The sequence below is a fragment of the Accipiter gentilis genome, chromosome 28, assembly GCF_929443795.1.
Source record: "Accipiter gentilis chromosome 28, bAccGen1.1, whole genome shotgun sequence".
NCBI lineage: Eukaryota > Metazoa > Chordata > Aves > Accipitriformes > Accipitridae > Astur > Astur gentilis.
Genome location: NC_064907.1, coordinates 3,948,019 through 4,069,914, shown reverse-complemented (window position 1 = coordinate 4,069,914; position 121,896 = coordinate 3,948,019). Strand labels below are relative to the sequence as shown.

Sequence of the window (121,896 nt, the reverse complement as noted above, 5' to 3'; positions counted from 1 at the left end):
TGAATGAGGCTGCCCACCCAGCAGGCGCAAGGATTTGTGAGTTCATTATTTCAACTAGTGGGGGAGTAAGTGAATTCCAAAAGATCAATGACATATAATGAATAATATAAATCTGTATTTTGTTTTCAGTGGATTTATACCAAGTCAATTTTTGATTTCATGTTTTTTAAGCCTATACTAAACTTTTCACTGTTTTGTTGGAGGTGGATTTTAGGACAAAGTTCAACTAAGGGCTCAAACCGAGACGATGAGGTAATTCAGAGACAGATCCACATTTCAGGATTTTATCCAAACCAAACCTGAACTCCTAATCTTTTTCAGTTCTCCTACAGGGGAGGAAGAAAGGAAACCATGAACTGAAAAAAAAAAAAAAAAAAGAGAGAGAGAGAGAAAAGCATTTTGACATTTTGTCCATACAGATATTAGTTCCTCTTTTTGCAAGCATTTCTTGCAGATTTTGCAAATCCTGAATGGGGCATTTGCTATGCAAGATCAGTGTCAAAAGCAGTGAAAACTAATCATGGCAGCACATGCTTATGCAATTTCTCAAGACAAATGCACCAGTCAAGTCTCCCAGGACATTGCCTTCTTTGTAACCCAGTTAGATGATATGAAAATATTCCAAACATCAGACTGGTGAATAGAAATTAATATATTATGTTTCCATTTTCAGACACAAAATATCCAAATGCTCTCAGCATTAATTTCAAACTGGAGAAACTTGATGTATTTTAGAGTTATAAAGCAATTGTTCCAAATGCAGTTTGTCTATACAGACCTAGTGGTCCATATAGAATGAAAACCAGGGTTTTTATAAAAGCAAATACAATAAAAGTTACCCCTATTTCCTGGTATTTTGTAGCTGTAAGAGAGAGCAATTTTTACGCGCAGCTGGCTTCAGCAGGGAAAGCTCTGAGCTGTGAAAACAAGCTGAGGGAATGATGTGGGCTCAGAAACAAGATGAAGAACTGATGAAATCCACAGGAAATCACTAATTATGGTAGTCACAAAAATAACAAACCAGAATGTTCACCCTGTCAGTCGGTGCAGAGAGGGCTAATGCTGTCATCATGCTGCACTATATAGTCTCACAAAGTCAGTTGTGCGTATGCACAGAGGTATGTGCGACTCTGTACGTAGATGCTGAAATGCAGAGTTGCTTTCAGATGTGTTTTACTCAGACATCTTTACAAACAGAACAGTTTTTGGATGCTTCAGGAGTATTTGTTTAGTAGAAAGTACTGCTGCACAAATACTTATAGCAGCTTGTTTTGTTTTGGCTGATGCTGTTCTGCGTTCTGTAATAAATTGATTTTAACTAATCCATCATCTGTTCTAATTTTTGAAAAAGCAGCTATTATGGCTTAGGGCAGCAAATTAAATGGCAGCAACCCTATTGGATGATATAAAGCTGAGCTTCTTTACAAAGAAGTATAATCGTTGCCCAGTGACTGTGGCAATACCTAATATCCATCTGGTATTGTCCATAAACAGCTATTTTTAGGGCTGTTACTCAGAACGTGAGAAGCTCCCTACACTTGAAATACTCTAGAGTATGAGTCCTTGCTGTGCCGAACATCAAAAATCATGTTTATTGGAGGCAAGCTCTATGTTTACAGTGGTGGCGTGTGGGAGTCCCACTTTAGAGGAAAAAGGAAACGAAGATTGCTCAGTTATCTGGTGCAGGGCTTTGGCAAGAACATCCTCTATTCATGGAATAGCCTTCATTAAAAAGTCCCAGGGTGTTTTGTAGCATTCAGAACCAGTTAAAAGCAGAATCAACCATTAAGTGCTACAGTTTTAGTTTAAAGTAGTTCCAGATTTTGACAGAAGCTGCAGGCTAATTATTTATCAAATAAACTGGCCCCAGTCAGAACACAGACTTGGTTACACTCTATATCAGCTGCACTGTGTGAAGGTTTGATGCAAAATAGGGTGAAGTAAGCGGAAAGACTCCACTCAGCTTCAGTGGGTTTTAGGCCAGGCCTCAGGAGTATAAGATGAAGGAAACAAGAAACGTACGTTACAAACAGCACTGTAAATGACAAAGCACCAATCTGCTTCTCCATCTGTCTCGCTGAGCTGAGAATTAGAAGCCTTTGAATTTCTGTTGACAGTTTGCCTTCTCCAAGTGTTTTTGGTCTGGTATATAATTTAGACCTCAGTAACTTCTTATGGTAGGGGATATTATTTCAAGACTCATACAGAGAAAATTGAATCCAAATTCAAGAAGGAAGATTACGTGGTGTCTTTTAACAGGGAGCTTTTGGGCTGGAGGGAGGTTACAAATGCAGTTTTTGCCTTGTGACCAGTTTTATTTAGTACTTTTGCTAAATGCGTTTGCTAAATGTCTTGCACGCAGAGATTTGCTGATGCTGCAAGAGCGGCATCATTAATGTAGAGCAGGAAGACGGGATTTGGGTGAATCAGAGTATTAGAAGCAGGGAGGGGGGGGGGGGGGGGGCTGAAGCGTAGTAGCAGACAAGGACAGCCGTGTCCTAAAGGGCCCGGAGAACTTCTGTGGTAGGCTACAAGCTCATCGGTGGAGGCTACCAAAAGCCACACGGGGGACCGACAGGCACGCTGTTCGCAGAAAGCCCTTTCGAGCTACCGGGTCGGAGCGGCCACGAAAAAGACCGACGCGATCCCGTGACACACTAGGTCAAGTATTTCCTGTGCTGAGATGAAGGGCCTCGTCCGAGGCCCGGGGGGAAATCTCCGTGGGGCTGCGCTGCGGCACCCACGCCCCGGAAAGGTGAACCGAAAGTGGCGCAGATGGGAGAGAAGGGCCGCGGCGGCCCCAGCCGGGCCCGGGAGCAGGGAGGCCCGGGGCGCTGCCTGAGGTACAGCGGGGAGGGCGGAGGAGCTGTCGAAACTCGAGGCCGGCGCCGGCACGACAGCGAGCGGGTGCGAGCTGGCGCGGGCCCAAGTTTCGGCACGAGTGGAGGCGGCGGGGACCGGAGAGGCGAGGCAAGGGCGGCGGCGGGGCGCCAGCTGCAAGATGGAGCGCAAGCAGCCGCTGAAGACGCCGCCCCGCCGCGCCGCGCCCCGCCGTCCCGTTAGCGGTTCAGGGCAGCAACCGCCACAGGCAAGAAAACTAACGGAAACTCTTTCGGGCAGGCCTGCGCAGGCGCCGCCTCCGTCTCCGAGCCCCGCTCGCGCGAGGCACGCCGGGACTTGTAGTTCGCCTGAGCGCGCCCCCCCGGGCCGGAGCGGGGCTAGGGGACTACAGCTCCCGGCAGCCCCCGCGCCGCAGCCCGTCCCGGGCGGCTCTGGTGTGTGCGGGGAGCTGCGGGGCTGCGCGGCGGGTGAGATGCGCGCGAGGCAGCTGCGGCCGGGGGGCAGCCGGCGTCTGGCGGGGCCGCAGGTGAGGGCGGGGGGGGGGGGCGCGCGCACCGCCGTTGGGGCCGGGAGCCGGCGCGCGCGGCGGGGGGAGGGGGGGGGGGGGTGGTGGTGAGGGGGGCGCGGGGGCCGCGGGGGCCGGGCCCGCCGCGGCGGGGAAGGGCGGGGGCGGATTCGGAAAGTTCCTGCCGCGGCGGGAGCGGCGACGTCGCCGACGACGACCCTGGCAAGGGCCCTGCCCCGGGGGCTGTGGGGGCGGCCGCCGCGCCCCCCCCCCCCCCCCCCCCCCCCCTCCCGCCGCCGCCGCCGCCGCTGCCCCCCGCGGGGGGAAGCGCCGTCGCGGCGGCAGCTCCGCCCTGGCGCGGGGGTGCCCCGGGGTGGGGGTGACGGGCCGAGGCCACATCATCTCCGGAGCGCGGCGCCGCGGGGAGCTGTGCCGGCGGGGGCGGGTCGCCCAGCGGGGATTTAAACCGGGGACGGACGGGACGGGACGGGCGGCTGCCAGCGCCAGCCCGGACGGGGCTTGCGTGACCCGCGGCAGGCAGGACGCATCCCGCCGCCGGTCCCGCCCGCCGCGGCCCGGCCCGCGGTGGCGGGGAGGCCGCCCGCAAGTCCAGCCCCGGCACCTGCGGGCGGCCCCGAGCTCCGACGGCGGGAGCCGGGCTGCTGCGCGGCGGGGGCTTCGGTCTCTCCCGGCCGGAACCGGGAAAGCGACCAGCTCCCGCGGGGGTAAGAGCAGCGGGAGGAGCCGCTCGGAGCGGGGCTCGAAGTCTGTGTCTTGTCTAGCGGGGGGAAAGGGGAGCGAGTTAAGTGCCAGACGTTGGAGAAGCTGCCTGAAAGCCGCTTGGTTCGGGCGCAGCCCCGAGAGGAAGGGGAGGGTCAGCGCTTCTGCTGCGAGAGCAGGCTGGAAAGCGGGCTGCGAGCTGTGCAGCAGAGGAGGGGGCAGGTGGGCTCTCCCTTCGTAGCCCGAGTGCGCCTCTGCATTTTGAGGTGTAGGGCTTTTTTTTTACATACAAATGTAGAATCGTAGGGTTAATATGCGCTTACTTTATTTGATGTTCAGAGTCAGTTTATCCTGACTACAAAGTGAGCCGTTTCTATGGTTTTCCTTCCTTAGGAAGATCCATTTTTTCCTACCAACTAGCAAAAATAAACTTCATTAAAGGCTTATATGCAAATACGCTTGGTATGAAAAGGCTTTGTAAATGCAAATGCATCGTGCTTTTGGTAAATATAATTAACATTCTAATTAGGCAGCTGTAGGTGAGCTTTCACAGCGTGTTTTCACTGTCTAAATTAAACTTGCTTAGTAGACCCGTTAATTCTTTCACATCGTATGGCTTTTCTATTTTCTGTTATGTTGGTTAGGCATTATTGTTTTTTAATTCAGATCCACCCCTGAGGCTTGGTATTTGCTGTCTCTGGTATCTGTGAGAAGCGAGGGAGAGAAAAGCAGTGTGTAGAGCACAAAACTAAGTCCTCTTCAAGCAAAGTTGAAGGCACTGTGAAGCTGCTTTCTTGAGAAAGGTGCTTAAATCTTACTGTTGCTTGCCGTCACTCTTCCTATTTATGACCTTCACTTCTATTGCGTTTAGTGTGTTCTTTAAGGCAGAAGTTGAGTTTTCAGGTGTTGTTGGTAAATGTCCAGCACCTCTTGAGTATTTGAAGACAACAGTTTGTAGATACCTGTGCTGAAAATCCAGAAGGTATAAATTTGTTCTCTCCTCTGGAGCTTCTGTTAGGAGTTTTTATCACAGAACCAAGAGCTTATTTTCCTTCCAGCACTGCAATTCATGTATCTCTCTTTCCTTATCTACATTTTAGAATGCAGTGGCAGTGGGGTTTTGAGTTATTACACTGGTAAATACCAGGAGTGCGTAATCTATTAAATGGACTGTTTTACCAGTTGTCAGCCTTATTTCTAGTAAGGACAGTTTATGTTGTGTATAATAAACTGTGGCATTTCTTTTCTAAAATTTAATTTCATTTAATCTTAGTAATATACTTGCTGAGATTTTTTTGTATGTAAGGGAAGGAAAAAATACATGAGCTTATTGATTTTGGTGTCCTGTATGGATCTGTGCTCCTTTAAAAACTGTTAGTGATACATAGTATCTATGTACTTGAACCACTTTTGCATTCACAGCTAACTTTCTGTGGCAGAAGCTGCATGGGGAATCTAAAAATGATTCTTTTCGCACATTTCAGTTGCTCATGAAAAGCTTGAAATACTGAATCAGGTGGCACAGCATCATGTAACAAGATGCTTATAAAATGATCTATTTTAAAAGTTTGTTGCAGACTTGCTTTTTTAATCAGACATGAGTATTAAATTTTTTTTTTTTTCAAAAGAATGAATCAATTGCTCAATTGTATGCTATGCATATCTTCCTACAGTTAGAGTTTGTGCAAGATGTTCTTCAGTTGTCTTGAACAAAAGTATTAAGATGGTATCCTGAGTACATGCTACACAGAGGTTTTTTGAGTTTTGACATTATGGGGTTTTGGACATTTCAGTGCATTTAATAAATTTCCTTCCCTACCTACCAACTTCTCAGTGTACAACTACAGACCAGAGCTATGGTCTACTCCCCGCCCCCGGCTCCTTTAACTATTAAGTGCTTTGCTCTGCTAAATTACTGTTAATTAAAAGATGTGGTAACGTATTGGGCAGTGTTAGGTCTGATTTTTCTTGTGTATCATACAGTGGGAAAACAGTTAAGTTCAAGTTATAAGTACAAAATGTTACTAACATAACATATTTGAGTACAAGGAATTGGTGATCCTGCTGCTTCAAAGTAGAGTAGTTATGACGTTGCTATGCAGTTTTATGCATTTCATGTGGAATAACAACTTTATATTTTCCCCTACAGGCAGAGTACAACATTTCAAAATGCTGGAGATTATCGGGGTGAAGCTAGAGATTACATTTAATGTGATTGTGTCTTCAGACGTTCTGCTTCTGCATTTCATGAGCTGAAATATTTTATAAAAATGAAATCAGATATCTTCACTGATCTCCAAGTTAACCACGTCCTGTGAATTCAGAGAAGACTTTCTGAAGGAGGAATAGATTCATCACATACATGGACTTTTGTTGTTGCTCAAGGATACACTTTTTTTTCTTCATTCTAAAAGGCTATGTACATGAAGATAAATCTGCATTTAAGATATGATTTGTGGAATTAGGTGAACAAGGATATTTTTAATGAGTTACCGACAATTATTTCCATCTGTGTTTCCAGCTTTTTTTTTTAATACATAAAAATGAAGGGCAAGTATAAAACAGTAGAGCTGATGTATTTCTGTGAGGCCTTTATGTAAGCCTCTGTTGTCTGGACGCGGTGCTAAAGGACAGGCAATCTGCTTTTGATCAGCTGATTGTAACTGCGGAAAGAGAACCTTTAATTTAAAGTAACTTACGGCTGAAATTATTTTGCTCTTTGGCTTGCACAGAATGAAAGGGAAAATTAAGTTTTACTGGTCAGGGGTATTTTACTGAACTAAGAAAGGGACAGTTACATTATCCTCGTTTCCATTTCAAACCAAGAACTGACAACATATTTTTCTTAGAATTTGACTACTAGGGAGATCTCAACAGAGTAAAGCAAGTCAGATGTCAGCAAACGACTCTTCTCCCCCATCCTTACAGAAGTTTTCCCCACCTACGTGTCATGCTGCTGCACCACAAACCCCAACTTTGTCTTCAAGTCCCCAGTCAGGGCTCTCCAGTCGACTCTCCAATGGCAGTTTCAGTACCCAGAGCCTCACCAACTCCCGGGGCTCTATGCATGGGGTCTCCTTCCTTCTGCAGATTGGTCTCACTCGAGAGACTGTCACCATTGAAGCTCAGGACCTGTCCCTCTCTGCTGTTAAAGACCTCGTGTGCTCTATAGTTTACCAGAAGGTATGGTATAACACTACCACATCCTGCTGATGGCAACAGTTGTTTTGTAACAGACTGCTAGGAATAACAACACGTGACTGGAATATGCCAAGAAATTTGGTACAGTGACAAAGATCCGTGTTAAATGTTTGCAGTTATGTACAAAGAAATTTTGTTGACTCCCAAGATAGAAGCTTTTAAATTAAAAAGGAGTAAACCCTCCTGTTACTTTCTTGCTTGTGAAATCTAGTAAAAGAAGTTGTAGTAGTAAATATTTTGCGAGGATTAGTTTTCACAATGTGGAGAATATGCTTTTTCCTTTCAGTGATTGTCACTGATATCTTAGGTTTTTACTGGTTTATGCTTACTGCTGTTAAGGATTATTCTTGGAACAGTATAGCCAGCTGTAATGAAAGGACCAATTGTGGCTACAGAAATGCATTGCAGGCCTGCAGACTTGCATGATCCTAGCTTTTCTTTTTGTTTCTAGTTAATAATTAAAACCCCCACCAAACAGCTAATACTGTCGTAGTATTGTTATTCCATATAAGGAATACATGCATTACTCTTTTATGAGAGGATTATTATCAGCATAATTTCTATTAAGAGAGGGTCAACCAAGAAATAAAGAAATCTTAACCTACTTTTCAAATGTGTCTTGGTTAAGCTGTTGCAAGTTCTGACTCTCTAGGAAGGAAATATCATTGATCTCGGTGTTTTCATGTCCAAGTTTTATCTTTCTTTAGGTTAGATAGGTTAGATCCTACTAAGCAACCTGAAAAGTAGTTAACATTGTTTCACAAAATAATGAAGAAATAATTGCTCTTTTCCCTCAAGGTCAGGGGTGGATGAGCGGGAGGGTGTTGCAGGTAGATTATATCATAGGGAATTGTTTTCTCCATGTCTTTGATTGTTGTGATTGGTATTTATGGTTGATTAGTTTTATTAGATGGTTCTTTTTCACTTAATAGCTTGAAAGAAAGTAAATGCAAACATTATATGAACTCTCATTTGCATATGCTCGTGTATCTTTTTTCCCCATCTCACAACTTACTGCATCTTCCATGTTTTCATAAAATAGTTGGCTTGCAAGCTGATTTCATAATAACTTTATGGGCTACCAAAATGTAATTCAGCATGTTAGTTCCTTTCTGAAGAGACAAGTTATTTGGGTCAACTTTTTTTTTTTTTTTTTTTTGTACCATGCATGTTAGGTGCACTTTTTCGCAGCCATTTTAGGGACTGCTTTTTCTTTCTGTATCAACAGAAATCTTCCGTTTCTTCTTTGCATCTGCATATTTCCTGTCTCCTACCTTAAAGAAAGATGAAAACAAATACATTCACACTTTTCTTTTTCCTTTCGGTTCTTCTGACAGGCTCAGCTAAAAATTTAGCTCTGGTTCTTGTTTTAGCTCAAGAAACTTCTTATATGCTGTGCCTAATCTACTGCAAAACTGATGAGGATTTCATGATCAGTTTTCCTCTTTTGTCTGGCTTTGATTCAGTTTATGCTCTCCTTCAGCTGGTGCTACCAGTAAATGACTGCTCAGTGAGAATATGTTTGCAGGCAGCAAACTGATCAGGAAACAACCTTATGTGTGGTGGATTCACCTTTCATAAGTAGTTTTGCAGACAGTGCACAAGTGGCAGTATCTTCCCTCTGCCCTGTATCTGACAGCAGTATGCCCTGCCATGACTTTTTCTCTTAGATCTGGTGACTGTTGCAAGCATATTAAATATTCTAGTATTAATACATAATTTTGTTTTTATGTAAAAATTGTAAACTGTGTTCTTCTGTGTACTGTCATGCATATGGCTGCCTGTTTTTTCCAGTTGAAAGCTTTGTAGGTATTGGGTATGCCTTTGAGATTCAATAGTGTTAAAGCTTCCCTTTCCTTTGGTATTCCACAGCCTGCTTAAACTGTCTTTTCTTGACTGGTTCCTGGCTCTCAACTTCAGAGTACTATATAGTTTGTTCTTGTGATAGTTCTGTAGTTATCAGTATCTATTTACAGTTGCCCTTCTTTAATGAAAAAGGAGAAATATCTTATTTTTACTTGGAATCATTTATAGCTTTTCTTCTTATTTGAGTAGTGTCTTTACTAGAATTAAATGGAAGTTTCCTGGCTTGTTTTTAATAGTGCTTTTAAATCACATTTCAGCCTTGTATTTGTCTACATATCTGGAACAAAAAAAAGTTTCAGGTATCTTTTCTCGTTTTCTTGGGAGCTTGAACAGCCTGTCTAACTCTGTTTCACACTACAATTACAGTATCAAAAACATTGATTAGGACTTGCAGTAGATCTCTGAGGAGGCTGGATTTTAACCTTTGTAAAAGTAATTATAGCATCCTCAGAAGTCTGCAGAAAAATAACTTATGCCTTACCTTTATTTCAGGGGAAATTAATCAACTGAGGAGGGAACAATCCTGCAAAAGCCTGTGTTGGAGGGCAGTTTGGTTAGGAATTAAGTACTCTGTTTACCTAATGCATTTTCATAGCGCTTTCTGTATTGCCAGTCTTGCCATATTGTTGATGGCCAGCTGTGCTTCCTGCTTCAAAGGCTGCTGTTTGGTGTAGCTTGTTCAGGTTTTGTAGAAGGGTAATTAAAAGTAGCATCAGCAGAACTGAAACTAAAGAGATGTGGCTGCAAGGAGAGCAAGATGAGTAATGCAAATATTTGATTTGTCTCTTAGCTCTGTTAAAAATATTCTAAACATTGGGAGAGGAGCAAAAACTTTTTTTCATGTTTAAAGTTAAATTCAGGGAGCACTATGTTGGGGGTATTGTATATTGGAATGCTTAATAGAAGTCCTCAGAAAAAACAAACTTTAGACTTTATAGGGATGCTTCAAAAGATTCTTGGTTATAGTCTCAATCTATCTTCTCTGTTCATTCCTTATCTAGATGCTGTATGTTAAAGTACAAGACATACAGTTCTCAGGGGGAGTCTGAAGAGGAACCAAAGCATGACCAGATATGACTGCTGGAATAGAGGGAATGTGTTTAGAAGCAGAAAAATGTGTAGCATAAGTTGTAGATGGACAGTGTGTGTCCTTGCATGCTGATCAGATATTACAGAGGCAAGTTCTTAATCCTGTTTTGTGTTTAAATACTGTTTCTTCATTCCTCACATGAGAGGACATGAAGTAGAACATAGGGCTTACTAGCTTAAAACCAGAAACTCACATGTGGTGATACTCCACTGCCTGCAAACTAAGAATTATGTAGGACACCATGCTATAAAGGCTTTATTCTAACTTATTTATTTTGTTCTAGTTCAACTAACAGCTATAAATGAAAAATATTTGATTGTTCTGTGCCATTACTTATATAGTATCAGTACCTGCAAGATTTATCATAACTTTTTTCTTAAACTTATGAATCTTTACTTTCATGGTTCTGAAACTTCCCTTATCTACTTTTTTTATCTACAAACCTGTCCTTCATCCTTCTCATTTTCAGTCATACTCAGCATCCTCCTTCTTTACATACCTTTCCTCCAATGGCTTTGCTAAATTTTGCTCTGAAATAGGCCAATTGCCTTTCTACCTTAGGGTGTTTGCCTGAAATTCTTGTGATCCTTTCTAACCGTTGCCTTCTCTTTGGCTTGAATACTTATACACTGTTTACCCATACAATCTGTTTCTTAACCTTCCAAACTAGTTTTTCTACCTCACTGAACCCACCCAAATGGTCACCACTTAGCAAAGTCAAAGGGGTATTTCTTATGTCTTACTCATTAACAAATCTCTCTCGGATTTTTCTTCTGTGTTTTCATAACATGGTCCTCTCATATGTCTTAAATGTAAAAAAGAAAAAAAAAAAAAAAGCCAAACCAAACTTATTTTCTCACTGTCTTCCTCGTCTTTATCTGCCCTTATATATTTCTAGTGTTTCATTCACGTTTGCTGTACTTGTTTCCTCTCTATTTATCTTATCGAACTTGATCCAGCTTGGTATGTTTTGGTCTATCTTGTGTCTTATTTAGTTCACCTCCAAAAGTAATTTTTCCTTTCATGGCTTGCCTGTTTCAGGTTTGTTCTTAAACCTTCTCTACCAACAATGTTTACAATTCTGCTATTGCTGAACTTTTCCATATGTAGTATGTTGGTTTTTTTAATTTCTTTCTTCAAAGTAGTCGCAAAATTGTCTTGCTTATGTATAGGCTTGAAACCCTTATCTAGCACCTGTTGCTTTCATTTTGATTCCTGTAACTCTTCTGTATTTGGTGTCTTTGCTTTTGCTAGCAATAGTACTTTTGTTGTCTTAATTTTTCTTCATCCTAACATGATCATTCTCTTTCAACTGCACATGAAATTGTCTCTCAACAGCAAATTAATGATTGTCTATAATCTCATTTCTACTTGATTACTAGCTTGCTTTGTGCTGCTTTGTTCTTTCATTTTATTTTTTGGCTATTTTTTCCATGTTGGGATTTTTGGTCATTTCTCTCTCTATAGGCAGAGTCCTTAAGTTGTCGTTGTTTACTTTAAATATTGTCTCTTCTCCCAATGGTACATATGCTTTCTTTCTAGATTGTTTCCTGCCACATTATGCTGTTTTGACTTGCCTGAATTCAGGCCTTAATCTGTCAATAGCCACTTACACAGGTACTTAACATGTACACACTCACATTTATTTGTTCAATACTCTGAACTGTGTAAGCTGTTGAGAACACAATCACTGGAAGTATAGCTGTGTTTAAAAGGAGTTAAATTTTGTGTATTACACCTGATTGTAAGTCTTTCTACTGTTTCTGTAGTTTCATACTTCCGTTGTTTTTATAAATGTTGTAGTCCTGGTACATTGTATTCCCTGCTCAATAATTTGAATAATCTGAATTGAATGTGATCCTATCAGTGTGTATGCACATTTTTGATAGTCCTGCCTATTATTTTAATTAGACTAGGTGGGATTTCCTTTTTGATAATTGGAATATGACTGAAGTCCTTGGGTTGTTTGGAAAACTAGCCAGTTTCCTTTGAAGATGAAGTAGACTGGGTTGCAGCAGGGAAGGAGATGAGGAGATGTGTTCAAACATTTTGCTTTGATAATTAGGGGAAAAAAAGTCTGACATGAAGAACACACAAATAGATCTGTAGAATTTGCTAAGTGACAATTAACTGTATACCTGTACTATTCATATACCTAAGAACTCAAGCTTTAATGGGGCCGAATTAAAGTCATTTGGATAGCTAGCTTTTCAGTGAGTGCTGCTGAAGGGGAAAGAAATGTTTACTTTAAAATACTTCAAATTGTAATGTAAAAAGACCAAAACATGTGGAATGAATATGACCTGTCTTCCAAAGGTTTGGACACTGTCATGGTAATGGCTATCTAACCAAATTGTGGCAGAGGTGTTGACTTGAAGCTTAATATGATTTCTCAAGTGTTAACAGATGTTTTACTAATAAAATATTGAGAAGTAAAGGATCATATTACAAGGATCATATTACAATCCATCCGGGTTACAAATGGATCTCTACAACTCTTGCAGTAACAACTTAATTTGGTGTGATAAATAGGTAACAGTACTGCAGCCATCCTTCTTGGTGTTTCTCCAGGTTAAGCTTGTAATAGTTCATGGTGCTTATTTTTGAATGTCTCTAAAATTAATGCAAATCATGTTTTGTATTCATCATCTGTGCTCAAATCTTCTTTCCCCCCTGTTGGTCTGCCTTCTTGACTTGTCATCTGCTTTCTTTGTGTGAGGTAAATATGGCAGCAAAGTAATACAGAGATGGGGCATGAGAAGCAAACATGCCTGTGAGAAGATGACAGCTGGGGAGTACTGGGGGCACAGACTTGGTAAATGCAGAGCAGATAAACATTTCCAATGTGGTAATAGGTGTGTATGCTGGAAAACCTAGCCAAGCAGTAGTCCCAGTATGTCTGTACTGAGGCATCTGGTGAGGGAAAGATCTCATGCAACATGTTTGAAGCTAATTGTCTGTGTGATAATGTGATTTGGCACATGGTTCTAAAGAGTGGGAGTGAATAGCTGGGTAGGGACGCAGGATAACAGATTGGAGTGATTTCAGTGAACGAAGAGACTTTCCAAGGTAATGGGTGTTTTGCACCATTAGACTTTGGAATTAACTTTCAGTGGTTTGAAGCATTTGTTTTGAGTTATGATGGGTCATGAGATATTGGACCTTGAAACAATATTCGCCTACGCTTTTCCCTAGTGTGAATTTTTGGCGACTGGTCCAGAACTTTGTAAAGTAAGTCCTGGAACTCGAAGTAGAGGGATTTTTTAGTTACTGCCAAGATAGAAAGAAGCCTCAGTTGTGTTTTGCTCCAGCAATACTGGCTGCTGTATATTGAGTTTTTCTGGGTAAAAAGAATGGTGTAATGCACAATCAATTAAAACTAGACATACCGTAACTTGCAGTATAAGCATTCTAGATAACATCAATTGTTTTTTCCTCAGTGTAACTGCAGTAATGCGCTAGTAGGGTTACTTGTGCTCATACCACCCAAGTACAAAGGATTGCATACATTCTTTACATAAGTTGATGATATTGGTGTACCAGAGATTAATTTTGGCACAGTCTATTGCATACGTAGACTTCCCGCAAGTGATTTCCTGTAGTTAGATGCTCTTCTGGAACTGTTAACACTGGGAACAGTCTCCTTTTTGCTTTTAGGAAACCTAGTAATACTGGGATTAGCCGTTATATGTTCTGAGTCACTGTGCAGATACTTTGGGCTTTTATGCAGAAAAGTAATAGCTGTATAATCCCGTAAGATAAAAAAGGCTTTAAAAAATTCTGCTTTGAGTTTTGTTTTCAAGTTTACATTATAAGCTCCTAACACTTCAGAGGAACTGTATAGTGTTCTTCCTTAACAGCTTCATGTAACTGAGCGTAAGGAAGGCTATAAAAGCTGTACTTTTCTGCAGTACGAGAGAGAAAAAATTGGTAGTGTACAACTTGAACATAGTTTCAGCTTTGCGTAAAAATTCTGTTAAAAGATACCACTTGAAATAAAAGCCTTGTTAATCGATGAGGTTATTCTTGGCCAGCAGTCCGCACACAGCCTTCTGGCTAAGGTGCTAGCGAGGAATGCTGTATTCCCACGTGTACTGGGGAGCGGAAGAGAGAGCAGGGCGCTGCAGGTCTGTAAGGAGCCAAGCTGCTTGCACAGCCTCCCCATCGAAGCCTGGCCAAGTGCCTTAGATGCGGGCTCTGACGGGCCACCTGCAGCTCATCAGGGCCGGCCATCCAGAGGGCAGCCAGCCAGCGCTTCCATTGCTTGGGCGCGCAGGACTGTAGTGGGGGCAGAGGAGAGTAATCTGAGCTGAAGTGTGTGGAAAGGAGCGGTCAGAGGCATCTTTGCATTAGGGTCTGTTCTTTTATAGCAGGGGAATTGTGGCGGGAGCGTGTGCAAGGAAAGGGCAGGACTTGTTCATCAAACTTGAAAAGTTTTGTTAGGGATAATTGAATACAACAGCCTCCTGGCAGAGGCGAGGCTGCTGCAGGTCTGTGCCCGAGGTCCAACCGGTAGCAAGACTGACCATGTATTCCCAGTAGGCACGGGCACTTGGATATAGGTGTGCAATGCATACGTGTATACACACAGATTGACACAGGCAGACACGCAGAGCACTGACATGAACGCAAACAGCAGCAGTGGTCTCGTGCTGTACCCTTCTCTGGTGGTTTAGGATGAAGGTCTGTTAGTGGGAAAACATGCAGACACACACCTCCCCCCCCTGCCCCCCCGCCGGAAAAAAGTGGATGTCTCCAGCACCTGGGCTCATACACTCTGCCCAGTAGCAGCCCCTGGACCTTGGTCTTTCCAGTTGCTGGCACCTGCATATTCAAGCTACTGGGGCTGCAGGCCCACTGCAGTTGTTGGCTCTTGATTTCACTCAGTCTGGTCTCTCCAGTCGCTGGCACCGCAGCCACATGGGTCCTCTGACCTGTGGTCTGGCTCAAGTTGCTGGCACTCAGAACCCTCATACACACATATGTGCTCAGAATGAGAACCCATCATCCAGGAAAATAGTTAGAAATGGAATTTAATGAAAAGGTAGTATAGATGGTGCTGATCAGGCACAGGGCATGGCCAAACAATTGTTCTGACCAGCCCCTGTTTACAGCCTTTTTTATCTTCTTATCCTTCTATTATTATCCTTATTTTATCATGTATTATTTTATTATATTATCCTTATCCTTCTGCTTTTTTCTCTACATTTGTTCCTCCCTGAATCACCTCTTTCCTTGCCTTTGGTTCCTTCCATAAACATCCCATAATAAGTATTTTACAATCCTAATTCCCTGGCATCTTATAATGTGTCCCATACCATTGGGCAGCAACCCCTCTCAGTCCAAAAGGTGCTCTAGTGTTGACTTATTTTGATGGGTTTTATGGCTGGAAACTTGGGCTGAGGCTCTGCTGTGAGAGCCCCGGGAGGGGCCTGGACATGGTATTTTTTCCTTGGAGTCCTTAATTTGGGTTCCACACCTGCCCTTGTGCCTCTCTGCTCCACTGGCATGTGGAGATGGGCCTTTGGTGGGCTGAGAGCTCCTGTGATGGCCCTGGGAGGAGCTGGGCAGGGTGTTATGTGGGCTGCCCCACCTGCATTGTTCCTCTGTGCTCCATTGTGGGCAGACAGACAAGCACCTAACCTAACAGACAGGATAGTTAAGGGAGCTGTTGCAATGTTCCTTAGCTGCCTGTTCCTGTTGTGGATTCAGAAGAACCTTGTAGCAACTGCAACTCTGTAGTACCAGTCAACAGGTTATCTCTATTCTAACACTTCTAGTTTTTGGAACTGTTGTTTCTGAAATGAAGATTAGGCATGCACAATGCATAGAAAAATGTGTCCTGGGTGAAGTCTGTCACATATATCTATAGAAACTGTATAGAGAGTCTGTGTTTCATGATAGGTTTCTTGCAATAAATACTAGCATAGATTATTGTTAGTCCTGGGCTTGTGATTCTGTATCTTAGTCTAGAAGCTACTGATCAAGCTGAAGCTTGCAAATAGAGGGAATTATCTTTTATGAGGTTAAATATTACAGTTACAAAACCAGACAACCTTTCACAGTCATTTCATCCATTTGTATGTATACTTGTTTTGAGAGAAGAGGGCAGTAAAACATGTCACTACAGTATCATAAGCATTCACAATACACAGCTGAAAAGGTCAATTTAATTAACATAGAACCAAAGGTGGATGTTGATGCCAACAGTTCTAAGAATCTGTAATAGATGACTTTGCTTTTTTACAATACTTTTTTCCATAGAAATTAAATTAGCCTTTGTCTGGACTTTATTTGAAAACCAAATCTTAATTATAGGCATTATACTGTTATTTACAAACTTTGGAATTAATGTTGATGCTGCTTTCTAGGGAATGTAATATCTCATTTTTAATGATTACGCTTGCTGTCACAAAGAAGATTAGTCACCAAAATTAATGCGGTATGTTTAAAACATTTTAATAAATCCAAGATTTGTACATGAGAATGGGTAAATGGTGCACATGCAGAAGACATATAGTCTTAGCATTTAGAATAAGTCCTTCTTGGTATGTCATTATGTGACTTGGTTACTGGGGTTGGGGATTATGTGTAGGGATGTTCTGGCAGCTGCATGATACATTTATGGTCTCAAAGAATGAAAAAAAGAGAAACAAAGACGTATCTTTATCAAAAGAAGGAGGCTTAAACCTGTGAAATATCTTAGAGGTTCCTTAAAATCTGTGGTTTGTAGGTGGTGCTGTGAAATTAATACAAAGAGGCAGTAGTTCATGCTGATTCCTTCCTTGCAGCTGAATTAATATCAGCTTTAATAAAAAGTGTCATGTTCATCTGCAGGGAGATATTCACATTGACTTTCTCTCCCTTTTGTTGGAATTAAGTTTTTCAGCAGCACAATGCAATTGATATACTATAGATAAAAGTTATCCTGAGGATACAGTTGATTGCAGCATTGATGTGGTAGCTTCCTCTTGTTGCTACTAGCATTAAGATGTGATACCTGGCTAAACAGTGTCTATAGTATTGAAGAATAAAACCTCCCAGCACTTATTAAAAAAATGTAAACATGATTTGGTTTTGAGGCACAGCGGAATTTTGAGTTAGAGCTTAAAGCAGGTTTATGCGCTGTTTCAGGTATGAAGAACTGTCAGTTCCCTTGGAAGGTTTACTAGTGTGCTGTATCTATGCATCTTCTGAATATGACGTCAAGTCCTGTGCATACTTGCAGAGATGCTGAGACATGTATTTGGGCAGCACAGCTAGTCCTCAAGCTTTTTATTTGCATTCCTAATACAAATAATCTTTGGGCAATTGGGAAAATGTAATTTTCAGAGTATTCATGGATATTTGCTGTTTATCAAGACCAATCAATGGAGAGTACACTGAAAGTATGGTAAGAGAGGAGTTCTTACAGGTGATTCCAGATGACTGAAGAGATTTTAATCAATAGCATTTTATTGTATAGAAGTTTAAAAAGCATCTGGTTTCAGGGAGTATAATGCTGCTGTCATATCTGTACTGTCATGCCTACTGTACAGATACAAGAGAGTGTCAAATTTATGTAGGGAACCTAAGAGAGAGTTGGGAGACAGAGGAAGCAGCCTGCTGCTTTGACATCAACCCAGTAAATCAGTTTCTTGGTGCTGCGGTTAAATATCTGCTGGTGTCTGTATAATGTTGTGACGTCTGTCTTTTGCGTGGATTAAAAGGCACAAATTGTGCATCTCTTTGTGACTGTCCCAGTAGATAGTATGCATTCCAGAGCGTGGGGATTCTTTGGTATTGTGTATAATGTAAATGTATAATGGTGTGCACACCAAAACAGAGAAGGCCATCTTAATGTTTTGGATAAAATTGCTACCAGAAAGAGGAAATTATTTGCTCTCTGAATGAGAAGGGAGTGTGAAAACAATGGGCATGACAGATACCTTCATTATGTCTTTGATTTGGTAGAAACAAGTCCTTGACTACTTTACTTAAGGACAATTAATACACCACAAGCTTCATGCAGTTTAGATCCTGTTGCTTACTGACTGTGCAAGACTTAAATTACCAAACTGTAGTCTGTTATCTAATTAATTGGAAGTTTGTTGTGTGCTTTTCCATATTTTTTCCCACATTCTTCCTGTTTTCTTCTGTGGAGCACTTCTGTATGTGTGTTCCCACCTCGAGTTTGAATTCTGGTTTAAAAAAAAAAAGGCCAAAGGAGCTGGTTGATTGTTACTCATTTCTCTCCAGGGTCTATTCCTGCTTTTTTTCTCTGTGAAATGTCTGTTTACTTTTAACCTTCTAATTTTAAGAAGTTTAATTCACGCTTGACAGTATTTTGAAGAGTGGGGAGAATACAGAATAAGAAAGCTGTTTTCAGTGAAGTGTCATGGAGAAATGGCATGTTACTTAGTGTATCTATCCCCTCTATGGATTTTCAATATTATCTTCTGTCCTTGTGGGGAATCAAGTTTTCCTTTTCTTGCCTCTGCAGATCTAAACTGTAGTAGAACAACGACATGGAGCCTCTCTTGGTTTGCCCCTCGAGAAAAGTGTGGCAGGTGCTGCTGGGTTGTCTCAAGCTCAGTACCTGCCTGACAAGAATGTTTGTAAAATAAGGGTTACAGCTGGTGGTATCCAAGTTAGAAAGATCTGCTTTCACATGCCAGACTGATTATGCAGGTCTGAGAGATTAAAAACACAAAGAAACAAGAACCCTAACATTTTTTCTTTTCAGGTTTGAAAAAAAGTGTCACGGTTGGGGGTGGGGGGGCACAGGGAAGAAGTTGGTATTGATGAGTTTTATATGTTTTGGTTTTGTTTTTTTTTTTACCTTAACTTTTTATTCTACATTTCAGTTCAGAAAATGCTTCAGTTCCTCAAAAATAAGCAGATCAATTTTGTTTCCATGGAATACTTAAAACGCTCAAGTTCTGTAGCTGTTATTAAAAACATTTATGAATAGGATTATCAAAGAGCATGTGTTAATTTGGAGTTTGCTTTCTATTGCAGTTCCCAGAGTGTGGTTTCTTTGGCATGTATGACAAAATTCTCCTCTTCCGTCATGACCTGAACTCAGATAATATTTTGCAACGAATTACATCAGCAGAAGAGATACATGAGGGAGATCTTGTTGAGGTTGTACTCTCTGGTAGGTATTGTTGTAATAGTGGAACAGTGCTTTATTCAGTAAATTAAAAGAAAATAGTACTGTAAGGACCATTACTATTATGCTTGTCTTGAGCTCTTTGACTTAAGTCTCATACTAGGTCATTATTTTGGGGTAGAGGGTTCCAAGAAAATCCAAGTGGTACTGATGCTTCAGCACTCAGTTTTGTTATTGTTACATAGTCGTGTTTTAATCTTCTTCAGGTTTATTTTTATAGATAAATCTGAATTCTAAGAATATGAATTTATAATTATATGTTTATTATTATAATTGTTGAAGCTGAAATGAAGGTAGGATTCAGAATTTTCTTTTCCAACTGTTGTTGGCTTTCTTTTGCTTAGATCTGTCTTTTTGTTCTGTAGCTTTTGCCATTGATGGCTTTTACTGCTAAAAGGGTTTATATAAACGTAGTTGCTGAATCATACCTATAAGTACAGACTCTTAAGGGTTATTGTGCTTGAAAACAGTTTCTTTTAAATGATAAAGTCCTTAGAGTGGTGGTTATTAACCTGTAGTACTCTTCAATAATGAGGACTCCCCCCACCCCTGACCAAACCCTAACTGATTTGAATTGTATGTGTTTCATCAATACCCTGTCAAAATCAGCCAAAAGCCAGCTGTAGTTAAACTACAAATAAAGGCTGGACTAGTATTGAGCAGTTCTTTCAGACTATGAGGACTAAGTGCCAAACTGAGGTTACATTCTAGAAAGAGAGATCTCTTGGGTGTCATGGGATTTGTTTTGTAAATTGGATCAATGAAGTATGATTTCCAGAGTCATAAGGCTGAGTTTCTTGGCTGCATTTCAGTACCTACTGTGCCAGGCATGTCTAGGGTTTTCCATAGTTGATCATCTTGGTTTGAGCTTTTCATTGCTTCTGGTGAATGACATATTTGGAAAATTTGTTTTGTGTGCCTCTTCTTGACAATCTCTTGACAGCTTCTTTATAAACAGACAGACTACCAGAAACTGAGGCATTTTGAAGACATGTAAATCTCTTTCAGTAGGGTTTTAAAATTGAGACATGAGAATCTGAATATGCAGTGTTAGTACATATTTGATCAAAGAATAGTAGCCATCAGGGCAAGGTAATGTTGGTGTAAAATACTGCTTTTTTTTTTTTTTTTTTTAAAAATCTACATTCCAAAGAAACAGGACAAAAAAATCATTTAAATATATCTATGCTTGTTTAAGAAAAAGAAAATTACTAATGAAGTTTCCAGTGTTCCATGGAAACGCTACCCACAGTTCTGTTTTGATACACACAATGATAGAGTTCAATCTAATAAGCTTTTACTGAAAAAGTTGTTTAGAAGATAAAAATCTAACCTGTAGAACTGTCCTTTGTTTGAAAATTTTGTAGGTTACAAACCAGCTTGAAAATTAAGTTGCTCTTTCAAATATTTACTCTTGATTTTAGCAAAGCTTGTTGTATTTGCCTTCTCAACTTAGTGAGGTTTTCAGCATTGTGACTTGTATTGTTTATTAGTTGTGGCCATTAGCCTACAGAATCCAATGGATTTTTTCCTCAATAAAAAAGTCTTACTGAAAACTGTAAATTTCTAAATGCTTATTTAAATGGTATACAGTAAAATGCTGATCCCTAAACAGCTCATTAGTGTTCTTTGAATCTGCTGTTTTTAAAACAACATATTCTTTCCATAAATCCATGTTGGTCCTGTGGCAAGAACCATAACTTACTGCAATTTTTTAAAAGCTTTGGCTACAGTTGAAGATTTCCAGATTCGTCCTCATGCACTTTACGTGCATTCCTACAAGGCTCCCACTTTTTGTGACTACTGCGGAGAGATGCTTTGGGGTTTGGTACGACAAGGATTGAAATGTGAAGGTAAGTCTGATTTTTAGTGCATTTTTGTGTGTGTATATCAATATGAGATGAGGAAGAAGAAATTGTATCGTTTGATATGTTAGCACGTGATAAATGTAGTATTTCACAGAGTTGGAAGGGGTTGTGCATCAGGAAATCCAAGTTCTGATCCTGGCATTAATGCTAACTGTGTGTGACCGTGGGCAAATGACTTAAGTGTTCTTGTTTCCCACTTTGAAAAAAATAGCTAGCTTACAAGCCTGTGTTCTTTGCACAAGGAGCACATACTTTGGAGAGACTCCCGAAGGGGAATCCCTTTCCTTATGGCCTTCATCCAGCTGGCTGCAGAGTGCTCTGCAGCCTGCTGTCAGGTACTGATGCTGCCTGCTCACTGGCTTCTCCTTGGCTCTAGTGTTCCAAAGTGAGGGAGTGATGAAAATCTCCTGGTGGGGGGAGAAGTGAGGAGGGCTATCAGCTGCTTTGGAGTTTAGATCTTGTTTCTATAGCTGTTTCTGTGAATGGCATTGAGAACACTAAAATAAGAGAATTTAACAGAACAATCTACTTCTGCCTTTATCATTTTCCTGGGTCATCTTTTTAACTGCTTTATCAAAATATTAGTACTATTTTTGTTACTCTGAATGTGGGGAGTTTTTTGGTCTAAAAAAACCCTTCTCTTTCAGGTTGTGGGTTAAACTACCATAAGCGATGCGCCTTCAAGATTCCAAATAACTGCAGTGGAGTGAGAAAGAGGCGTCTGTCTAATGTGTCTTTACCAGGAGCAGGACTTTCAGTTCCAAGACCAGCACAAGCTGAATATACATCCTCTGCCTCTGAAGAAGTATGTAATGTGAAAGGGAAAACAATTTCTGGTTTTAAATCCTTTAACTTCTGGGGAGCTAGATAGGGTTGCAAGTGGCTCATAATGAGTATGAGGGAGTTGAGCTTAACCATTATGATTGGCTTTAGTTCATTTTTAAACCTGGTGACTGTGACACTGATAATTATTATTACTGTGAGAAATGAAATGGGAAGTAAATTATAACTTTCACGTATAATTTTGTTATTAGCCTGTCACTCATTGTTATATGAACTCCAAGAACTTTGGTTTCAGGAATATAAACCACCTTGTCTTCTTTGTAATACAGATTCATTCTGTAATTATGGTATCAGTATAGCATAGTTACTTGGCTAAAGCAGTACAAATTGTAAGCTTTTATGCTGCGAGAAGAGAGAGTGCTCCTGATATGCTGTTAAGGTTTTCACAGAGTTAATCTAAAAAAACTCAAGCCTTATCAAGGAGGGTGTAGAGGATGAAGGGCTTACAGGAAAATCCATCATCCAGAATAGTTCTTTGGTCTAATGGTTATGATGATTGCTGAGAGGTTATCGATTATACTGCAACTATATTGGGATTGTAAGACAGGACCAACAGTGATTAGATCACTTTGTTTCATTGCTGCTTCCACCGTGGGGTAAAAGCAGTGCTTTTGACGCTTGTTCTTTCCTACTTATCTAATTCTATTACTTTACGGTATAACAATTCTTACCATAGTTTAATATACAAGATTGTCTAGTTGAACTTAATTTTTTTAGCTAGAGGCTACGAAGCCTAGTATTGAGTCATGAAAAATATTTATTCTGATGTTTATAACTATTGGTAAGATTTATTCAGCAAACATAGAATACTAAATGTCTCTTCTATCACAGAATTTAACTTTATGATTTCTAAGTGCATGTTTAGTACCTCTTTGACACCTCTTCTTTGCTATGTGATTTCGAATACTTGGCTTAGATGATCAGTAACATATTACTATATTTGCAGTTTATCTTTCAGCAGTCTTAAAATGCTTTAGGTCAGATGCATAAAGCCATATTCCTTTACATTTTTCTGTAGATCTAAGTAAGTGTAAGTTTATCCTGCTAAATGTTTAGTATGATACTCAATGCCTTTTGTGTTTTAATTGTAAAAGTTTTTGTTTTAACTTAATTTCAAAGAGTTTTTTAGGGGGGGTTAATTTCCAAAATTATTTTTTAATTTTCTAAATATTTTTGCCTAACTTAGTAGGCTCTCCCGGCATGCCATACGTTGCTTTTTAAAACTGATAGGCCTACCTCCAGGGTTTTCCATTTTATACCCTACATGGGGGTCTGTATGTGCTGTCTGTGAACCTTGCCAAGTTGCTTAAAAAAAAAAAAAAAAAGTTGTAAGAGTGAATTTTTAGCATTTTAGCTTCTGTGGAAATAAGGATTCATACATACTTTCCTGCTCTCTGCAACACTTTTATGTCTGGTGTTTTCTTGGTTTTGTTCTATGATACCAGAATGTCCTCTTAAAGCTCCTTGGCCAGGTTGCTTTCTTATCTGGTCGCTTTCTGAGCACCAACGCGCACCCCCCCCCCCCCAGCCTCCAAGTAGAATCATATAATAGTTTGGGTTGGAAGGGACCTTTAAAGGTCATTTAGTCCAACTCCCCTGCAATGAACAGGGACATCTTCAACTAGATCAGGTTGCTCAGAGACCTGTCCAACGTGACCTTGAATGTATCCAGGGATGGGGCATCTTTGGGTACCTCTTCGGGCAACCTCTTTGGGCAGTGTGTTCCAGTGTTTTACCACCCTGATTATAAAAAAAATTTCTTTCTTGCATCTAGTCTGAATCTACCCTCTTTTAGTTTAAAACCATTACCCCTTGTCCTATCACTACAGGCCCTGCTAAAAAGTCTGTCCCCATCTTTCTTATAAGCCCCCTTTAAGTACTGAAAGGCTGCAGTAAGGTCTCACCGGAGCCTTCCCTTCTCCAGGCTGAACAACTGTGACTCTCTCAGTCTTTCCTCAGAGGAGAAGTGTTCCAGCCCCCTGATCATTTTTGGGGCCCTCCTCTGGACCTGCTCCAAGGTCTATGTCTTTCCTGTGCTGAGGCCCCCAGAGCTGGACGCAGTACTGCAGGTGGGGACTCACCAGAGCAGAGTAGAGGGACAGAATCACCCTCCTCGACCTGCTGGTTACGCTTCTTTTGATGCAGCCCAGGATAGTGTTGGCTTTCTGGGCTGCAAACACATGTTGCCAGGTCATGTGTAGCTTTTCATCCACCAGTACCCCCCAAGCCCTTCTCCTCAGGGCTGCTCTCAATCCCTTCATCCCCTAGCCTGCATTGATGCTGGGGGTTGTGCTGACCCAGGTGCAGGACCTTGCACTTGGCCTTGTTGAACGTCGTGAGGTTCACATGGGCCCATGTTTTGAGCTTGTCCGGGTCCCTCTGGATGGCATCCCGTCCCTCAGGCACGTCAACCACACCACTCAGCTTGGTGTCATCTGCAAACTTGCTGAGGGTGCATTTGATCCCATTGCCTGTGTCATTGATGAAGATATTAAACAGTTCTGGTCCCAATATGGACCCCTGAGGGACACCACTTGTCACCAGTCTCCATCTGGACATGGAGCCATTGACTGCTACCCTCTGGATGTGACCATCCAAACAATTCCTCATCCATCGAACAGTCTACCCATCAAATCCATATCTCTCCAGTTTAGAGAGAAGGATGTTGTGGGGCACTGTGCCAAAGGCCCTACAGAAGTGTAAATAGATGACATCCGTAGCTCTTCCCTTGTCTACTGATGTAGTTGCTCCATTGTAGAAGGCCACTAGGTTGATCAGGCACAAGGGCAAGTCCTGCCCTTGGTGAAGCCATGTTGGCTGTCTTGAGTCACATTCTTGTCCTCCATATGCCTTAGCATAGCTTCTAGGAGGATCTGTTCCATGATCTTCCCAGACACAGAGGTGAGGCTGACATGCCAATAGTTCCCAGGGTCTTCCTTTCTACCTTTTTAAAAATGGGTGCAACATTCCTCTTTTTCCAGTCACCAGGGACTTCACCTAACTGCCATGACTTTGGAAAAGTCATGGCAGTAGAACTGTTTTGGTGCAAATCACGTATACCTTCTTTATTCCAGCGCTGCTGCCCAGAACCTAGTAAGAGGATTCCCTCCTGGAGTGGCCGTCCCATCTGGATGGAAAAGATGGTGCTCTGCAGAGTGAAGGTTCCGCACACCTTTGCTGTTCACTCTTATACTCGTCCCACCATATGCCAGTATTGCAAGCGGCTGCTCAAGGGCCTTTTTCGCCAAGGAATGCAGTGTAAAGGTAAACATTTAATTTTCTGCTGCAGTGATAGATTTCAATAAAGGTTTTGTATTTAAAGTTGATTTCAACTTATGATTTGATTGCCAGAAGGTTATACACTGTGAAATGGGGCAGTATAATTTTTGAAAAATGGCACATTTTTGAGAGGATTACAGCAGCCCTCATTTTCATTTTAATAGGCTGTACATTGTACATTTTTCTGAAAAATAAGATTTAATCAGTACTTCCCTTTGTTCAATGTCTGTCTTCTAGACTCATCACTAAAGAATTTGTAAGTTTTCATTTTTGTATTCTAGTATAGAATACTGGTTATTATCTTTTGGAAAAAAACCCCAAACATTTACACAGGTAGGTGTCTTTCCTGCACTAGCTTAGGCTTCATCAGCTGCATGGTTTTTATTTAGCATATGTTAAGATGCATGATTTCAGTTCTCAGGCTCTTCCCTGCAGTTCCCAGGGCATAGCTATGACATTGTGATCTTCTGGCTCTTTATTGCTGGGTAGTGCAGATCTGTCAGCTTTGTTGCAGGAAAGAAAACTGTAGTGATTAATGATAAACATGGAAAGGACTTTCCATTTCTCTCATGTGAGTTTATCAAACATGATTACCAAAGGTCATAATTTTGAAAGAGGTCACTTAATATATTTTCAATTTCCTTTAGTAGAGGAGAGCAAAATTTGTAAGCTTATAGCTGTGTTAACTTTCTTTTGACTAAAAATACTGCTGTCTCATGTAAATAAGGAATTAGTTTTATCTTTCATTTCTCTTTTTATTAATTTGCAGTCTTCGTAGTCTGTTTTAAGTCTGCGTCCTGAACTGTGGGGTTTGGTTTTTTTTCCAGTCAGTAATACAGAAATAATGAAGCCTGAAAAAGATGCTTTGCAGAGTTAACATGTTGATGCTACTGACCGTATACAGTTATTGTGACTGTATATCCAGGTGAACAAATGGGGCTACCATGTCAGTTTCAGGGAATTGAATGACACTGGATAAAGATAGCATTTTTATATGGAAAACAAGCCTAGAGAAATGTTATGTATATGCATAGGACAGAAATAAGTATATTAATAGGCCTCCATTTATGCAGTACGATCCTATATGTATTTTTAATATATCAGGAATTGATATCAAACAATCAAAATATTTTCATACTGCTTTCTCCTACAGATTCTTAAGGTTTCCCACTGACTTCCTTGTGCACATTCCCAAAGCTTGGGGCTTTTCAGCAATCCCATGTTCCTGAGTACCTGTAAGAGCCCTGGATTTCTTGAATTCATCCAGGCTTCTACTTGGACTCTGAGGATGATCTTTGGGATACTAAGGCTATATTTGTAGTAATAAATTAAATGTGCCCAGGAACGTTCCTGGACACTGAGGTCAACTGGGACAAAATGACCCGTGCTCATGAACAAGTTTTCTTAGCATCCCAGCCTGGGTGGCTGTATGCAGACTGCCTGTTGGGAACAATTTAATAGGATGCTCTGATTTATGAACTAGACCTGGGAACTGTTTGGGATTGTGCTAATGCTGTGGGCCAAAAGCATGCTAGGGGATGTTTCTAACTGTTTATTAGAGAGTTGCATTGCAGTACTGGGGAATGTTTCTGGACCTAGATTTATTTATTAGGATTGACTCGCTCTTAGTCTTTCTAGTTCCCTGGTAGGATTTGAAATGTCTGTTTCTTCCAGCCCCCTTCAAACTAGTGAAGTAACCATATTCCATAATATGGACTGAAAACAGAGCTATAGAAAGGACAGTTCATTGGTCTCCTAGGATGCTTCCTCGTAGGCACTCAGAAGCTGAACAGGATTGTATTTTGCTCCAGGGTTTGGCTTCTCTGCTAGTAAAAATGGGGAGATAATGATTTTTCTCTTGTCTGGGCACAAGAAAAGCACAATGAGCTTTCTTTGGATAGTGAAAAGGGGCTACATTAGCAGTTTGAAAACAGTTGTGGGGTCAGTAGGGAGTTTTGAAATTCATGATGTTGATACAGAGTTGAAAATTGCAGCGATGCTGCTAATAAAGGAAATTCTTGTTAATACCACTAATGTATGCTGGACTTTGTTCAGTAGGCTACATCTGATACCTCGGATGCAGAAATGGCACACATCCAGGTTAGATTCCATTGCCACATCAGGCCAGATCTGGACATAATGTTATTCTGTCTGCCTTGTGTCAGCAGGCAGAAATGGAGCTTCAGTGTTCAGCCAAATCTGTAATCTGAATGATAGGGAAACTGGACTTTGGGATTTACTGCAGAGCATATTTGTGCTGTGATACAGGTGTGTGATACTAGAGGCTTTGATGGCTGCAGGTCTTAGGCAGCAGGTGGGGAAAAGTGGTAGAGATGAGACATTTGAATCATATAGCAATGGAAAAAGGGATGTGGAACAGATGAGAGGATGGGAAAAAATACATCATAATGGAAAAAGTAACTACAGAGAAAGCTAGAGAAGTAGAAAATTGTTTTGTACTGGAAGGGGAAGTGCTGACATAATAAATAGTGGTGGGGCAAATCAACATGTGACATCAGGACAAGTTTGTTAATTTCCTTCTGGAGGTGACCTCGTTGGTACTGTCTTCAGTTACATGTAAATATATGAATCTGAACTGAAGCTTGTGATGGAAGTAGTGAATGATAGAATGTTAGTGTTTGAGCAGGAGTAAGATTCTGGTATCATGGGCTTATTTATCTTCTATTTTAGATTGCAGATTCAACTGTCACAAACGCTGTGCGTCTAAAGTACCTAGAGACTGTCTTGGAGAGGTGATTTTCAACGGAGGTAAGATGAGGAACATGCTTTCAAATACTGACACATCTTTGGAGGCTTAACAAGATGCATTAGCTTTTGGTTCTCTCATCTTTGAATATCTTAAGTCTTTTTATTTTATCTTCCCAGTTTTTTCACCTGAGATTGCTGACAATTAAAAAGATTCACTGTAAAACTTACACTCTGGTGAATTTAATTTTACATGATCAGTGTTTGCAAGGACAGTGTGCTTTGCTTGAGATTGCTCAAAGGAAATAAAAAATGAAGAAGCCTTCTCAATGTACAAAAATTAAGTATCTGTTGTGATCAGTCTGCTCATTGTTCACCATGAAATATATATTTTAAAATGTTAATATCTGAAGACAATACCATTTTTTGTGACTTTCTCATATCCATGATTTTTAGTGGCCAGTTAGTCCAGCAGTTTATGAGGTAAAAGAGAAAGGAAAAACCAAGCCAAACCAAACCAGAAAAACGCACTTTTTTTTTTTTGAAACCTCAATTAAGTAGGACTGTTTTCTGAATAGACCCTACAGAGTTGAAAGGGGAACGTGGGGAATAGTATGTGGAAGAAAGTTTAGTCATATAAGTTTTAGACCAGTGTTAAGCTGATGAAATATGGGTGGGTGAGCAGACAGTGAGGTGGATTGAAAGCTGGTTGAATGGATGGGCCTAGAGGGTGATATAAGTGGCATGAAGTCTAGTTGGAGGCTGGTAACTTGACCCAGGGGCCAATACTGGGTCCAATCCTGTTCAACATCTTCATTAGTGATCTGCATGATGGGGCAGAGCGTGCCCTCAGCAAGCTGGCTGCTGACTGGGCAGACTGACTGATACACGAGAAGGTTGTGCTGCCACCCAGAGGGATTTCGACAGGCTGGAGAAATGGGCTCAAGGGGGTTGTTGGACCAGATGACGACCCCCAAAGATCCCCTCCAACTTCAACCATTCTGTGATTGTGTTGCCCAGAATTTTGATCCTTGGCGCACATATTTTGAGGGGAATAAAATTGATGACATGCAGCAGATCACACCAAACTGTACAACCTGATTCAGAGGCCTGGGCAGCAGCCCTGTTAGCCAGTGGGTCTGTTGCCATTGCACAGTGTATCGCATGCATTCATGCCTGCCTTCTTCAGCTTCAAGGCTCTTGCCTGGGTCTTGAGATTGGTGGCCATGAACAATAGTGTGCAACACGTTGTTGCTGCAGCCTGCTTTCACTACCCTCGTGATGCTAAGTGCTAGGGGACATAGTTTAGGAGCTACAATTTCATAGAATTCTTTGTGGACATAACGAGTCATTTGTTTTTCGTTCTTTCTCCCACACTTAAATTCAACCTTCTCAGACCAAAAAAAAAAAAAAGGCTGCAGATGAAGGTATTTGTATGTCTTAATTCTTAGTTTTCCACAATATAAGTTGTACAGCTTTTGGAAACTTTAAACTTCTGCCAGCAGAGAGTCAGATGTGAGTAAGATCTGTTCTGCTTTTCTCTTTTTCTGCAATACCACAGCCCTCCTTTTCTTTCTTACTTTTGCTATTATGGGCTACAAGGGCAGTGAGAATAGAGTTGGGTTTCTGTTGACAGAGAATTTCATTTGCACAGGAGTAGTTCTCTGGGTCATCTCTAGCCATCGAGAGGTTACTTTGTACTGATTACTTGTGGAACAGAATTACTTAATGAGATTCAGGTTTAGACCTTAAGCTTTTCGCTCCATTTCTTTCAATACGATTCTTCTTTTAGATGGGTCTCTCTTGCCTTGGCATTTAGCAAAACCAAACTGATAATGTTCGTTAGCATACTCTGAACCATTTAGCAGAAACTTGAGGATTTTGTATATACTGATTGTACTTTTATGTTTACTTGCACAAATGTGAAATGAAGAAGAAATTTTTTGGGGTTTTGTTTGTTTGTTTGTTTTCTTTGAGTTTTTTTTAGTTGTTTATTTGAAATAATATCTGGATCCTGTGTTGTTTCCAGAACCTGCTAGCCCAGGCCAGGACTTGGACATGCCAATGGAAGTTGATAGCAGTGAAATGAACAGTGATGGTAGTCGAGGTCTAGATGATGCTGAAGAGCCCTCTCCTCCAGAGGACAAAATCTTCTTTATGGATCCATCTGACCTTGATGGAGACAAAGATGAGGAAGCTGTCAAAACCATCAGGTAAGTCATAAGCTATATTTCTTTCCTCTGGATGTACTTTCCTCAGTATTGTGAGTAAACCATTTCTGATTAGCTGAGGTTTACTGCTTCAAGTGTTGTTTTTTCATTTGTGGTTTGTTTTGGGTTTTTTTGAACTCGAAAATGCTTTGTAAAGTTATCCTGTTTCAAGGAAATCTGAAACATAAATTCTTCTATTTGGAAAAAGTACTATGCTACGATTGTTATCAAAGAAATAAAACCAGATCATCAAAACATGGTGACTTTTATGGCTTAACATGGCTAAGGTCTTTGATTTTAGACTAATTTAGTTACTGTTATGCATGTGTTGATTTAAAAGGAGTTACCTGAGATATTTTAATTTTTGTATCATAGTCTATATGCATTTTAGGCAGAAGTTTGCTTTATCGATCTTGAATGTGATTTTTCTGAAGTCTGCAGGCTGATAACTGTTACATAGTTGCTTTAGTCAAGTTTGGTATTTTTACCTTCTGTATTATTCTGAATAGTGTCATCCTGATTTTCTTAAGTCATTCTTAGTAACATAAGAGTAGTTGTGTTAGGTCAAACTAAAGGTTGTTTTGGCTCAGAGCTTAATAACAAATATGTGAGGAAGAGCATACAGTGATACCTTCCCAACTTGCAGCAATTTATAGCTCAAGGACTTCCTGAGTTGTAAGTAGCATCTTTTTTGTGTTCCACCTTTAGGTAGGATTTTTCCATTTATTTCTAATGGGATTCAAAGCAATGAAAGTTTTTGGCATGTACAGCATCCTGTGGTAGCCAGTCCTGCAGAGTAACTGTGTGCTGTGTTAAAGTATCCTTACATTTTTGGTTTTGAATCTACCTTGTGATTTTGTGTATTTACAAATGTTTCTGTTAGTGTCACATGTAGGACCTCTGGTGTTAAGCAGGCAACTGAGTGCTTTGCTCCATTTTTAGTGCTATTGAAACCTGTATGTTTAACTAATAACTCTGTCAGAATATTAGAGATTGTAAAATCCTTGTCTGCAGGACAGTTAATATCCCCGAGCATTGATAAAATTTTCTAGTGCAGCTGTGATTTGAATTAACATACCCCTGTTTGTATTTTCATACACTGAAAGTATGCTTAGGTAGGGACCTTCATTAGTATAATAACAATATTAAGAAGTAGCATAGTCATCTTACACAGACAAGAGAAAATAATAGTGATGCTCATGTTAATTATATTTTTATGCTGGATTAAGACCAGCAGTCTCAGCTAATTGTTTTGAGAGAGGATGATTTCTGTAGGTGTCCTCATTTCAGTGTGTTTCTTCTGTGTTCCATAATCTAAGTACTGCAATACTTGCACCAGGAGAGCTAGTGGAAGCTCAGATACCTTATCAATTTCATCTATCAATGACATTTGTATGGGAAGAAAAGGTGCCTGTTCCTGAAAATTATGGGCTAAATGTATAGTATAATTGCAGTAGTGTTGTATTTTACCTTGTTAAATATTAACTGTTCTATCTTTTTTTAGTCCTTCAACAAGCAATAATATTCCTCTCATGAGAGTTGTACAGTCGATCAAGCACACAAAGAGGAAGAGCAGTACAATGGTGAAGGAAGGATGGATGGTCCACTATACTAGTAGAGACAATCTGGTCAGTGACTTTAGTTTCTTCCTACGTTAAGTTAAATTATTTCTTTAATCCAGTGTATCCATTTATCTTATTTAGTACTCTGATTTACAGTATAATTTGAAAGAACTTAGCCATGATGTTCATTATAAAGAAATCTGGTTTAAAGGAGAAACTGTAGTTTATTCAATATTCTTCATGTGGTGGTTCAACAGTACTTTTCCTTCTCCCTTTTAAGAAGGAGAAGCATCTCTAAATTGTCTCAGATGAATTGCGTGTTTAAAATTTCAGCTTTCCTGAGATGATTTGGAATAATTTGCTTATGTCTTCTTTCTGTTTAGCAGTTGAACTAAATATTTGTATCAGTGTTTTTATTCTACTACAGGAAGAGGTGAAAATCATTATAAAATTATGAGTACTGAAATGGCTGACGCTATTATTCTAATAATCTAGGTGTTTGTAAATGTCTGTGTGTCGGTATGGGAGCCCTTAATTCCTCTAGCACTTCACTCTATCTAAAAGTAAGCGGCATTGAACACCATCCCCCGCAAACTCACTATTCCTCTTGATGTCAGTGGAATAAAGAGTTGTGGCTTGACTGTATGTCCTTGGGTATGCAGACATCCTCCAAAAAGACTGTTGTTTGTTTCCAGTGCTACCAATAATGATCTCTTAATTGAATCTTCTTAGGCAAGCTCCTTGATTTTGTGTATTGAGGAGGAAGGTAAGGAAGAATAACTGGGTTCCGCAGAGTTGTCTGATGGGAGGGAGTGAATACTCTTGTCTTTTGGTAGATGAATGAAAAGGATGAAGTCAAGAAGTTCCCAGATATTGTGAAGCACAAGCACAGTGTGTCATGTTGAGACTGTTCATAAAAGGCAGCATAAATACTTTTGCATTGTCTCTACACAGGAGTCTGATTGAAGGGGACTTCAGGAATTTAGAGAAGCAAAGTTATTTAAGTTCCACTGAATTCAAGCTGAGAGGAGATACTAGTCACCTCAAGTTGACTGTAGTGTTTTTACTTTTTGTGATTGTCAACTAAACAGACCACTACAAGTGGTCTGTCAGAAACTGCCTTACAAACCATTTTTTTAAGGTACAGTTTTTTTAATACCTAGATGTATTTATCAGAAACCAAAATAAGTGTAGCATATTTCAGATGAGATTCCAGCCAAGGCTACTTAACAGACACAATTATCATCAAGTGGCTATGGAAAAACTAAGGCCAGGTAGCAGACAAAGATGAATAGTTCTAGCAGAACTGTTGAGGGCCAACCTAGTATTCAGCTCTGATTTAATCTTTCAGTACAACCAGTACATTTTTCCATGGACTTTACTGAACCTCCTCATAGAACGGTGATCAGATTGTACACCTTAGCTTAGTTTGATTTTCTTCATCTGTCAGTCTGGCTGCTACCTAGATGACATCTACCTAAAAAGGCAGTTCAAATGAAGTGGAGTATTCTGCCCAAAGCAAGATATCCTTAGCCATGCAAGATCTCACAGAGCTTCCTAATGGGAGGAGACTTCTGTATTGGGCATTGCAACATCATCTATTTCCCTTGACCACTCTGCTCTCAGCCATGTCAGACTATTTCCTATTCCTGAAACAACTTGGGCTTCCTTTCAGTTCTGACAAAGTTCATTTTAACAGCAATATCTGTATGCTTCTTGCTGACTCTGGATAACAAGATATTTCACCCTTTATAATGAGAAGTTTCTGTATCATCATCTGTATTCTTTTCCTCACTCTGAGCCCATCCTTTCTCAGAATAGGGTATGGGCAGATTTTGAATCTGAGTGAGTTACCAACCTGTTCCTTAATTCCCCCCCCTCCAAAGTCTTCCCTGATTCATGATTTAATAAAGAGCATATATGTCTAAAGGACAGATTCACCCTTATGCTTTCACCCAGTTTCCGTTCAGTGCTGCCTGGAAATTCCATATAGTTAAATCTATTCATGACCAAGCTTTCTTTGTCTGACTCCTACAGGTAGTCTTAGCTTCCCTGTGATTGACGTGATTGAAGCTTTACTGTATTATGTTTCAAACTTTGTCATCCTAGGCCAGAGTAAGGATCTTGGTTTTTTTGCCACAGAAAAATGAAAATGGGTTTCTAACTATATGAGCATGGTGCAAGCAAAGTAAGTTAGGTTCATACAACCATATTAGCTTTCTAAAAGCTTTGTTTTGAGGAATGTTTTTCTGCTTAGAATTACAAGGCACTTATGTGCAACAGCTTATTCATATTACTTTTTGTTGGAGAAGGTATTTTTCATTGGTGGAGACTTCCAGAAAATGGGTATTTAGTCTGTCGTGATTTTTATTTTATTTCCCCCCCCCAAGATATTTTGTCCACTTGAATCTCATAATCTGTCTGTCTTGCCACTGTGTGCTTTTGACCTCCTAGAATTCTGTGTTGACAAAAGAATTAAGGACTTGTTAGGCTTGCTCAGTCCTTGAATCCTTGTGATGTTGGTGTGAGGCCATGCAGGGAGAAAGCATAACTCCCACAATTGTTACTAAATTAAAATAATTCAGGTTTTGTGAGCACATGTCCCTGGAGTGAAACCTGTGTAGGTAAGTGTTTTTCCTGTATGAGATAACTGCTGTTGTCACTCCTATTACTGTAAGGTAAGTGATATTTTTTTTCTGGTTTGTGGAAATAATTTTTGAACCTCTTCTTGAATTTAAAAAAATATCTTTATTCTCAAAGTGTATTTTTTCATGTATCTAGCCTAAGATACAACTGTAGATTATCATTAATTGATTATTTTAGTAATTTTAGAGCATTTCTCATTTAAATAATCCTATAACAAAAGCCATAACAGTGATTTATTCCTTATGTTATTGTACTGTGCATTTTGTAGAGAAAAAGACATTACTGGAGACTGGACAGCAAATGCCTCACGCTATTTCAAAATGAATCTGGAACAAAGTATTACAAGGTAATTAATGATGATTAATAATTATGTGGCACTACTGTTTTATAGATCTGAAATCTACTTGTGAGCAAGTATAAGTGTTATCTCCTTTTCCCCATCTTTTTTTTAATCAAAACTGTGATTAGGTTAATTGTTGGCTGAAGCTTATAAGTGAGAAGGACCAAGACTCACTCCGAGAAGTTGCTTGCAGCTGCTGTTCTAATCCCCTTGAGTATGTCACTCCCTGCATTTTACATGTACTGTTCTCCCAAATTACCTAGCATATTAAGCTTTCTTCACAGTTACCAGATAATTTGTTTGGCCGCCAGTCTAATGAAGGCTAGGATTTTTGTATTCTATAAGTAGTGACTGAAAGTTTGCATGCTTATGTATTTTATTTCGAGGTTCCCAAAATTAAGTTATTCCCAACTGTACAACTGGAAGTTGCAAGCAAGATTTAGAGGAAAACCTACTGTGCAGCCTGGCATTATATAAATAAAGCTTAGCAATAAATTTAGTATATTGTTAATATAGTAATGTATTCAGTGGTGGAATATTCAGAAAATGTGTTTGAATGTATAAACAGGATTTTTCCCTTTCTTGTCTTACACCTTTAGGTGGGGGTCCAAATCTTGCAGCTTCTTCCTTTATAACATCTCTAAGATCAAGCCTTTTCTCTGTACACCCAGCTAAACTTGCCCAGATCCTTTTCATCCCTATCTTGACCAGTGCAGTCTCTTCTCAGACCTCTCTGATACTTGTATTGCCCTGTGCATTCAAAACACAGCTGGTAAAATATGTTCCTTGCTTGTTGCTCCGTTATGTCACTGCTTTTAGTCCTTTGACTTGCCCCTTTGCACCCCTTTTTTTAACTGCTTAAATCTCAGGTTATTTGTCTTTGCTGTTAGAGTCATTCACAGTTTTTGCCTTTACATGTATTTGCTCTTCATCGTAATCAGCTACTGTCTCTTATCCCCCTAATGCCAGCCTGGTGTTCACCTGCTTGTTCACTACTCTTGCAAGTGACATGCACCTGTACACCTTCCCATGTATGTGGAATGTCCTCCTCCAGCTAGTGTGAACTTGCAACTGTTTCTTCCTTCAGATCTGTTCTCTAGTACTGCTTGTACCATGATCTTAAACTGATAAGGTAGAGGAGTCAGTAGAAATTGTTAATATCTGTATAAAAGAGAATCTTTACCCAAAACAATTCAGATATGTGAAGCAGTGCTTATTGACTAGCTTATATAACCACATCCTCTTCTTCATGTTGTCTTGTTTCACTTTTTTTCCCCTGTCATGTTCTATTGTAGCTAAGCTGTATAAACTACAGGGGGAAAATGATCATTTTATAGTTGTGCAGCATTTGTATGCTGTGGGGGCATGTTTCGTGCTGAATATAAATGCAGTTTGAGTAGAAAGTAGTAGTTGTATAGAGAGAACTGCGGTGGGGCTGGAAGTCTCTCTAGGCTTGTATAGAGGAATTCAGAAAACTGGGTGGTCAACGGTCATGCAGTTTGACAGTAGTTACGAAGCTTGGTGTTCTAGTATTTTGATACATTTGCTTTGATTTCTTTGCAAACAATTTTGAGTATCAGTATATTAAAATATTATGTGCATTTTCATTTTTTAATCTTTAATATTTTTCTTCAGGAGATTCCACTTTCAGAAATTCTCCAGGTGACTCAGCCTCGAGATTTTTCAAACGTGGTGCAGGGCAGCAACCCATACTGTTTTGAGATCATCACTGACACGATGGTGTACTTTGTTGGCGAAAACAATGGCAGCAGTCATCACAGTCCTGTTCTTGCTGCCACCGGAGTTGGACTTGACGTAGCTCAGGGCTGGGAGAAAGCCATTCGTCAGGCTTTGATGCCAGTCACTCCTCAAGCTAGCGTTTGCACTGCTGCAGGACAAGGAAAAGATCACAGTAAGCAGGCAGACAAGGCACTATTATTCATATTCTGAAGCTGTTAATGGTAGAGATTCCTTTCAGAAAAGTGGTTATTTAGTGTGAAGTATTGTCTGTCTATTCTCTGCTGAATTAGGTCCATAATTTTCCACAATTCTCTAAAAAGTGACACTCAGGTGTGGAGGGTGGGCAAATCCTGTAATCTGTTGTAGCAGGAAGTAGTAGTTAAGAATCAGATTTACAATATGAATGCATATTGCAGAGCTTTATTGTAGGAACATTAAGAACTCACACGTAGTTGCTGGATATAAAAAGGGATCATAGTTTAGATATTTCTAATATACTTAAATAAATAAATTCAGATTATATACATATACTCTGAAAGAACTAAATTTGGATGAGTTTTGATGTTAGCCCCTTTATTTTAATTTGCGAGATGTCAGTAGCTAAGGAGAAGAAAAGGAGGTAGTGATGCAATGTAAATACTGCCAGTGACAGAAAGGACTTTAGCTGAGCTGTGGGTAGTAACAAAAAGTACCCTATTCTTTTTGTGCACCCGCCCTCCCTTTCTTTCTCCAGCATAGGATCATACTCATTATCAATGGTCCACTAAATTATATATTGTGTTCTTTCTCTTCAGACATCTTCTTGTTCCTTGCAATGATGTTCATTCACATTCTGTACTGAGATTTATCCTTTCGTTCTTTAGTTTCCTTTCATCTTCCAGTTACTCCTTAATCTTTTAGTGAAATTTTCTTCTGCAGCAGATTCTGAGATTAGTTTCTCTGTTTCTGATATCCAGCTATTCTGCATCAGCAACAGTTAAGAACCTGTAAATGCTAGTCTGAGGTAAAGGCACTTTCTGAAAATACAACCGTGGTCTGAAATGGTAAACTATGAAATGCTAGTACTGGTATCTGTATTTAATTACAGTGAAGAAACATACCTGTAAGATAGTACCTCATAACTGGCCTTACACATATGTAAAATGCCACTTTTGATATGAAATTCTTAGTTCAAAAAGCTCTCTCTGTTTTCTAGAACCTAAGTCTTGGTGTTGCTGAGAGACTTGCAAAGACAGTTGCTTTTTCCAAAATCAATTTTTTTTCAGATATAAATAAGAACATTTTTATACTAAACCTAAAACTTGTTAGTGGTAGGAAATAAGGCTGCAGGGGTAGATACAGGGAGAAAGTATTTCAGCATGTTTAGGATTGCAGAAGTATAAGAAACTACCATGAGCTGTGAAGTGGCATTTGCATATCCTTAGACAATTCAGGTTGGTATTTAAACTCTAGAAAGCCCACAAATGTCCGTTCATCCCTCTTATTCCTACACATTGTGATCCATGAAGTGTATCCCAAGAGTCTTTAAGAAAATTAGACTTTTTGTTAAAAAAACAAAGCCCCCAAAACCTCAAATATGTTCTTTAAATGAAAAGACCAAAAGAGGAGGGAGACATTGCTAGTGCTTGAAATTCTTGCAGCAGCAGGGAATTTGTAGTGTCAAAATGTCCACAAGATACTAGTTAGTCAATTTATACCATGCTCTGGCCAGAAAGTAGCTAGAAATGAGGATGCTCTTCCAGTCTGACCCATGGGAAAGAGTCCTTTCTGACCTGGTACCTGGTGGTTGGGGTGGGATATATCTTTGTGGGATGTTTCTGAGCTGAAATAAGAAAGAGAAGATTAGTAAGCTGTTACCTGGTATAGATTACCTATTAAGTCCTGGCATTACTGATTTCTTCGGAAGTGACAATTTTTCAGCCCTTATTCTTACACATTTCAGACACTAGAGAAATGGATTTATTTGCAAGAAGTAACTCAATCTCTACTAGATATTTTGTATTCTGTAGCCATCTGTGGAGAAGGGTTCAGTGTGTTCTTTTTAAAGTTTCAAAAGCTGTATCTTCACTTTCTAGTTACCTTGTTTCAACCTTCCTGCAGTTTGTGTTGACCTTATTAACTTTTTTGTCTGTTTTTTTTTCCTTGTTTTTCGTTGTGTTATGCCAATACGGACTATAGTCAATAATCAGTAGAAATATGCAAGACTGTAATTCCAGTTCATGTTTCAGATGCAGTATTCAGAATGTCTTTGAGAACTAGTATTTGTTGCTGTCTTCAGTCTGTAAATCCCTTCTTTGAGACAAAGCACAGGTGGCAAAAATCAGATACAGACATCTTTGTTTTCTGAAATTATGTTTTTAAAGCTCAAGGTTCTTCTTAGGGTGATAAAGGCTCTCTTCAAAGTGATAGTAAATCTATACTATATCTTCTCTCCACCTTGTAGGTGAATTTGTTCTACATTTCTCTTTTTTTTTTTTTTTTTTTTTGAAGTTAACATAACAAATGATAGGTGTCCATTTGTCTGAGATGCTTCACCTCTGTATTGGAAGTCAAAGGAGCCTTCCTTGACGTATCTCTTCTTGTCCGTGCATCATAATGTTATTCCTGTAATGAAGACTTCGTGTCAACATCTGCTGCAGGCTGAAAAATTCTGTGTCTTTATCTGGTGCTTTTACTTGCAAATTACACTTCCTACATGTGCTCTTTTATTCCAAAGATTGATACGCTTCTGTAGTTCATCCATGAAACAAAGATTCTTTATATTATAGGGTTTATTGCTCTTCTAATTATCAGGTCTATTACTTGCTTTGGTTGATTTGTTTCCTTTTCTTATGCTTAATTCTGTATATCTTGATGCCACAGAAAATTAGTAACCACATTCATTTGACTATAAGTGATCTTCCTGGTCCTCTTCCCTATATTTTTCTATATTACGACCAGAAATTCTTAGCAGTTTAATGAACGCTGATACAATTGCGACATTACTATTGTTTTTGGTTTTCCAGCCCTTTATTGTGTACACACTCGTACTGTTTTACTATTTTTGTAATCAGTGATATGACAAAAATAGACACATAATTCCAGCAAAACTCCCAGGGTTGTTTATCTAATTAATCTGTGAAATCTGAGTTCCAGGGTATGATGTTTCTGCAGAACATCAATAAAAATCATTTCACCATGACTGGGTTAGAAGTCAGTAAAGGTTTTTTGGTTTGTTTTTTTTCCCTTTTTACTAGAAAAAGTCTGCCCTTCCTATTTACTTACTCAGTTATATCTTCTTTATTGCAGAAGAGTTATCTCTAAGCATCTCTGTTTCAAATTGCCAAGTCCAGGAGAATGTGGTAAGTCATGTGCATTGTGTAATAATGGTGTTTGTTTGCCTGGGTATTACAAAGTAATTGGTAGTAACAGTGTCTGGATGAGAAAGCAACACCAGGGTATTGTAGCTAAAGAAGTCTGTGTTCTATGCAGGAAGTAATCTACGTACCTGACACAGCCGTTAGTTTGTATGAATGTATGTCCCTGCTTACACTGCAGCTAAGTGGATCCTTTTCAGGAAAAGTTTGTTGTGTTTTTTCCACTCCATTCAGGGCAATGGTGGCACCCTTTACAGAGTTTGATTGATGTCAAATGTAAATACAGCTTAGCCAGTACTAACTAATATGCTCATGAACATTTTGATTACTCCTGATGTTTGTGATTTCTTTTTTTCATGCATTAGGATATCAGCTCTGTGTACCAAATATTTGCTGATGAAGTGCTGGGTTCTGGTCAGTTTGGTATTGTATATGGAGGTAAATTACATTAGATTCCATTATGCATTTATTAAGGTAGAATGTCTGTCTGCTTGATATAATGACCCTTTTTGTATTTGCTTAGCTGTATCTAGAATGTCTAGGTGAAGTTTAACTTGTTAAAAGTTCTGTTTGGATTACTTTGTCTCTCTGCAGTTTTATGTACAGTATTTCTTACAATTCCTTTTTTGCAATTAGAGTTTTGCATTGGCATCAAAATTGGTTTAGAATATGCATTGCATTTTGACTTTGATTAAGATTTTTTTAATTGCAAATCTCTATTATACAGTATTAGAAATCACGTATTTAAGGAGGTTGTCAGTTTTTAATGATATCTGAGAGGTGTAGCTACAAGCAATTAGAAAAATTCATATTTTATGGTTTGACAGTATTTTTGCAAACATATTATTGACGTATTTTATGCAAACAGTTTCTCTACAAATTTCTGTCAACAGGATAAAGTAGAGGAAGGAATTCTTTGTCAGGAGGTCTCAGTTTTGTGTTTCAATTGTAGTTTTATCACTTCTAGTTTTTAAAAACTTCTATTGCAACTTGTAACTTGTTTATAGTAATAATCACAAAAAGAACAAATACTAGAAATGCATCATATGAACTCTGTTTCTCTCTTTTTTTTTTTTAATCCCATGTATTATATCTCAAGAGTTGAGAAAACCACAGACCATAAATCTGGAAAGAAAGAGAAAGTGATAACTAATGATTTAAAAGTGGTAACCTTTCTGCTTCTGTCATGTTGTCTTTCTAGTCAGGAGGTATTGTGGCTATGATTTTTCTGTGTGCCAGTTGTGTAGTTAAAAACTTTTCTCTATTACTTCTGAACTGCTTGATGGAAATGCAGTTTGATAGTCTGGTTTTACGTCACTCTTGAGAGAGGTCTGTTTTTTTCCCCTCTGTATTACTTAAAGCATAGTGTGAATCAAAGTGTGCTCCCCCTCTTAAAATTAGAATATGCACAAATGTGGAAAGTATTTTAATGCTTTGATTTTATTTCTATATGTACTCTCCTAAATTGCATTTTAGATAAATCTCAGCTTGGTATTTTGCATGATTCAATGCTTATAAATGCTTATAGACATAATAAAAGCTTATAAAAGGCTTTTATTATATTAATTTTTTTCACTTAATGATGCCTTAAAATATATAGGATATGCATACTTGAAAGAGCAAGAAAAGAGAATGTAAAAGACTATTCTTTTGCTGGCTCTGCATACTGCATAATTTTTGCTGGCATTTGGGGAGACTAGATCTGGTGACTTTTAATATTGGCTTCTCCCTACTTATGTAGGCTTACTGAAATAATGGTAACAAAACCTTTTATTTAAACAAAAAAAGGTAAAATTAAGTTGCTTCCATTGTTGTGGTTCTTTTTTTGTGTGTGTCCGCTATTCTCAACAGACATTTTCAAATTATAAATCAAGTTATAAAATATTGATATCCAACTCCTGTTTCTTTCAGTGAGAACAGTTTCTCTCTGCTTTTCCTATTTCGGTTAGTTTTGAAGGCTCTGAAAAATGGAGACAGAAAAAAATATTCTTGACAGTTTCTTACTGATGTAAAACGTTCACTGAAACCTGGTTGGTTGTGTTTTACTTAGGAAAAGGAATTTTCAAGCTGCTTTTCTGTTGGTCTTTCTTCATGTTCAATTTTTAGCTCTAGTCTAGCTTCTGTAGTTAAGTGTATTGTTAGTTTGGTGGTTTTGCTTTACGTTCTCTTGCAACCTAGCGTTTGTCTTCTAGGTTTTGCATCTAATTCATAATTGATGGTATTTCTGCTACATTTCTATATAATTTGATGTCTAGTGCAGCCAGAGTAATTTTCCCTGAATCTAAGGTTTTATTTAAATTATAGCTGGCTACTGTGATTTCTAATATTTTGCCTAAAAATTGTTGATTTGTTACAGACAAAATGACAGAACTCCCCAGATCTCTCTTGAGACTTCTGGCTTTATGCCGCTGCCTGTGACAGTCCATTATACAGCGTATGCTTTCCTTAGGACTAATGTAATCTTTCTAAAATTTATTTTTTGCTCTCCAGTTGTTAGTTCTACTTGGTAACCTTGTAAACCCTCTTTGGAGCTTGAGTGATGTCTACATTAACTGCCTTACTTCATCCAGTAGAGATAAGCCTGGTTTTGCCCCTTTGTTCATGAGGATGTTTAAGGCAGGTGCGGTAGTTGTTGGCGCAGCAGCCTTTGGAGCAATTCCTATGCCCTGCCTAAGCCCTGGCTCACCAGTACTGACCGCAGAGCAGCAGGTGAGGCCTGGCTGGGTGGTTCGCGAGGTGTAGCTGGGCTCCCCATAGCAGTGCCAGTAGAGTCCTCTGTGCCGCTTGCACTGTAGCTGTGTGTGTCGTCCCTTTTCCTAAAATGGCTTCCAGACCCTTCGCTGAGCAGATAATGACATTTTGCCTTTGGTGCAGACTTATTGTTCTATATTAGTTTAGTATTAATTGTCTTAGATTATCAAGGTTTTGCAGTGTGTGATCCCATTAACCACTCTGATGTGAGTGTGGTAGAAGTCAGTTTAGCAGCTGTGGAGAAGCTGGGTAAGTGTTTACAGCTACTCAGCCCTTGAAACATCCTATCTGTGTATTGCAGAATACTTCTCATGTAGCTGATGCAAGGAATAGCATTTGGTGCTATCAGCGCTCTTTTTTTTTTTTTTTTTTCTTACCATAACCTTTTAGAGCTTTTTGATCACAACAGGCTGCCCTTGGGTGTTAATGTGGTGTTCTTCATGGCACATAATTACTCTCATGGTCCTGTAGAGTATTAGGTATCTAATTTCCTGTGTATGTGGAGCCCATCAAAGTCTGAAACCACTGGAGAAGACTTGTAAATCTTTCTTCATGTTGGCCTTGAGTAGTTTTGTTGTTACTTTTTTACAGAAGAGAGGGAGTAGGGAGTGGGAGATGGTATTACTTGCTCACGTGTGAGTCCCTTGCACAAGCAAAAACTTCACCTAATACATCTAATGTCAATGTGCACACCTGACAGCAGAGTAGTAACTAGTTTAAATTTATCTACAATGCTCCTGTTAAGGCTGATTACTTCTTGTTACTCATATACCAGTTGCAATTGTAAATATCAATATAGGAATATTGTACACTTGTACGGAATATACTTGTTTCCCCAAAAAGAAATTTCTGCTGTAGTATTTTATAGCTATGAATTGCTTCTACCTCTTGATGGCTGACACTGACTTTTCTGTTTAGGAAAACATAGGAAGACTGGAAGAGATGTGGCTATCAAAGTCATTGACAAGATGAGGTTTCCAACTAAACAGGAAAGTCAGCTTCGTAATGAAGTAGCCATTCTCCAGGTACAGAAGTATTTTTGGATCACATTGGAGTTTTGTCTCAAATAAGCCATTAATGAGATTTTGTAATGTGTGTAAGTGCTCTGAATTGATTTCTAGATCTGCATATGTGATTTCTGAGTCTTTTTGTAAGAGGGAATCTTACAAGAGTGGGAATTCCTGAGTATTTGGTAGAGTTGGTAACTTGGGGGTGGTATCTACCCCTCATAAGGGATTCACTGAAAACATGTACTTCGGCTCCACGTTGTCTCCCTCAGGTAGCAGGAAACTGTATTATTTTTTTGCTGTATTCTACTACTGGCTTCTCAATCTATGACTGTTACTCTTGCATGTTCTGTACTCAAGCTACTGAGTGTATCAACTGTAAAATTAATCATTATGGATAATTTGTGTTAAAACAAATTAGTCTTAGTAGTGATAATTGGCATGTTTCATGGGTTAGCGTTTGTTTCAAGCTAGTTTCTTGCCTCAGACATTTTGTTTTTTCATCTTTAACTCTCCACTTAACTGCTTTTTGATTTGTGGTACAACATTTCTGTGTAATTCAGGATATTTCATACTGTTTTATTTTGGTGATGTACTACTTTATTTTTAGAATTTGCACCACCCTGGGATTGTGAACCTGGAATGTATGTTTGAAACCCCAGAACGGGTCTTTGTTGTGATGGAAAAGCTGCATGGGGATATGCTAGAGATGATTCTTTCCAGTGAGAAAAGTCGACTTCCAGAACGAATAACTAAGTTCATGGTCACTCAGGTTGGCATTCAGTCTCTCTCCTTTGAGAGGAAAGGCTAGATTTGTCTTTTGCAATTATGGGAGAATGAAATTTGGGGATGGGGTTTTCTGTATTGTTATTTAAAGGAGAAAGCATGGAGGGCTGCACATCTAATGAAAGTTGAATAAACATGGAAAGAATTTTGAATGGTAATTATGTTAATTGTTTTGCCCTTCTTTCCCAAGACATAACATTATGGACATCCAAAGATGCATGTTGAAACAGTAAGCATTCAAAAAGACAGAGGGAGAAGGGAAGAAAAAAACCAAACAAAAACAAAGGAAAATAAACCCCATCAGTTCTAAGTCTTGATAGGCTGGAAAAAACAGTACTTGCACAGTATATAAGGGTTAATTCTTGAAGACTATGTTGATACAAATTACTGTATTGGTTAGTGTGTGTGGCTTTTAACACTTCTGATCCGCTCTGAATAGTTCTGAAAATGTTCTTTCCTTTTTTTAGATACTTGTTGCTTTGAGGAATTTACACTTCAAGAATATTGTTCACTGTGATTTAAAACCAGAAAACGTACTACTAGCATCAGCAGAGCCATTCCCTCAAGTGAGTGAAGATTAAAAAAATACTTATTTCATCACTTTTCATTGTTCTTTTTTTAAAGAAATATAGGCATTGAAGCTTAAAAAGTGAACTCGTAGGAACTGCTCAAACTACACGTATTATAATTGTCTTTTTTTTTTCTCCTTCCAACTCTTAGCCTAGCTTTATGCTCAATGGTCTGTTTCAGTTTCTTTTCCCTCAGATGTGGATCATGTCTGCCAATGCTGTGCACCAGCATTCTTTCTTCCAAGGAGCCTGAGAAGTACAACTACTGCCAGCGCTTAGCAAAAGGCTGTGTAGACTGCATCTAGCTTTATGCTTGTGAAGCGTGCATGGAAATTAGTATTCTGGCTTAGTGAGAATATTCCAGTGGAAAAGGCACAGGACTAGAAGCTTCAAGACCAGTCCTTGTTTCTGTTCCAGTGCTGTTTGACCCTGAGAAACAATTTCTTCCTTGTTGTGCGTCTCCTTCTCTTCCTCACTCTTGTCTTTGTTTACAAGCTGTTGTGAAAAGGGACTGGCTCATTTGTTACTGGTCTTGCTCGGGGATTTTCATCATCAGTATGTATGATACTACATCGTAATATAAACTAAATAGTTAATTTCTGTAAGAGAAATGCTGTTCAGCGATATTAGTATTTAGGTACTGTCAACACTTACCCAGTCAACTATTACCTTGGATACCTTGAGTAGTATGGATTTTGTGGAGGATATACAGAAATTAAAAGCTGCTAGGCAGCATCAGGGAATTGCTTCCAGTCCTGTGACATTAATGCAAGGTGGAGTGGACTTTTGGAGAGTCACTTGTATGCCTTTAGTGCACTGCTCTTTCTTATACAATGGGGAGGGCTTATAAACTTGGGGGGTTAGCATTGGACTTGTACAGACAAAAGGATCCAGATCAGGTGCCTGCTGTGTTCAAGTTAAGGAACCATCACAGAACCATGAAGATTTGAGCATCAGTGCAGGCGCCAGCTGTTGGTGCTTTTTACCTGAATGATTATTGAACTGTTCTGTGCAGAGCTAGCTAAAACTCATCGTTTGATTTCTGTGTAGCTGAAGCCTCCAGCTTCAGGAATATGATTAAAAGGAATGCGATCTGGCTGGGATTCATGTGCTTTTTTAATTTTGGTTCTGTGCTTTGTGAGGGTGTGGTTTGCCTCTGAAAATGAGCTGAGTTTGGAAGCAAGTTTTTTGTCCTTATTTGGACACTTCTGGCCTTGTACTACACAGACTCCCTAAGAGCTGAGTCTGTGCAAGGCCAGTTCAGGTCTTGATCTGAAGCCTGATTGATCTGCAGTCTGCAAAACCACCAACCTAAAACCTGAACTGACTGGCTTACGTAATGTTTTGTCTCTGTTTTAGTCCATACAATGTTTAAATGATGGCGGAAGGGGTTATCAGGTACCATGCTGGTCGTGGGCAGCAGCATGCTTGGGAGATCAAGCAGAGATTTCTCAGTTTAAAATATATTTCTTTTGCAGGTGAAGCTGTGTGATTTTGGCTTTGCACGTATCATTGGTGAAAAATCTTTCAGGCGCTCTGTGGTGGGGACACCTGCTTATCTTGCCCCTGAAGTGCTCAGGAGTAAAGGTTACAACCGCTCTCTAGACATGTGGTCCGTAGGAGTTATTGTCTATGTGAGCCTTAGTGGTACATTCCCATTCAATGAAGATGAGGATATAAATGATCAGATTCAAAATGCAGCATTTATGTACCCACCAAATCCTTGGAAGGAAATTTCTAGTGAAGGTAAAGAAAGGAATTTTCTCTTTTAGAATGTCTTTATATGTAGATAACACATTCATATGCTTAAACCTCAAGGTTCATTCAGACAGGAGTGTGAGAATTATTGGTAGTTTGAATTTAGTAGACTATGCCAGAATGGTTAAATACGAGCTGGCATATATTTGTGAAAGACAAATTGTCAAATACAGTGTTTTAGATAATTTTGAGGGCAGGAGGAGGCAATAGATTTAGCAAGAAAAATTAATTGCATGCATGAGGAGTGGGATGAATAATCTGAAACTTCCCAAAATTCCCAATGAAAAGTTAAATCATGTGTGAGTATTTGCTGAATGCTGATCTCAAAATATACTTTATCTAAACTATAATTACTGAAACAGTTCAAAGTTGAATCTGGAATTTTAGTTTTGTACATTAGCAGGTGAAACAAAACCTGGATCTAAATGTCAGGTCTGAACAATCTAGAAGTTTACAAGGTCGGTCTCTAGAGCTCTTCAGTGCCAGCTCTGTTAGTAGTAATGTATATATGATTAACACACAGGTGGATGTGGAAGGACCTATACAAAAGTAAACAATGGTGGAAGTACCTACATAATTTTGAAACACAGGATTATGCTAAAGTTACTTAGGCACTTCTGAAAAAATCACTAAAGTCAGTAGGGAAAAAGATGAATGAGTAATATAGTAAAGCTTTTAGTGTTTCCATCAAAGCAGCTGGGGAAGCTTACCCCATACCTATTTTGTAGCCTCATTTAACATAAGCAAAGCTAAATATAAAATTCAAGAGCTTGATTAAGTTTAAATAGTTCAGTCGGATATACATACACACATATAAAAAAATTCACTTTCACTGCAGCATGTGAACGATGATAGAAGTGATTAGTATTTAAACAATATAATTTTTATTCTTTATCAGCCATTGATTTAATAAACAATTTGCTCCAAGTGAAGATGAGAAAACGTTTCAGTGTTGACAAATCCCTTAGTCATCCATGGTTACAGGTAAACCATCTGCCTTTTTCACTATGTTTATAATGGGAGAATAATGATTTTTTTGGATTAAATCCTTCAGAGTCTTATTCAAACTGCTACTATCAAAGTCTGTTAACAAGCATTCATGGAGGCTTGAGTATTTCTGGTTTTGACTTTACATTTTAAGTGCTCCAGGATTCAGCACGTCTGTTAATGGGTTCTTTCCTCAAGGAAAAATTTGTCTTGCTGTCTTTCCCACTCCTTGCTTTCCATCTGCCACCAACATAGAGTTTTACTCTTCTGGCACCTGTCCTAAATGCAGGCAGTGATGAGTGCATGAAATCAGTATAGAGACAAATGTTTGTTCAGTGCTGAAGCAGACACACAAGCTGGTGTGGGCTGTAACTTGTAGGCATTTAAGAACAGAATTGTTTGGAATGGAATTTATCTGCTGCTTTGACATGGGTTCCTTTCATAATGGTTTCACAATACTGTATGCACATATCCATGCACACAAATAACTTAAAAGACATTAAGGGGAAATTCCAATTAATTTTGAGTACAAACAATATTGGAACCAGTATAATTTCATGTATGTGTATATACACAATTAATTTTATAATAAAGCTAACATAGCTGTCTTGTTACAAAAAGTGTTAATGATTTACAGTGTTACAACCTTAGATACTAGCCTATTTAATCCTGAACCATTCTTTATGGACACTCTGTTGGGGTATTTTGCGGGGTGGTGGTGTTTGTGTGTTTCTTTATTTTGTTGTTGTTTTGTTGTTTGTTTGGGTTTTTTTTTAACAGATCCTTGTTGCTTATATCTTGTGGCTATTTATACTAAAAATAGAGACAAACTGCAGAATTTGTCTGTGGGAATGTAGTGCTGCTGTTTCTTAAACTGCTTCCTTAAACCTCTTTTACTCCTTAGGATTATCAGACTTGGCTTGACCTCAGAGAATTTGAAACACGCATTGGAGAGCGTTATATTACCCACGAGAGTGATGATGCACGCTGGAAGGAACATGCTTATGAACACAACCTTGAGTACCCCCAGCATTTTATTATGGCTCCTAATCCAGATGACATGGAAGAAGACCCTTGATTTATTCATTATGCTAAATTGCAGCAAAGAAGGATACTCCAGACAGAAACTGAAGATAAGTTTTGGAACAACTGTCGCTCTTTCTGAATGCTGTACACATAGTTCAGTGTACAAAGCCCCAGAGGATCCTGCATTGACATGGGAATAGACTGTCATCTGACAAGCTTTTTTCCATCTCTGACTTAAACTATGAGTAGTTGCTGGACAGTGGGATAAACCCCCTTGGGTAACATTTCACCGAGCTGTGTGGCTACAAAGCCATTACTGAGGTGTAATGTGTACATATTGAATGATTTGTGTTTTTTTCAAGGTTTGGTTGTTTTGGGGTTTTTTGGTTTTTTTCATAGCCTACACAATAAGAATTTTGTAATGGTTTTCTAATCCCTATTTACTAGGCCATAGAGGACTGTTTTCTGTTACTTAGATACATCTCCCATTTCCTAAACTGTGCATGGTGAAAAGAGACTGTAAAAAGAAATCAGTGCAGAATACCTTGGCTAATAGCAAAACATGGTGGTTTAGGTCGAATACAGCTTTATAGATGAAGGAATAATTTGCTGCTGTTAAGACAGTTAAATATGTGTGTCTTTGCCCTAACTGAACTTTTTTCAGACACCCCCAAAACCCCCAAATGCTGTAACTTCTTGCATTCCTCTTGAAATACTGGCTGACAATCTAAAAAGATGACAATCAAAGCTACGCTAGTCCCTTATTTTGTCTGTTAACACAGAGCAGGAAGCCACAACAGCATGTCGCTGTGCAAGGCTGGCACACGTCATTGATACACACCAAAGGCACTTTTGCCTTAAAACTACACAAGTATTACACAGAGAGCACACAAGGCTTGATGTAGCATATCCTTTCACTCTGGAAAAACAGCTTCTAGCAGAAGGATGTAGAAGAATAGGGAAAAATACATGCAGCTTTCTTCTGTTGTTTTGAGTAAATAGATTTTTAAATTCTTCTAATATTTTTTTAATTTGTTTTAAGGTTCCCTGGATTTATATCAGGAGTAGTTTGTAGCCTGCTTGCTTGTATCTTAACTCTGCTCAAAACCTAGGAGTAACAGTGGATATCAAATCACCTGTTGCTTCTGCCAGGGCAGCTAGATTGTAGGAGAAAGGGCTTTGCCTTCTGACCTTAACCTGCAGCCCCTCCCATCATCTTTACTGTGCTCAACGTTGTTGTTTGAGCTGAGTCAAGAGTCCAAAACCAACTCTTAATTCAGTTTTTTACACAGATGCCTCAGTTGATGGATTCCCAACCACTTACTGGTCCTGTGGCACAATAGAGGAAGCAGTGTTCTTTGGAAATTAATCCCTCAGAGTTAAAGTTCATGGTATTTCAAAGAAGATTGAGGGCATGAATGCTAAATACAAATGGAAGAAGGTTTTTTGGTCCTATTTTAAAAAACGGAAAAGGTGAAATCTTACCTTTTGTGTAGCATAACAGTATTGTGCTGCTGGAAGGTGCTGGATGGCTGTACGTATCCCTGATGTGTCAAGCCGCTTAACTGGAGCTTGGTTTAAAATAGTCTTTAAAATAGTTATACAGGCTTGAACTGCAAAGTCAGCGAGAGGCTTTGGGGTAGCTCCTCTCTCTCCTACAAAGATTTGTGTGTGAGTGCGTGTGTGTGTAGTAAGTATTTTTTTTTTCTACTGTTGTTATTCAGGTAAGGAAGCAGGTGAGCAGACTTTTTCTAAGTAAGTTGTTAGATATACATAAAACTTTATGAGGTTATTTCAGGGCTGGCAGCTGCTTGCAACGACAGCAACCTGACAGCAAAGTCAGTGGCAGTTGCAGATAGGTAGGTTTGGGTCTTTAACTCACCTTTTCTTTTCCTATTGCCCTTAATTTAACTGCCACTGCGTTTTGTAGGTGTCTAAGTTGGTAAAGGCTGAATTCTGGCTTCCCTGTTAGGATACACCAAACTTTGTACAAAACATTGGTGCAATCTGTGTGGCAGTTTCCTACCACCAGGAGTGGGCAGAGCATTCCGGCCCTTCTGACCACCACACATCCTCTCTCCTAGCATGTTTTTCTCAGGTTTGTGCAGGGGACCTGCCTGATGGCAGTCCCTGCCGCTCCTATGCTGGGGGTCATCCTCCCCCTTCGATGCTGTCAAGGCAGTGTAAAGGAATTCAGAAGGGACAGAATCTGTCCCTTAACCTTGCCTTCCTGTTAAGGCAGGGTTTCAGGACTGCTTCTTCAGAGGGGCACTATTTTTCATTTTTGGAATCGGAACAATGACCTATGAAGTTGGTAGTCTGGTGTTTGCCCAGGTTTGGCAAGGGAAGCAGTGCTTTTTTTCAACTTCTACTGCTCAAGTGACCAAATTTCAGTGAAGCCATTGCTGTCTTCCATCCTAACTGTAATAATGTAGACATAGTCTGGTTTTAAACTTCAGATTTTATACTTGAGCTGTCACTTCAGGTTTTCCTGTGGGTTTTTTTGTTTGTTTGTGTTGTTTTAAAGCAGGAAATAAAGCCAGTGCAGTCACTTGGAAAAGTACAACAGGAATAGAGGAAGGAGGGGACAACAATGATGTAGAAAGCCTGGCTGATGTCTCTCCCCATGAAGTCTGCTCTGTTCCAAAATTAAACCTATTTATTCTTCAAGTTGTATTAAAAAAAAAATTTAAAAAAATTCTGTTGGCCTTTGGAGGAGCTTGCCTGACCATATATGCAGACTTACGGGTCCAGACAATAGAAGCCACAAGCAGCTAATAGTTGAGAAACCAAAAAAATCAGCCATACGTTAGGAGTAAACTTTCTTCAGAGTAGTAAAAATAGCTGAGTTTTTAATCCCCCCCCCCTTTTTTTTTTACCTTTACTGCAAACTTTGACAGCAGTAGGTTACAGTGTTTAATATCCTTACCCCTAGCTGAATTAAGTTGCGTTCATTCAAGAAATAGTGCTATGATGATGCTAGAAAAAAGCTCATGTAAAATTTATAGCCTCAAAAGGACACTGTCAAGTACTTTTATATTTTTTTATACATCCCAGTGTTTGTAAATATCCTCTGATAAGCTTGAAAATAAAATTTATTTCCCTATCAGACTTGTTCTTTTTATTTACATGCATTATCTCTCCTATCAACTGTTCTTAGAAGTAAATGGTTCTTTATACTTCCTTGTTTGTGGATTTGTCATTAGATATGCCCTGCTGTAGGAATTCTCTTAGCAGGTGCTTTGGAACTAAATAACTCTTTCTGCATGGTTCCTGTCACCATTCTCTTTATAAAAATATCTTCACAAATGTCAAGGCATCTTATGTTTTAAGCAACTACTAAAGCTGAGTACATTTAAAGTCCCCTTAGCACATCTGTTACTGACAAGGCTTAACTTGATTCCACTAGTAAATACTTCACTCAGTTCTTTTGTAACATTGTTCATTTTCTGCTCTGTATATGCTGGTTTCTGTATGTGCAGCATTTGATTTCTACACATACTGCTTTGAGGAGGTGCTGTACTAGATTTACTCTGAAATAGCACTCCCTACCAAAATGTGGCTAGGCCCTGAAGCCTAGATTGGTGTGAGGAAAAATTGCCTGGAGAAGTACTGTGACATTTCATGTGCTTTCAGTTCAAAGAGAAATTGAACTATTTAATTCTTACCTTACTGTGTATGTATCCATATGCTGATTAGATTATTGCAAAACACTTAGTATGTGAAACCATAAAATGCAGGACTCTATTCCTTTTACTTAGATTTTTTTTTTTTTAATTAATAAGTTGCTATTGAAAGCTACTACTATCAGACATTTTGCTATAGTATTTGCAATTACTTCAATAAGAGTTCACCAAATCCAGCAACAGGAGGTAAGGGAGACTTTGATTCTGGCTTATGTTTCTTGTCAGGATGTACAAGTCTGTGGTGAGGCAGCAGGGCAAAAAAGTTAAAACAGTCCCCCATCTTCTTGGGATTCATCAGCATATCATAGCTGTGAAGTAACTGCTCATGAGTTGCTTCATCACATGAATTCTGCAAGAGCACCTAAAAAAAAAAAGTGTTAGCCCTTCCTGCACTCCTATAAATTCCCTCATACCTGCAACTTCTTGTTGCATCCTTTTCACTCACCCTAATGTAACTATGCCATAATGTTCAGTAGAACTGGTGAGATCCCTGGTGGAGCTCATAGATTGATAGATGTAGCAAAGTTTTGCATTAAATACTCCTAAATATAATATGATCAGTTTACTTTGAGGAATCCACAGTAACTTACATCTAGGAGAAGCAACTCTTTGATCTCACACCTACATGTTGTTTTGAACAACTTTTTTTTAAAAACCAGATTTTTATAAAAGCTTTCTTGCTGCTTAAGAGTATTGCTTGTGGATGAGGAGAGTTTATGTACCTGTAAACACTATTGTACCTGCAAACACTATTGTACCTGCAATCGGAGGTCAATGCCCATGTTTTTTAAAAACTCCCGCTGTTTTATAGGGCCTAATGTGGCTGTTCTTCCCTGTGTCATCTTTCGAAGATAGCTGAAATCAACATCTGCTGTCAGGTCTGCTGTACCTGGAGCTCTCAGCACATCATGAAGTTTGTGATTCCGGAAGCCCTGAAAAATGAAAATTGGAAGATTATAATCGGCTATACTCCTAGCTACCATAGCTGGGGCTAGCAAAGACTTAAGTTGTGTGTGTGAGGGGTGAGAATAGCAAATTATACTTTGAAAATCTGAGATAAATGTAGCAAGGGCTCAGATTATCCTTCCTGTCTGACAGAAACTCTTATGGGTACTGATTAAATAAGAACTCAATTACTCAGTTTTATGATTGCAGCATAATCCAGTTTTTGCTATTATGTCCACTCAAGACCTTTCTCTTACAACAAACCTAATGATCCAAGTGACAAATAAAAGAGTATTTTGGCACTTACCCGGAAAGTGTCAGTTTTGGTTCCATCATGACCATAATCAGCAACCAGTGCAGCCCCACCATCCTTTTCTATACGACCAGCAAGCCTCTGAATGATGACACCAGCCTCAGGACACACTTCCACGTGATCTCTCATTTCTTCAGGCTAGCACAGAGTTCAAAGACCAAAACACCTGTGTTAGCAAACAAGCACAGGGCAAGAGTTCTTCACACTTGGTGTCTTGGGATTGTTGTCACTTCACTGGGCCACAGAGGTCCAGGGGTGTATTCTAGGCTACGTAGAGCTTGAGCTAGCTTTTAGTAACAGTCATTTTCAATTAGTGTTTTCTGAATGCTGGATTTCGGTTATCTATTCTATAGCCTACAGTCAACTGAAATGAAAATGTTTCTTAACAAGTGAGAATACATGGATCAGGTGAAACTGCATGACTGTGATACTGAAAGAATGAAGAGTGCTCTTTGACTCTATGCTCCCTTCAAAAAAGGTGTTTGTGTGTGAAACTTTGTAGTTGGTTTTAATCTCAACTACTTCATTTTGTAACTTTAAGAATGCAGTGAACTTTAGAAAACCAATTATCTTGGATAGATACTTTCCATTAAAGGTCAGTACAGCACAGAGGTACCCAGCTGCACTGAGTACGTACACAGCGGATTGAGAGCCTCGCTTAGGCAGGGCTGCTGTTGAGATGGTGATGTGACACATGCAACACAGAACTCTCCCTGTCACTTGCTGCCTCAGTTTGCCCTCTGAAGCCTTTTGTCTGTTTAAGCTCTGATTTTGCAGTTTGATGTACACGTTCATTTTTGTGCTCTATTTTCACAGCACAGAGTTAAATGCTTGTGGAAGTTCTGCAGAATGAAAATGGTAAGTTATATTTACTCAGTTATAGACTGAGAGCCCTCCTCTTGCTGTCAAAGTAACTGAGAAGCAGTAAATGTACTTGAAAGAGTCAGTAAAGATTTAAGTATGAACTCTGGTAGGCATAACCTTACCTGAATAAAGTGTTCTGTCGCGGGGGTACTGGATGGTGACAGGACAAACCGCAGCTGGTCAGGAACCTCTGGATCTATATCAACCAACACTTCACGCCAGCCTTTCTCTGTTCTCTGTTTAATGAGCCCAGAATACTCATTTTACACTCTAACAGGTACAACAGTATCTTGTTTATTTGATTGAACTAATGTGTCAAGCGTTTTCTCAAACTTTTTAAGAACATAATATGCTATGAACAACAATTATTCATTCCTCTTTAATTCCAGTAACTGCCTTGGAAAAAGCTTGTGGTAGAGACGCATCTGCAGAGTCAACAAATACAGGTTTAATTATACTTAAAAGGAATGAATGACTCTGTTAAGAAAAATGCTGCCTCTTCTATTGACAGTGCAATGTTTAACTTATCAAAATAGTTTATTCTACCAGTGATTTTCATAAACTAATTATCAAATTGAAGTTGAAAGTTTCTTCTGAGTCCTAACTAGCCTCTATTTTGCTATTCTCATTACCATTCAAATGAAAGCCCTTCAGTCTTTGTTACTAGTGGTACATAGAATAAGGTGGAAATTAAAAATTTCATTAATGTAGCATAAGAAATAAAAAAACTTGAGATTTAGCAGAAAGAAATCTTCAGCTTTCTACAAGTTTTTCCATTCAAGAACAATTACTAATTTTACAGTTATCAGCTGAATTAAGCCTTATTTGTCCAAATTCAGTTAGAAATGTTTTATCACTAGAGACAATGCATGTGTCTAGTGTGGCACCCTAACTCTGTTCTTCCTCAGAGAGAAAAGGCATTTAAGCAGATGGTCACAATTACAATAATCTTCTTGCTATACCTGAAACTTGTGTATTGGCAGGGCATCAAAAAACTCATGTGCTAGGTAAAAACTGTAACCTGTGGGAAGGTAAAAAAGAATGCATTAAATTATTAATGCTTCCATAGCAGCTTCCCGTTGGAAATGAAAATGTTTTTATGATTTTTAATGAATTAAAGCTAGTTAATGTGTTTGTGAAATAATTATCATTGCTTCCAGCTTGGATACATCAAAGACAGCATTTCTAGAGCTAGCTCTAGCTTCCAGTCCATGAATTTTAGATTACCTCATAAAAGGAGATTTAGGCAAAGTCAGTAAATGGTTTCCCATGAAAAGTAAAAGTCAGGGTATGTGAAACTGGGTAGCTATCCTCAAATGAAGGTAGTCAGAATAGGTACCACTTATGAAAATGAGTCAAGATCCTGCCTCAGACTCATACAAGAAGTAAGAACAAATACGTATATTAACTACTTTTCTATCCATTATGAAGGCTAGCAGAGATGTCCTCCATTACCAAAAACAGCAAATGGAGGAAGGACACCATACCTCTAACAAGACGTTCAAGCTCCTTACCTGGCGGCACATCCTGAATGTCTCTGTACCAGAAAATGGGAATTCCAGTCTTGCTAACACCTTTCATGTAAGCAGACTGGTCCTCAGGGTTTGACTGCACCTTCCCTCCTGTCAGCATCAGTGCTTGGATCTCACTCAGTTTGGGACTCACTTCTACCAGATGAATAGAGATGTCACATTTACTAAGTAAAGAGGCAAGCTGGTTGAAGACCTATAAAGACAGATGAATTCTATTAGGCACAGTCATGTACTGTATACATTAGAGGTTGTAGAAGCAACCTTTAATCTCATTATTTATATTCAAGATAAAAGATTTAGTTGGCTTTCATTTAACAAAATAGTGTCAGTGGGAGAGACTGCATTTTGCTCCTCCAAAGGAAGTGGGAATTTCTTCATCAATTCTAATAAAAGCTGCTACGCTTCTAATAAAGTTGGCAAATACACCACATATTATTACATAGTTGTAAGGACAACAACATGAAATGCTAACTTATCATAGTATTAGCCTGAGAGTGAGTAGCTCCTCTAAGACCTGCAGAGGGTTTAGCATTAGGAGAAAAATGGTTGTTTTCCCAGACACCATACACAAAAGTGTTCAGTATCCTACATTTCACTGTGCTTATTAGTTTTTTCATTAACATATATAAATAGAATAAAAGTTCTTCTGAGGTACTAAATCCCACTAGCAACCTGTTTTTTAATCAGTAGTATTTTAATTAATAGGCAGCCATGCACGCATGATTGCACACAGAGGGTTGACTTGGAAGAAGTCAGTCCCTGAAATCCCCAAAGGAACTGACACAACTTCACTCCTGTATTGCTGTCCTCCCCCTTTTCTCCTATTGCTTGCACTGTGGCCTCCCTCCCAGTTACACACAGCAGCACCCTCCTAAATGGTTTTCGGTTTGGATAATGCTTTCCTATACAGAAATAATTTGCAGTGGAATATTCCTGCCCTCCCCTTCTACCAAGTAGTGTTTAAAAGATTCCATGTGTGTCTGCAGTGTGCATACACTGGCCCAGGTTCTGCTTTCAACTGAGAGACCTGGTCTCAGAAACAGGCATAGATTTTAATTAAAGTCTAAGCTGCAAATCTCCTGACCGAAATGATTTGATTACTAGGGAAGGTTAAACCCCGGTAGCAAACCATCATTCCTTCAGCTTTCAGAGTAGCCATGGGATAAAGCCAGAAATAAAGAATATTAATATTAGTTTTCACCTACCCGTAATATATCGTCAGTAAGCGTGCCCCTCCCTGGGCCCAGTTCCACCAGCTGGAACGCTTCAGGTTTGCCTGTGGCTATCCATTCACTGATATACCATATTCCTATTAACTGGCAGTGAGAAACAACACACAGAAAGTTACAGTGTAACTTGAGAACTTGTGGAAAGCAATACCTGCCTTTTGTCTGATAATAACTAAGATACTATGCAATATTCTCTCTCTGTATTTTGAAGTTATGAAAAATCATACTTTGCTCTCTTCCCTTTACGTATTAAAAACACAATTGTTTGCTGTCAGCCCAGCAGAAGCAACTCTCCATCAGTAAATGTCTGGGACTCTTTTCTGGCTGGAGCAAGAACTTTTACTTAAGGCTCAAATGCAGGTCACTGCCCAACTGTTCTTTATGACAATGCATTTGCCAAAGTGTCATCGAGAACAGCGTTTAGCCAGCCTTCACTACTGGAAATGATACACAAACCAGAGTGAACCAGACCAAAATCTGAAGGTCATTTCTGAGTAGAGTTTTCACACTGGGAAACTACCATAACTCTTTTTATTTGTCAGCAAATTCTATAGGAAAGTAAGCGTTACTAAGCACAGAAGGTGTCCCAGGCTGTAACAGATGAAAGGACTCCCCGATCTTCCAGAAAAACCAGACACCCCTTCCTCCTCCGAACCCAATTTTTCTTTTGGGAAATAACTTGAAGCTCGTCGCTGCCACTCAACTATTTTGACATTGGTGACGTCGCCGAAGGCAGGCTTCGTTAGAATTCTTAGAAACCACAGCTAGCCAGCCGCGCGTAGCTGAAGAACGAAGTTACTTACTTAAGGCGTAAGGAACGATGCGTTACCTCTCCAAATACCTGACTTATTTCAGGGGAGGTGACGAAATCCCCGCTTTCGCCGATGCCGCCGCGGCGCGTATAGTAACCCTGCGGGGAAGGGAAGCGGGGTGGGGGGGGGGTGGAGAGGAGCCGGGGTCCCGGTGAGCGGCACGGCGGGGCCGCTTCCCGGCCGGCTGCGGCACTGCGGGCTCCGGGTGCTCAGGCACAGCACCCCCGGCCCGCAAGCCGTGACGGCGAGGAGCCGCCGGCCCCGCCCGGCCCCGCCCGCACCTGGCCGGGGTTGGTGAGCGCCTCCCGCATGTACTCGGCCACCGTCACCGGCCCGGTGGCCCGCAGCTTGAGTAGCAGGTGCCGCAGCATGGCGGTGGCCCCGCCGGGCTCCTCCGCCTCGCTCCCCGCGCCCGAGGAGGGCCGCCTCGCCGCCGCCGCCGCCGCCGGAGCTGTGGGGAGAGGAAGGGCTCAGCGGGGCGGCTCGCCGTCCCGGGATGGGGGGGCGGGAACGAGCGGAGGCGGCCGTTACCACGGTGACTGGGGACCCGGCGGCGGCCGGCGGCGCCCACGGCGGCGGCGAGGAGCGCCCGGCGCGCGGGCAGCGGCACCATGGCAGCGGCGGCGGCGGCCGCTCCACCCGCTCCCGCTCCCGCTCCTCCTCCCCCTCCTTCCTCCTCCTCCCCGGGTCCTGGCCGCTTGGCGGCCGGGCTGCGTGCCGCCGCCGGCGTGAGGACGGGCCCCGCGGCTAAAGGCCGCCGGAGGCGGGCAGGAGAGAGGTCGGTCCGTCGGTCGGTCGGTCGGTCTGCGAAGGTTGTCTGAGACGCTCCCCGCCGCCCCTCCGGCGAGGCCCGCCCGCGCCCCCCACTCCCCCAGGCAGGACCTGCCCTCCCGCCGTCCGGCGGGGCCGGAAGCGCGCGCCGCGCATGCGCGCAGGGGCTTCCGGCGGGTGGAGATGGCGGCCCTCTGGGACTTCGGCGTGAGGGACCCGAAGGAGGCGGGCGGCGACAGCGGCGAGGAGGAGGAGGAGGCGGCGGCGGCCGATGAGGAAGGAGAAGATGGGGACGCCGAAGGGTTCACGCTGGACGAGGTGCTGCGCCTCGGCGGCACCAAGGTAAAGGGGGGGTGGGGCGGAGCGGGAGCACGTGGCGGCCGGCCCGCCCCGGGCCGGGCCGGGCCCCTGCGGGGCGCGAGGCAGGGGGAAGCCGTCAGGAGCGCGCGGCCTCGCGCCGGGCCCGCCTGTAACGGCCGTGCGGTGCCGCCCGCAGCAAGACTACCTGATGCTGTGCGCCGTGGACGAGGCGGAGGAGCTGGTGGACGGCGGCAAGAAGGACGCGATCGACGACCTGAAGGAAGGGGAGCTCGAGGCGTTCGTCAGCTCCCTGGGGCTCGGCAAGTACGCGGAAAGTTGCCTGGTGGTGGAGGGGGAGGAGGACGACGGCGGCAGCAGTAGCAGCAGCGGGGAGAAGGAGGAGCCCCCAAAGAAAGAGAAAAGCAAGAAGGAAACTAACCCTTCTTCGTTAGAAGGGAAAAAAGAAAAAAAGGGCAGGGAAAAGGCAAGCGGTGTGAAAGACAGCAAGAAGAAGCATGCTGGTGGTGACCAGGACCAGCACCTTTCGGCACAGGGAGAGAGACTGGAAGAAGATTTTGAATTCCACGCTAGGCAAGTGATACTGATCAAACCAGGGGGCAAATGGTATGATCTAGAATACACCAACGAATTCTCTTCGGAGACACAAAAGCAGACGCTTCTGACCAAATATAAGGCCTTGGCCCAAAAGCTGTACCAACATGAGACAGACCTGTACAAGAATAAGACAGATTATCAGAAGGGGGCCTCTTCGGCGTGGATGAAAACTGTTGTGTCGTCGGGTACCTTGGCTGACAGGATGGCAGCGATGACCCTGCTCATTCAGGACAGTGCTGTCCACAGTCTCCAATTTGTTGAGAACTTGCTAAACCTCATAAAGAAAAAGGGCAGCAGGCATCAGAGCCTCATGGCTTTGGATACTTTCAAGGAGCTTCTTATTTCAGATCTCTTACCAAACAATCGAAAATTATGGTCTTTCTCGCAGCGACCATTTAACAACATAGAGAAGATGTCGAGTGGCAACAGGGATTCACGAGACAGACGGTTGGTACTGTGGTACTTTGAGCATCACCTGAAACTGCAGGTGGCAGAGTTTGTGCAAACGTTAGAAACGCTGAGTCATGATTCTCTGACAGCAACAAAATCCCGAGCGCTGGCAGTTGCCCACGAGCTTCTCTGTAACAAGCCTGAGCAGGAGAAGGTTCTGCTTGTTCAGCTTGTAAATAAACTGGGAGACCCTCAGAACAAAATTGCCACCAAAGCCTCCTACCTTTTAGAGACATTACTTCATAAGCATCCAAATATGAAGGGAGTAGTGTGCAGTGAGGTGGAGAGGCTTTTGTACCGGTCAAACATTAATGTGAAAACTCAATATTATGCCATTTGCTTTCTGAATCAGATAGTCCTCAGTCATGAAGAAAGTGCATTAGCTAACAAGCTGATAACTTTGTACTTCTGCTTTTTTCGGAACTGCATTAAGAAAAAAGACATTGAATCCAAAATGCTCAGCGCTCTTCTTTGCGGGGTAAACAGAGCTTACCCTTATGCTGAGACTGGTGATGAGAAAGTGAAAGAACAAATGGACACGCTATTTAAAGTTCTGCATCTTGTGAACTTCGGTACCAGTGTCCAGGCCCTGATGTTGCTGTTTCAAGTGATGGACTCTCAGCAGACTGTATCGGATAGGTACTATGCAGCATTATACAAGTAAGAGACAGGTTTGCATTTTTTGTATAAATTTCATTTTATGAGGTAGTCACCATTAATTTAAAGTTGTAGAGATACTTATTTTGCTTTTAAGATCTTGTGAGTTTTGTATCTCATTGACTAAAAATTTCTGATGTGTTTTATGAGCTAGAAGAAAATACATGGCATTTCTTTGACTTAACACAGGGATAAAACAAATGGTAGTGATAGGTCCTGAGAACACAACGTATGCATTTCATCCTTTGTGCTGTTTTCTGGTCGCATGTTTTAATTCCAGATATTATTTGAAACTAATAGATAACTACTTCTGAAATCACTTTTACAGGTACTTTTACATTACCTAGTCACATAATAGTCTAAAATCTTGTTTCCTTTTTTTCATATGGGGTGCGGGGAAATACTCTGTTAACAAATTCTTTAGATGATTTAATTTGTATAGCTGGAAATCCTTATGTTATAAAAGTTTCTCTTTTTTGTCCCAGCTGATGGTTTAGACTTTTTGTAGGATCCTTAACAGGCTTCTGTTTAGTTGACCAAGGGGAATTTCCTGATTTTCAAAAAGGGGACTCAGGTTCCCCCAGGATGTGCAATGTATTTAGGGGCCTGGCAGTCTGGAAAAAAGTGGAGTAGACAATGAACTTGCCAACACATATGTCTGGTCTGATTTCGAAGCATGCAGATGCTAACCATTTTCTTTCTATTTTTTTCAACATCTGAATAAATCAGATTAGTTTCTTTGAGTATCTCAAATTTTGAAACTGTTTTCAGTTGAACTCAATTTCTTTATATTTTGTTACATTTTTTTTTGTTTACTGGTACAGGTGTTTTTTTGAATCTTCAGTGTCTCATATATGTCTAGAAATATTACATAGCTGTTGACAGCTCAGGGTTGATCATAATGGTTTTGAGTATTGGGGAACAAGCTGTCCCTGGTCTTTTAGATGGCACTCTGAAAAATGTAGATGATTGTTGTTAATAGCAATTATTCTCCTATGTGCATTATGACAATCAGCAATACTTTCTCCTGTGTGTTCTACAGGAAGCTTCTAGATCCTGCTTTAGCAACCTGCTCAAAGCCATCCATGTTTCTTAATCTTATCTATAAATCTCTGAAGGCAGATGTAGTGTTACGGCGTGTGAAGGCCTTCGTGAAGAGGTTACTTCAAGTCACTTGTGGACAAATGCCACCCTTCATTTGTGGAACCCTGTACCTTCTGTCTGAGCTTCTGAAAGTAAAACCAGAGTTAAGGGTCCAGTTACAGGATCATGTGGTATAAGATGATTTCTTTATCTCATTGTTTTTTTGATAAGAACTGTTTTCATAAGCACCTTTCCCTAAACTGTTTATTAGTAACCTGAGAGTTTGCTGATACATTATGGGAGAAAGCACTTGAACAATTATAACTACATTAAAAATCTGCATAAATGAAGGTGTTTTAAGCATTCTAGTGTGTCTTATGGACTTCATTAATGGAGAGAGGATTATTTTGCTAAATGCTGTATAGGTAAGCAGGTGAACATTCTTCACCCAGAAGCTGTGTCAAAATGTGGCCTGTTTGTTTCTTCTGTCTGCAGTCTCTGAAGTATAGCTAGGCAGGACTGGAATTTTTTTTTTTTCTTTCTTCAGGCAGGGAGGGACCATTACGCTTGTGTGATGTAAGCTGTAAAGTTCAATTTTAAGTCCTGTATCAAGATCAAAAAACTGTATTGCTTAAACATTGGCCATCACTTGCTTACATTTTTGTAAGCGTCTTCTTAAGAACTATATGTGCGTTTTTCTAATAAATCAGAATAAAACTGGAAAGGAAAAGCTGTTTACTAACATTTTTTGTTGTTCAGGAGTCAGATGATGAAGAGTGTTTTAAGGATCAAGAAGAGGCTGAGGAAAAATTCATGGATGCAGACAAAGAAGTAGAAAGTGAAGAGAGGAGCACAAGGGAAAATTCTGTTAAAACAAATGATGCAAATTCAACAGCCTCATGGGTGCATCATCTGAATATGGGAGGTAAATTAGTAAGAAAATACAGTTCATTTAACTTCTAACATACCGTAACAGTGATGTGTTGATCAAGACTTGTTGTAAAATTAGGTGATTAAAACATTATTTTAGTTTTTCAAATTGACTGATTCACAGCAATCAGTCAGAATAATTTTTCTTTATCTGTTAACTCAGCAGTGATGAAGAGACTGTATGAACCTGCTAGCATGTTTCATTTTATGCAGTTTATGCCTAAGCAATAAACAGGCTTGGGATTTTTTGCTTGCATGTTCAAGTACCTTCAGAGCAATGTAGCCAAGGTTAAGATGTGTAACTGCTCATTTGCTTGTGAAGCTTGCTAGAACAAGTCGTCTAACTCTGAACCTACTTCTAGTTTTACTCCTTCCTGAGGACCTTTTGGAACAGAGCAGGGGTTTTCAGGAGCTTCCTTGGAAGCACGTAGGAGCTCAGCTGTGCACCTGATCATACACTGGGGAAGGACAGCTGAATATAACCCTTACTTGCTACTGAATGAATCTGTGGCCTGTCCAGCTAAGAATGGTGGACAGCATTACTGTCATGGTGAAATGAAAATAATACTCTCATAATGTTGCCTCATAAAATTTAAGCTGTCTTCATCTCCTCTGCCCCTCAGGCAGGAAGAGTGGAGCTTTGTATGATCCTATGCACCGAAGTCCTTTATACTGTGGTGCTGAAAGTACAAGCCTTTGGGAACTGAAGAAGGTAAGGCATTCTTATGTTGCTGATTACTGTGTTTCTTAGTGTGGCCCTTGCATTGAGAGAAGACAATTAACTTGGTTATTCTTGGAGTAGCTACCTGAGTAACATAACAGAAAGGTTAAATGACACATTGTTCAGCCTTAAGCTTGTATATGTTACATACAATGCTGATATTCCAGAGTAGGGAATAGGAGTTTTTAAGTGATGATTTGGACAATAATAATCTTTTTTGACTTTTGGATCTTAGCTTTGTATCACTAAAGCTTTTTAGTGTTGAATTAAATAAAATTTTAAGTGAAAATGTATTTAGTTAATGCAAACAAAAGATTAGAACTTGAAGTTCTTCAGTTGTTCAAGGGCAGAGCACATCAGCCTTGCACTACTACATCCATCTGCGTGTTATTTAGTGAGTTACAGAGTAGTCTTATGACATAGTGGTTAAAGAAATGATTCATATTTTTCAGCTTTCTGAACATTTTCATCCGTCCGTGGCCCTATTCGCAAAAACAATTCTAGAAGTAAGTGCTTTTACTAGTCTGTAGCTTTGAAGCTTGATTTTTATGTTTACTGTCTTTTACCATTTGAAAAAATACATTGTAAAGCCTCCTTGCACTCTGCAGGTAACTAGCAGCTCTGCAGCACTGTAACATACACTCAAAGGCAAAGTTTTTCATGGAATTATAGTGTTTTGTCTAAAGGGGACTGCTCACAGAAGTAACTTAACTTGGTAGGAATGTGTGTATTACATGATTCTTAATGCTTTTTTAGAGTTTTGGTCTATCTTTTTATTTAAAGTGGGTTTTTTGTTTGGGGAACCCTGCTGTTGAAACAGTTTTTTTAATACTGTTGCAGTATTGTGCCAAAAATACTTAAACCTACACAAATATGTGTTTAAAATATTTATTTTCATTTGAATATATGGTATCCAAATAGTGCTGAGTATTAGCTGCTATTAGCACAGTACATTGCAAGGCAGTTCATCACTGAAACAAAGTGAAGGAGGTGGGTTTTAGTTAAGAAAATACTGCAATTCCAAAAATAACAATCTGTATGCGAGTGTATTAAACTGGTCAGGCTTATGTGATGAAGTATCCCCAAGTCTTTATCTTTTTAAAGTGTGGTTTAATGTTATTCTTGGACAGTTTGAGCCCTCTGTGTTTAGTTGCTGTCTTTCTAAAATGAAGACCTTAATGACTTTTGGCTTTTCTTTCAGGGAAATCACATTCAGTACTCCGGTGACCCTTTGCAGGATTTCACATTAATGAGGTTCTTGGACCGCTTTGTGTACAGAAATCCCAAACTCCATAAAGGCAAAGGTATGAACTTCTCTGTACAGATTAGCATATGATCTTGATTATTGATGGTGACCGAACTGTCTTTCTCTTGGATTGCCAAGTAACCCTATGTGCTTGTCAAGTATTCAAGGTGCATGTGGTGTAACAGAGGAATGGGGTCAGTCTTCAGGGCTGCATAAGAGATGTCTGCAACTTAGAACCAGCTAACAGTCACATACTGCTGCCTCTCACATCCGCAGTGCAGAAATTGCTAACCTAGCCAGAATAGTGATAGGGGAATGTAAAGACTACAAAATGATTGAGATTGGAAGGGACCTCTGGAGGTCATCTGCTCAAGCAGGGCCATGCAGAGCAGGCTGCCCAGGCTGTTCAGATGGCTTTCAAATGTCTCCAAGAATGGAGACTCCACTGCCTTTCTGGGCAACCTGTGCCAGTGCAGTCACCCTCACAGTGAAAAAGTGTTTCCTGGTGTTCAGGTGGAGCCTCCTGTGTTTCAGTTTGCACCCATCACCTCTTGCCCTCTCATGGGCACCACAGGAAAGTGCTGCTTTACCCCTGCCCTTCAGGTATATTTATATGCATTGATGAGATCCACCCTGAGCCTTCTCTTCTCCAGGCTGAGCAGTCCCAGCTCTCCCAGCCCTTCTTCATAGAAGAGGTGCTCCAATCCCCTCTAACCATCTTTGTGGCCCTTCGCTGCACTCTCTCTAGTAGCTCCATGTTTCTCTTATGAGACTGGGGAGCCCAGACCTGGACACAGCACTTCAGGTGTAGCCTCACCAGTGCTGAACAGAGGAAGGATCACCTCCCTCCACCTGCTGGCAACGCTTTTCCCGATGCAGCCCAGGATACCGTCAGCTGTCTTTGCCGCAAGGGTACATTGCTGGCTCAGGGTCAACTTGGTGTTCCCCAGGACACCCCAGGCCTTTTCTGCCAAGCTGCTTTCTGGCTGGGCAGCCCCCAGCATATACTGGTACAGGGGGTTGTTCCTACCCAGATGCAGGACTTTGCACTTCCCCTTGTTGAGCTGCATGAGGTTCCTGTCAGCCCATTTCTCCAGCCTCAAGGTCCTTATGGATGGCAGCAAAACCCTCTGGTGTATCAGCCACTCTTCACTGTTCTGCATGAATAGTAATAAGGTGATTTGTTTCTGATTTATGTTCTGCTACAGAAAACACCAGCAGTGTGGTAATGCAGCCGAAGAAGAAGCAGTTTATGAAAGATACGCAGAATCTTGCAGGTAAGCCAGCCCCTTTTCAGTTAAGATTATGATGGCTAAAGAATTCTTGGCTGGTTGTTGTAGACATGTCATCTGCGCTGTTTATGCTATTTCTGTTAGCAATAAAAGAAAGTCCTATCCATCAGGAGTGCAGTGGTGGTGCCTGATGTTCAGGATCAGTTCTAGTCTTCTTGTAAGGGTGCATGGAATCTCCACAGCTGAAACTTTGGATCCATTGAATCACTTTAAGAACAAATGATATCAAGTCAGTTACCTCAACTGTTACCTCAACTGTTCTTGAATAGGAAAATGCTTTATCTTCTACTGTAGCACTTGGCTTTACACACCAAATTTTTTTAAGACCTTTCTTTTCTCTGTGTTTTTACCCTCTAATTGTCAATTACTTTCTATTGTAGTAGTTCCTTTTTCTTAGGCAACGTATGATGAAGATCATACTTTTTGTTTAGCCATCCCATTAAGAAATGTATTAGTGCCAAAGGGCAGAGCTACTGAAAGCTGCATGCCTTGTTTTCTGTGCTGTTTTTGCTATGACCTGCATATGCTTCCTATACCTTCTCTTATGCTAAGTTATCTTTTCCCTGCATCCCCCTATAAGGAAATACAACCCCTGGGGAAAAAAGTAGATTTGCAGTCTTGTAGAAAAAGTTTAGAAAGTTGTTACAAATTTTTCTTGTAGCTGGCAATGTGACTCCTTAGGGGGGAAAAAAGGCTAAAAAAAGCCCTAGAATTTATTCCAGCTAATGATATTTCTAGTTAGAAAAGCAGTCTGTTAGGGTACTAACCTCAGAGGGACTTGAATTTATAAAATACTAACTAAATTTGCTGCTCACAAACATGCCATTCTTATGTCTGGCATCCTAGTTTTATGAATAATGTTTTTTTAAGTTCTTAAAAATATCTAAAATTATATAAAAATCTTTAAAACAGATGCTGATCTAGCAGTAGTTAATATTGTGTAGTTAGTGTTTTTATTTGTTTCCAAGTTATCATGTAACTACTTCTATTATGGTTATTATGATTGAAAAATGACTTAAAATCTTCAGAAAATGGATTTATATAATGACTTAAATCACATTAAGCTCTTTCATTAAATGATATGGATTACTCCATACAATGCCACAGCTGCAGCTATTGTTAGGATTAGTGTAAGGTATCTTTGGCACTGTTATTTTGCTAAAGAGTCTTCCTGCGTCCAGAAAGAGGCTGCCTTTTGTCTAGTCCCACTGTTTCCAATGATTAAGGGCAGGATTTGGTGTAAGAACCGGGGTAAACCATCAGTAAAGCATGCTGCTTGAGGACAGAAGAGGTACCATATTCTGTGGTAGAATCTCTGTAATATTCCCAGGGATGTGCTTTCCTCTAGCTTTGGGTCTGCTGTGTTGCACAGAGGTTTTACTTATACAGATTAGCTGATGTGCCTTTACTGATGGTGGTTTTATGGCTATCAAAGCTTAGAGTAGGAATTTTTACCTAGAATGCATTTGAAGGTACAGTTTGTTGCATTCTTTAGTTTATTCTGAGTTGAAGGAGCAGACTGAACATTTAGAACTGGAATTGAGGAAGTTAAGTGTTCTACATATCTTCATATGTAAATGGTAAATATAAAAAATACGGATATATTGATACAGATACAAAAGTTCACACTTGTTGCATGTAGCTGGGCTCTGCTGAGGCTTAGAGAACTGAGATTGCAAATCCTCTGGTACCTTCTACTGTTCCTCTGAAGAGTCCTTCTGTGACTATGCTGATCTGGTTTCAGAAACTGGTACCCTTGTCACTTAGAAAATACTATAGTTGTGCCCACTGAGGTGGAGAAGGGAAGGAAGGGGAATGTATGAAGGTAAAAAGCTTCTCCACAGGGAACCTGATCAATACCCTAGTCAATTTGCTGTTGCAGAGTGTCATATTTTGCCTCATTTCCTCAGAAATGGAGGCAGGGTGAGGCTCGATCCCTTTTTCAACATGCTCAGCTGGTGTATGTTCCTGCCTTGCAGCTGCTGATGAGCATTTCTCCTACTGCCCAGAGTGCTGGGCAGAAGCAGTTTCAGTATTTTAGTGCATGACAGCAAGCTTATCTTATTTCCGACTTTTAAAAAAAACCCCACATTCCTGCTGTAGGTGATTGCAAAACCTCCCTTGCTGGTATATAGATTAGAAGCTGACCAGGGCTATGTCTCTTGAGTTTTTCCATGGGGCCTGCTCACATCTAAGTATCAGTATATACACTGATAACTGTTGGTTTGAAGAAGTTTTGAGATGAGCTCCACTTTATTTAACGCGTGACACTGGGTATCCTGTGTACTTCTGTCTGTGCATGCTGTCTAACCTTTTAAAAGAATAAAAAACATTTCAACTTGAGGTAAAATGAGTTCTTTTTGCAGTCAACAGTAAGGAATTCCGTGCCAAAGATGAAAGCAAAATCCCAGTGGATGAAGTGTTTTTTCACAGGTAACGAAATACTTGTGAACATTCATTTTAAAGTGTTATTTTTTAATGCAATGCCATCAAAACCCAGTACATTTCATAAGTATTTGCTGGTATTCCAAGTGTTTGCAAAATTTGATTAATTTGAGTGACTTGTGATGATAGTACTTTCCTTAGAACAGAATTTCAACATTTGTCTAAAGTGCTTAAGAAAGAATATCACTTATGAACAAAGGCAATCAGTGCTTGTAGTCTACAATCAAGTAAGTTGACTTTATAATAAAGAGGCCTTGAACAATAGGTAATGATTAATGTCTTGTGGGTTGTAATTCTTATGCATTAGAAATATATTTAGAAAAAAAATGGAATATACCTTGCTTATGTTATTAGCATCAAAGCTTATTAGAATGGAACAATGGAAAAAAAGTCAGAGGAGCTAGGTTTCTGTGTATTTCTTATTTTACTATTCATAATTCTTTACCTTTAGTTGGCTTTCTTTTCAGATTATGATATAAAAATGCAGCTATAATACCAAAATTGTAGTAGTACACATTTGGCAAAGATTTGTTCTTGTCAAATCAAAATACTGGTTACCTGGGAGTGTCTCCTTAGGAGATCAATGTTCATTTATTTTGTTTAATTCACTTTGGTTGTTTTTGTTTAATTGCTGTAGGGGCTTTAAAAATTTTTAAGTATCAGGTTAATGGAACTTATTAATTTTAATTAATTGATATTGTAATGTTGATTAATTAATAAATAAAATGGTACTATTAATTTTGAGATTAAAGCAGCTTAAAACCATGCCCCTGTCTGAAAAGTTAACAGTGTTGTTACATTGAAGATGCCTGAAACTGAGATTACACATTTAAAGTCTGCCATATGAAGTGCTGTACTGTTTTGCTCTTGTATATGATCAAATTTGCCTTCTGTGTTTGGTGGTTCTTTAATATGAAATGAGGGAGAGAAGGTGGTTTAAAATGGCTGACAGAAGGTAAAACTAAGCACAGAAAAGAAGAGGGCTACAGGGGAAAACTTAACAGAACTTAATGAGTGAATTTTTTTTTTCTCAATTGGATTTAAATGGAACTTGATCCTTTCTTCCTCATCAGTATAGGGCAGATTTTCACATCTTTCTTGTGCCCTTTTATAATTTCACTATGTTCAAAATAATTTCTGGCACCTTTGACTGAGAGATTTCTGTTTTAAATCTTAAGAGTGGTGGATTACTCTTTGAAAAACAAAGGAAATACAAATCTCTGATTTGGGATGTGTTTGAAACCATTACGTACAATTTTCAACCGGCAAAATACACATGAAACAATCTGCAGGTTGTTTTTTTTTTTTTTAAAAGCTTACTGTAAAGATCATCACCTGTAATTTTGTGTTTGAGAGCAATATATTATTTCAGATTTTATTCAAAGTTCGATAAGAGGAGAGAGAAGCAAAAGCGTCAGGATGATGAAGAAAGTGTAGAAGATGTAGATGATGATGAATTTGAAAGAGCATTGGGTAAGGTTGTGTTTTTCCTTGCAGTAACTATCCTAATATTTCCTGCTTCTGCAAATTATTAATTTTTCCATTTTATAGTTTATATTGTATAAAAGAGCCAGATACAGGAATATGGAAGTGGAAGAAAACTGGCTTTCCAGTTCCCATTCTATGCTACTACAGCCAGCACTTCATGCTGTCCATCACATAAGCCAACTGGATGGCCATCTTGTAAAAGGGTTCTTGGTCTTGCTGCTCCAGTAGCGTTCAGCTTGTTGGAATGGTTGGGAGTTGTCTGATTTTGCACATAAGCTTCTGAGTGGCAGTTCACACTTTTTTATTCTTTTCCCAATGTAGTCGGAGAGTTAAATAACTTTTTCTAATAGCATGTAACATTTCCTTTTATGCTTTCTTTACTGCTTGGCCTTTTTCAATCTTCCTTACAGTTTCTCTCATGGTTCCTAACGTCTTCAATGAGGTTATTTGTTCAGTTAGGTCCTTGGCAAACCCCTGCAGTAGTCTTAGCTCTTCCTGTGGCATGTACTTTGTTTGCTTTGGAATTAGTCTATGATTTGTTCTGGAATCTAAATTTGTTAGTGTACCATAAAATATAGATTATTTTATTATTTCATATTTTGCTTATACAGTAATATGTGTATTTGAAGAAAAAAAAAATCCTTAGCTCTCCGTAACTGTTCTGTACAATATTTTTGGAGAATTCTGAACTCCCTTAGCAGGATTCTTCCTTGGTGACTCAATTAGTATGGTCTTACTTAGGACAAGAATCCATTACTAATTGTGTTTGTTGTTTTATTGTTAGTATCTCTAATAGGTTGACTGTTTCTGAGAATTTGCTTCATAAATTCAGAAGCTTAAATTTAGGACCCTCTAATGTTAGTGTTTACTCTTTGAAACAGAACAGTTGTAATTTTTCAGATTTTGTTTTTACCGGCTATTTCATATAGCAATTTGTTCCTAAGTGAATCCAATGACAGGAGCTTTCATCCTCTAGTCTGCTTCCTCTTCTGTCAAAAATTATAATGAATACTTCTAATCTGCAAATTAACATACAGATTAGCTGGCAGGACACTTGCTTGAGGTAGCTTAATTGAGTCTTTGTTCTATCTGACTTGGAGCAATTGTTTGAGACTTGTGATATCCCACCTGCCCACTAAATTTGAATCACTGGGCATTGTGTGTCCATTTATATCTGTCTGCTTCCCACATCATGTAGTTCTGGCCAGAAATTACATCCTGGATAAAAGAAAACTTCCATTATTTTTCAAAGAAAAATATTTTTTCAGAAAAAGTCCAGTTAGCTTTAGGTAACTGTTTTGTGGAGTATTTTTCTATAGGAGTATAAACCCTTTGGTATCAGGGCCCTTTGTTACTGCTGCAGATCATATAAACTGTTCAGGAGAATGATACCTAAAACTAATATATTTTGCAATGACTTCATATTTCTTTGTTTGACTTTGTTTTGTAGTAATAAACAATTTTTTTTCCCCCCCTAGATACATTTGAAGCTGTTGATAATGCCATTGATATTGGTGAGGATGACCTTGATTTTGCTGGGTAAGACTTTAAATTGGTTCTTCATCTCTTGTTTTAATACCTATGTAGAGTTTTACACTGCAAAATTGGATAGAACTTTCTCAAAGAAAAAGACTCAAAATATGACCTTGCAAAAAAAGGCAGTAGTAGTTGAATGCTGGGTAATGCTGCTTTTCTGCATGTCCCATAATGGAGCATCATGATCCTTTGGTGCTTATAGTCTGCTGGCTTGACACGGGAGACCTGTAGTATTTTATTTATACAATGCAGTGACCCAGTAAGCAAGGTAAAATCTTACTTGTTTTTCATTGTCTGAGGTTTCTGTTTGAGAATTACCAAGCACAAAAGTAAGCAGAATGTGGCATGATGGTACTGCTGCTTTAAGGACTGGCTGTAACTGGACCTAACGCAGTAAATAAACTTTGTGGAATCCAGAATTGCAGAGCTCAGTTCTCAGGAAGTCAGCAGTTTCATTAATCATAGAATCATTTATGTTGGAAAAGACTTAAGATTGAGTCTAACCGTGAGTGATTAAATAGCCTGTTTTTTACTGAAAGTATCTGCAATACAGCTTTCGAATCAGCACAGAAACTTTTTTCTAGAGGTGAAAGGAGAAATAAAGCTTAAACTTCTAGTGAAACCTGAACATTTTTGTGATCATCTGATGTAAGTAAAAAATAGCGGAGGAGAGAAAAAACAAGTAACCATCTAGTACATGAAGAACCATGTTTCCTTTCTTAAGGAAAAAAAAAATAAATTGTATTTCTTCATTTAGTAGAGTTGCTAGGGATACCAGCAGTTTGTGTGTTTTACAGAAAAGACTTTCTGAAAAGGAGCAAAGGCATGTAGGAGATAAAATATGGAAGCAGAAGATGTCTTGTTAATTTCAGAATAGGATTTTCTCCAGAATTTCTTGAAATGGTTGACTTTATTATTATAATACAGTTCCATATGCTGATGTTGAAAACATATCTGAGTGTATAATACATGCTTCTTCAGTCTCAACCTACATTTACAGTAGTTTGCAATGATGTCAAACTTTTCTAACATAGTGTTTGCTGGTAGATGATGTTATCTGGATGCAAACAGTATTTTGCCACATGAAGTGCTAAGCTTTTACATATTTTTTTTTTTAGTAATATAAAAAGGAAAACCAAAGATGGTAAGAAAGGCCAAAGAAGCGAGGAATCCAGTGCTGACTGGGAGGATTCTGATGATGAAGATGAATTCAGTGATCTGGATGATGAGGAAGTCTCCTTAGGAAGTATGGAGGAAGACTTTGGAGAGGATATGGATGAAAAGGGAGGTGTATTTATGGATGTGTCTGATGATGAAAACAGCCTAGGTAAACTACCATTTATTATCAAAAAATGACAAGAAAAAGCTTTTAAAATAGGTTATCTAATATGTAACATGTATAAATTCAGATTTAGTTACCTATGTGGGAGTTTTGGCTTTTAAGTAAAGAAGTGACAACAAGTCCTTCTCTGGACAATGAAGTCTTAAGAAACATTTCCTGGCACAGTTTCCGAGGTGAGAGTGGGAATTAGGCATCTGGTTATAAAAACTTGCAAACAAGACATGTTTCTTTCATTCCAAAAACATTGGTGGTAACAAAAGTAGCTTTATACATAAATAACTGGCTACAGTAGGCAGCAATATTTAAAGATCTCAAAGAGAAAAATAAAAGAAAAATCTGGTACTTGCTAATTTTTTTACTTCTTTAGTCCTAGTTAATGTTGATTTTTTTACATGAGGAAACTTTTAAGTAAGTTGCTATCTCATTAAGTAACAGCTTACTCTTCTAATACAGCTATGTAACCACATTTTTAATACCACTGTAATAATAACTGATTGTTGCACTTGCATGGTTTTATTATCTTTTCAACTGAAAAGCACAATTTACACAGTATACACTTTATGTGGCTGGAAAAGCACAGATAACAGAATATTTCAACTAATAGCTTAAGGTCACAGGAAGATGATTGAGGGTAGAGGAGGTAAACTGTTCATACAGCTGTTGTTAACACATTAATCTTTCATGAGATTATTATTTCACCAAACGTACCAAGCAGACATTCAAGGTTTATGTAACACCTGCTTTTAGCCTTCATATTTTATGTATCATAGTGTCATAGTTCATTCTCTTTTGGTGCTGTGGAAAAAGATAGAGTGGCACACCACTGACCAATTTTTAATTGTCTGGGTTGAAGAAATCTCAGATTTGGTTGTGTGCTCTGTGTTTTACGCTTTTTTAAAGTAAAGACTCAGACCTTATGACAAATATGCCTAAAAAAAATTTTAGTCTCTGCTGTGCTTTAAATACATGTACATGGTGTGAAAATGAGGGATTGATGTATCTTTTTTTTTTTCCTGTCAGACCTGAACAATGACAAGCAATTGAAGTCTGTCAGTAAAAAGGGCAAGAGAAAGAAAGATATGAGTTCTGTGGGATCACTTGAAGGTAAGGAAACACTGCCATGATTTCCATTTGAGAAGGCTTAATACAAATAGAGTCTGAAAAATTTGGAATCGGAAGGTTTTAGTACAGTAGATTATCTACACTTTTGGATCTGGGTGCAGATTTGAATAAACCATAAATGAAAAAGAGGTCATCCTCCAACCAGTGTGGCCTAATCGGAATCCAAGGAGGAACTTTGAAGGAAGGATAGAGTTGTACTGGCAGTTTGTGCATCTATTACTAACACCTGATGCACCGATTTGTGCTATTTCTTTCTTGGTTGGAAACTTTTTTCCTTTTTTTTTTTCGGGGAGGTGGAGAATAAAGGTTTCTAGCACAGCTATTTTAGATGGTTTTAATTTTATTTTTTTTAAATTTATTTAATGAGACCATGGTAACACTTCGTTTTAGTGTCTTTGCGAACTTGAAATTCTGTCTTGTGAGAATAATACTTTTTGTTTGAAGGATCCAACCGAGGGAAGAAGAGAAAACTCAAAGATGCCAGTATACTGGCATCTGCAGAAGAGGTGAGTTTATCATGCTTAGCAAAAAGTGATCAAGCGTTTTATCTGTTCCTTTGTAATAAAATACTAAAATTTCTCTCTTTAAAGTTTGGCTATCTGCTGGATGAAAATGCTGGGTCTAAGTTTGACAATATTGGAATGAATGCCATGGCCAATAGAGACAACGCAAGTAAGTACATGCTACAAATAGCAAGATACTTGTAATGTTGTTTTACTTCTTTCTCTTCAGATTCTGTACTTAAAAAGATGTAACTTAAAGAAAAAAAAGTCTTTTCAGTCTTTTTTAGAACTGAAATTACACACACAGTCAGAAATCACACAGTAGGGACAGTGGCTCAACGTCGGTAAGACATGACTTACTTTCTTCAGTTACAAGAGATGCCCAGTGCTAGTATTAACTGTGACTACTGGAGTGAATAAGGCTTCAGAAAAGAGGAAGAGGCTATCATAAGGCCCTTTCACACTGTAAATAAGGATGGGCAGTACTGTCGAGCACTTGTGTGAATTTTGCTCTGATAAAGAGTGTCCTGGATTCTTATGAAGGGAAGGCGTAAGGCATGGCTGTCTTTATCTACCTACCAGAGTATTTTTCCTTGCAGTATCAGTGAAGCAAAAGTAGTTTCCCAGGAATAATTCTAATGAATTAAATGTGTGTGTACTGATTGACTAATCAGTCCTTTGTACAGCTTTTACAGGTCTTACTGGTGTCACTTGAAAAATTGTTAGTAACAGTACTCAAACACTGTGTACTCCTAACAGAAGCATGTCTAGTATTAGTAAAATACAAAGCAAGGGCAAGAGCAGTCTTAAACTCTGAGATTCTGAGATGCTAGGGTATGTCTTGTGAAATGAAAAACCCAAAACTTTCTCTGGTGTCAAAAAAAAATTGGCAGCTTGGACTTTATTAATATTTATAAATACAGTAGCCAAGTTTTAACTTTTACGTGATTCATCTGTATTCCACATCATGGTCAGAGGTATCCATCGGTTCCTTATTTTTCACATTTCCTTTCCTCTTACAGATGTAAAACAGATCCAGTGGGAAATAGAGCGTGACAAGTGGCTTCACAACAGGGATGTGAAAAGCATCATCAAAAAGAAGAAACAGTTCAGGCACAGAGGGCTGAAAAATAAGTACAAAGGCAAGAAATCAAGAAGATGAACTGGACATTTTAATGTGGACATTTTTATAATAATTATTCTAAAATATTTTTTAAATTAATCACGCATCTTTCTTACTTTAGTTCTTGCTGCTTAACCACATCATTTGGTCATTCTCCCTTATGCCATGAATTCCGGACCACTCATTGGATTTGTAATACACTGAAAAAATAGGAAAATCCATGTCAGCTGTAAGTTAGACATGTCTGAAGGTGAGCCACTTTGTGGCTACTTTTGTTGGATGTATAGTCCTCCAGTTCTGAGGATTCCATCAAACAGTCTGATATTCCAACCACACCTACGCTTAACAGTAAATGCTTCCGCACTGTCTCCTGGGGTAAGTTTTAAGCAATAATAAAATCAGTTTTATACATAAGATTCAACACAAGCTTCAGCTGTCCTTCTGAAGCCAACAACTACAAACCTACCTTCCAGAATTGATGGAAACCTCTTCTGCATTGTATATCTGAAGTCTGAAAAGAAAGATAAATCACAGTTACTTTACACAACATATTTTAAGACAAATAATTAAATGCACTATTTTTATAACTAGATTAGTTTTACCTAAGTTTGTCTGAGCTCCTTAGTTACAGCCACCATTAAATAATGTGATCTGAATTTACTTTTTTCTTAAATTGTATCACAGACTGTATACAATTACTCATATATGCAGCCCTGTCATCACAGTGTTTTCTGAGCTTCCTCACAATTGTGATAACCAAATGCAAGCTACAGATTCACAGGGAAGCTGAATGCCTCTCGTAGATGGATGTGCAAAGAAAATTTCCATGTTTCCTTACGCAGCTTTAGGTGTTCACTGAATCCTTCTGTGGGCCACTCTGGCAACCCAGTAGAAAATCACGTAATGATAGCTTTATGTGACTTTAATGAGGAGGATCTTTTAATAGGAGGATCTTATCAAAGCTAGTACTAGCACAAAGAAAGTGGTGAAAGCCTCATTCTGGGTGCACGGAGCTGTTGGATGTGCTTGCTGCACCTTACGGAACTACAGAACTACAGCTTAAGAAAATCTGCAAAGGCATGTAAGAACAAGGACCTAGAACTGAAAAGGGAGAAAAGAGAAACCGTGAATGCCCAGCATCAAGTTATCAAGATAGGCCGATACATCTATTCTCCACATTTTGGTTATATATTTTTTAATAAATATGCAAAGAAAGATAGCTTAAGTGTAACGGCCTGCCAGCATCTGAATCTGGGATAACAAATGCAAACCAATGTAGTGTAGGTGAAGTTCAGCTTGAACTTGGTGTAAGACCACACTACTGCTGAAGCGGGTAGGCTCGCACCCTCCCAGCCACAGCAGCAGCTGCCTTTTGGCTGGTGCTGACTCTGGGGGTAGCAGGGCTGACTGCCTTTTCCATCAAACTGGCACTGCACCCTGCAGAGTCCTGAATGCAAAATAAGGCCACGGCTGTGCAGAGCAAATCTTGCAGTAACTAAGCCGGTGCTTGGCTTGTTTTTGTGATACCTAGGCACCGAGTCATAGGTCTGAGAGACTAGAGGGACTAATGCTAAATCATCTGGAAGGTGATGCTGGCTGCCTCGTGCCAGCCAGGTCTGTCGTCTGCCCGGGAAATGTCGAATCGCAGAGCCAAAGACACCTAGACACAAACCAGGGGATCGCTTCAAGGGCTGAACGCCAGATGCTTGAAACTGGATTGATCAATTCCTGCCTCAACTGCAGCCAGCCTCTCCTTTTTCGGTCCCTACTTGAGCCAGTGCCATTACTATTCAAATGCACAAGATTGAGCCTTGTTTCTGGTAGTCAGGTGCTGCCTTTCAACAGTTCCCCCAGTTTTTTGGTTTTCTAAAACTAAAATAGCAGTTTGTCCTTGAGGATCCGCCTAACAAGCGACTACTGCGCACCCACGCTAATACAAGCCAAGCTACTGACCCCGACGCGGCAGGTTTTCTTAAGAAACCCACGCACGCAGCGTACGCGTACCCGGCGGCACGGGCAGCCATCCCCTTCCCCCGGCGGGGTGTGACCCCCGGCCGCCCCGCACCTTGGCTGCGGTCCATGGCGCGATAGAGCAGGAGGGCGCCGAGCAGCCCCGCCGCCTCCAGCAGCAGCAGTCCCTTCACGACCCGCCGCGCCATCACCGCCACCGGGGCTCGGCGCCCTTCCGTTACCGCCGGTAACGGCTGCGCATGCGCACTGCGCCCGCACCGCCCGCCGTTTGCGCACCTTTTCTGCGCAGGCGGGCCGCGCGTGCGCAGTGCTTCCGCTCGCGTCCGCCGAGGCCCGTTATGGCGGACCCCGCGCCGACGTCGGTGGCCGGGGTTCCTGCGGAGGCGCCGACCTACGGCCCGGCCGCAGGCAGACGGAGGCGCGTCTCGGCAACCCGCGGCTCCCCCCTCCCCTCCCCGGCTGCGCCGCTGCCTGCGCAGGCCCAAGCGGGGCCGCTGGTTAGCACAGCGGGGGCGTTGGGTGCAGGTGGCCATCCTTGGCCGCCGCTCGCCCTCGGCGGTCCCCTCTGGCTGCTGCCAGCCGGTCCGAGTCGCCACCACCTTTCCCAGCTGCCCAGGGGGACCCAGTGTCTTCGCCTCGCTGTTCCAGCTGGCAGCATGGGTGCCCTCCACGGGTCAGAGGCCTGGCCAGCCCTTGCGGCCCCTTGTTGAGGCTCCTGAGCAGGCGCGCCGTCAGGCGAGGGAGCAGGCCGGCGCTTCGGTGCTGCCCTCCGGCTGCTTCGGCGGGTGGAAGAGCTCCTCTGCTCTTCCTGGGAGCCAGCACCGGCCCCTCTGCGTTTGCTGCTAGGGGAAGACAGCTGGATACATACGGCTATGGCTGTTAAAAGGGGATCCTGGTTATATTGCGAAGATGTTGAAAAAACCTGTGCCGTGCAAGTTGTCACTGTTTAGTTGTCTTTTTAACATGAAAAAGGGCAGTAGTGCAGACTAGCTCCCACAGGGGGTATTTAGAACCTAAAATGGTAGCATCCCTTCCCTCTCAGTATTGTTCTTGGTTTTATGGTTTTGATTTAATTGTTTTCTGTTATTCACTATCTGTTTCTCTTAACTCATAGTATGGGGCTGACTTTATTGCCAAAATAAAACCTCTTGGGATTTTGCTTATTAGGGACTTTCTTTTCTTTGTTAGATGCTTTTTTTTCCTATTAATGTTACGTAAGATTAGATACAGTATTTTGCTGCTCATTCTTACAGGGTGATTCATTTTCCAATTCTGTTTTCCCTGGTGGCTGAGCTTGCAAGTATTGGGATTTCTTACTAAAGTAATCCCCTGCTCTGTAGATTATAAGTGGACAGGAACAAGCCAGCTTCCAGGAAGGTGGGAAGGGAGGAGAGAAGGAAACATCAATTTCAGGGGAGGGCAGATTTCTACTCCACCACTTAAAAATGTCTAAAGGAACTTACTGCATTAGACTAAGAGTTTCACACCCCAAACGTGGTAAATATGGCTGAGGACAAAAAAGCCTTTGTTGATGAGATAAATAAAGCGTTGGCAAAGTCTGAAGGGCTTACCTTGAAGGATCTGCTGTTCTCCTACTGGGGGACCCCGTATCCTGCCACAGTGTGCAGTGCAGAAATGTTCCAAGCCCTGGAGAACCTGGAAGCCAGAAGAGATGATATTCTGCTGGTGTCCTACCCCAGATGTGGTGAATGCATTATAAATTGCTTGCTGTAGTCTACAATACTGTAACTGACACAATAAGAAGGAAAACCAACTGATTGTGGTTGTACATTGTGTGAGGGTGTTGGGCATTTCTACTTCAACCAGAGGCAGCATGGTTTTGTCCTGCTTTATCTTAATTGAGCAGTCTGTTGCACTGCTTCCTAATATGGTTTATGTTTCTGAAAGGAAAAGGAAGTTTTAGTGTTCAAAGATATTTTTTGCTGAAGAAGTGAGAATAAAGTACATAGTTATATGTCAGTGGGACAAGACAACTCTGCCAGTATGATAAACTGTATTCTGAAAAGCGTGTTAGTAGTGTAGTGTACAAAGGCAATAAAGTTATGCATTAGACTCTGTTGTAGAAAGTGACAAGGCACAGCATCTTTACTTGCAAAATTATAAGCTGTTTCTTGGCATTATTCACTATCAGCATTGTTTTTTGTTTTGTTACTGCAAAATGGTATTGACTAAGACATACTGAAAGTCTAAATCTTTTAGTCAAAGGTTTGCAGAAAGGAAAAGTGAAAAAGGAGCAGTGAAAAACCCCCACAACCAACCAACTAGTGGAAATCCTATCCAAGCGTATGTTTCTTCTTTGAGACCCAAACAGCAGAAGCTTAGGGCTGGTGGAGAAAATGTGGGTCCAGGGAAGGATTTCATTGCATTAGCATGGTAGTGGATGCGATCGAGTTGGGCTCTAATCAGAGTCCTCATTCAGCACATAGAATTCCCATCGGTTGGTGAGTTCTGATCTGGAAAGAAACTGTGGTGTATTTAGGGGCTTAAGAAGTATGCCTGTAGTGTTTAGGGTGAATGTATAGCAGCTGTGAGACAGGACATTGAACTGAGAGAAAGAGAGGGCAAATACAAAAGGAGGGAGCTGGCACAAAATGTGAAATGCGCACCTTTATTTTAAGGAGCCTGTAATTCCATTGGGTCTGGGTGCAGAGTTCTTCTGGACCCTATAAAGACCTAAAAGGTCATTTTCATAAGTTGGCACTGGCTTTGATTTGTCACAGAGTTTGGAAGAGTTCAGACATGGAGTCATGATGCTGATTGATTGCCTCTGAGGTTTATTAAGTCAGTAAACCTCTCCTGCTTGGGGAGAGGAAGCAGCAGATAAAGAAATAGATCTCACACTGTTAATACCGGGCAGTTTGTGGTAGGTCAGCAGGGAAAAATTTTACCAGAGACCATTGCTAGTTGTCAGTAGGAGAGGGAGTACACCGCTCCCCATGGTTTGCCGGGGAATGCAGCACCCTGTTACCCAGTGTCGTGGTTTCAGCCCGGCCGGTAACAAAGGACCACGCAGCCGCTCGCTCACTCCTCCGCCCCCCTCCGGTGGGATGGGGAGGAGACGGAGGAGAGAAAAAGGAAAAAGAAACTGGAACCTCGAGGGTTGAGATAAAGGCAGTTTACTGGGACAAACACAAAGAAATTACAACAACAACAACGGTACTAATGAAAAAGTATACAAAAAGAGTGATGCACAGTGCAACTGCTCACCACCCGGGACCCGACGCTCCGCCACTTCCCCCACCGAAAAACCGAGACCACCCCCCGGCCCGCTCCCCATTTATATACTGGGCAGGATGGCACAGGGTATGGAATAGCTCCTTGGCTAGTTCAGGTCAGCTGCCCCGGCTATGCCCCCACCTCCCAGGTTCCTGTAAAAATTAACTCTATCCCAGCTGAACCCAGGACACCCAGCGGGCACTGGTGGAAAGCATGTATGAGAGGGTGCACAGAAGAAATAGGAAAGCAGGAGGGAGAGAAAATGCTGCATTTGTGCAGTGCAGTGTAGTTAACAATCTGCAGGTAAATATTTTGGAATTTTGTCCCATTTGGATGTTTGCTGTTATACTCTTAAGCAGTGCTAAATAGGTTTCTTGTCCTAATTTCCTATAGCTCACAAAGGGGGGGGGGAGGGGGGAAGGGCAAGAGAGGAGGATAAAGAATGAAAAGGAAAGATTAGCTGCCACAGTTTGAAACCAGAAATTGCTGGGCTCCCTTTTGCCCCTTGATGGAACACTCGAACCCACCAAACCATAGCATCACCAGGCAGTAATAAAAATCTCTCTGCAACCCTCTTTCCCTCTTGAACCAAGGGAGTCTGGTGTCTGGTTTCCTCTGCCAACTTCTCATTTTTTTTCTGTGCAGGGCTTAAACTCTTTGGCATTAGCCAGGTTTAGATAATCATGAACATGCCTGATGAAGGACTTGCGTTGAGGTCCTTCAAGAGATTTGTCTCTAAAGTTTTAATGTTGTCCTCATTCCTTTTACTTATTAAGGATTATGAAGGTTAAGTTACAGTAAAGTCTCACTATATAAAATGTTTGCCCTAACTCACCTGTGCACAGTGGAGAGGAAAACTGACACAGACAACTATTGATGAGGTAGGGGTGAAGGACGATGGAGCTCCAGGATGCAGTACTTTCTAGGGACAGGTTGCACAGTTGCGAAGCCAATAGGAATTTTAGGTTTATCAACTGTAGCTTTTCTTTGAAATAAAATTTGTATTTGTGTGCATGCAATTAATACTGGGCAGATGAGGACATGGATTTGGAGACAATGCTTTTGGCTCTGATCTGTGCATTAATGGGAGAGTGATACAAATGATATACATCCTACACTGTCTTATATATAAATATGGTATTGGGTGGTGTATAAATGTAGTATTTGTATGCATTATAAGACATTGTATGATGTGTACACATTGTATACACATTATTGTATAAATATGTGTATCAGCTGTTTCCATCCAAGCATCCTGAGCCACTTTATGTAACATAGAGTGGAAGTTATTCCTTTCTTGGAATAACTTTCCGCTGAAAGCATGAGAGGTTAAAGCTGTTTGCATTGTGCGTTCTCTGTTAGTGCCTCTGGCAGCTGTGTTCACAGGGGACTCGCAGCCTGCAGGAGGTGTCGGCAGCTCTGCAGCTCCATCTCCATGGGCCCAGTGGGAAGCCTTCCAAGTGCCTCCCCCCAAGCACACAGGGAGGGTGCTGCGGGCCAAGGTGAACATGCTGTTCCCTCGCTCTGTCCTGCTGGCAATCGGCAGAGCATCAGTGGAGCAAATGAGATTCCTGGAAACCTTGGGGAAGCAGGCACCACGGCGCAGCTCCAGGAGCTGGCCACAGGCTCATGCTGGAATGGGATGCTGTATGGGGGAGGCCTTACGGCAAGATCCCTTCCAAAGGGTGAAGGGTGGGGAGGGATGCAGGTGTCTGGTGGGTAACAGCTCTTCTAGCACTTGTTCTGGCATGTACTTTACGAAGCCAGCAACAGGCACAACTGAGGACAAGCCCTGGCAGTGACATTGAATAGATGACTCCATTTCGTCCTTGACCCAGGGCAGTAGAGAGAGGCAGACGCTTTCCTCAGCAGAATGAGCAAAGCTCCTTGCTCATTCCTTCCTTCCTTCTCCTATCCAGATTCTTCCCAGGTGTTTCTCTGTAAAAGACAGGAAAGCTCCCTTTATTGTCTGTCACTGAGTGTTTTATGAATATATTAAAAAGATGTTAAGTGCATTGAGTCAGTTCTGCCCACCGTGCTTTCGACATACCAGTTATAAGTAAGCCAAGAAGGTCACAGTTAAGAAGCTGTTGAGGATCTCATGAATGGAAAACATTATTTTGTTTATAATAACTTGAGAGCTTTAGCGTTATTTGTCATTTGATGACTGGCTATTATGCTGAATTAAGCTATGTAATGAGAAGGCTATAAACCTGTGATATGTTTTATTTTGTTCTCTGGGTTTCTTGGTGCAGGTGTGAACTGGCTTATCCAGATTATAAGTGATTTGATATTTACAACTATCCAGAGTAAACCTGTAAGCACAGAACTACCACTTACTGAAATTGGAGATCCAGATAAATATCAGGTTAGTGAAAAGAAACTGTTGAACCACTTGAAGTCTGTTGTTTTCTCTCTCCTGCACCCCTACATACAAGTTATTAAAATGAAGTCATGCAGCAAGTAAAGATATTTCTCCTGAGAGGGGAAAAAAGGTAATCTTGGATGACTAATGCCTTTTGATTAGAGGCTGTTTCACACAGGCGACTCTCACCGATCATTGCTGCACCCATGTAATAAACCTGTTCTCACTTATGGTTCTGTTTAAAGAGGATGAAGCAGATTCCATCTCCAAGGATTTTGGCAACACATCTGAATTATGATTGCCTCCCCAGGTCTATTTTCAAGAACAAAACCAAGGTGGGCTTTTTTCTTTTTCCAAGAACAAGCCTCATCTCTGGCAGTACCATCATGCAAGAGTAGCTTTGGGGCCACGTCCTTTTCTTGAGCCCAAGCGGATGGCGCTGGGGGAAAGCAACTTGGAGACAGTGGGAGTCTCATGATGCCTGGGCTGGCTTAGCACCTCCTACAATTTACAGTAGCCTTGGGGGTGCTGTAGTTGACATAAACAAGAACAGAACTAGAGGCTGTTGCAGTGCTCAGAAATGGCCGGAATGTCACACTTTCCTCTTTTCTGCTACTCTTTCCTATGCACATCCATAGTGGGAATGAATGTGGCAGCAGTATCTCTGGGACATTGACTGTCTCCTTGCAAAGAGTCACACTGTTAAAACTTTAATATTTCTGGTACTTGGTCACTGAACAATGGTGGATACATAGCACTTACGAGATGTACCACAGATGAAGGAATTAATTGGTTAAGAGATGGGGATTTTTTCCATGTATTTTTTGCTCAATGAGACAAGAAAAAATATAACATGTATAACAAAAAAATTTGATGTGTATAATGTGTTTTCAGAAGTGTTTACACTTCTGTGAGGATTATAGTCTCTTAGGATTTCAAGTACATTATTGCCATGCTTTGAAAAATGGGAGATGATTGTAACAGCTGTGGTTTCCTAAAGGAGAATTGAACAGAGCTTTTCCTAGCAGGGGTTTGGCAAATATTTCCTAATAATTTCCCAGGTCTTAGGTAGCTATGGGATAGTGTTCAATGACAATATTACAGTTTTTCCAGTTGCTTCTTTCTACAATTGCTTCATGACATAATCAAATCTTAGAAGTGGTAACAAGGTCTTTATTATGATCATGTTATAAATTTGTTCTTCATGCCCTAACTAATAAAATACGTTATAGCCCTCAGTATGTTATTGATTGCAGAATGTTTGGTTATACTCTCGTTTTGGTTGCCAGGGGAAATAAGTGATCTAAAATTGTTGACCTCTTTCTCCCACTCCAGATACTAGTGCTGTTTCGAAACCCTAAAGATACAGCTGTTTCATTTTTCCATTTCCACAACAGTGTGCCAAGAGTCCCCAGTTACAGCTCCTGGGATGAGTTCTTCTCAGAGTTCATGAATGGGAAAGGTATTGTTATAGTTACTGAATGTAGCTGAAGAAGCAACAGAAAAAAAATATTTAAAAACAACTAAATGGGGCCAGTGGGAAAACAGCTGTGTCATAATTAGTTTACTGATGGCCATACATCAGGATAAAGGAGGCAGCTGAATGCCAGAATGGGGAGAATGTCCAAAAGATGTTTCTTCTGGGTATTTTGCTCTTCCAGGCAAGGGTGAGGGAATTGCATGGCAGTTTGACAATGGGATTGGGTCAAAATTCTGCCACTTAGTGACAGAGGAAGTGCTACTGATCTAAGTGGTAATAAAATGGCAGTTTGTTGTCTTTACTGTTTCTGCACACCTCATTAGCAACCCAGATTTTAGATTTAGACTGATGTCTGGCTTTTGCTTTTAAGAGATGTTTAAATGACAATACAGAAACAGAGGGGAAGGACACACTGAAATTTGTATTTCTGTGTGGAAACCATTTATCTACAAAAGTCCAGAGGAAGCCTCTGTCATTCTGATGTATGGTATGGTACGGTGGAAAGGACAGGCTGTTCTGTTTGTTTGCACTGATGTAACTGATAGGCAACAGAAGGCAATTCTTCAGTCAGAGAGAAGTAAGTACCCAGTAAGAAAAGATGGTCACACTAATGCTTTTTTCTCTTTTTCGCAGTTGTCTGGGGATCCTGTTTTGATCATGCAGTCACCTGGAACAAACACATTGAGGATGACAATACTATGATCATAATGTATGAAGACCTGAAAGAGGTAAAGCAGATGCTGTGTACTGACAGGCAAAACACATCTGAGCCTATTCCTTGAAATCTGCTGAAATTAACAGCAAAAGGCACAGGTTTCTGAAAGAGGAAAATCAAGTTGATTTTAGCGACAAGTTGAGCCTGGCTATACAAATGCTGACCTCCAGTGTAATGCAGAAAACATACTGTGAAGGAAAACAGATATTGGTTATAGATGATGGCAATGCACATCCCAAGTGGGTAACTCCTTTTTTTAGAGGAAGCCTATTGCATGTCTCCCTTTCACTGTGTTGCTTTCAGAACCTGACTGCCAGTGTAAAGCAGATAGCTGAATTCTTTGGATTCTTCCCAATGGCAGAGCAGATCCAGTCCATTGCAGACAGTGCCACTTTCCAGGCAGTGGACAATAAGGCTGAGGAGATTCATGGTGCTGTTGGCTCAATTCTTTTCCGCAAAGGTAAATTTGTTTGTATTTTGCCAGGGTGGTGAATGATAGCACTGCATCTTGGGCAGACAGGAATTTGGATCAGTAGGTGGTTAATCTTTCTGTATAATTTTCAAGGTTGGGAGTTGTTTAAGAAACACTGATTGTGCTTCGGGATGCTACTACCATTCGGTAAAGCCCTGTGTAATGTGATTAGCAGAAGTGCATCCTTCAGTCATGGTATGGAGTAAGCACCAATTAAAACAAAGAAGAGTTTTATTTTGGCTTCTGTGAGTACTGGGGATAGCCTGGCACTCGGTCTACAGCATGCCTCCACAGATGTTTCTTCTTGGGTTTTCTAAATAACCCTTGTGATTGCCTATGAAACTCAGTCAACACGTGGAATCCAGACACTCCACAGACTGAGCTGTGTCTTTTAGTCATGGATCAAGCTAGAGCTGTAGACTCAGACAACCTCAGACTGTGGGCTCTCCAAAATCTAGATTAAAGGTAGACTACATTTTACAGCAGTGTCTCGTTGCAGTGCACAAAGCTTTTCCAGTTAAAAGCCAAATCTTTGAACTTTCTGGGTTGATTTCACAACTGCTGGTCATCTTTTATGCTCTTCTGCAGCTGTACAAGGCACATGCCAAAGCTATGAAAGCAGACCAGTAGCTTCCTATGTTCACTTTATGTTCACATTCTATTGAGGACCCCAAACATAAGGCAAACATAAGAGTGTATTCTTGGGTCAGAGATTCTTTTCTTGTGGGAAGAATAAAAGAATTTGATTATCCTGAAATATGATAACAAGACAGACAAGGTAGTTTTTTGTTTTAAATCATACTCCTAGGTCCTTACAGTCAAGGATATTGTAATATTTTACTTTTCTTATATTCCAGGTGTTGTTGGAGACTGAAAAATCTTTTCACTGAAGCTCAGAACCAGGAAATGGATGCCAAATTCAAAGTGTGCTTAGACGGAGTTAAGCTGGGAGCAAAATTAAAATACAATGTGTACTGCACGGCCTGAACGTCCTTTACAGAAAAATCTCATGTTCAGGCTGCTTTTCATTCAATTCTATGAAATAAAACAGAAACCAGGACAATATATGATTTAAAAACTTTGAAAATCTATGCATTTTGCAAACCTGTTTCTCCTGTCTTAACTTCCACAAGCAATCCTTGCTCATGCAGTTAGTATCATTGACTTCACTGGATTCTCATAAATGACCTGTAGTTCTTTGGCCTTACCTCGTTTTTAACATGGATTTTTAGCTATGATTTCATGTTACATGGTAGAATCTTGTGTGGAATATATATGCAGTAGTTAAACCTGCTGAAATCACTGGAAATGTTGGAAGTGATTTTCCAAGAGATTTTTTTAAAACATTCATGAAGTGTCATGTTGATTCTTAAATTTCTAAGTTCATCGTATTCATGTATAATTTTAATTTCTAAATTCATAGTATAAAATGAATTTTCAAAAGGTCTTATAGCTGTCTTTTGCTACTTTCTGTGTGCTGATAAACATGAGAAAAAAGTAAACAAACTCAGTGGTGGAAATTTTCTCCCCCCATTGGCAATAATATTTTTCTTTCCTTTAGTAGTGTGAGATCTCATGCTGAGCAAGTGAAAGAATTGCCTTAGACAGAACTTGCTTATGGAGGTTGGCATCCCCCTTCTGGTGGTGGCTTGCTTTGTTGCTTAACCTCAACACAGGGTCACCCATGGGGGAAATTGGAAACATATGTTGAGAACATCAGTTTTTTCCACATGATTGTTGGGACTCCTGGGCACCCACCCTGCTTTGGATGTTGAGGAAGCTAATGAAGATGCTCCTGGCTGGGCAGGAATGGGGGTATCAAGGCAGGGGGCTTGGTAACTGTCTGGTTGACTTGCTTGGAAGGACGGGGTTTTTAGACATGAGAGAAGAAAGCGTGCTACTTGCATAACTCTGGAAATGGAGCCTTTGCCTGGGTTGTCTGGGTTTGCCTGGGTTACTTTATGCCTAACAGTAGTACATACAATCTCAGAGCCAGGATGTGGAATTTTGTGGACGTCTGTCTGGGAACTTTGACATGCCACTTTCTAGAACAGAATGACTGTCCTTTGGTGGTGCCAGAAGACTGGTGTGCACAAGGTGGTTGAACATTGAATGGTCTCATAAAGGGTTGCCTTTTTAGGCTGCAGTTTTCCCTTGGGAGGCTGGTTAAACACCAGTCTTTGACAGCTGTTTGTTTTCCTCACCAGAGGCATTTCTTTATCTCTGAATAGAAGGAATATAAAGGAAAAAGTACTTGGAGAAGGAATATATGGGTAATGGGCACACAGTTGCTAATTTAGCCAGTAGGGAAGGTTACAGTCTTCATGGTTTGTTAGCTTTTGTCTGAGAAATAATTGTCTTAAGTGTGATAAATGACTTGGCAGAAGGAGTACTTGTTAACAGCAATGTTGGGTAAAGAATATACCTTAGCAAGGCTGAAAACTCAAGTATTGTGTACTTGAGGTGTTAACACAGATGGACTCTGTGAGACCTTCTGCTGCACACTTTGTTAGCTGATGGTAAACACAACAAACTCCCAGTCATTCAGTGCTGACAAGAATCCCTTTCTAAAAGTCGGCCAGTGACAAAGGAATGATTAAGACAAGTTAACTTCAATGCATAGTTAGGAACGTCTTTCATTTTGTAGTCAGATCTCCGTAAAATCTTGTTTGTCTGTCTTTCCTGGCATATTCCCCTTTTAATTTTCTTCTGTTCTAGCCATGTTTGTTGTAGCAATGAAAACTGCATACAGCTCACTGATGGTGCAAAAAATTTCCAGCTGTTGGTCCTTTAGGTTGAGTAGCTAAGATGCCAGTGTCCCAAAGACTGGCATTCTCATGGTGGGAAGAAAGGATCGATGCAGATGTGAATTTGCTTTCAAAATTAACAACTGTAATAATGGCCATTTAAAATAAGTACACTGAAAGTGGGGTACCAGTCAGGATTGAAGACCAAAACAGAACATACAAAACCAAACCGTATCAGAATGAAGTGGGTTAATACCAGGTTGCTAAAGCGATCTCAAACAAATCTGAGATTCCCTATAAGCTTTACATAAGCATTAGAAAAAGCAGCAGCATTCCATGGCTATTTGCCTCAGCTGTACCTGCTGCAGCAGCAAGGCAAGGTCATTGCTAAGCAATTAATAAAAGGAAGTTGAAAAGGCTTTGATTGAGGATGATGTTGAAACAGGAGCACTACTTCCTATTAAAGTAGGTTGCCTGAATTACTGATGGATCAGTAGTAGCCAGCCTGTCCACTTAAACCACAGTATTTCTCAGTTTAAGATTACAGTGAAGTATTCCAGGGCAGTTCAAGAGGAAATACAGTCTCAAGGTGCTTAAATAGGCTACTCTTAAATTTTACACCTTTTGACCAGCAAGGTTATTTAAACTGAGGTTATTAAGCTATCTGAGGGAATATTTTATAGGTGACATTCTTAAATTCCTTCAGTCTCATCTGCAAATTCTCAGCGCATATGCAATACTCAGTAATTGCCAGCTATGATGAGCATTAAAGAACGTTCTAGAAAGCGTGAGGGGCAACTGATTTTTTTTGCAACTTTCTGTGTGTTGTAGATTTGGTTCTGTCAAAAATGATGTGCTGGGGTAACAAAGCAAGCTAGAGAAAGAGAGAATTTGTACCTTCCTCAAGCACTTAAGCTCATTAAGGATGAAAAAGCACTGTGAGGTGCTTTCAGATGGTGGCCTTGAAGGTCGAATCCAGTAGCCCACAATGATTGCAGCTATCGACAGCAGCTAAACTAAACTGAAGATTCAAACCCAACAAAAAAATTAAACTCCTCATTGTGGAAAATCACCAGTCATATATTCTTTCAGCCATACATACAGGGAGCAATTTTTGATATATATTTTCCATTTCTATATTTTATGCTTTATATATGGGGGTTTTTTATACTTTTCTTTTTATTATGGTACTCAGCAGTAAAACTTGGAATGGTATTTTTGACACACAACCTTTACGGAATATGTTGGATCATTCAGCTTCTAAAGAAGAGTTTTTTTCACTCCCTGACCACTGTTTTGATTACATTTTTTCTGTATTTGTGACCTGCTTCACACTTACCATTTTCCAGCAGTTGTAGGTATTTATGATGTCTAAATTTATGGTAACTGCTAAATGCTGCTCTTTTAGTACTTCTGTCACCTCCATTTCCCTTATGAGCTGTTCAGTAACAGTCATTAGGCAGGAAAGTATATTAAAATGATATTGAAAAAGAGAAATTGGAGGTCTTCTCGGGAAAGAGAAGCATAAATGTATCTTTTGTATGCAAGCGATGGCTCCCTTGTGTGTGTTCAGGGTGTCAATAACCCAACCAAAAAGGAAAAGAATTCTGGTGCTGAATTATAATAAAAGTAAAATGGGATCAAAGCAGACAGAACTGAGCTCAGTTTTCTCATTTACAAAATGCAAGCATTTAATATTGCAGCATTATGCAGTACATTAATTGGAAAGATAATTAATGTTGAATTACAATAGAAGTGCTATAAAAGTACAGGGCACATATGACATCCGCAGGAACATCAAATAATTTTTTTCTGAGGGCAGGCTGGCTATTAGAAAGGGTGCCAAATGGATTTATAATGAAGAGAGACATGAAATACAGTCATGGCAATCTTGTTATGACAGCAAATACTCGGACTTGTATTCTAATGGTTTTTTTTTGTTAAAGTCCTAATGCTTTGATCTGAATTTTGGCTGAACGATCACCTTTGGTGAGGATTATCACTTTCTGTTTTACTCTTAATATGCTGCAGAGCTTGGCAAAGTACACTAGAAGTGTTGAAATGAGACTGGTCAGTGATTGTTACAGATGTTAATATTGTCAAGATTGATGCAAAGGAGGGAACTAGAGAACAGTGTTATGAATGAGAGCATACTGTATCAGTGCTGTGTCTGAGTGCATTGCTAGGGCACTCTGGTAAAATGTATTTACGTTCAGATGTTATGGTCATAGTTAAAATTGTATTACTATCGCACTTTGTAGTACTTGTAGATTGGATAATATGAAGTATTAGCAGATAAAATATTCAGTTTGCATCTGAATGGAAAGTTTTTAATATGATCATTTGGCTTCTGCAAAAACTTTAGAGGCTTGAGGAAGCTAGAAAATTAGTCTTTGACTTTGCTTAAAACATAAGGCAGTCAGGAAATGAAAGGAGGCTGGGAAACTGGTGTCTTGGGAGGGTTGTGTACTTGTGAATAATGTAAGTTTATTGACATATGCTTGTGGGGTCTCCAGTGGGTTCCCTGCTGTTTTGCATTTTACAAGCCAGTGAAGCTGTTTTCATTACTAGAACACTCATTAGTATTCCCTCAGAAGGTAAATAAGTCAGTTTCATTATTGTGTATTTCTGATATATCCATAGGCAATGTATTTATATTCAGAGGAAAAAATGAAATACAGGATAATCTTAGGCATTAGACATATGTCCCCCAAAAATGTAAAAAAAAAAAAAAAGAACAACCAACCTAAAATGGAGCACTTGCATTCTTCCGTCTTCTTCAGTTCTTTTCTGCAGGCACAGAGAGTGATCGAAATAACTTCTGCAGGTGACTGGGCCGGTCACTGCTTTCATTCTTTGGGAAAGTATTTATGCTGACTACAGTTTTCATTTTTTTAATCCTGTCTCCCAGCACAATCTACCCTGTTTTTTCCTGATGGCATGGAGTCTTTTTTTTCTGACTGTTATTTATTTAGAAAACTGTTTCTTTTTCTTCTTTTTGTTTATTTCAAACACAGCCACTGTGTTTGTATTCACTTGCAACGTGTAAGCTTCTGAACACCCACCTTCCTTGCTGCCGTGGTGCCAGAGGCAAAGTCAGCTATTTGTGCATCACCAGGGAAAAGTTACCTTATTATTGCGATGCTGAGGGAATATAAATAGAAGCTTTATGCCCCGAGGCTGTGAGGTGGTGAGACCTTATGCCAGCTGGTGAGGGGGGCCCTGGGGGACGGTGTCCATGCCTGGGGGAGCTGGGCCATGGCCTGGTGGAGGCTGCCTCTGCCAAGGCACCATTCAATAAATAGTCTCCCTGTTAAACAAGGCGGCCCTGGCCTCAGGAGGACGGGACGCTAACTGGAGTAGGACAAGGACCAGCGGTGGAGGCTGAGCTTCCCTGCACCTCAGTCCCTCCAAAATCGTGTGGGGACGCCTGGTGGTGTCATGTCAGACGTGAGCCCAGGGCCTTCGCCACACTGAGGGGAGGTTGTGGAGGGAACCTTGCCTCAGGAGCAGTGGGAAAGTGGGGTCTTCCATGGCTGCCACAGCCTACCGGCCTGCCACTGGAGTTTTCTCTCTTGGGCTGTCCAGAGCTACACAGCCTACTTTTAAAGGTGAGAGGAGATGTTCTCCAGTGTCTGAAAAATGTGGTTAAGCTCTCAGACCAGGCTTGGGCAAATACGTGGGGGAGTCAGTTCCCCTCCTGACGACTGACAGACCTCTTGTGCCAGCCTGCCTGGGGTGAGCAGTGGTTGCAGTGTGGGGGTAAACGCAGACCCCCATGCTGTCTAAATCCTGCCCTCCTGAGGATTTTCTAGCAGTAAAGCCTGGCTGTGGTCTTAGCAGAGAGAAAAAACATGGTGTGGGAGGATGTGGAGGAATGGGAGCACACAAAACAAGCAAGCGTGGAAAGGAGAGCGGTTCTGAAGGCTGTATGTGTTTGATGAGTGTGTTCCCCAGATGGCTGGAGATTATAATTTGGAGCAAAAAGCCTTGGGTAAGCCACCTGCATGGTGATGCTGTGACCCTCAGCAGAGCAGCAAATGTGTCGAAGCACTGGGGTTTGCTCAGGCCTCCTGTTGTCCTACTGCGGAGCACAGTATTCATGGTGGAGTTGTAAACAGGGCAATAAACAATCTTCTGTGGTTATCAAATGTGAATGTCTCTGTGGCACTTAATTGCTTTTGCAGGCCATTTTATGGCTTTCCAGCCCCTGTGCCCTGACTATTGCCATTTAAATAAGCAATCTGAAGCAAAAGAGACAGAGTGTGTATTTTATACATGGGTGATTTCAAAGTTTCCGTGCAGTGGAGAACAGGCCCTCCAGGGCTTTCTCATGTTGCATTTTTCACTGCCAGTGTTTTGAACGGTTTACGATATAGGACCATACAAGGGCTTTGCCCACAAATGAATTGTGTGCTGAAAGCCCAAGGGCACCAAAAGAGATGAAAAATGCATTAATATAGAAAGAGAACTATGTAATGCAGTAAAATAAGTATCATTATTAACTGCTGTAAATACAAAGCTGTTTGCTGATATGACAGACCCTCCAGAATAACAATAACAGAAGTAGCCTGAGTTTGCTTCAGAAGGAAAACTGCTCGAAGTCCAGAATTAAGTCAAAATCACTGAAGGTAAAAGGAAGAGACAAGACAGTGTTAGCTAGGGTATGGCTAACCTTGGGAAATGCTGCAGCCTTTCAGTGCACAGAAGCGGAGGTGGATGCTGACGCACCAAGGAAAGTGTATCAAGGGAGTCAATATGGCAAATCATGTTCATTGAGTAAGGAGCAGTTCAATTGGAAAAAGAGGGAAATCAAACACATCATTTCATTGCAAATGAATTAACATAAATACAGAATGAATTGAAACTAAAGAAACCAAAAGTTAAGCCAAGATCCCTTCAGGCAAATTGAGCTCCCCTTCCTTCCTGGCCCATGGATTACACGTACACTCATTTGCACCAATGTACGTGAAGTCCTGTTTTAAGATATGGAATCCTCCAGGACTGAATCCTGCTTGTTGCATCTGTAACCTGCCCATGGCAGCTCGTCTCTCCCCTGCAGGTCCCACTGCATCCCACAGCCACTCTGCCATCCCCTATGGTAGCTCCAGGCATGGTGTACCAGGCATGGGAGCTGCTGAGACACTACAGCAATTTTATGGTGAGCTTAAAGAGAGGAAAGGAGCTTGAAAAGAAATGCTTTGAATGTTTTTTTTTGTGTGGTTTGCCCACAGACATGATGGCCAGGCAGGAGCCATCTCTAACCTGGGAGCTGCATAACCATGATTACTGCAGTCGCAAGGACTCATGTTAGCAAGGGCCAAGTTTCAAAAGATAGTGTAGGCATTGCCAAACAAAGATCTAAGAAAAGATTTGCATACATAAACCAAGATGAGTCTATTTAAAATAGCATGACAAATCATCTGCCAGAGGGGCTGTTTTGAAGGGAAAGCACGTACTATTTGCTGGAGGCTAAAGGGAGAGGTAGACACTGAAGCTCAAGAAGTGCCTTCAGGCTCTGTGTTTCAGCTCCCCATCTCTCCCTGCCGCTGGAGAGGGGAAAGGTGGGTTTCCAGATGTGCTACATTTTGCAGTCTTTTCTAGCAGTTAGCTCCAGTGATGTCTGCCCTCCCTCTGCTGCTCCCATTCAGCATGCTGGGCATGCTAAGCCTAGTTCTTGGGTGCTCTGCTTTTCCTTATTTACTGTATGGGAGATGTCAACCTGCCAAGCTGGGCTGCTTGGTTTGTAGATTGGCTGCTCTCAACTTGTTCTCCTCAACAGGGCTGTCACAGCACATGCATGGTTTGTTTAGATCTTTGGTTAGGGCAAGTGGCTCTCTGTAGCAAATAGCTCTTGGGCATTTACTCTGAGGTGCTGTAGTTATGGCCTTCCCCAAGGAAGCTGCTCTGACTGACTCATTGTGGGATAGGGAGAGTGTATTGGCTTGCCCTGACAAGCTTGTGCTTTATTCTCTGGGCTCTGGAGGGCACACGCCAGCTCTGTCTTCTCCTTGCGACTTTTCGGTGCTGTCACGATCTTTCCATGTTGCTTCTGTTTTCACCAAAAGCCCAGGTTGACTAGACTTCTCAATGTTCATGAAAGAATAAGCATTTCAGCTCTTCATGCTGTCTGGCAAGGCGTATACCATGTTGCAGATTGGTATCCTGATGATGCTGTCATCTCTGTGTGGGGGCAGGCGGGAGGTGCCTGGCCAAGCAGCATGGGGCTTGACTTTCTGAAGGTATGGAAATTGTGCACTCTGATGGCCTTTACCAGTGCCTGTGAAGTGGACGTAATGGGTCTTCAGTCTGGTAGTACTTTTGATCTGTGTAGCCAGTGCTGCCTTTAGGCAAGCGGTGGATTGAAGATGGGTGCTGCCAGGTGGCCCTTCTATGGTTAAAGAAGCCAGGGCATCCTTGATGTCTATAGTATAAAGGTGGCAGAGATACCAGACAGTGTCTTCTGCTATGCTCCTGGCAACAGTGGGCTGCCTCACTCTGCCCAGGTGGTAGGGATATGACAGTAAGTATATGTGGCACAGTGGCAGCCTGTCAGCCCGCATGACTATGCTGGGAGGAATGGCCATTCCCCACTGCTGCAGAACACGGTGGGACCTAGACCTGTGCGCTGGCCAAGAGCCTGAGCGCAGCCCCTCTGAGCAACACCGGTGCACAGCAGTGCGACCCAGAGGAAAGCCAAGTCTCACAGCATGGATGCAATAAGCTTGAGAAATCCAATTTGCCAACCTTGAGCCAAATTGTGGCCCAGTGGCCAAATGCAATGTCAGTGTATCCTGAGGTGAATATGGAGTGTAAATGCATGGTGCCATGGGGCTGCTTATGGGTGTACTGCTGGGCATGTGTGTGAGTGACTGCAATATTGGTGCACTGGAAGAGTAAAGCAGTGAATGAGTTTGTTTTGGGGATGGTCTGGAAAATGGTGGCTGTTATTTGCATTTTTAAATATTGATACATGCCCTCACTAATCTTTTTTAATGGTAAAACTGAGTGTAATTGGATTGTGTTCTGGGGTGATTATAGACAAATCACTTCCTTTTAGAAATGGTTGTTTATAATTACATGAAAAGTTACATTGCTGGGGTTCACAGACTTTTGCTAACTTATGTGAATATAATAGTTGGCATTTAATTATGTGTGTAACTAATCCAAAGCAATACAAGGTTTTATAAGGATAATTGGTAAGTTGTCATGTAGGTGGTTTCTCTAAATGACTTCATAGTATTTAGAAGGACAAAAGAAATTGCACATAAATAATAGGTTATTAGGAATAAATGGGTATGCAATTATTCATAGCATTAGAAATAGACAATTCAGCTTACAATGGAATTCTTCAGAACACTACAGCTACAGTATTTGCATAAACTAACATCTGAAATTTGCAGTTAGCTTTGTTTCCCACTTAGAATGCCTTATGTAATTACTATAGCAGTCCCCTTTTGAAGAGATCCATTATAATTTGAATTATGTTAATTCTGATGCTGTGAATAGTTGTCCATATATTCAGTAAAATGATTTCGGTTTTTTGGCCCCTTAAATATAAGTGAACCATCTTATGGGCATAGGTGCTTGACAGCTTTGTAGTCATCTTTTTCTGGTTTATCCTACAAAGTTTTTTGCATAAGAGTGTCATACAGTTAATTCTCTAATTAGGAGCTAATTTAGGGATGGGGAGAAAGTTTAGACCTATGTTTACCTTTGGAGAGCATAGCTGGATGGTGGGGATTGTTACAGGAAAAAACCCCTTATTTTTTTCCTTCTTTGGACCATAAATGTTATCTGAAATTAAATATAAGAGAAGAGCAGTGGCATATTCTGCTCTCAAATAAATACTCTCCTTAGAAACAGTTGCTGTTGTGGCATCAGCATCAGTCTATTCGGGATGAGTTTGACCTTTTGAGTACTCTCCCATGTGTCCTGGAAAATGCTCCAAGTCCCTTTCTATTGAGGGGAACAGGAGGGAATTCATATTGTGCTCTTGTTCTGTGCCATGGGAACACAGTTGGGTTGCTGAGGAGCGGGCACTGGTTTAGTCAGTAAGTATTAGTTTTATTCTATCATCTGTTTGATTACCAGGTTCAGTCAAAAGTAATATATGAAAAAACCTATCAAAATGCCCTTCAGCAAAACATGGCATGATCCTGCCCTGTATACGTCAGATTACTGTTTGTGTTGTGACAACCCATTTCTCTGTGCAGAGTAAAAACAAAAAGCCCAGTATATTTTTGCACCATTACAGGAGAGAGATGCCAAATTACAGGGAAAATGCTGACAGACAGTAAGGTGTTTTTAGTTGTATGTAATTTTGTCACTTCTCCTCTCAAGGCAATAGTTCTGGGAATGAAGGCATCGGCATCTAGGCACTGTCAGTGGTTACAGGGTATGAGGAACGAATTTGACTTCTCATTTGTTCTTTACACTGCTTTCCCTAAAATATTGACTCAGGTTCCTTCAGGTAGATCCCCAAGGGAATTCAATGTCTCCATGTCCTGATGTCAAACATTTATTCCTCCCCTTCCCTGCTCCCCCCCCCCCCCGCTGTAAAACAAAAAAGCAGCAGGGACTGGCCCTCTCTGCTTGTTTAACCAGAGCAATGATGCCAGTGTCCCCTTCTTGTCTTTACAGGACAATGTTATGGTGAGATCACACTCCTAAGTTTAATTCCTTCCACAGCTGGAGAGATCAAATCCATATCTCCCAAGACAGAATGAAAGTGCCAAGTTGTAGGCTCTTGTGATGTAAGGGGACTTCAGCTGCTCTCCTGTTGAAGCTGTCGCACTTAGCTTAAAACAATCAAAATTAATTGGGCAAGACAGAGGGAAAGTGACATTGACTGGGCCAAAGTACATCCTATTGGGAGATGGGAGGTGAGGGGCTGAAACTTGAGGATGAGAGAGGGGAATTACTGACTTGTATTCTGCAGTGGTACATTAATTGCTGAACTCTGCTTTGTGCTGTATTTTTCGAATGGAAATGGCTGCCGCTGCTGCTGTGCCCGGTGTGGAGGCAATCCTATGGGTGCACATCAGGCAGGCATGCAGAGGTTCTAGGGAGGCTGGGGAATGTCCATCTGCTGATTCTGGCAGGTTTAGACATGGGAGAATGAAAATATATGGACATACAAGCATGAAACCAGTATGATCCCTAGGTCAAAAGGAAATGTCTGCTCTCAGAGTAACGTTTATCTGGGCAAACTCCTCTGCCTGTCTGTCCTACACTCACTGGATATGAGAGCAGTACCCTTTCTCCATCACCTCCATGCCTCCCAGGACAAGCAACAGGACTGCTGGGAAATTAATGGCAAAGAAGGGAGGCTGGAGCAGTTTGAAAAAAGAGAAGTTTCTGACATATGAATGGTGGGGAAAGGTAGCTAAGCATTGCTAAAAAATTCGGTAGAACCCACTGTTCTGTTTGTACCTTTTTGTCCAACTGTCCTCCTGTAGTTTTCAGCCTCCAGTGTCACTTGCTATGCTGTATCCTAACCCTTGTCTGAAGATACCCCTTCTGGCACGTGTAAGACAGCACAGTATGGCTTTACTGCTGTGTTGTCCTACCTGCTCTGTGTCAGTGTGGACACACCTAAAGCAGAACAGAAAATATAGGAAAAGAGGTGGTTTGTTTGCTTTTGATGGCACTTTGCCACTGGTGCCTAGCAGGAGAACAGGCGGGTAATCTCTAGTTTGCAGTGTCATTTCTAGCCTGTGCCATCTCTGCAGCTCTTCCAGAGAGAAAACATTAAAGAGCTACAAGATATGCCAGCATTACGTGGAAATCTTGGCATGCAGCAGCCCTGGGAACACCAGTGTCACAGTTCTTGGCTTCTGAAGTGTCTTTTTGTTCCCACTGTTGTTTCCAGGGAATGTCTTCAACAGCAGAAACCCCACCCACCTCTGATCCTCTAGGGAAGGCCTGCTGGAGAGGTGATCCTAATGCTACAACCTGCAGGTGTCAAAGATTTGTTAATCACCTTAAGCTAGCTGCTTCAGAAGAGATAACTAAAAGGGGTAGCAAGGTAGAGAAGAGGAAAAGGAGACAGCAGGTAGGAGAACAAAATGGGGGGTGTTAGTGGCTGTGAGTTAAAAATATAGCAAAAAATGTTAGGAGTATCAGCATTTTATAACCAATTTATTCACAGCACTGAAGACTTCCTGTCACCCTAAGCCACATGTTGTTCCAAGAGTGTTCATGTGTATTCAAGGCATATCTATGTACTAGTGTAGTTACTGTTATTTTTACATGAAAGTACATTAAGAAGCAATTTGTGCAGGATTATTACTCTTGTAAACTTTTCATTATCAGTCCTGCTAATCCCCAAACAAAAGCTGAAACTGCTGTAGTTGCTGTTTATTGACCAGCTAAATAACAGTCTATCTCCAGCACTGAGTTTACTGATTTTTTTTGCTTTTACTGCTAATGAAAGTTGATAACATTTTAGTTGTAGGGGGATTTTAGGTTGATGTTGAAAGATTGGTGCTCAGAATTAGCTAATTATATTACACACCCACTACAAATTCTAATTCTGCTTGTGTAGAGGGATGTACTCTGAACCTACTTTGCCCACGGTGTTCATTCTGAATCAAAAGTAACTGATTTTTACCTTTTCCTGATAAATGCTTCTATTGATTTCTCTACAACTTAAGCCCTTGCTTTAAGAAAAAGCACTTGTTTAAATCAATCCCTATTCAGAAAAACATGTGAGAACAGACTTAGTTTAAGGTCCTCTGTAGACCACATGGGAGTTCTCCCTGCATAATAAAAGTGTTTGTATTATGAGACTGAGTTAAGTCCAGTAGTCACAGTCTCACTCACCCTTCATCCACCACTCTCATCAACTCAATGGTGATAAAAATATTCTCTCCAGATAAATGAGTGGTTCTAAGGTGGGTGAAGCCCAAAGTCCTCCAGGAGATTGTCACACAGACTGCCCTCTTTAAAGCTGAGTTTGCCTCTTCTCCTCGCCTTTGCTCTGGGGTCCTTTGTCCCAGAAGGCTGCAGCTGTTCTGGTGGGTTCAGGATGGAAACGGTCACTACTGCTCCTGGTCCAGTGATGGCCTTCCGCAGCAGGATGAAGGCCACAGGTCTGTTGCCAAGGAATGCCTCTTGCTCCTCACCATATCCTGTTAAAATATTGTATGTTCTGCATACAAGGCATTGCTGAGCTATTGGAATGGAGTCGAACCATTAGTTTTCAAAAGCATATTCTGCCTGTAATCTAATGTTACCTGAATTATAATGCCCTGGATCTCTAGGAAGAGTCCAAATGTTGAATTCCTTAAAATGTGGGTATATTTATAGCCGGGATTGGTCTGTCCTGTTTTAGATGATGTGACCAGCTGAGAAACATAGATCCAGAGTTTTAATCATGCTCACTCTAAGTAAGCATGTTTGTAGTTAGGATTCAGATTTGGGCCCCAGTTCGTCAGGAGCCACTCTGCCAATGCAGGGTATTGCTAGGCTGATAATTTCTCTTACCTGATAAACATAGAGATGTCTAGTAAAATAATATGTATTTTTATATAAGCATCTTTCATATGGAGCATCACAGAATATTAATGAGAGTGAATGGAGGGGAAAAAAACAGTTTCACAGGCTGAGACGCATCTGCAACAGCAGAGTGCTTGGCACAGCAGCTATGGCTCTCTTCTCAGACCTTTAGGTGAAACTACAATGTAACTAAAAATAAGCAAAGAGTTCATTCTTTTCTTCTTCTTCAACTGGATTATTCTAAACCATTTTCCTCCAGTATATTTTATGAAATGCCAAGATCCACCTTCTGTGAGGTTTCTCATATTTATGTATGTGCCACGGTGGGAAGCAAAAATTTATGCCCTACATTGTCATCCCTGCATTAGCTACTCATAAAATAAGTTCGACTTATACTGATTTTTTCACTGAAGAACCTGCGTAGCAAAGACACAAAGTACAGTATATTTCAGGCTGAAATTTAGGACAATACTACTCCCTGATTAACCAGAACTAATCAAGAAATTGGCTTTTTCTGTTGCTTGAGATCTACTACTGTATGAGACAACATTCATGGCAACAGAAACTTCTATTTCTGTTGTTTGTCTTTAGAAGATATCTTTTCTTTTGCTGTCCTTCAGAAATATAGGAATTGCCCCTAAATGGTTACACCTGGGATCGGGTTAATCTAGGTTTTGGGGAATTTACAAGACCTGTGGGAGAGCATTCATCCTCATAAAAGTTTCAGTCTAACCCATAAGAGTTTACTGAGCTAAAGATCAGGTATATGGTACTGAAACAATTCAGATATAGTTACATTTGTTTCTATAGTTTATATAATTCTAATTGTCCTTCCTTAAGTCAAGTGGTTCTTCAGATTGTTTATACAATTGCTTTGTAAGTTTGTAAAAGTATTTTTTGTTCCTGTGGCTTAAAGGGTCACCTATTGCTTGGGGCTCAAATGTAGTTTTGACACAGCCTTCATGTGTACTGCCAAAGGTCAAGGATTACAGAAACCTTGTTTTGTCACATGCGTAGAATGATGTATGTTTTTTTCGGACTAGATAAAGATCCCAAGAACAGTTCCTTTGCTGCAGCAGTGTAAAAGCCTTGATGACCTTTCGAAATTAAGTGTAACTAAATTCTAGTATTTATTGAACTGTGTGAAGAGCTTCTAAATACCTCAAAATGCTTTGTGAGGTACCCCTGCCTTCTGACATCATGTGAAATATTGAGCACTAGGAAGTATTTTGGTTATGCATTTAAAAACACCTGTGACAATGGGGAATGTATGAATATATATTTCTATGGATTCTGTGGGATATATTGAACTCTCAGGGAGTGCTAATACCAGCTGCAAACTTCATTTTGATTGCAGGCTCAGTCCTTGCCCTCCTCCCTTCCGTTTACCTCCAGTGTGGACTGTAATTTGACGACATGGCAGTACAGGGCTGCCACTAGAAGGCTGTCAAATTCAGAGTTGTTTCCCTGTATGTACTATGCTAAGCAAGATGAAGTGGGTGGTGTGTCTCCTACATCAGTGCATTACAGGACGGAGTCCTCAGAGATGTCTGACCCTCAAAAAAAAGAAAAGTGACACCTCTATTTGTGGTACGGTAAAGAGGTGTAGGAAGTTGAATTTGGAATATTTTTCCTCTTAAATGCTCAGAGTTCTTCAAGGATTAGGGATTCACATTAAAGTCAGTATTTCTAGGCAGTTCACAATGGCCTATAAAAGTAAAAGGAGGGGTTTGGGTTTTTTTTAAAGAGACCCTGACATGAAGAGCCACAGAAAGTGGGCCCTCATTAAGTTGTTGACTTTGACAAGCTGTGTTCCTGATCCAAGTAGGTTGTAACACTTTTTCTGTATGTTTTCTTCAATGTACCTTGAGGACACGTTCGCTCTCTGCCAGCCCTTTGTGGAAAAGCCACCGTATTGCATGCTGCCAAAGGTCTTAAAACCAGTGACTACCCTTCTCAGCTGTGCTGCTGGTTTATGGACACTCCTTACAGCTCTGCTGTGTGGCTTCTCTGAACAAGAGCAGATCACTGCTTAATGAGCCCACAACAGAGGAAGTAGGCACTTTGCTAACACAAAATATTCTTGGGTAGCACTGAAGAGATGGACACCCAGGCAGCCTCTGTGCATTTCTCTGGATGAAGTTCTTCACTGTTGTGTTGTGTTTACAGTACTCCTCAAAGGTGTTGTGTGGTATGCAAGAACAGCACATATACTACATGAGCAGTTGTAAGTTACCCCTAGTCAATTCTTGAAGGAGTTTTCTTTGTATTTGTGTCACCGCAGTTTTATTGTGACTTTGATGTTGCCTCTTATGGAATGAGAACCCTACCTCAAATGTTTATGGAAACCTTCAGATGGGTTTGAGCTTCATTCAGTAATAACATTGTAAGATGCCCACAACAGAAAAGGCACTACAGACCTTCTCTCCTTTTCCCCTCATCTTTTTTTTTTCGTTACTACATGATTTTATTTAGAAACTTTAAGTAAGGCTGGTATTGGAAACACTTTCAGTTTAGATCACACCAAGTTTTTGGTGATACTAACCTGTACTGGAACTTCAGCAGGCCACCGGGGTGGAGCTCGGCAGATACAGGGCCAGTTCCATAACCCCACACCACATAACCTCAGGCAATCTCAGGCTTGCATAGAGATCCTAGTCGATTTATTTTGTAAATAAAAAAGATACATCTGTGTTGCAGCCATCTCAGAATAGAATAGAATATTTCAGTTGGAAGGGACCTACAACAATCATCTAGTCCAACTGCCTGAGCAATTCAGGGCTGACCAAAAGTTGAAGCATGTTGTTATGGGCATTGTCCAAATGCCTCTTAAACACTGACAGGCTTGGGGCATCAACCACCTCTCTAGGAAGCCTGTTCCAGTGTTTGGCTGCCCTCTTGGTAAAGAAATGTTTCCTAATGTCCAGTCTAAACCTCCCCTGGCACAGCTTTGAACCACTCCCACACGTCCTATCGCTGGATACCAGGGAGAAGACATCAGCACCTCCCTTTACTTCCCCTCCTCAGGAAGCTGTAGAGAGCAATGAGGTTGCCTCTCAACCTCCTTTTCTCCAAACTAGACAAGCCCAAAGTCCTTAGCTGTTCCTCATAGGACATTCCTTCCAGCCCTTTCACCAGCTTTGTTGCCCTTCTATGGATGTGTTCAAGAACCTTTACATCCTTTTTAAATTGTGGGGCCCGGAACTGCACACAGTATTCAAGGTGAGGCCGCACCAATGCTGAATACAGCGGGATAATCACCTCTTTTGACCAGCTGGTTATACTGTCTTTGATGCACCCCAGGATGTGGTTTGCCCCCCTGGCTGTCAGGGCACACTGCTGACTCCTATTGAGCCTGTTGTCAACCAGCCCCCCATATCCTTTTCTGCAGGGCTGCTCTCAAGCCAGTCCTCTCCCAATTTATACTTGTGCCCAGTGCTTCTTCATCCGAGGTGCAGAATCTGGCATTTGGACCTGTTAAATTTCATCCCATTAGTCATTGCCTAATGCTCCAATCTATCTAGATCCCTCTGCAAGGCATCTTGTTCCTCGAGAGAGTCAACAGCACCTCCCAGTTTGGTATTATCATCAAACTTGCTAATGGTGCATTCAACTCCTGCATCCAGATGGTTGATAAATATATTGAACTGGAACGGCCCTAGAATTGAACCCTGAGGAACACCGTTGGTGACCGGTCACGAGCCAGCTGTAGCCCCATTCACTACAGCCCTTTGAGCCCTGCTGTTCAGCCAGTTCTCCACCCAGCACACCATGAACCTGCTTATCCCACAGTTGGACAGCTTGTCCAGAAGGATGCCATGAGGGACAGTATCAGAAGCCTTACTAAAATCCAGAAAAACTATATCCACTGCCTTCTCTTTATCCACTAGGTGGGTGACCTTATCATAGCAGGATATGAAATTAGTTAAGCAGGACTTTCCCCTTGTGAACCTGTCTTGACTGTGTCTGATGATTGCATTAGCCTTTAAATGCCTTTCAGTAGTACCCAGTATAGTCTTCTCCATAATTTTTCCAGGTACTGAGGTTAGACTAACAGTAGTTCCCTGGGTCTTCACTCACACCCTTCTTGTAGATTGGAATAACGTTGGCTAGCTTCCAGTCAGCGGGGACCTACCCAGACTCCCAAGACGTTTGGTAGATGATTGAGAGGGGTCCTGCCATAACATCTGCTAGCTCTGTCAGTACTCTGGGATGAATCCCATCAGGCCCCATGGACTTGTGAACATTCAGCCGATACAGCTGGTTCGTTACAATTTCAGTGTCCACAAATGGAAAGTCACTGTTCCCACACTCGTGCTCCTCTGACTCAGGGGACCGGACAGTCCAAGGTCTATCCTAACTTTCCAAATGTGTGTACCTGGAATTGCAATGAAATATTCTAACTAGATTCTTGCTAGAAAGCAAAATGTTCACATATATCTCTGTATGTATATGTATGTGTGTATTTATATATAAAATATCTTGAGAACCCCCTCTGTGGGGAATCTGATTTTCATGTGTAAAAGGATCATACAAAGACTCATGCGGTATTATAGGACACCCCCCGCCCTCCCATCTCTTTGATAGAATTGAAGTACAGAATCTTAACTTGTAATCTGGGAGGAAAAAATCATTAGATACGACTAGACCAGTGTCCTACTCTTATCTTACGAAAAGTTTAAAAATTTATTATTTTCATATAAATAGGCTCTCTTCTGTGAATAATAAACTAAAAAGGTGGACTAGAGGCTATACTTCATCTGCACTTATCTCAGTGGCTAATACAGAAGATGATGGGTAGTAATGAAAATATGTGCTTTAAGTTGCTTTTAAAATTGAACCAGATAAACAACTCTTCATTAATTTCCAGTCATTACCCTTTTCTAAGAAAGAAATTTTAGAATTGTGCCATGGCTACAGCCTTGGACTCCATGCTGATTATCATTTAATAAAAAGTAGGTAAACTGAGGAAATGTAGTATCACTAGCTACAGCTGCTGCATAAAGAAGAGCTAAGGGCTTCTACAGACTTGAAATGTGGAATCTGTCTTTAATGAGAGATTTGTTTTCCTGCTTATTTGAATTAAAAGCAAAATATGAAATAGACTCTGAAAACTGGCTTTTAACAGTATTTTCTTTCTTGTATATGTCAAAATCTATCTAAAATACTAGGATCCAAGTCTCATTTTACTCAACTTTATTCCTTTGGTTATTTTAAGTCATATTTGCTTTGTCCTTAGTTGCAATGTGATTCTCAAAGTCACCTTTCTTTAGTATCTTTGCTTTGATGTTTTGCAATGCCTGCTAGCTGTTATGACTGCTTTGTCCATGGAGAAGATTTATGAGTAAGTTGAGTAGAGACGCGTCCTAGGGAAAGTTGTATACACTCTGAACCAATGTTAGAGGAGTTCATTCCCTTTCAGAGGTGTATATTGTATGTAATTATTTTCCATGTGTAACTCTTAGTAGATCTAGTATAAGGCAAAGACAGTAACCCTTTCAAACCTTTTGTATAATAACCTTAATATGGGCCATTGCTTTTCTGAATTCCCTGGCAGACGTTCAGGTTGATGAATACCTCAAAAGGCATTTTTTTTTTTAATTACTGACATGCCAGCATTTGTTCCATGATTGAGAAAATCAGTGGATACTTAACTGACCAATGTGAGCAGGTTTCATCCTTATAGATTAGCATGGGTAAACCATAAATGCCATTTACTTGATTTCACAGGTGTTTTTTCTTGGACAGTGAAGCAATCCAACTAATAGTGCAGAAATACCCTTTGAGATACGAACAGCCCTGTCCTTCAAGGGCTTTTTGATTTGCACGTGGGTAACCTCTCTCCACAGATCTATCTGCTCAGGAGAGCTATCAGGATAACCTTTTCTTCCTTGCAAAGAGTGAGTTTGATGACTGTTTATCTCAGGAAGACCTGCTTTTTCCTGCACCAGTAGTGTTAGCCAGAGAGTAAAGTGCAAAATATTCCAATGCAGCAGGCAGAGCTCGGGGTTAGGACATGAGGCACAAGAACTGGATTCATACACTATGTATAGTAATTCTGATTCTCCTATATGACCTTAAGCAAATTGTTTCTTCTTTTGCACTTTAATTTTCTCTAAGCTGCAGGCAGACTTTCTTGTTCAGAAGCACTTAGCACCACAGGTCCATCTTTATTCATGCTCTCATCCTTTAGGCAAAGCCTCTACATGGGTCTTGGGAAGCTCATATAACTCATTGGGTAAGCTAATCTGCAGCTCCTGAGCTGTTTCTGTCAAGCCAGGGCAGATCTATCTGGTTAAACGCTGTATGCCTGCAGGGTTTCAGGTTTGATCCAAACCCCTATGGGTCTCTTTTCACTAATTCCACTGAGCTTTGGATCACGAATTTAATGCTTCACCGGGATGTTTTCAGTGTGGGAAGCATGCACTCATTCCTGGTGTTTCAGTATGGTTTTAAGCTTCTGACTAATTCCTATTTACAGGTTTTGCATTCTAATGATTTATAAATTTGTAAAATGAAAGTAGATTTATTTAAGTTACCTGGGGAATGCAATCCTAGACACACCTGGTCTAATTAGAGGTTTAATTTCTCTCCTGAGTTAAAGTCTAAATCCTTTTAACTCTCTGGAGAGCCAGAGAATAAAAATGGTTGTGAAGTATTGAGCAGAGCCAATTACAGAAAGAAAAGGGTATTGTTGGATGGCCATAAAATCTGCAAAGCACTACGACAGATACAGAAGAAGATGGCTCAGAGGTTCTCTATCAATCGCTCTCCATAGCAGGGTTGTTAGAGCAAGAGAAACAATTTCGAGGCATGCAATTTTGCAGACTTGGCTGTAGATTAATACCTTTTGCATGCGAATGGTTTTGTTTCCCTGTTGCTGCAGGGTTGTTCCAGTTTCATCTCCCTCTGAGTGTTCCTACTGCAACTTTTGACTGCAGTTACTGTGTTAGTGGTCCCATAGAGTTTAGGAACCTCCCTTACAGCTCAAGGCTCATTGTATGGAGAGATGGTAGGCACAAGGCCACGTGTAAGTTGGAATTTTTGTGCTTGAGATTGGATTTAGGATAAATTCAGGTCCTTGAATCCTAAATTATGACCCAAAGAACTTTGTATAGCTACTGTTTAAACCCTGGAGACTTCTAACTTAAACAGGGGCAGCTTTGCTTGACTGAAGTTCCCCAAGTGTCTGCACTGTCCCTCTACACATATTAGGGCTTATCCTTGTCTTGACAAGTGAAGCAGCTCAGGTATTAAATGATGTCTGAACCTTCTGCAGGCATAGAAATGAAATTGTTCTTCTGCCTCTGGCTTGTGGGCTGCTCCATTCTGCAAGTGCTCATGGAGAGGGTCTATGGTAGGAGACTCCCTACAAAATGCAGTTTCATGTGACTGATTTCTTTTTAATCACACTTAGAGAAGGGTAATGTTGCTGTGTGTTAGTTTTGAAGTTCTGTCCCCAGAGCGTGTGTTTGTGGTTTAGTAGTTAAGATATGTAGCTGGGAAGAGGCAGGCTTAGATTCCGGTCTTTATTTTCTGGTTGCATTTTAGTCAGTGCCTAATCCAAAATATGGACTTTGTTTTTTTCTGAAAAATCAGCTTAAAAGAAAGAGCCCACTCAGTTATAAGAATTAAAAAGGAAGTAAATAATGATTAAAGTGCAGTTGAAAACAGTTCTACAGTGTTCTGTGCTCAGAAACAGCAAGGTCTAAGAAACAATATAGTCAATCTTTGTTGTATATTTTGAATTAGTCCTTCAGCCAATAGTGCTTGCTAGTTTTCTGAATCTTTCTCTTACAGCACCAAAATGCATCAAAAAGTTGAACTCAGAATGCTAGCAACAGAACAGTATGCAGAGGAGCAGAAAAAAGTATGAAGGGAGGATATCTCATTAAGTCTGTTCTAAATTAGCTTCTTTCCCCAGGTCAGGGAAATAGACCATACACTTTCATCAGCTCATGATCTGTATTTATGTAAATTTTTTTATGAGAAATTTATACTTAGGATGGGGAGAGAAACATAGATATCTGCAGCTTTTGCTGTGCTGTCTTCTTCCAACTACTCAGCTTTTGTAGGCAGTGTGCATCTTCTTAGATGATAATTATGGATCTTTTCAGTACATCTTTGTTAAAAAGGCAGACAGGTGATCATTGTTCTTCCACAGGTTATTTTGCTGTTGGCTCGTATTTATTTATTTCTGAAGAATACTTATGCTTTCCCTGTAAGTGCTCAAATTATGGGGAGGAATGATAGCAAATTAGAAGCCTGCACAGAAGGAGCTGAATGCACATGCAACTGACCCTATAAATGGATTTTCTGCCGAGTGTTTACCAAAAACTCATTAGTTATTCTTGACATTTTGGTGTGATGAGCTTCCTCAAAAGGATGAAAAATTAGACCTTGTTTGCTGGAAGACATAGGAAGGTGCTAAATGTTGACAGTAATTGCCTTGTCAAACAGTCGAGAATAATGAGACATCAGGTAAACAACTTTTCATTGTTTTATCTATGTCATTGTACTATCGTGCTCACTTTCTGCTTTTCTCTCTGAGTCTTTTCATTTTGATGACTCGGACTTGCCACTAGTTTGATTCTTTTGATGATTTGTCTTTTCTAGTTCTGGCTGCTTCCAGCATATTTTAAAGCATGTCTAATGGTCGAAAGTAAACCCTTATTGCTCAACTTTCACTCTAGGTTTTGAATGACTTTTTAAAATTTTTTGTTTGGTTGTTTTTTAAATTGAAAGTGCGTGCTATGTGCTAGCAACCCAGGGTTTGGCAGGGGGCAGTATATAAGTCAATGATTACTTTTGTTTTCTCCCTGTGAAGCTATTTAGACCTGCTGTTTGCCTAGGCATAGCAGAGTTTCAGATTAGCAGTAAATTTTTTGAGTGGCCCATCTGGAGTCTCCCAAACTCCTGCGATCTCCTCCATTGGCCATCATCTGAGTCAGACATAGGCAGACCGGAGGGCAAAAATCATCATTATCATCTACCTCTCAAAATACCCTGTGATGCAGGTACACAGCCAGTACCACACAAATACTGCCTCTCAGACTGCCCAGTGCTGGCACTGCCAGAAACTTCAAAGCTCTCCACATTGAGTGGATTCTCGTGTGCTTTCATCCTTAAAGGCTTTTCTCTGGTCATTTTTCTTCACTTGGTGATTGTTTTTATTGTTGCCCACTGTTGTCCCTCTCCCCATTTTTAATGGCTTGGGTATCTGTATTATTCCTGTTGTGGAAAACTGCTCTTTAGCCAAGGTTAATCATAGTGAATGATTATCTGCTGAGTTTTCAAATCTGAATATGGAATAAGTGTTTGTTGAAAATTTTCTCTTTTCCAGTAGTTACCCTCACTGTTGACTTGCAGGCAATTTCTTCTATTATCCCTCCCTTTATAGATCACCATTAACTTAGAGCCTTAAGTAGGGTAAACAAAATCTTTTTTGGTCAATGGATTAGGAGCCAGCATTTGGTCTGTATCCACTTGTCCTGAAAATATATATGCGCAGCATATATAGAAAAGATGTCTCTCCAACACTGTTACAAATTGGTTTGCCTGACTTTTGTCAGCCAAGACGGAGTTGCAGGTGTGAGGTTCCCTGGTGATGCAGGCAGGATAAGGCCAGGAGATTTAAGCACAACCAGGTGGGCCCTCTCGTGCGTAACACCTAGAGATGATCACTAGATGGCAATGTTACATAGCTGAAAGGGCTGATCTCGTCTTCCTGTTGCAAGCTTTTTATTTATTTGCTATAATCAGCAGATGAAATGGTCTTGTTCACTCAGGTTATTTAGCCGGGGTGGAAGATTTCCATGAGCCTGTAGGATGAGGAAGTAACTTATCACTGCAGATTACACAGTCATCTCAGAAATTAAGTAACCATTTAGAGAGCTCTTGTTAATCATTCTCAGGTAGTCTAAGGACATGCAATTCTGCACCAATGAAGAGCTGTTATACTTACCGTTCCTTAGGGTAATAGCTTGAATTTTGGATAAAGACCCTTTTTTTTTTTAAAAAAAGGACAGTTACTGCTTTTTTGTCTTAATGAAAATATGCTTTTGAAGTTATAATGATCTCTGACAACCCTAAGCTTAGTTTGAGGCAGTAACTTTGTGTACTTACCCAGTTTTCCCCATTCTGTGGTTGATGTATGATTTTTCATGTGACCTTTTTAGAGCAAAGTGCTGTCTAGGTTCTGTACAAGTAGACAAATTAAACTTGAATAGCATGTACTTCGGACTGATACTCAAACTCTGACATGATAATGCAATATATTGTATGTGCCAGAAAGAGTACACGTTTGTCTTGCAGCACAGGCCTTGTGCTGAAAGCAGGCAATGTGGATTTCCTGGAAGGTGTGAGATGGAGGGATAAGAGGCCAGGCGTGCACTGACATCTCTTTCTTGTGGAGTTGGTTAGTCGGAGGTTCTGGTGAATATCACAGGTGTTACCAAAAGGGAGCTTGTTGGGGCCAAAAGTCTGTCCCTGAGGTTTCTTCAGCTCCTAGCAAGGCAGTTTCCAGAGTTGAGGATATAGAATCTCTTTGGAATGCATAAATGTACTATTAGAGGGGTAGATTTCAGAAATCACTAGTGAAGTCAGGGAATATTGTTTCTTAATTATAACAGATCAAAATGAGATTGATTATTTGTGGATTAAAGAAATATATTCCTTTAACTGCAGTATGAATGTTGAAGGCTAACCAGCATAGCAAACCTCACCTATGGCAGAAGAGAAACAATTTTCTGTTAATACAGTAGTAGATGAACATTGTAAATGGTGATTTCAGTAACTTTCATGAGGACAGTGACTCCAGAGACATGAAACTGTTTGTTCCAGAATCACCATATTGCACAAGAATTTCTTTTGCAAATTGGAAGTTGGAGACTGGGGAAAGACCACATGTATACATCAGTATGTATGTAGCCATGACATCCTGGTATCAAAAGTAAGTATAGGATGTTACTGATAAAGTATTCCCACTGAAGATGGGGAAGAATTAATGCTCTGGAGAAGTTAATCTCTGATCCTGATATATGTATCTCTGATAGTTCTGGTCATCCCATGTTCAAGGAAGATAGACTAGGACAGGTGTTAGCGCAGCCGCAGGTCTACTGAGCCATAAGGTACAAGAAGAGACTACAACTTTTCTTGTTTAGTCAGCAAAATGAAGGCTGGGAGGCTGAGCATTTAGGGGCAACAATGACAGGTGGAGAAGGGGAAGGGGAAGCTGAAGAACCATGGTAGCAAAAGAGCAAGTGGATGTACATTAGGCACACGTTCTGTCTGGAAACTATGTCTTGCCATCAGAACAGGGAGGTCTACGTGAGCTTCTGATAGGCACAGTGCAGGCAAAAGAAATCCAACTGGTGCTTTTTTTTGAATGAATTATATGGCTTGGTTGACTGTGGAAGGACTGATCTCTTCAGCACTTTTCATTCCTCAAACACCTATACAACTAAAGTATTTGATGCTCCAGTGAATAATCATGCAATGGTGGACTATACCATGGCTCTAAACCAGACTGCTTTGGGAAGGGTTGTGTGCTGGATAGCTCAAAGAGATGTGCTTGAGACGCCCACTGTTTTAAGCATTGCTGTGGGAATATTTACTAGTAGCAGTCGTTTGAGTCTTGATATGGGGATTTCAAAAGCTGAACTGCACCTCTATTGATACTGGCATGGACTTAATTTTTCCTGTTATCTCTGCCAAGCTGAAAAGCTTCTGTTCAACAGTAGAAGCCTTCTTTTTTTGGACATTAAGATGAAAAGGGCAAGATTTTAAATCTCCATTCACTTTCACACTGCTTCATTGCTGCTCCCATGGTCTGCGGCAGATAGAAACTGGTCTGAAATGTGTAGGATGAAATGCAGAACACCAAGACATTTTATCTCCCTGAGATCTTCAGGTATGTGTCTCTACATCTTTTTTCTTCTCACCTGCACACCTGAAAAGGCAACATCTGGTCTTGTCCACCTCATAGTCTGTATAGCACAAGATGATAATACCAAAGGCTGCTGTGGCAGAACGTTTCCAATGCTCTGATCCTGAACCCCACAGGTAAGGAAAAATTCCATGGAGATCAGCCAGCTGATCTATCCCACCTTGTCCCATCAGGGAGAAGGGCAGAAGAAGAAGGGGAGACATGCCAATAAGTTCACATATTTTTAATGTAACTAATGTAGGTAGTGGAAATTCCAGGCATGTTGACACATGACCAGTTTCTTTCGTCGTTTTATGGGAATACGCGCAAAGCACGCAATTTTGCAAAGACATCCACAAGGAGGAGCCCCGCGCTTGCCGCAGAAAGGTCTTGCTCTGTCCTGTTTTTCACTGCTGCATCCGCCGAGGGTACCCTTGTCTTGAAGCATAATTAGTTCTCAGGAAGAAATTTATCAGCCTAGTCTTTGGGGAGTGATAGCATGTAAACACTTATTAAAATGTTATTTTGGGGTCGTAATTCTGTCATGAGTCAAACTTGACAGATGCAGGTAGAAGAAGGGGTTCTCTCTCCACTGGCAACGTTTGTGTTTCCTTCTGAAGATTTACATCAAATGGTGCATTTCCCTTCAGTCTGTGGGATCATATGAGGATAGAGAACATTTTCATATTTTGAGTAAGAAAGTGCATAGCCTTTTACGCTGGGAAGGATATAGACAGTGTAGATTCTTATAAGCAAGATTTTCATCCTGGTAGATTCAGAAAGAAAAGTAATGAGCATTAATTGACACAGATGTCAGGTCAGATTCCCCCCCCCCTTCCTGAAATCCTCCACTCAGCTGCTTTTAAGTTAAGGTATTAGAAGGGACAAAGGAAACTTGTTTTCAGCTCTCTGTTCTTCCATAGGCTTGCTGTGTGACTGGATGGATTGCTTTATCTCTGCATCTTAATTTCCTTTTGGTAGAAGAAAGACTACAGTTCTTCTTGCTTTCTATTCTGAAGACGGCCCCTTTCTGTGGGAAAGTCTCTTATGTACTGTCTCACATGAGGGGGCATGGTTATAGGGGCTGTCTAGGAAAATATCCCAGGATGCATTAACCTTAGTGAAGGCAGATCGGTGATGGCTTTGGGGCTACCTACCACTGACTCTGAAGGATGCAGCACCCTTCCTAGTGAAGGGTACGCTGTGTCATGCTGTCCTGTTACGTGTTGCAGAGCACGTGCTTCCTTGGGCAGTGTTGCATGGGAAGGTGGCAGGATTACAGATGTTTAGTTTAGTGCCTTCCTCTCTCCAGTTAATCTGGTCTTGTGACATGATTGGCAAAATTTTCCCAGACATCAACAGGACTAGGATCAAGCCTTTGGAGCCTGTTAAATTTTTTTTTTTTAATTTTTTTTTAGAATGAATTGCATTTGAAACGTGAGTAGGAATTAAAGTGCAACCTTCTAAAATCACCTACCATTACCTTTGCCAGCTGAATGCACAAATACACTTCAAAAGCAGAAAACCAACATGTTCTTAAAGTCTTACTTTTATCTTGCTGTTGCACATTGCTGAATCAAATGCCCCAAAGTAGTTGACTTCACTTAGAAGCCTAATTCTCATCTCACCTCACAAAACTTTTATTCTGGGGCAGCCCTAGTACCCACATTTGGATCTTGTCTATGTAGTTTTTCCAACACTGTACTTGCCCTGGCAACAGTGGTGCTTCTCCTGATTTGGAGGGATGGCTGAACTGGCTCCAGCAAATCATAACATTCAGAGGACCTGCTGATACCTGTGTTATCATTCCTGGACACAGGTGTCTGCCTCTGAGGTAAGGATATGCAACTGTTCTTCACTGTTAAGTGAACACAAACAGTGCCAAACACTTTCATTTGTACCTACTGAAAACTGTGTTTTGTTCCTCAGTGCTCATTAGCAGTAAAATTGATAACATCATCTGATTGTCCCAGCATGAACCGGGCTTCTGTGATTGATTAAATGCAGAGGCAAATTTGAGACATTAAATTAGCTGCAGAAGTGGTTTCTTGCAAGTGGACCATGGAAAGTAGTGCTGATTACTGTTGCACAGTGAGCCACAGGGGTCTTTGTCCTTTACCTCTGTAGAGGCTTAAATATGTTGTGGCATTTTGTTTCCTCCATGGGTCTGTAATGAAGAGGGATGAGGTTGTGGTCATGGAAAGGAGCAGCGTGTGGGTAGGTGTCAAGAGATTTGTGTTGTGCCTTGGCTGTTTCAGTCAGGCTCACTGCTCATGTTGAGGTAAGCATCTTTGCCTCTTCTCTCCATGTATAAAATGAAGCTAATGTGACTCTGCGGTTGCCTGGGGACATCAAGAGGCTGAATGTTAAAAGCTGATAATGACTAGCAGCAAGTGAGCCTCTAGAGAGGGATTATACCAAACAGTTTTTTCAGCTCAGTAGAAAAAAACCAACAAACCACCTTTATGTTCTTCAAGATAGGTAATGAGTTGTGGAACTAGTGCCTCAGGGTTATGGAGACTTTTGAGTGTCTAAGAACTGCAGGGCCAGGTTTGAAGGCTCTCCCCCTTTGCACATCTAGAAGTGAAGAGTGGTTGAAAGCCCAGGAGCTAGAGACAGCACAGGCACTTCTGTAAGGCCTTGAGAGGAAGCAAGACAACTGATTTTTGGGTCAAGAGTTTACAGAAATGACTGGCCTGGGATTTCTCTGAGTGAGGGAGCAGCCTACTGTGCGTTTCTATTGAATTTAGGGGAAAGACTTTACATTCTCATTTCTTGTTGGTGTAGCCTTGCTCACTTACAAAATTTAGTTCTCTCTGAAATTGCTTGCCCCACTGGAACAGGTCTCCAAACCCTGACCACTTGCAACCTTTCCTGCCACAAAGACAATATTAATATTTGTTAAGTGCCTCTTAGATCCTTGTTCTGGCAGTGCCATATAAAACCAGAGACTCTTTCTGTGTAGAGGCTGAGGGAGTGGCTCACATCCATAACTGAAGCATTTAAAATTAACCATTAAGATTAAATGTTATATTAGTGATTCAAGGATCCTTGTCTAGTAACTCAGTGGAACAGAAAAGGAATGACCTGGAGACTACTCTGTCTCTTTTAAGGATAAATAAAGGACTTAAGTTGTCATGTTTTTCATTGGTGTCAGTTTTTGATAGGGGACTGTCAGCTTGTGAGGGCTACGATCCTCTCAGCCTTCTCTGTGGGGTGCAATGAGCTAGGCAGTTATGTTAAGCATAGTATTTGGGCCATGCTTTAATACCAGGAAGCCTGTTGTGTCAATGAGTTTAACTTCCCTCTTTCCATTCACTGGTCTCTCGCTTTCAGCAATGCTGGTATTTCTTTCAAGGCTTGATTCTGCTTTGCCATGGTGTCTGCAGTGCCTATTTGCCACACTGTGCTGAGAGCATGGGACTGGGTCCTCTGGCTCTGAAACTTTTTGCGCAAATTGAAGTGCTTGTGCTCTTTGCAAGTAAAATTCATTTAATTTCCTCCTGGAAAAACTCAACACGGTAAGATAATGTCTCCTCGCGTTCTCGTTATGTTTCCTTAGTGATGTCCCTGCCATCTTGTCCAGGTGAATAACAAAGCCAGGTCTGCAGTTTTGACTTGAAAGGTAACAAAAATGAACTCACAGCTGCCTTTGTTCTGCTGTACATAAATTGTTAGCCCTACCATATGCTCCAGAAACAGAATTTGTTTTCTCTTTTCTGGCTATTGGTGGTGCTGATGTATGGGAGAAGCACTGTAGCCTGCATTTTGCAATCAATGTTGATAGTGTGGAGCGGAGATTAATACAAATATGACTATTCAAGTATATAATAAATTAGGCAATGCTGACATGGATGTGATAAGATACAAATAGGTAACGTCGAGTTGTTGTGCTTACTAGGGCAGTTTCTCCAGAAGCATAATCAAGTAGCTGATTCTCATGCTCTTTCACTCATCTTTCCCTCACTCCTGCATATTTTTCTGTCTTCTCTCCAACTTAATTTTTCTGTGTGCTTCCTCCTGCCACATCAACCTTGAGATCTAAAGACTAGCCTTTTGAGGGGGGATTATTTCTTTTAAAAGAAGGAATAACAGTAGAAATTGGACATAGCTTATTGTTTTCTGAGGCAAATGGCACAGACTCGGAGGAGCCATACTGACTTACATGTGCCAAGGACGTACTGCTGAAAGTCCCATCTCCAGTTTTTGAGTGTACCCAGGCTACTTCTGCAGATATTTCTCCCTTGGGAAGCATCTGACATGAAGCATGTTAGTGGGATGGGAGATTCTGGCAACTAAAGTACACTTGGGAGAAGTTTGTTTGAAGCCGGTGTTTATTTTGGAGGACCTTTTGAAGCATGTGCTTTTTTCCAGCTGGGGTAAGGAGATGTTTTGGAGGGCTGAGGATCAGGCTGTCCTACAGCCAGCTCACCCATGCCAGCCTGCAGCTGCCATGTGCTCGGGAGGAAGCAGCGGCATAAATTGGCCTTTGCTTCCAAGCAGGGTTGTATAGGGAAGGCTCACCATGCATCTGTGCCCTTCTTGAATCCATCATGCCATCATAGGAGAACAAGGAAGCACAACTGAGAGTGTAATGCGAGATTTGCGAGGAATCTGCTGTAACCCTTGAGGCTATGAGAAAAATGGTGTTGTGCTTCAGTTTCACTACTGTTTCCTGAGTTCATAAGGCTCTTATCATTTATTGCTTGGTGTGAGTGTTAGGGTTTTAGTGGAGGTCACCCATCTGTGACTTTGGCTTTGCTGCCTAATTGTAACTGACACCCTCCTTCCCCCTGGCTTGCTTTAAAAATAAAAAAGAAAGGTTACAATTTGGAGCCTGAGAATTTTTTTTATTAAGAGAAGAGTCATGTCTTCCCTCTAAGGAAACACCTGGAAAATTAACATTTTATGGTGTGCCAAATTAGTTCCTTTGAAACTGCAAGGTGAGAAAGGTTGTTAAGTCAGAGGCTCAGAGGCTCGCAGAGGATTTCTTCAGCTCAATGAAATACCTGCGTGGCCAGCAACAACCCATTCCCTCTACAGGTAGCTCTGAAGACAAGATCAGCATTTTGTTTGTATTGATCACTTCTCCCCACCCACAAGACTTATTCTGGACTGATTTAAACCACTGAATACCAGCAGTAAAATAAAGTCTTGGAAGGTTTGAATGAACTACTAGTGGAAGAAAGTTTCAGCACTGTATGTGGAGACTCTGGGCCAAATTTAGCCTTGGTATCGCTATTCTGGAATTTTGTTCCCAAACACATAGGATGATCTTGTGTGTATCTGCATATCTGTGTATGTTTTGTTTGCATGTAGCCTCTTCTAAATAAGAGATACCTACTCACTAAATGTGTTTACACTGGCTCAGCAGTAAGGAAAGTTTGGGACTGGGAAGTGATTTAAGACACTGGATGTTTCACGTTGGTAAAATCCATCCAGGAGGTCAGCAGCCCATCTGTTTGATATGCATGGAGGTCAGCAGCCCATCTGTTTGATATGCATGGCTCTTACCCTGGATCCACAAGCAGGAAATAAATAAAAAAAGAGGTAACTTTTTTAGTTGTCTTACATCAAGCTCCCAGAATATCGTCTTGACTAATTACAGTTGATATTTAACTAAACCACAAGTTACTCTTGTGAGCTTTTGTATTGTAAGGCAGGAGATGGGAGAGAAGCTGGAGCAAGAGGCCAAAACATTATCTAATCTACAGAACTACCATCACCTCAGTCACTCTTTGTCTGATTTATAACTTAAATAAACAAAATAGAACACTCTTGACAAGAACTATAGTTTTTATTAAACAGATCATTAGGCAAGGCAGCTGCCTAGTACGGAAGTTCGATTAATGACTTTGTATGAGGATTTGCCACACTCTGGTCTTTCAGTGCTGTTATAATTTTACATATTTTAAAACGCAAGATGCTGTGCTGATTATGTTCGTTCTGCTTAATTTTTTACCTGTTAAGAATAACCTTGCACGCTGAGTAAGAAAATGCATTGTTCAATAAGCATGCCAACTTTCAGTGCCCTTCTGATACTTCAGTGAGGAATTGGAGCTGCTAAATGCTTGGCGGTGATGGTGCCCATCAGCTTCTACATTGCATGATTTGGGAGATTTACGTTCAGTCATTTGAAATCCCACAGAGATGAATCTTAATATCCAGGTTGTCAGGCTAAATGCATGATCTTTTTTTAATGTAAAATGATTGTGCTCTGTTAAGCTGGTTCTGGAGTTATAAAGTGACTGAGGACTGCTAATTTTTTAAGTTTTAAATGCTTTAAATGCTGAGCCTAAGCCTGGAATCAGCTTAATGCTACAAAGTTAACAAGTACAAGTGGTTATTTAAGCTTCTGAAGATACCATGTAAAATGGTTTGGCCAGGTAAGGCTCCTAGTCCTGTAATAAAGCCATTGAATAAAGCAACCTGACTTTCCACACTTGTGGAGTATCACAGATTTGAGCAAAATCTGGGTGAGTGTCTCAAGCAGCACAAGCCTAGTGCAGTGGTGAGGGAGCACGGGTGGGTAGCACAGAGCTGTGGGAAGGCTGCAAGCAAAGCCCAGACACCGCTGGGGTAGGGAGCAGTGCCGACTACCTCGCTGCGCAGCAGCAATTCCAACTTTGCATTCCCACTTTCAGCAGTGGGCGCTGCAAGGGAGAAAGCAGCCTCCCTCCCTGGGGAGGTGTTTGGACAGAAGTCTGGTTTAGGTAGGGATTTAACTGGTGTATTTTAAATGTCAGCTAAGACGTGATATGGTGTTGCTGGGGAAGAGAGTCTCTTTAGGACCGCTCCCTCCAAATTGAGCCTGGTACTGATGAAACATTTGCCTGTGCTGTGTGCAAGCATGGTGCTTGTTTTTTGGAATTAGTCCCTGCTCCCTCAGAGATGCTGGAGAAGGGCCATGGGGTTTGTCACTGTTTAGGGTAGTAACTGGTTTTTCTCAGTCCTGGGATTTCCCTGGTGCAGTACCACTGTAACTGATGCTCCTTATGGAGCAAACAGCACCAAAGTTCACAGGGACTTCACTGAATGGCTCGCTGTCGCTTTTAGTCTCTCAGACACTTAATAGGATCTTCAGCCCTGAGTTTCAAACCTGGCCTTCCCATGCATTACAGGGAGCCTGTAGGGGTTAAACTGCAAAGGAATGTGCACATAGCTCACGTGTTTTTTCCATTAAAGGCAATTTACTAATCTAAAATTGCCATGCTGAGAGAAAAAAAGTTCTATATTAATTTTATAGAATTTCATGGGATTCTTCTTATTTTTATTGTAGGGCAAGGGGAAAACCCTGTAGCATTTGCAATGTGACATAAATGTCAGCTTTCTTCTAATGAAGAGTCCTGCAGGATGATAGCTTTCTGCTTTTGAAACCATGGCAGAAATAAGCCTGAGGAAAAAGAATAGCGTGTTTTGTCACTATCCTATACTGCCTCACAGCCACCCACAGAGAAACTGGTAGGAAGTGTCTCTTGATCACGGAAGATGGATGGACCCATGGCAAGAGCTTAGCTACCAGATTTCAAATTTAGTGTCAATTTTTGCCTCCGGGTTTGAGCTGTTTACAACAGGTTTTAGCTTGAAGTGCAAATGGTTGTAGGGAAATACGGCATTTTTGCTACTGAAAAGAAAGGAGGTGTGTGAAATAGATGTGTTCTTCTCATTGTCTAAGCAAGTTGACTGAAAAATCCAGTTTCTGTGTATTCAAACATCAGGACTTTTAGCACAGTCTGAATGCCAAAATATTTTCAGGGAAAGTTGTGTTCTGTGGTATTTTAACTTCAGTAGAAGATTAGAAGCAAGCTCCAAGTCTTGCTACCCTACCCTGAGTATTTTTGTTCAAACTAAAGAAACTAATCTGGTTTTATTTCATTACCTCCCTCTTAGCCCTACTAACTAATTTGAGTAGTTTGTATGCATCCTGTAAAAGTGAAAATATATACTTGGTGGAAGGAAAATTGTTTGTGTTTCTAGACCTTTTTATTTTTGATAGTTATTGGATCACTAGCTGCTTATCTTGCTTTTGCCATAGAAAATACCTACAGCACCTGAAATCTGTGCAAAGTACTTCAGTATATCACCAATAACCTGAAAATTTTCATTTTTAAGGCTAAATCTTGTTCCTAGCTCCAAGTTGATGAATACCTAGTGTTTGACAGCATTCTAGTCTCTGGTTTCTGAAAGTTATTGTAGGATAACAGCTGATACAGCTGTCAGAAATTTGGTCTATGTTCTTGTTCTTTTAAAGTAAAGTTGCACAAGAAGAAGTCACAACAGAAATAAGTCTGCTCTGCAGCCTGCAAAGAGGACGGTACTCTGATCAGTCTGATAATTGTCTGAGATATGTCCTTACTACATTAGGGATATATCTGGACTCTTGGTTCTGCACTTGTGATACTTCAGCTCCATCTACAAGCGGTAAAGGAGTCCTCCTCAAGATGAACCTAGTGGTTCATCCTGTGAAATCCTGTTTCTGCCACTGATCGGTACTTTATGATCCAGGGGAAGATTCAAGCATCTTAGAGTGATGACTGGTGTGATGGGAAGGACAGTGGTTTTAACTTTCCGTGTGGTTAGTGGTTAATTCATGCTCTTGTTTCTGACTGACTTCAGTAAGAAGGGATGTAAGTAGGGATGTTGGCATTTCAAATCTTCTTATGAATAGGTGACTTTCTTAATGCAGTGTTTCTGGAAATTAATATTCTGCAGGAGCAAAGAGATGATGGGAAAGTGATCATCTGTATGGGGGCAGATTTCCTCCAGAAATCTGTGGCATCTGTGAAGGCAAAAGTTTAGAGGAAGAAGCTAAGTCAGCTCCTTCATAATGTGCTCCCTTCTCTGTATTTGCTATCTTTCAGTTTTAACAGATCATGTCAGTTCTGTACTTTAGTCTCTACTATAAGCACTCTCTAAGTTTTCCTGAGTGCCCAAGTCTTGTGTGAATGACCAAGCAGCACATTCTGTCTCCATGGGTGTCGTGGTTTCAGCCCGGCCGGTAACAAAGGACCACGCAGCCGCTCGCTCACTCCTCCGCCCCCCTCCGGTGGGATGGGGAGGAGACGGAGGAGAGAAAAGGAAAAGAAACTGGAACCTCGAGGGTTGAGATAAAGGCAGTTTACTGGGACAAACACAAAAGAGATTACAACAACAACAACGGCACTAATGAAAAAAAGTATACAAAAAGAGTGATGCACAGTGCAACTGCTCACCACCCGGGACCCGACGCTCCGCCACTTCCCCCACCGAAAAAACAGAGAGCACCCCCCGGCCCGCTCCCCATTTATATACTGGGCAGGATGTCACATGGTATGGAATAGCTCCTTGGCTAGTTCAGGTCAGCTGCCCCGGCTATGCCCCCACCTCCCAGGTTCCTGTAAAAATTAACTCTATCCCAGCTGAACCCAGGACATTATCCACCCCTTATTCTATACCATCTACATCATGCCCAGATCTTACTTTTTTTATTTTTTTTTTTTCCAATCAACCACTACAACTTTCCTTGTCTTATATATAAGTATATGGACTCCACCCCCTGACCTCGCACACACACACACGGTGTTCCTTTAGCCTATGGGCTATCCCTCTAATGTGTCCATCAATTTTGGGGCTCTATCTGTTGTAACAGTTCTTCAGGATAAGAGAGAGATGGTGTGAGATGTTGG

General features: G+C 40.8%; 5 protein-coding genes across 13 annotated transcripts; 3 read left to right on the top strand and 2 right to left on the bottom strand.

The window, feature by feature from the left end:
- Positions 1 to 2,505: 2,505 nt before the first annotated feature.
- Positions 2,506 to 51,917, top strand: PRKD3 (protein kinase D3). 6 transcript variants are annotated; one of them, XM_049831022.1, is made up of 20 exons: positions 3,231 to 3,367; positions 4,733 to 4,869; positions 6,216 to 7,249; positions 19,224 to 19,362; positions 21,099 to 21,230; positions 21,893 to 22,050; positions 25,163 to 25,352; positions 28,059 to 28,136; positions 30,103 to 30,286; positions 31,788 to 31,911; positions 34,760 to 34,837; positions 36,467 to 36,743; positions 39,860 to 39,912; positions 40,293 to 40,365; positions 43,597 to 43,703; positions 44,296 to 44,457; positions 44,939 to 45,037; positions 46,519 to 46,786; positions 47,697 to 47,782; positions 48,690 to 51,917. In XM_049831022.1, the coding sequence occupies exons 3-20, from the start codon at positions 6,959 to 6,961 to the stop codon at positions 48,861 to 48,863; spliced, it is 2,673 nt and encodes an 890-aa protein (XP_049686979.1). In that variant the 5' UTR covers positions 3,231 to 3,367; positions 4,733 to 4,869; positions 6,216 to 6,958; the 3' UTR covers positions 48,864 to 51,917. The 6 variants fall into 6 exon arrangements, with proteins under 6 accessions (XP_049686982.1, XP_049686981.1, XP_049686979.1 ...); XM_049831025.1 differs by lacking the exons at positions 3,231 to 3,367; positions 4,733 to 4,869 and adding an exon at positions 2,506 to 2,661; XM_049831024.1 differs by lacking the exons at positions 3,231 to 3,367; positions 4,733 to 4,869 and adding an exon at positions 2,674 to 2,843.
- Positions 51,918 to 52,641: 724 nt separating this feature from the next.
- Positions 52,642 to 58,817, bottom strand: NDUFAF7 (NADH:ubiquinone oxidoreductase complex assembly factor 7). 3 transcript variants are annotated; one of them, XM_049831041.1, is made up of 10 exons: positions 58,727 to 58,817; positions 58,474 to 58,643; positions 58,210 to 58,290; positions 57,357 to 57,467; positions 56,134 to 56,344; positions 55,582 to 55,640; positions 54,742 to 54,855; positions 53,750 to 53,893; positions 53,256 to 53,429; positions 52,642 to 52,858 (listed from the first exon to the last, which is right to left on the bottom strand). In XM_049831041.1, exons 1-10 carry the CDS (start codon positions 58,803 to 58,805, stop codon positions 52,646 to 52,648), a joined length of 1,356 nt encoding a protein of 451 aa, XP_049686998.1. In that variant the 5' UTR covers positions 58,806 to 58,817; the 3' UTR covers positions 52,642 to 52,645. The 3 variants fall into 3 exon arrangements, with proteins under 3 accessions (XP_049686998.1, XP_049686999.1, XP_049687000.1); XM_049831042.1 differs by having other exon boundaries at positions 58,222 to 58,290; XM_049831043.1 differs by lacking the exon at positions 58,210 to 58,290.
- A 294-nt stretch (positions 58,818 to 59,111) lies between these two features.
- Positions 59,112 to 77,866, top strand: CEBPZ (CCAAT enhancer binding protein zeta). The gene is made up of 16 exons (XM_049831020.1): positions 59,112 to 59,305; positions 59,460 to 60,988; positions 62,028 to 62,259; positions 62,828 to 62,993; positions 63,622 to 63,710; positions 64,172 to 64,225; positions 64,921 to 65,023; positions 66,174 to 66,242; positions 68,624 to 68,690; positions 70,075 to 70,175; positions 71,669 to 71,729; positions 72,845 to 73,053; positions 74,089 to 74,172; positions 74,635 to 74,696; positions 74,781 to 74,862; positions 75,716 to 77,866. Exons 1-16 carry the CDS (start codon positions 59,147 to 59,149, stop codon positions 75,853 to 75,855), a joined length of 3,207 nt encoding a protein of 1,068 aa, XP_049686977.1. The 5' UTR covers positions 59,112 to 59,146; the 3' UTR covers positions 75,856 to 77,866.
- CEBPZOS (CEBPZ opposite strand) lies at positions 75,572 to 79,272 on the bottom strand. 2 transcript variants are annotated; one of them, XM_049831047.1, is made up of 4 exons: positions 77,882 to 78,830; positions 76,283 to 76,327; positions 75,933 to 76,016; positions 75,572 to 75,816 (listed from the first exon to the last, which is right to left on the bottom strand). In XM_049831047.1, the coding sequence occupies exons 1-3, from the start codon at positions 78,318 to 78,320 to the stop codon at positions 75,934 to 75,936; spliced, it is 567 nt and encodes a 188-aa protein (XP_049687004.1). In that variant the 5' UTR covers positions 78,321 to 78,830; the 3' UTR covers positions 75,572 to 75,816; position 75,933. The 2 variants fall into 2 exon arrangements, with proteins under 2 accessions (XP_049687004.1, XP_049687005.1); XM_049831048.1 differs by lacking the exon at positions 75,933 to 76,016 and having other exon boundaries at positions 77,882 to 79,272.
- An 18-nt stretch (positions 79,273 to 79,290) lies between these two features.
- Positions 79,291 to 87,395, top strand: SULT6B1 (sulfotransferase family 6B member 1). The gene is made up of 7 exons (XM_049831490.1): positions 79,291 to 79,492; positions 83,280 to 83,392; positions 83,635 to 83,724; positions 84,725 to 84,851; positions 85,503 to 85,597; positions 85,888 to 86,072; positions 86,914 to 87,395. Exons 1-7 carry the CDS (start codon positions 79,291 to 79,293, stop codon positions 87,041 to 87,043), a joined length of 942 nt encoding a protein of 313 aa, XP_049687447.1. The 3' UTR covers positions 87,044 to 87,395.
- Positions 87,396 to 121,896: the final 34,501 nt, after the last annotated feature.

Bases quoted from the DNA above. Each gene is read 5' to 3' on its own strand.
- NDUFAF7 (XM_049831041.1), bottom strand. From the start codon at position 58,805: ATGGTGCCGCTGCCCGCGCGCCGGGCGCTCCTCGCCGCCGCCGTGGGC. The intron at 58,644-58,726 runs GTGGTAACGGCC...CTCTCCCCACAG, and splicing joins CCGCCGGGTCCCCAGTCACC to CTCCGGCGGCGGCGGCGGCG. The intron at 53,430-53,749 runs GTAAGTGCCAAA...TTCATTTTTCAG, and splicing joins CCAAAACTGACACTTTCCGG to GGCTTCCGGAATCACAAACT.
- SULT6B1 (XM_049831490.1), top strand. From the start codon at position 79,291: ATGGCTGAGGACAAAAAAGCCTTTGTTGATGAGATAAATAAAGCGTTG. The intron at 84,852-85,502 runs GTATTGTTATAG...TCTTTTTCGCAG, and splicing joins AGAGTTCATGAATGGGAAAG to TTGTCTGGGGATCCTGTTTT. The intron at 85,598-85,887 runs GTAAAGCAGATG...TGTTGCTTTCAG, and splicing joins TGTATGAAGACCTGAAAGAG to AACCTGACTGCCAGTGTAAA.
- PRKD3 (XM_049831025.1), top strand. From the start codon at position 6,959: ATGTCAGCAAACGACTCTTCTCCCCCATCCTTACAGAAGTTTTCCCCA. The intron at 25,353-28,058 runs GTAAACATTTAA...CTTCTATTTTAG, and splicing joins CCAAGGAATGCAGTGTAAAG to ATTGCAGATTCAACTGTCAC. The intron at 44,458-44,938 runs GTTGGCATTCAG...TCCTTTTTTTAG, and splicing joins CTAAGTTCATGGTCACTCAG to ATACTTGTTGCTTTGAGGAA.
- CEBPZOS (XM_049831047.1), bottom strand. From the start codon at position 78,320: ATGGCCACCTGCACCCAACGCCCCCGCTGTGCTAACCAGCGGCCCCGC. The intron at 76,328-77,881 runs GTGCGGGGCGGC...CTTTCTTTTCAG, and splicing joins CGCCATGGACCGCAGCCAAG to ACTTCAGATATACAATGCAG. The intron at 76,017-76,282 runs GTAGGTTTGTAG...CTATTTTTTCAG, and splicing joins GTTTCCATCAATTCTGGAAG to TGTATTACAAATCCAATGAG.
- CEBPZ (XM_049831020.1), top strand. From the start codon at position 59,147: ATGGCGGCCCTCTGGGACTTCGGCGTGAGGGACCCGAAGGAGGCGGGC. The intron at 65,024-66,173 runs GTATGAACTTCT...GTTCTGCTACAG, and splicing joins CAAACTCCATAAAGGCAAAG to AAAACACCAGCAGTGTGGTA. The intron at 74,697-74,780 runs GTGAGTTTATCA...CTCTCTTTAAAG, and splicing joins TACTGGCATCTGCAGAAGAG to TTTGGCTATCTGCTGGATGA.